At 42.2% G+C, this 121,894-nt stretch overlaps 5 protein-coding genes, 1 long non-coding RNA gene and 1 other non-coding gene across 10 annotated transcripts; 4 read left to right on the forward strand and 3 right to left on the reverse strand.

Annotated features, from left to right (window-relative positions):
* Positions 1 to 6,825: 6,825 nt before the first annotated feature.
* On the reverse strand, positions 6,826 to 6,919 carry trnai-uau. The gene is made up of 2 exons: positions 6,882 to 6,919; positions 6,826 to 6,861 (listed from the first exon to the last, which is right to left on the reverse strand). It is a non-coding gene; the product is annotated as a tRNA-Ile (tRNA).
* Positions 6,920 to 8,115: 1,196 nt separating this feature from the next.
* LOC110487181 lies at positions 8,116 to 14,352 on the reverse strand. Its single transcript, XR_005036744.1, has 2 exons — positions 14,186 to 14,352; positions 8,116 to 9,233 (listed from the first exon to the last, which is right to left on the reverse strand). It is a non-coding gene; the product is annotated as an uncharacterized LOC110487181 (long non-coding RNA).
* Positions 14,353 to 14,469: 117 nt separating this feature from the next.
* LOC110487179 (zinc finger protein 436-like) lies at positions 14,470 to 31,885 on the reverse strand. 2 transcript variants are annotated; one of them, XM_036948647.1, is made up of 4 exons: positions 31,285 to 31,885; positions 30,722 to 30,819; positions 27,359 to 27,536; positions 14,470 to 16,332 (listed from the first exon to the last, which is right to left on the reverse strand). In XM_036948647.1, the coding sequence occupies exons 1-4, from the start codon at positions 31,607 to 31,609 to the stop codon at positions 15,305 to 15,307; spliced, it is 1,629 nt and encodes a 542-aa protein (XP_036804542.1). In that variant the 5' UTR covers positions 31,610 to 31,885; the 3' UTR covers positions 14,470 to 15,304. The 2 variants fall into 2 exon arrangements, with proteins under 2 accessions (XP_036804542.1, XP_036804543.1); XM_036948648.1 differs by having other exon boundaries at positions 31,294 to 31,880.
* A 4,712-nt stretch (positions 31,886 to 36,597) lies between these two features.
* LOC118940205 lies at positions 36,598 to 44,690 on the forward strand. Of its 2 annotated transcripts, XM_036948639.1 has the most exons (6): positions 36,598 to 37,438; positions 38,136 to 38,233; positions 38,364 to 38,523; positions 40,826 to 40,934; positions 42,060 to 43,509; positions 43,576 to 44,690. In XM_036948639.1, exons 1-6 carry the CDS (start codon positions 37,207 to 37,209, stop codon positions 44,158 to 44,160), a joined length of 2,634 nt encoding a protein of 877 aa, XP_036804534.1. In that variant the 5' UTR covers positions 36,598 to 37,206; the 3' UTR covers positions 44,161 to 44,690. The 2 variants fall into 2 exon arrangements, with proteins under 2 accessions (XP_036804534.1, XP_036804533.1); XM_036948638.1 differs by having other exon boundaries at positions 42,060 to 44,690.
* Positions 44,691 to 49,954: 5,264 nt separating this feature from the next.
* Positions 49,955 to 77,507, forward strand: LOC110487326 (zinc finger protein 239-like). Its single transcript, XM_036948654.1, has 3 exons — positions 49,955 to 50,004; positions 74,931 to 76,853; positions 77,182 to 77,507. The coding sequence occupies exons 1-2, from the start codon at positions 49,980 to 49,982 to the stop codon at positions 75,920 to 75,922; spliced, it is 1,017 nt and encodes a 338-aa protein (XP_036804549.1). The 5' UTR covers positions 49,955 to 49,979; the 3' UTR covers positions 75,923 to 76,853; positions 77,182 to 77,507.
* A 10,324-nt stretch (positions 77,508 to 87,831) lies between these two features.
* Positions 87,832 to 94,980, forward strand: LOC110513872 (zinc finger protein 135). Of its 2 annotated transcripts, none has more exons than XM_036948655.1 (3): positions 87,832 to 88,417; positions 93,192 to 94,475; positions 94,728 to 94,980. In XM_036948655.1, the coding sequence occupies exons 1-2, from the start codon at positions 88,051 to 88,053 to the stop codon at positions 94,442 to 94,444; spliced, it is 1,620 nt and encodes a 539-aa protein (XP_036804550.1). In that variant the 5' UTR covers positions 87,832 to 88,050; the 3' UTR covers positions 94,445 to 94,475; positions 94,728 to 94,980. The 2 variants fall into 2 exon arrangements, with proteins under 2 accessions (XP_036804550.1, XP_036804552.1); XM_036948657.1 differs by having other exon boundaries at positions 94,746 to 94,980.
* A 4,566-nt stretch (positions 94,981 to 99,546) lies between these two features.
* LOC118940209 (zinc finger protein 3-like) lies at positions 99,547 to 117,310 on the forward strand. Its single transcript, XM_036948660.1, has 2 exons — positions 99,547 to 100,245; positions 116,037 to 117,310. Exons 1-2 carry the CDS (start codon positions 99,864 to 99,866, stop codon positions 116,714 to 116,716), a joined length of 1,062 nt encoding a protein of 353 aa, XP_036804555.1. The 5' UTR covers positions 99,547 to 99,863; the 3' UTR covers positions 116,717 to 117,310.
* The last annotated feature ends 4,584 nt before the right edge of the window (positions 117,311 to 121,894 follow it).

Below are 121,894 nucleotides of genomic sequence, written 5' to 3' on the forward strand. Positions count from 1 at the left end.
TTTAATTTATTTTTTCCAAACTGCGTTACCCACTCCCGTCAGCAGATGGCGATATGAGTATTTCAGGTGATGCTTCTTACAAATACAATAGATCTGCCCACTGGTATCTGTTACCAAGACAACCAGCAGAGTTCTGTTAGTTGACAGGAAGGTGGACTGGTATCTGTTACCAGGACAACCAGCAGAGTTCTGTTAGTTGACAGGAAGATAGACTGGTGGATATGGATGTTATGAATATCATAACACTGAAAAAGGATTCTGCCTATGAAAAGAGAGAAATAGACCTTTAGACCTTTTAAAACCTTGATGAAAGTTAGATTTAGAGAGAAACCAATAGACCATATAAAACCTTGATGAAAGTTAGCTTTAGAGAGAAAGTTTCAAGATGATCTGATATAAGGTGCTTGTTTTACAAAAACATTCCATAAAACATGATGGATGTTACATTGCCTGTCCCAGTCAACCCCCCTATCTTTACAAGACTGTAGGACAGGCAAACCAAACTCTAGACACTGTTAATTAATTAACTAATACTGGAGGAAAGCTGTGATCAGGCTGCCCACTCAAGAGAAAGCTTCAAACTGTAACCAGTGCTGGCAACCCTGTTCAGGTTATCAATCAACCTACCAGGGTAGTGACAAACAGTAGAGAAATGAAATCATCAACATGGTTTGATCATATCTTTACTATTGCTGCAGAAATGGGTTTTAAAGCAGTATCCAGATCCATCAGATGTAGTGATCACAATATAGGAGCCATGTCTAGGAAAACCACCGTTCCAAAGGCTGGAACTAATATTGTGTATAAGAGGTCATACATTTTTTTGTAGTGATTCCTATGTTGTTGATGTAAATAATATTTGTTGGTCCGTGGTGTGTAATGATGAGCAACCAGACACTGCCCGTGACACATTTGAAACTGCTTATCCCAGCTACTAATAAGCAGCGCCCATTAAGAAAATTACTGTAAAAACTGTTAAATCCACGTGGATTGATGAGGAATTACAAAATGGTATGATGAAGAGGGAGGCAAAAGAGATGGCATATAGGTCTGGCTGAATAACTGATTGGCAAACCTATTGCAAATTGAGAAATCATGTGACTAAACTGAATAAAAAGAAGAAACTACACAATGAAACAAAGATAAATGACATGAAGAATGATTGTCTGCTGCTGAAAAAACGTATGGCTTTACACCCCCTGCTATATTGTGTATCAAGAGTTTTTCTTTTAAAATGTAACCTTTATTTAAGTAGGCAAGTCAGTTAAGAACAAATTCTTCTTTTCAATGACGGCCTAGGACTGCCTTGTTCAGGGACAGAAGGACAGAGTTTTTACCTTGTCAGCTCGGGGATAAGATCCAGCAACCTCTCGGTTACTGGCCTACCGCTCTAACCACTAGGTTACCTGCCGCCCCAGAGCTACCTGTCTAACGGAACACAGAGAGTGTTCTTTAATGGAAGCCTGTACAACAACATCAAGGTAGAATCAGGAATTCCCCAGGGCAGCTGTTTGGCACTCACTTTTTTCAATCTTTACCAACAATATGCCAGTGACATTTGAGTAAAGCCAGTGAGTCTATGTATGCGGATGACTCAACACTGTACACGTCAGCTACTACAGCGACTGAAATGACAGCAACACTTAACATAGAGCTGCAGTTAGTTTCAGAATGGGTGGCAAGGAATAAGTTAGTCCTAAATATTTCAGATTACCTTAAGTTACATGGCCTACTACGCTAATTCTGTAGTGGTATTGTTAGAGGGGGGTAAATAAATATTTTGTTGGTGCGCCAGGCAGGTATTAACCCTAGTTATTAAAGTTAGTTATTACCTATTATAACATTATTATTATTAAATATTATTAAAACTGAAAGGATGAGAGTAGAATATATAGAGTAGCGCTTCCAGACACATTCTAAACATTATGGAGTCTTAAAGGAGGACTGTAACATCTAATGATGAAACATTATGGAGACTTTAAGGAGGACTGTAGCATCTAATGATGAAACATTATGGAGACTTTAAGGAGGACTGTAGCATCTAATGATGAAACATTATGGAGTCTTAATTACTATGGAGTCTGATGCTTTAAAGGAGAAGTTTACCCAACATCCAGGAACTCCTAAGTGATTCCATACATTGAAACTAGTCCAGTGGATTTTTTTCCCTCTCACCCTCTCTCTCCCTGTAGTGCTGTACTGAAACAGCTGCTCTCCCTCTCTCTCCCTGTAGTGCTGTACTGAAACAGCTGCAAAACGTGTCTCGTGACGTTGCTGGATGCGGGCTTCGCTCTGCTGCTTTGCCAGTTAATTTGTTATTTTATTACAGCTATGGCCTTTGTCTTTCACCTGGAGTTGTTTATTTATGTCTGAGAATAAAAAAACACTTTTCAACATAAAACATATACAAAATAAACTCAGCAAAAAAAAATGTACGGATCTTTTTCAGGACCCTGTCTTTCAAAGATTATTTGTAGAAAAAAATCAAAATAACATCACAGATCTTCATTGCAAAGGGTTTAAAAACTGTTTCCCATGCTTGTTCAATGAACCATAAACAATTAATGAACACGCACCTGTGGAACGGTCGAACCTCTTGGATCTACCCATCCCGGACCCGGGAGAATTGTCATCAACTGACACTAAGTAGCATAACGCAACGGGCAAAAAACCTATAAATAAAATAAATCTTACTAGAAAATATTCATATTCATGAAATCACAAGTGAAATATATTCAAACACAGCTTAGCCTTTTGTTAATCACCCCGTCATCTCAGATTTGGAAAATATGCTTTACAGCCAAAGCAAGACAAGTATTTGTGTAAGTTTATTGATAGCCTAGCATAGTATTATGTCCAGCTAGCAGCAGGCAATCTGGTCACGAAAATCAGAAAAGCAATCAAATGAAACCGTTTACCTTTGATGAGCTTCGGATGTTTTCACTCACGAGACTCCCAGTTAGATAGCAAATGTTCCTTTTTTCTATAAAAATTATTTTTGTAGCTCCGTTAGTTCTTCACGTTTGGCTGAGAAAACGACCGGAAATTGCGGTCACGACAACGCCGAAAAATATTCCAAATTAGCTCCATAATATGGACAGAAACATGGCAAACGTTGTTTATAATCAATCCTCAAACATCAATATTTTGGGTCCATGGCCAGGAATCTCCCCAGACCTTAATCCCATTGAGAACTTGTGGTCAATCCTCAAGAGGCAGGTGGACAAACAAAAACCCACAAATTCTGACAAACTCCAAGCATTGATTATGCAAGAATTGGCTGCCATTAGTCAGGATGTGGCCCAGAAGTTAATTGACAGCATGCCAGGGCAGATTGTAGAGGTCTTGAAAAAGAAGGGTCAACACTGCAAATATTGAATCTTTGCATCAATTTCATGTCATTGTCAATAAAAGCCTTTGACACTTATGAAATGCTTGTAATTATACTTCAGCATTACATAGTAACATCTGACAAAAATATCTAAAGACACAGAAGCAGAAAAACGTATTGGAAATTAATATTTGTGTCATTCTCAAAACTTTTGGCCATGACTGTAGGTCGCATTCTGTATCATACAGCTATGAAAGTTATATATTTAGAACCACCTGCTCGATTGGAATCCAGCGACGTCTGTGTCTTGTGTTTCGTTTTTTGTGTTCTGACTTGTAAAACAGGATGAATAAATAAGTATTGTAAACATAGCAGTAATTACCAGGAAACTCTACAATATTTGTTTTAAAATCACACCAAGCTTGTTAAATCTGGCCTGAGGTTATTGAGGGATCTGATTAGGATTTACCCTCGTAGCAAGGCCGTTTTATCATGTGGATGTTTCATTCAGGTCTCTATTTTAAAAAACACTCTCTTTGGCAGGAGAAAAACCAGGCTCAGAGGAACCAGAGCCAGGGATGTCCAAACCAGCAAGACGACACCAGTGTTCCCACTGTGGAAAAGGTTGTAGCCTCTTATGGGAGCTGAAACAACATGAGAGAATACACACGGGAGAAGCCTTTCCACTGCTCCCAGTGTGGAAAAAGTTTTAGCCATAAAGGAACCCTGAACAAACACGAGAGAATACACACAGGGGAGAAGCCTCACCACTGCTTCCAGTGTGGAAAGAGTTTTAACCTGTTAGGGTCTCTGAAATGACATGAGAGATTACACACAGGGCAGAAGCCTTATCACTGTTCCCAATGTGGAAAGGGTTGTAACCTCTTATGGGAGCTGAAACAACATGTGAGAACACACACAGGGGAGAAGCCTTACCACTGCTCGCAGTGTGGAAAGAGTTTTAACCAGAAAGGACACATGAAAGCCCATGAGAGAATACACACAGGGGAGAAGCCTTACCACTGCTCCCAGTGTGGAAAGAGTTTTAGCCGGTTAAGGAACCTGAAAGTTCATGAGATAATACACACAGGGGAGAAGCCTTACCACTCCTCACAGGGTGCAAAGCTTTTGCCCATTGAGGAAGCATGAAAGAACACATGAGACTGCACACAGAGGAGAAGGCTTACAAAAGCTCAGACTGTGGGAAAACATATTACTCTAACATATTACACTTAAATGTCATTAGAGAATCTACACAGGAGAGAGAAATTACTTCTCTTAGCGTGTATATTGATATTTCACATCACATTGACTTAACATTCATCAGAGAACATACACAGTGCTCCCGTTGTCTTATATTGTTGACTGATAATGTGTTGACCTGTTTTTACCAAATGAAATGGCTTCTTCCAATTATTGAGTAACATGTACCTGTTAAGAAACTGACTGTTAGATATGTTAAGGCTCCATGGATTGATGAGGAATTTAAAAACTGTATGTTTGAAAGAGTTGGGGCAAAAGGAGTGGCTAATAAGTCTGGCTGCACATCTGGCTGGCTTACATACTGCAAATTGAGAAATGATGTGACCAAACTCAACAAAAATAATAAACTTTATCATGAAGCCAAGATCGATGATATAATTTTTTTTTGAAGTACTTTAAATGAAATTAGGGGCAGAAAGACAAATTCAACTCTGTCTTTTATTATACCGATTATACCAAACATTTGGAACACCTTCCTAATATGGAGTTGGACCCTCCCCTTTCTCCCTCAGAACATTCTCAGTTCGTCGGGGCATGGACTCTACAAGGTGTCGAAAGCTTTCCACAGGAATGCTTGCCCATGTTGACTCCAATGCTTCCCACAATTGTGTCAAGTTGGCTGGATGTCCTTTGGGTGCAGTGGAGGCTCCTCAAAGGAGGAAGGGAAGAACCTTCGTCCTCAAGTTATTTTATTAAAAATAAAAATTGTAAAACATCTCAAAAGTTATCCTTTTTAGATAAAACCATACTAAATATAATCACGTCACCAAATAATTTATTAAAACATACTATTTTGCATCCTCCTCTGGATACATTGACTTCAATACAAAACCTAGGAGGCTCATGGTTCTCAAGGCTTCCATAGACTTACACAGTTATGATGACAACCTCCGGAGGACATCCTCCAACCCATCAGAGCTCTTGCAGCATGAACTGACATGATGTCCAACCAATGAAAGGATCAGATAATGTATCTAGTACTGAAAGCATAAGCTACAGCTAGCTAGCACTGCGGTGCATAACATGTGGTGAGTAGTTGACTAAAAGAGAGAAAAATACAATAGTTGAACAGTTTTGAACAAATTATTTTATTCCAAAATGAAGGAGAAGCGCGAGAGAGATATTTCGTCATTTATTTTACACTTTCAGTTTCACTTACTTAGCTAGCAAATGCAGCTATCTAGTTTAGTCTACTCAAACACTTGGCTATAACAAAGGGATGCTATGTTAGCTAGCTGGTTCTGTGTTTGAACTTTTGAAAGAGTATGGCCCCACACCCCCAGTTTTATTGTCCTTATGGTTGCTGTCTATGAAGCAGGAATGTCTGGGAGGGTGATTGTGTGTGTGTGTGTGTGTGTGTGTGTGAGTGTGTGTGTGTGTGTGTGTGTGTGTGTGTGTGTGTGTGTGTGTGTGTGTGTGTGTGTGTGTGTGTGTGTGTGTGTGTGTGTGTGTGTGTGTGTGTGTGTGTGTGTGTGTGTGTGTGTGTGTTAGAAACAAGGTCCCTTGGCATTGTGTCCATTTCAAGTTTTCAACAACAATAAAACAGCCATCTAAATAATGTTTCTCAGCCTAACACACTGTTGAGTTTCCTCTGCTAGGGGATATTCAATGTGCAACAGTAGTATTCTGTAACAAGCAATACGTGTTAAATATGTGTCACAATCAATCACGACAACCTCTTTATGAAAGGCCTTTACTTATGGCTAAACAGTTTTCTACAGGCAAGCGTCTTTGTGATGGTGAATTGGAAACGGATAATGGTCAGGGCTAACCGGACCCTTTATCTGTAAGAAATAGTTTAAAAAAATGTTGAATTATAACATGTGTTAAAATGTACTAAATATTTTGAATTAAATCAATGGTTTTAAAAATGTATCTCAGCTGTCTTTTCCCTCACGCCAGGGTCTGTCGCAGAGAAATGTAATGTATTTTTAAATGTTATGTTATAAACATGACTGGTTATTAAAGTTTGTAATGATGTACAACTGTAGGCCTCCAATGTTTTTACATAAAACACTCGTGATGTATGTTTAAATATGAGTCAAATTTGGTCATTCATTCTAACATGTCTTTAAAAAAAGTGTGTACTAAAAATGTTGGAATTAAATCAAAGGAATTTAGCTGTGCCTGCACTCTGACCTGTTATCTCAATGACATACTTATGAAATGTCCTCCTAAATGGATTGAAAAATGCTCCTTTTCTGGACAATTTCTGGCTCAAGAAAAGTGCATGCTCCTGGTGAGGCTCGAACTCACAACCTCGGCATTGCTTCGCTGCATACTGCTGTATAAGTACCACGCGCTAACCGATTGCGCCACAGGAGCCTGATACACTGATTACCAATGTTTGTGTGTGTGGGGCGTATAAATGTTGAATTATAACATTGCCCAGGCATACACACTCGGAGCACTTTATCTCTGTAGAAGATCGTTTGAAACCAAGGTTTGCACTATCATGCATACAGCATGTCCAGATATCTGCCGACCCCCCGGGGTTAAACATTGATATTTCTAATCAGCGCCCGGTGCCCCCCACCCCGGGGTTAAACATTGATATTTCTAATCAGCGCCCGGTGCCCCCCACCCCGGGGTTAAACATTGATATTTCTAATCAGCGCCCGATGCCCCCACCCCGGTTGTAGACAAAATGTCTCGACATCCCCTCCTGTTGTTTGAATACACCGCCTTTGTTCTCTAAACCAAATATACAGGATGTTGCATACATGATATCTCCCGAAAAAAATGCCACCACGGCCCTGTAAACTCATTCCGTACAACAATTAGCACTTGGATGTAGTAAAGAAATTCTGGAGTGATGTAGATTTGTTTATAAAATGTATTATAGACCAATTTATTATACTATCCCAAAACCGAAGGTAGATTGGACAAAACCAAATGTACATTGGAAGTCGGCATAGTCTTGTTTTCAAAGTCATTTTGCTAGGTGAGATAGTCTTGTTTTCAAAGTCATTTTGCTAGGTGGGATAGTCTTGTTTTCAAAGTCATTTTGCTAGGTGGGATAGCCCCAATGCCAAAACAGGTTTAACGTGTCCATATCAATCACCAATATGCAGGAACAGTTTGGGGATAAATTGAAAACCTAAACATAACATGTGCTATATACACAAACATCTGCCACAATAATCACATTACTTGTATTTTTAAAACAAGCTCCTTATAAACTGCACAAGCACCAGAAACACTGTTGTTTTGACAAATAGCATTAAATCACTGATATCGATTAGGGGGGAAATTAGGTTGTAACTGACACAACAAAAAAAACACATGGAAATGGGAGATATATTTTGCCTCCCTGGTTAGAGGACAACCTGCAGAAGACAGTCAGCTACATTTTGGAGGGATGCGTTTCAATTATATGTCTCCAAAATTAAACTAACAGCTCAAACACGACACAGAATCTGGGAATAATGTGTACATCACTGGTTAGAGGACAATTTGTAGAAAACAGCTAGCTACATTTTAAAGTGATGCATTTTAATTCAAGTGGATTGCCAACGAGGTAAGTGTAACGCAACACTTTTTTGGTTAAATAATACTCTTTCAATACAGAGCCTGGATTTTTCCCCTGATGAGGCTCATATCCACATGACACTTAAATCAACAGGACATCATTAAAATACTCCTACTACAATGTTAAAACATTCTACATTGTGACATCATTAAAATACTCCTACTACAATGTTAAAACATTCTACATTGTGACATCATTAAAATACTCCTTCTACAATGTTAAAACATTCTACATTGTGACATCATTAAAATACTCCTTCTACAATGTTAAAACATTCTACATTGTAACATTATTTCATTGATATCATGAAACAACTTCATGTATGTATTTTCTGATGTTTAATCAGAGATCTTTTATCAGAGTATCTCTTGTCACATTGACTACAGCTATGAGGTTTCTCTCCTGTGTGTGTCCGCTGGTGTTTTTTCAGACAGCTAGATGTAACAAAACTCTTCCCACATTGACCACAGCTATAAGGTTTCTCGCCTGTGTGTCCCCTCTGGTGTGATTTTAAATGTTTTGATGAACCAAAACTCTTTCCACAGTCAGAGCAGTGGTAAGGTTTTTCTCCTGTATGGATTCTCTGATGTATTTTAAGATCTGCTAAAAAGATGAATCTCTTCCCACAGTCAGAGCAGCAATGAGGTTTCTCTCCAGTGTGTATTCTCAGGTGTGCTATCAGGTTGCCTGAGTGAGAAAAATTCTTCCCACATTGATTACAGCTATAAGGCTTCTCTCCTGTGTGTGTTCTCCGGTGTAATGTTAAATTTCCTGAGATAACAAAACTCTTTCCACAGTCAGAGCAGTGGTAAGGTCTCTCTCCTGTGTGTGTTCTCTGGTGTATGGTCAGGTGGCTAGAGGAAGTAAAACTTTTCCCACACTGATAACAGCTATAAGGCTTCTCTCCTGTTTGTGTTCTCTGGTGTATTTTCAGTGAATCTGATCTTAAATAACTCTTCCCACAGTCAGAGCAGCGGTAAGGTTTCTTCCCTGTGGGTTTTCGCTGGTGTTTGAGGTGTTCTGATGTGGAGAGACTCTTCTCTGTCTCTTCAGCATCATGAGGTTGTTGAGGCTCCCCAGAGGATCCCCAATAGTCACGTCTCTCTCCTGTGTGAACAACAAAGTCAGACAGATGGTTAAAGGCCCACAACAACAGAAATCCACTGTATCTTTCAGCTAAAAGGTGATGCCCATGATGTTGTGCAACAATTTACATCTGTAATGAATGTTTAAATGCTTTTACAAACTTATTTGACTATTGTCATAAGACAGTCAAGTGATCAAAAATAGCCATATTTTAGGCCTCCCGGGTGGCGCAGTGGTCTCTGGGTTCGAGCCCAGGCTCTGTCGCAGCTGGCCGTGACCGGGAGGTCCATGGGACGATGCACAATTGGCGTCGTCGGGGTTAGGGAGGGTTTGACCTGTAGGGATATCCTTGTTTCTAGCGACTCCTGTGGCGGGCCGGGCGCAGTGCCAGATGAGATTCGGTTTCCAATAATTTCCTTTCTGTGTTTGCAAACATTGCCACAAGAGGGCGATTTGGTTGCAGAAACTCCTCCATGCTAATGAGGAAACCACTAGTTATGGATGCAGTATATCTGGTAATGAGGAAACCACTAGTTATGGATGTAGTATATCTGGTAATGAGGAAACCACTAGTTATGGATGTAGTATATCTGGTAATGAGGAATCCACTAGTTATGGATGTAGTATATCTGGTAATGAGGAAACCACTAGTTATGGATGTAGTATATCTGGTAATGAGGAAACCACTAGTTATGGATGTAGTATATCTGGTAATGAGGAAACCACTAGTTATGGATGTAGTATATATCTGGTAATGAGGAAACCACTAGTTATGGATGTAGTATATCTGCTAATGAGGAAAACACTAGTTATGGATGTAGTATATCTGGTAATGAGGAAACCACTAGTTATGGATGTAGTATATCTGCTAATGAGGAAACCACTAGTTATGGATGTAGTATATCTGGTAGTGAGGAAACCACTAGTTATGGATGTAGTATATCTGGTAGTGAGGAAACCACTAGTTATGGATGTAGTATATCTGGTAGTGAGGAAACCACTAGTTATGGATGTAGTATATCTGGTAATGAGGAAACCACTAGTTATGGATGTAGTATATCTGCTAATGAGGAAACCACTAGTTATGGATGTAGTATATCTGCTAATGAGGAAACCACTAGTTATGGATGTAGTATATCTGGTAATGAGGAAACCACTAGTTATGGATGTAGTATATCTGCTAATGAGGAAACCACTAGTTATGGATGTAGTATATCTGGTAATGAGGAAACCACTAGTTATGGATGTAGTGTATCTGGTAATGAGGAAACCACTAGTTATGGATGCAGTATATCTGGTAATGAGGAAACCACTAGTTATGGATGTAGTATATCTGGTAATGAGGAAACCACTAGTTATGGATGTAGTATATCTGGTAATGAGGAAACCACTAGTTATGGATGTAGTGTATCTGGTAATGAGGAAACCACTAGTTATGGATGTAGTATATCTGGTAATGAGGAAACCACTAGTTATGGATGTAGTATATCTGGTAAGGAGGAAACCACTAGTTATGGATATAGTATATCTGGTAATGAGGAAACCACTAATTATGTAATATATCTGGAGCAAAAATGGTGAGTGAAGATTTGAGTTTTAATGTATTCTGAATGTTACTGCACATTATCATCTCAAGATCGTAGGCTGCAACATTAGCCTCCGTTTCCAGGTTGTTTATGAGAGCATTTAACTCTGGGATTATAATGGTAAGGCTCGTTATAATGTCCTGCAAAATATAATGTTTGTGTCATTGTCACAAATCAACCGCTTTGTCGGAACTAGAAGCACAAGCATTTCGCTACACTCGTATTAACATCTGCTAACCATGTGTATGTGACAAATAACATTTGATTTATACTTTTTTTTTTAAATACCTCAACCAGTAAAAATGCTCTTTGGCTTTGCAACCAGCCTATCAATGAGTGTTAGCATTCAAGCTAGTAAAAATAACTGCAGATTTCCCTTTTAACAACCACACATCAGTTCAACAACTGCAGATTTCCCCTTTAACAACCACACATCAGTTCAACAACTGCAGATTTCCCCTTTAACAACCACACATCAGTTCAACAACTGCAGATTTCCCTTTTAACAACCACACATCAGTTCAACAACTGCAGATTTCCCCTTTAACAACCACACATCAGTTCAACAACTGCAGATTTCCCCTTTAACAACCACACATCAGTTCAACAACTGCAGATTTCCCTTTTAACAACCACACATCAGTTCAACAACTGCAGATTTCCCTTTTAACAACCACACATCAGTTCAACAACTGCAGATTTCCCCTTTAAAAACCACACATCAGTTCAACAACTGTAGATTTCCCTTTTAACAACCGCACATCAGTTCAACAACTACAGATTTCCCTTTTAACAACCACACATCAGTTCAACAACTGCAGATTTCCCCTTTAACAACCACACATCAGTTCAACAACTGCAGATTTCCCTTTAAAAACCACACATCAGTTCAACAACTGCAGATTTCCCTTTTAAAAACCACACATCAGTTCAACAACTACAGATTTCCCTTTTAACAACCACACATCAGTTCAACAACTGCAGATTTCCCCTTTAACAACCACACATCAGTTCAACAACTACAGATTTCCCTTTTAACAACCACACATCAGTTCAACAACTGCAGATTTCCCTTTTAAAAACCACACATCAGTTCAACAACTACAGATTTCCCTTTTAACAACCACACATCAGTTCAACAACTGCAGATTTCCCCTTTAACAACCACACATCAGTTCAACAACTGCAGATTTCCCCTTTAACAACCGCACATCAGTTCAACAACTGCAGATTTCCCTTTAAAAACCACACATCAGTTCAACAACTGCAGATTTCCCTTTTAAAAACCACACATCAGTTCAACAACTGCAGATTTCCCCTTTAACAACCACACATCAGTTCAACAACTGCAGATTTCCCCTTTAACAACCACACATCAGTTCAACAACTGCAGATTTCCCTTTTAAAAACCACACATCAGTTCAACAACTGCAGATTTCCCCTTTAACAACCACACATCAGTTCAACAACTGCAGATTTCCCCTTTAACAACCACACATCAGTTCAACAACTGCAGATTTCCCTTTTAAAAACCACACATCAGTTCAACAACTGCAGATTTCCCCTTTAACAACCACACATCAGTTCAACAACCGCAGATTTCCCCTTTAACAACCACACATCAGTTCAACAACTACAGATTTCCCTTTTAACAACCACACATCAGTTCAACAACTGCAGATTTCCCTTTTAAAAACCACACATCAGTTCAACAACTACAGATTTCCCTTTTAACAACCACACATCAGTTCAACAACTGCAGATTTCCCCTTTAACAACCACACATCAGTTCAACAACTGCAGATTTCCCCTTTAACAACCGCACATCAGTTCAACAACTGCAGATTTCCCTTTAAAAACCACACATCAGTTCAACAACTGCAGATTTCCCCTTTAACACCAAACATCAGTTCAACAACTGCAGATTTCCCTTTTAACAACCACACATCAGTTCAACAACTGAGTTTATGTTTTCAGAAAGTACTTACTGGTGTTAATCAGCATCAACAATAAAGTATTTTGCAAATATCACAACCAAATATACAAGATATTACCTTAGCGACTGTTTCAAGTAATAATCAAAACAAAAACAACAGTTGCCTATGACAACCGCAAAAAAATATATATATACAGTGCCTTGCGAAAGTATTCGGCCCCCTTGAACTTTGCGACCTTTTGCCACATTTCAGGCTTCAAACATAAAGATATAAAACTGTATTTTTTTGTGAAGAATCAACAACAAGTGGGGACACAATTATGAAGTGGAACGACATTTATTGGATATTTCAAACTTTTTTAACAAATCAAAAACTGAAAAATTGGGCGTGCAAAATGATTCAGCCCCTTTACTTTCAGTGCAGCAAACTCTCTCCAGAAGTTCAGTGAGGATCTCTGAATGATCCAATGTTGACCTAAATGACTAATGATGATAATAAATAAATAAATAAAATAAAATAAATGATCGTCTCATTGGTGAGTAATGGTGGTTGACCTTCGTGGTATAATTGGTGAGTAATGATGGTTGACCTTCGTGGTATAATTGACATGTTGCGTAGCCAATATGTAATGTAGAATGATGAAACAAGTTTGGTTGTCTTCTAGAGTGTCTGGGGGATTGCACAGAAACCAAACTTGACCCGGGTTAAACAACGTTTTGCCGATTTAGATTTCATAAATTGTTTTGTTGCAAGTTGAAAGAGTCTGGAATTAATGCAAAACACTGGATATAAAAAACGATTTTATCAAACAAAAGTACACTACATTTTTATCTCTGGGACCCTCGGGATGACAAATCAGAGCAGCAACTGTCCAGACTATGGGACAGAGTTTCCTGTAGAAGTTCAAAAACAAAGATGTCACTCTGCCCCCCCCCCCCAAAAAAAAAGCCACAATCAAATCAACCAACCAATCTGCAGCTCAAACAATAAAGCGTCATTCCGCCACTTCATAAACGTTTATGATGTAACAATGATGTGATGATGTAATTCCACATTCCACCACTGTTTAGGTAATAAGGTGATGATGGGTGGGGCTGGAGAAATGTAACTACTCTAAAATTCCTATCCACGATATCAACATTCTAGTTTTAACCACGTTTTCAGGCTACACAGTGTTGGTTTACACCACAAACCCTTGACGTGCCTTATCTATATAAACTGGTTACCAACATAATTAGAACAGTAAAAAGTTGTCATACTCGTGGTATACGGTCTGATATACCATGGCTGTCAGCCAATCTGCATTCAGGGCAGGAACCACACCGTTTATAATCTTCAAGAATCAATGGCTAGAAATAAATAATTTTAAAGCAACTGTAGATTTCCCTTTTAAAACCACACATCAGTTCAACTGCAGAGTTTAAGCCTCTGTTCTTAAGACAGTACTTACTAGTGTTTATCAGGCCCCCGGTTTCCCAAAAGCATTTCACGGCTAACTTCATCTGTAGAACCATGCCTAGACGCCTTAAGATGACTTTGGGAAACGGGGCCCAGATATCCAGTTTCCTCCTCCTCCTTTTTCGATGTAACAGTCATCTCCCCCTCCTCCTCTTTCACTCTGAACGCGTCTTCCTCTTCTTTCACTGAAACGTCTTTCTCTTCTTTCACTATAACAGCTTCACCCTCTTTACTGTAACAGCCTCCTCTTCCTCCTCCTCTTCCTCGAGAGCTTCTTTCTCCGTCCAGCAGACCTCCTCTTCTTTAGCAGGAGGAGAGTAGCTTAGTGAACGCATGGTCGTGGATGTTAGCTAGCTATGCTAATGCTAACTCAACCAGCCCGCTAGCTGACTAATAACAACAACACCGCAAATATTAAATTAAAGCGGATAACTAACTAGACGACAGAAGTGTGTTTAAAACACAGCGGCTAATATACACTAAAGCGTCTAAAGAGCTTTATTGGTTCGTCTATTTTGTCTAGCAAGCTACCGAGGTGTCTGACTAACTGTTGCTGCTGCTGAAAGTTGAATTTGTCTTTCTGCCCATAATTTCATTTAAAGTACTTCAAAAAAAATTATATCATCGATCTTGGCTTCATAATAAAGTTTATTATTTTTGTGTTGAGTTTGGTCACATCATTTCTCAATTTGCAGTAAGTCAGCCAGCCAGGTGTGTAGCCTGACTTATTAGCCACTCCTTTTGCCCCAACTCTTTCAAACATACAATTTTTAAATTCCTCATCAATCCATGGAGCCTGAACAGTTCTAACAGTCAGTTTCTTAACAGGTACATGTTTATCAATAATTGGAAGAAGCCATTTAATATGGTAAAAAAAGGTCAACACATTATCAGTCAACAATATAAGACAATGGGAGCACTGTGTATGTTCTCTGATGAATGTTAAGTCAATGTGATGTGAAATATCAATATACACGCTAAGATAAGTAATTTCTCTCTCCTGTGTGGATTCTCTAATGATATTTAAGTGTAATATGTTATGAGTAATATGTTTTCCCACAGTCTGAGCTTTTGTAAGCCTTCTCCTCTGTGTGCAGTCTCATGTGTTCTTTCATGCTTCCTCAATGGGCAAAAGCTTTGCACCCTGTGAGGAGTGGTTAGGCTTCTCCCCTGTGTGTGTTCTCTCATGTTTCTTCAGATCACCTGACCGGCTGAAACACTTTCCACACAGGGAGCAGTGGTAAGGCTTCTCCCCTGTGTGAATTTTCTGGTGAGCTTTCAGGTGTCCTTTCAGTTTAAAACTCTTTCCACACTGTGAGCAGTGGTAAGGCTTCTCCCCTGTGTGTGTTCTCTCATGTTGTTTCAGATCCCATAAAGAGTTACAACCCTTTCCACATTGGGAACAGTGGTAAAGCTTCTCCCCTGTGTGTAATCTCTCATGTTTTTTCAGATCCCCTGACCAGTTGAAACGCTTCCCACACTGGGAGCAGTAGTAAGGCTTCTCCCCTGTGTGTATTCTCTCGTGTTGTTTCATGGCTCCTAACTGGTTAAAACACTTGCCACACTGGGAGCACTGGTAAGGCTTCTCCCCTGTGTGTATTATCTCATGAACTTTCAGGTTCCTTAACCGGCTAAAACTCTTTCCACACTGGGAGCAGTGGTAAGGCTTCTCCCCTGTGTGTATTCTCTCATGGGCTTTCATGTGTCCTTTCTGGTTAAAACTCTTTCCACACTGCGAGCAGTGGTAAGGCTTCTCCCCTGTGTGTGTTCTCTCGTGTTGTTTCAGCTCCCATAGGAGGTTACAACCCTTTCCACATTGGGAACAGTGGTAAGGCTTCTGCCCTGTGTGTAATCTCTCATGTCGTTTCAGAGACCCTAACAGGTTAAAACACTTTCCACACTGGAAGCAGTGGTGAGGCTTCTCCCCTGTGTGTATTCTCTCGTGTTTGTTAAGGGTTCCTTTATGGCCAAAACTTTTTCCACACTGGGAGCAGTGGAAAGGCTTCTCCCCTGTGTGTATTCTCTCATGTTGTTTCAGCTCCCACAAGAGGTTACAACCCTTTCCACAGTGGGAACACAAGTGTCGTCTTGTTGGTTTGGACGTCCCTGGCTCTGGTTCCTCTGAGTCTGGTCTATCTCCTGCCAAAGAGAGTGTTTTTTAAAATAGAGACCTGAATGAAACCGCCACATGATAAAACAACCTTGCTACGAGGGTAAATCCTAATCAGATCCCTCCATAACCTGAGGCCAGTTTTAACAATCTTGGTGTGATTTAAAAAAAATATTGTAGAGTTTCCTGGTAATTACTGATGTTTACAAGACTTATTTATTCATCCTGTTTTATAAGTCAGAACACAAAAAAATGAAACAGTTCTAGAACACTCAAGACACAGACGTCGCTGGATTCCAATCGAGCAGGTGGTTCTAAATATATAACTTTCATAGCTGTATGATACAGAATGCGACCTACAGTCATGGCCAAAAGTTTTGAGAATGACACAAATATTACATTTACAATACGTTTTTCTGCTTCTGTGTCTTTAGATATTTTTGTTAGATGTTACTATGTAATGCTGAAGTATAATTACAAGCATTTCATAAGTGTCACAGGCTTTTATTGACAATGACATGAAGTTGATGCAATGAGTCAATATTTGCAGTGTTGACCCTTCTTTTTCTCTACAATCTGCCCTGGCATGCTGTCAATTAACTTCTGGGCCACATCCTGACTAATGGCAGCCCATTCTTGCATAATCAATGCTTGGAGTTTGTCAGAATTTGTGGGTTTTTGTTTGTCCACCTGCCTCTTGAGGATTGACCACAAGTTCTCAATGGGATTAAGGTCTGGGGAGATTCCTGGCCATGGACCCAAAATATTGATGTTTTGTTCCCTGAGCCACTTAGTTATCACTTTTGCCTTATGGCAAGGTGCTCCATCATGCTGTAAAAGGCATTGTTCGTCACCAAACTGTTCCTGGATAGTTGGGAGAAGTTGCTCTCGGAGGATGTGTTGGTACCATTCTTTATTCATGGCTGTGTTCTTAGGCAACATTGTGAGTGAGCCCACTCCATTGGCTGAGAAGCAGCCTCACACATGAATGGTCTCAGGATGCTTTACTGTTGGCATTACACAGGACTGATGGTAGCGCTCACCTTGTCTTCTCCGGACAAGCTTTTATCAGGACGCCCCAAACAATCAGAAAGGGGATCATCAGAGAAAATGACGTTGCCCCAGTCCTCAGCAGTCCAATCTCTGTACCTTTTGCAGAATATCAGTCTCCCTGATATTTTTCCTGGAGAGAGGTGGCTTATTTGCTGCCCTTCTTGACACCACGCCATCCTCCAAAAGTCTTCGCCTCACTGTGCGTGTAGGTAGATGCACTCACACCTGCCTGCTGCCATTCCTGAGCAAGCTCTGTACTGGTGGTGCCCCGATCCCGCAGCTGAATCAACTTTAGGAGACGGTCCTGGCGCTTGCTGGACTTTCTTGGGTGCCCTGAAGCATTCTTCACAACAATTTAACCGCTCTCCTTGAAGTCCTTGATGATCCGATAAATGGTTGATTTAGGTGCAATCTTACTGGCAGCAATATCCTTGCCTGTGAAGCCCTTTTTGTGCAAAGAAACGATGATGGCACGTGTTTCCTTGCAGGTAACCATGGGTGACAGAGGAAGAACAATGATTCCAAGCCCCACCCTCCTTTTGAAGCTTCCAGTTTTTTTTGGGGGGGGGGGGGATCAGTTAATTTGCATGGCAAAGAGGGACTTGGCAATTAATTACAATTCATCTGAACACTCTTCATAACATTCTGGAGTATATGCAAATTGCCATCATACAAACTGAGGCAGCAGACTTTTCGTAAAAATGTATATTTGTGTCTCAACTTTTGCCCAGGAGTGAACACACATCCTTTCAAGACACAGACATCACTGGATTCCAATCAGCAGGTGGTTCTAAATATATAACATTCATAGCTGTATGATACAGAATGTGACCTACACACTTCCTTAAACATAAAATAACTAAAGAAGTCATTTTGTGTGGAAGTCCAAAACCTGTTTTTACGTCGAAGACACAAAGCACATCAGTAACATCTCCTCGTTGTTGAAAGGGTTCGACACATTGCTGTTTAATTGGACCATTTTCTTATTTAGACATTCACAGATTTTCAACATTTTGATTATCGCTGATGTCATATTTTGGGTAAATGTTCCTAAAACTGATAGTAACAACAAAAAACAAAAATATAAACGCAACATGTAAAGTGTTGGATGTTTCATGAGCATCACTGTTAGTCAACATTTATTCTTTGCCAAGATAATCCATCCACCTGACAGGTGTGGCATATCAAGAAGCTGATTGAACAGCTTGGTTATTACACAGGTCCACCTTGTGCTGTGGATAATAAAAGGCCACTCTAAAATGTGCAGTTTTGTCACACAACACAATGCCGCAGATTGTCTCGAGTTTTGAGGGAGCGTGCAATTGGCAATGCTGACTGCAGGAATATCCACTGGAGCTGTTACCAGATAACTGAATGTTAAATTCTCTTCCAGAAGCCTCCTCCAACGTCGTTTTAGAGAATTTGGCAGTACATCCAACGGCCTCACAACCACAGACCATCCTAGGATATATGGTATATTCTAGAATTCATCCATGATGTCATAATGACATATAACGACGCCAGCCCAGGACCTCCACATCGTCTGAGACCAGCCACCAGAGTTGTATTTCTCTTTGTAATGAAGCCCTTTTGTGGGGAAAAACTAATTCTGATTGTCTGGGCCTGGCCACGCAATGGGTGGGCGTATGCCCTCGAGGGCCCACCAATGGCTGCTCGCCCAGTCATGTAAAGTCCATAGATTAGGGCCTAATTTATTTATTTACTTACAATGACTGACTTATATGAACTGTAAATCCATGAAATTGTTGTTTATATTTTGGTTCAGTATACACACACACACACACCCACAGACACACACACACAGACACACACACAGACACACACACAGACACACACACACAGACACACACACAGACACACAGACACACACACAGTGCATTCGTTAAGTATTCAGACCCCTTCACCTTTTCCAAAATTAGTTACATTTCAGCATTATTCTGAAATTGATGAAATAGTTTCCCCCCTCGTCAATCTAAACTCAGCAAAAAAAAGAAGAAACGTCCTCTCACTGTCAACTGCGTTTATTTTCAGCAAACTTAACATGTGTAAATATTTGTTGGAACATAACAAGATTCAACAAAGTTCCACAGACATGTGACTAACTGAAATGGACTAATGTGTCCCTGAACAACTTGGGGGGGGGGATCAAAATCAAAAGTAACAGTCAGTATCTGGTGTGGCCACCAGCTGCATTAAGTACTGCAGCGCATCTCCTCATGGACTGCACCGGATTTGACAGTCCTTGCTGTGAGATGTTACCCCACTCTTCCACCAAGGCACCTGCAAGTTCCCGGACATTTCTGGGGGGAATGGCCCTAGCCCTCACCCTCCGATCCAAAAGGTCCCAGACGTGCTCAATGGGATTGAGATCCGTGCTCTTCGCTGGCCATGGCAGAACACTGACATTCTGGTCTTGCAGGAAATCACACACAGAACGAGCAGTATGGCTGGTGGCATCGTCATGCTGGAGGGTCATGTCAGGATGAGCCTGCAGGAAGGGTACCACATGAGGGAGGAGGATGTCTTCCCTGTAACACACAGCGTTGAGATTGCCTGCAATGACAACAAGCGCAGTCTGATGATGCTGTGACACACCTCCCCAGACCAGGACGGACCCTCCACCTCCAAATCGATCCCGCTCCAGAGTACAGGCCTCTGTGTAATGCTCATTCCTTCGACGATAAACGCAAATCCGACCATCACCCCTGGAAACAAAACCGCGACTTGTCAGTGAAGAGCACTTTTTGCCAGTCCTGTCTGGTCCAGTGATGGTGGGTTTGTGCCCAGAGGCGACGTTGTTGTCAGTGATGTTTGTTGAGGACCTACCTTTAAACAGCCCTACAAGCCCTCAATCCAGCCTCTCTCAGCCTATTGCGGACAGTCTGAGCACTGATGGAGGGATTGTGCGTTCCTGGTGTAACTCGGGCAGTTGTTGTTACCATCCTGTTCCTGTCCCGCAGGTGTGATGTTCGGATGTACCGCTCCTGTAGAGGTGTTGTTACACGTGGTCTGCCACTGCGAGGACGATAAGCTGTCCGTCCTGTCCCTCTGTAGCGCTGTCTTAGGCATCTCACAGTACGGACATTGCAATTTATTGCCCTGGCCACATCTGCAGTCCTCATGCCTCCTTGCAGCATGCCTAAGGCACTTTCACGCAGATGAGCAGGGACCCTGGGACGTCTTTCTTTTGGTGTTTTTCCAGAATCAGTAGAAAGGCCTTAATTGCCGTCTGTAAGCTGTGGGTCTTAAAACCTGTTGAATCTAGAGGGCACTATTTTCCTTTTTTGAAAAATAACGTTCCCAAAGTAAACAGGCTATTTTGTCAGGACAAGATGCTAAAATATGCATATAATTGACAGCTTAGGATAGAAAACACTCTAAAGTTTACAAAACTGTAAAAAAATATTGTCTGTGAGTATAACAGAACTGATATTGCAGGCGAAAGCCTGAGAGAAATCCAATCAGGAAGGGACTCTTATTTAGAAAGCTCTGCGTTCCTATGTGTCCCTATTGAGCAGTGAATGAGATATCAACCAGATTTCTTTTTCTATGGCTTCCCTAATGTGTCTAGTGTCACAATACATAGTTTCAGGCTTTTATTTAGAAAAATGAGCCTGAACGACAACATTGCGTCAGTGGTCAGCTGGAGGCTCTCAGTGTTTGGAGCGTAAAAGACAAATGCGGCAATTGTTTCTCTCTTTCCTACTAAGAAGCCACCAGTCCCAGTTGGTATATTTTCAAATAGATATTTGAAAAACACCTTGAGGATTGATTATAAACAACGTTTGCCATGTTTCTGTCCATATTATGGAGCTAATTTGGAATATTTTTCAGCGTTGTCGTGACCGCAATTTCCGGTCGTTTTCTCACCCAAACGTGAAGAACTAACGGAACTATTTTTGGCTACAAAAATAATTTTTCTGGAAAAATGGAATATTTGCTATCTAACTGGGAGTCTCGTGAGTGAAAACATCGGAAGCTCATCAAAGGTAAACGATTTAATTTGATTGCTTTTCTGATTTTCGTGACCAGGTTGCCTGCTGCTAGCTGGACATAATGCTATGCTAGGCTATCGATAAACTTACACAAATGCTTGTCTTGCTTTGGCTGTAAAGCATATTTTCAAAATCTGAGATGACAGGGTGATTAACAAAAGGCTAAGCTGTGTTTGAATATATTTCACTTGTGATTTCATGAATGTGAATATTTTCTAGTAAGATTTATTTTATTTATAGTTTTTTTGTCCGTTGCGTTATGCTACTTAGTGTCAGTTGATGACAATTCTCCCGGGTCCGGGATGGGTAGATCCAAGAGGTTCGACCATTCCACAGGTGCGTGTTCATTAATTGTTTATGGTTCATTGAACAAGTATGGGAAACAGTTTTTAAACCCTTTGCAATGAAGATCTGTGATGTTATTTGGATTTTTTTTAACGAATAATCTTTGAAAGACAGGGTCCTGAAAAAGATCCGTACATTTTTTTTTGCTGAGTTTATTTTGTATATGTTTTATGTTGAAAAGTGTTTTTTTATTCTCAGACATAAATAAACAACTCCAGGTGAAAGACAAAGGCCATAGCTGTAATAAAATAACAAATTAACTGGCAAAGCAGCAGAGCGAGGCCCACATCCAGCAACGTCACGAGACACGTTTTGCAGCTGTTTCAGTACAGCACTACAGGGAGAGAGAGGGAGAGCAGCTGTTTCAGTACAGCACTACAGGGAGAGAGAGGGTGAGAGGGAAAAAAATCCACTGGACTAGTTTCAATGTATGGAATCACTTAGGAGTTCCTGGATGTTGGGTAAACTTCTCCTTTAAAGCATCAGACTCCATAGTAATTAAGACTCCATAATGTTTCATCATTAGATGCTACAGTCCTCCTTTAAGACCCCATAATGTTTCATCATTAGATGCTACAGTCCTCCTTTAAGACTCCATAATGTTTCATAATTAGATGGTACAGTCCTCCTTTAAGACTCCATAATGTTTCATCATTAGATGCTACAGTCCTCCTTTAAGACTCCATAATGTTTCATCATTAGATGCTACAGTCCTCCTTTAAGACTCCATAATGTTTCATCATTAGATGCTACAGTCCTCCTTTAAGACTCCATAATGTTTCATCATTAGATGCTACAGTCCTCCTTTAAGACTCCATAATGTTTCATCATTAGATGCTACAGTCCTCCTTTAAGACTCCATAATGTTTCATCATTAGATGCTACAGTCCTCCTTTAAGACTCCATAATGTTTCATCATTAGATGCTACAGTCCTCCTTTAAGACTCCATAATGTTTCATCATTAGATGCTACAGTCCTCCTTTAAGACTCCATAATGTTTCATAATTAGATGCTACAGTCCTCCTTTAAGACTCCATAATGTTTCATAATTAGATGCTACAGTCCTCCTTTAAGACTCCATAATGTTTCATCATTAGATGCTACAGTCCTCCTTTAAGACTCCATCATGTTCATCATTAGATGCTTTCAGACTCCATAATGTTTCATCATTAGATGCTACAGTCCCCCTTTAAGACTCCATAATGTTCATCATTAGATGCTTTCAGACTCCATAATGTTTCATCATTAGATGCTACAGTCCTCCTTTAAGACTCCATAATGTTCATCATTAGATGCTTTCAGACTCCATAATGTTTCATCATTAGATGCTACAGTCCTCCTTTAAGACTCCATAATGTTTCATCATTAGATGCTACAGTCCTCCTTTAAGACTCCATAATGTTTCATCATTAGATGCTACAGTCCTCCTTTAAGACTCCATAATGTTTCATCATTAGATGATACAGTCCTCCTTTTAGACTCCATAATGTTTCATCATTAGATGTTACAGTCCTCCTTTAAGACTCCATAATGTTTCATCATTAGATGCTACAGTCCTCCTTTAAGACTCCATAATGTTTCATCATTAGATGCTACAGTCCTCCTTTAAGACTCCATAATGTTTCATCATTAGATGCTACAGTCCTCCTTTAAGACTCCATAATGTTTCATCATTAGATGCTACAGTCCTCCTTTAAGACTCCATAATGTTTCATCATTAGATGCTACAGTCCTCCTTTAAGACTCCATAATGTTTCATCATTAGATGCTACAGTCCTCCTTTAAGACTCCATAATGTTTCATCATTAGATGCTACAGTCCTCCTTTAAGACTCCATAATGTTTCATCATTAGATGCTACAGTCCTCCTTTAAGTCTCCATAATGTTTCATCATTAGATGCTACAGTCCTCCTTTAAGTCTCCATAATGTTTCATCATTAGATGCTACAGTCCTCCTTTAAGACTCCATAATGTTTCATCATTAGATGCTACAGTCCTCCTTTAAGACTCCATAATGTTTCATCATTAGATGCTACAGTCCTCCTTTAAGACTCCATAATGTTTCATCATTAGATGGTACAGTCCTCCTTTAAGACTCCATCATGTTTAGAATGTGTGTGGAAGCGCTACTCTATCTATTCTACTCTCATCCTTTCGGTTTTAATAATATTTATTAATAATAATGTTATGATATGTAATAACTAACTTTAATAACTAGGGTTAATACCTGCCTGGCGCCCCAACAACGTCTTCATATTTACCCCCCTCTAACAATACCACTACAGAATTAGCGTAGTAGGCCATGTAACTTAAGGTAATCTGAAATATTTAGGACTAACTTATTCCTTGCCACCCATTCTGAAACTAACTGCAGCTCTATGTTAAGTGTTGCACTCATTTCAGTCGCTGTAGTAGCTGACGTGTACAGTGTTGAGTCATCCGCATACATAGACTCACTGGCTTTACTCAAATGTCACTGGCATGTTGTTGGTAAAGATTGAAAAAAAGTAGGTGCCAAACAGCTGCCCTGGGGAATTCCTGATTCTACCTTGATTTTGTTGTACAGGCTTCCATTACAGAACACTCTTTGTGTTCCGTTAGACAGGTAGCTCTGGGGCCGCAGGTAGCCTAGTGGTTAGAGTGGTACGCCAGTAACCGAGAGATTGCTGGATCGAATCCCCGACTTGACAAGGTAAAACTCTGTCCTTCTGTCCCTGAACAAGGCAGTCCTAGGCCATCATTGAAAATAAGAATTTGTTCTTAACTAACCTGCCTAGTTAAATAAAGGTTCGCTTTAAAAAAAAATACTCTTTATCCACAATATAGCAGGGGGTGTAAAACCATAGGTTTTTGTCAGCAGCAGACTACGATCAATAATGTCAAAAGCTGCACTGAAGTCTAACAAAACAGCCCCAACAATATTTTTATCATCAATTTCTCTCAGCCAATCAGTCATTTGTAAGTGCTGTGCTTGTTGAATGTCCTTCCCTATAAGCTGAAAGTATCAATTTGTTTACTGTAAAATAGCATTGTATCTGGACAAACTATTTTTTTCCAAAAATGTAAGGGTTGGTAACAGTCTGATTGGTCAGCATGTTAGGGTTGGTAACAGTCTGATTGGTCAGCATGTAAGGGTTGGTAACAGTCTGATTGGTCAGCATGTTAGGGTTGGTAACAGGCTGATTGGTCGGCATGTTAGGGTTGGTAACAGGCTGATTGGTCAGCATGTTAGGGTTGGTAACAGGCTGATTGGTCAGCATGTTAGGGTTGGTAACAGGCTGATTGGTCAGCATGTAAGGGTTGGTAACAGGCTGATTGGTCGGCATGTTAGGGTTGGTAACAGGCTGATTGGTCGGCATGTTAGGGTTGGTAACAGGCTGATTGGTCAGCATGTTAGGGTTGGTAACAGGCTGATTGGTCAGCATGTTAGGGTTGGTAACAGGCTGATTGGTCAGCATGTTAGGGTTGGTAACAGGCTGATTGGTCGGCATGTTAGGGTTGGTAACAGGCTGATTGGTCGGCATGTTAGGGTTGGTAACAGGCTGATTGGTCGGCATGTTAGGGTTGGTAACAGGCTGATTGGTCAGCATGTTAGGGTTGGTAACAGGCTGATTGGTCTGCATGTTAGGGTTGGTAACAGGCTGATTGGTCTGCATGTTAGGGTTGGTAACAGGCTGATTGGTCAGCATGTTAGGGTTGGTAACAGGCTGATTGGTCAGCATGTTTGGGTTGGTAACAGGCTGATTGGTCAGCATGTTAGGGTTGGTAACAGGCTGATTGGTCAGCATGTTAGGGTTGGTAACAGGCTGATTGGTCAGCATGTTAGGGTTGGTAACAGGCTGATTGGTCAACATGTTAGGGTTGGTAACAGGCTGATTGGTCAGCATGTTAGGGTTGGTAACAGGCTGATTGGTCAGCATGTTAGGGTTGGTAACAGGCTGATTGGTCAGCATGTTAGGGTTGGTAACAGGCTGATTGGTCGGCATGTTAGGGTTGGTAACAGGCTGATTGGTCGGCATGTTAGGGTTGGTAACAGGCTGATTGGTCGGCATGTTAGGGTTGGTAACAGGCTGATTGGTCGGCATGTTAGGGTTGGTAACAGGCTGATTGGTCGGCATGTTAGGGTTGGTAACAGGCTGATTGGTCGGCTATTTAAGCCAGTAAAGGGAGCTCTACTATTCTTGGGTAGTGGAATGACTTTAGCTTCCCTCCAGGCCTGAGGGCACACACTTTCTAGTAGGCTTAAATTAAAGACAAGGCAAATAGGAATGGCAATATCGGCCGCTATTATCCTCAATTTTCCATCCACGTTGTCAGACACCAGTGACTTGTCATTGTGGATTTTTTTGCCCAAAATATCATTGAAGATGCTCCAAAGATTTTTACTATAATTCTTCATGTCATTTATCTTTGTTTCATTGTGTACTTTCTTTTTATTCAGTTTAGTCACATGATTTCTCAATTTGCAATAGGTTTGCCAATCAGTTATACAGCCAGACCTATATGCCATCTCTTTTGCCTCCCTCTTCATCATACCATTTTTTTAATTCCTCATCAATCCACGTGGATTTAACAGTTTTTACAGTCATTTTCTTAATAGGTACATGCTTATTAGTAACTGGGATAAGCAGTTTCAAATGTGTCAAGGGCAGTGTCTGGTTGCTCATCATTACACACCACGGACCAACAAATATTATTTACATCAATAACATAGGAATCACTACAAAAAATGTATGACCTCTTATACACAATATTAGTCCCAGCCTTTGGAACGGTGGTTTTCCTAGACATGGCTACTATATTGTGATCACTACATCTGATGGATCTGGATACTGCTTTAAAACCCATTTCTGCAGCATTAGTAAAGATATGATCAAACCATGTTGATGATTTCATTCCTCTACTGTTTGTCACTACCCTGGTAGGTTGATTGATAACACAGGTTGCAGGCACTGGTTACAGTTCGAAGCTTTCTCTTGAGTGGGCAGCCTGATCACAGCTTTCCTCCAGTATTAGTTAATTAATTAACAGTGTCTAGAGTTTAGTTTGCCTGTCCTACAGTCTTGTAAAGATAGGGGGGTTGACTGGGACAGGCAATGTAACATCCATAATGTTTTAAGGAAAAGCTTTTGTAAAACAAGCACCTTTTTTATTTTTTATTTTTTTACCTTTATTTAACTAGGCAAGTCAGTTAAGAACAAATTCTTATTTTCAATGACGGCCTGGGTTAACTGCCTTGTTCAGGGGCAGAACGACAGATTTGTACCTTGTCAGCTCGGGGGTTTGAACTTGCAACCTTCCAGTTACTAGTCCAACGCTCTAACCACTAGGCTAACTGCTACCCTGCCGCCCTTACATCAGATCATCTTGAAACTTTCTCTCTAAATCTAACTTTCATCAAGGTTTTATATGGTCTATCGGTTTCTCTCTTTTCATTGGCAGAATCCTTTTTCAGTGTTATGATATTCATAACATCCATATCCACCAGTCTATCTTCCTGTCAACTAACAGAACTCTGCTGGTTGTCCTGGTAACAGATACCAGTCCACCTTCCTGTCAACTAACAGAACTCTGCTGGTTGTCCTGGTAACAGATACCATTGGGCAGATCTATTGTATTTGTTCAAACTAAACTACTTACTTTGATGAGTCAAATCTGATCCTTTCTTCTCTTCTCCTCCTCTCACAGTTCCACTCAGCCCCGTTGTTTTCCTGCAGTCCACCAGCAGCACAGACAACCTCTTCATACCCAGCAGTAAGGTGCTACCGGGAGAGGCATGCCACGGGGACTCCGGGAGGGAGGGAGGGCTAGCGTTGTCCTGGTAACCATAAAGAGGGGACACAGACACATATCATTATGGATGCTGATGTCACTGTTGTCATAAAGTGACTTACAGAAATCCAGCCCGATAGAGCAAGCTGTATGCTAGACCAGACTTGGTCTGGTCTATCGACGTCACCGCACGAAGAGGCAAAAACAGACTTACCCCCCCCAAGGCTAACTTTCTAGCCCCTGCTATCTGCTTGCTTGCTAACCCGGTCTGCTAACTGCTAAACTGCCGGGCCCTGGTCTGCTAACTGCTAGCTTGCCTGCCCGGTCTGCTAACTGCTAGCCCTTGCTAAATGCTTGCTTGCTAAGCAGGTCTGCTAACTGCTAGCTTGCCAGCCCGGTCTGCTAACTGCTAGCCCTTGCTAACTGCTTGCTTGCTAAGCAGGTCTGCTAACTGCTAGCTTGCCTGCCCGGTCTGCTAACTGCTAGCCCTTGCTAACTGCTTGCTTGCTAACCAGGTCTGCTAACTGCTAGCTTGCATGCCCAGCCTGCTAACTGCTAGCTTGCCCTGGTCTACTAGCTGCTAGCTTGTTTAGCTCCGGCCTACTAACTGTTAGCTTGTTAGCCTGCTAACTGTCTGAATCGCCGTGTCCCCAGCCAGCCCAACCACTCACTGGACCCATATGTTCACTTGGCTACGCATGCCTCTCTCTAAAATCAATATGCCTCGTCCATTACTGTCCTGGTTAGTGATTACTGTCTTATTTCACTGTAGAGCCTCTAGCCCTGCTCAATATGCCTTAACCAACCATGTTGTTCCACCTCCTACATATGAGATCACATCACCTGGTTTAAACATCTCTAGAGACTATATCTCTCTCTTCATTACTCAATGCCTAGGTTTACCTCCAATGTACTCACATCCTACCTTACCTTTGTCTGTACACTATGCCTTGAATCTATACTATTGTGCCCAGAAACCTGCTCCTTTTACTCTCTGTTCTGAACGTGCTAGGCGGCCAGTTCGTATAGTCTTCAGCCGTACCCATATCCTACTTCTCCTCTGTTCCTCTGGTGAAGTGGAGGTTAATCCAGGTCCTGCAGTGCCTAGCTCCACTCCCACCCCCCCAGGTGCTCTCATTTGTTGACTTCTGTAAACGTAAAAGCCTTGGTTTCATGCATGTTAACATTAGAAGCCGACTCCCTAAGTTTGTTTTACTCACTGCTTTAGCACACTCTGCCAACCCAGATGTCTTAGCCGTGTCTGAATCCTGGCTTAGGAAAACCACCAAAAACCCTGAAATCTCCATCGCTAACTATAACATTTTCCGCCAAGATAGAACTGCCAAAGGGGGCGGTGTTGCAATCTAATGCAAAGATAGAAAGTAATACAGAACTCTGCAGGCTAAGTCCTCCTACCTCCCTCTGCCCCCAGCTGTGCCCTCGATACTACACTGCTCAAAAAAATAAAGGGAACACTTAAACAACACAATGTAACTCCAAGTCAATCACACTTCTGTGAAATCAAACTGTCCACTTAGGAAGCAACACTGATTGACAATACATTTCACATGCTGCTGTGCAAATGGACTAGACAACAGGTGGAAATTATATGCAATTAGCAAGACACCCCCAATAAAGGAGTGGTTCTGCAGGTGGTGACTAGACCTGAATCCAATTGAGCACATCTAGGACATCATGTCTCACTCCACGTTGCACCACAGACTGCCCAGGAGTTGGCGGATGCTTTAGTCCAGGTCTGGGAGGAGATCCCTCAGGAGACCATGTGCCACCTCACCAGGAGCATGCCCAGGCGTTGTAGGGAGGTCATACAGGCACGTGGAGGCCACACACACTACTGAGCCTCATTCCTGGAATGACATTGACCTCATCCCGTCAGTAGATAATGCCTGGCTATTCTTTAAAAGTGCCTTCCTCACCATCTTAGCATGCCCCTCTCAAAAAATGTTGAACTAGGAATATAGTCCTTGGTTCACACCAGACCTGTCTGCCCTTGACCAGCACAAAAACATCCTGTGGCGTTCTGCATTAGCATCGAATGCCCCCATCGATGCTCAACAAACTGGATGCAGTCTATCACAGTGCCATCCGTTTTGTCACCAAAGCCCCATACACTACCCACCATTGCGACCTGTACACTCGTTGGCTGGCCCTCGCTTCATACTCGTCGCCAAATCCACTGGCTACAGGTTATCTACAAGTCTCTGCTAGGTAAAGCCCCGTCTTATCTCAGCTCACTGGTCACCAGAGCAGCACCCACTCGTAGCACGCGCTCCAGCAGGTATATCTCACTGGTCACCGCCAAAGCCAATCCCTCCTTTGGTTGTCTTTCCTTCCAGTTCTCTGCTGCCCATGACTGGAACGAATTGCAAAAATCTCTGAAGCTGGAGACTCACATCTCCCTCACTAGCTTTAAGCACCAGCTGTCAGAGCAACTCACAGATCACTGCACCTGTACTTAGCCTATCTGTAAATAGCCCATCCAACTGCCTCATCCCCATACTGGTATTTATTTTGCTCCTTTGCACCCCAGTATCTCTACCTGCACATTCATCTTCTGCACATCTACCATTCCAGTGTTTAATTGCTATATTGTAATTACTTTGCCACCATTGCCTATTTATTTCCTTAACTTACCTCATTTGCACTCACTGTATATAGACTTTTGGTTTTCTTTTGTTCTACTGTATTATTGACTGTATGTTTTGTTTATTCCATGTGTAACTCTGTGTTGTTGTAGGTGTCACATTGCTATGCTTTATCTTGGCCAGGTCACAGTTGCAAATGAGAACTTGTTCTCAACTGGCCTACCTGGTTAAATAAAGGTGTTCTCAACTGGCCTACCTGGTTAAATAAAGGTGTTCTCAACTGGCCTACCTGGTTAAATAAAGGTGTTCTCAACTGGCCTACCTGGTTAAATAAAGGTGTTCTCAACTAGCCTACCTGGTTAAATAAAGGTGTTCTCAACTGGCCTACCTGGTTAAATAAAGGTGTTCTCAACTGGCCTACCTGGTTAAATAAAGGTGAAATTAAAATAAATAGATTTTAAAAAGCTGTACCAAACGGCTAGCGTTGTCCTGGTAACCATAAAGAGGGGACACAGACACATATCATTATGGATGCTAATGTCACTGTTGACATAAAGTGCTTTACAGAAACCCAGCCCAGAGCACAATAGAGCAAGCTGTATGCTAGACCAGACCAAAGCTGTACCGTCTGGTGTTCAGATCTGGAGAGACTCTCCTCTGCCTCGTCAGCATCAGCATGTTGTTGAGGCTTCCCAGAGGATCCACGAAAGTCATGTCTCTCTCCTGTGTGAACGAGAACATCAAAAAGATTGTAAACTTATGACCATCTACTGCAATCACAGAGTCTTACAAGAGGCATGAATATGTATTAAAAAAAGTGCCTATAATGGCCCCTTTCCTCATGATTTCCTAAAATATTGTTTGTGTTGCAAATGTAAAAAGGGTCTTTCCACGAAAAGGGTGCCTCTTGCGTCCCTTTGACAATTTAAGTAGAAATTATGCACCAATGTTGAATTCTGAAAAGCCTGTTAGATGAAGTGCACTTTAAACGTGGACTACACGAATATTTCACTAAATCTAATAGAAAAGTCACAAAAATATATGTACCAATGACGGATAGCACCGTTAACAATGTATTGAGTACTGAACAACATATTCAAGTGTAGAACTTCAGTAGAATGCCCCTTTCAAACCCCACATTAGTTCAACAAATGCATATTTTGTGCCCGTTTTTAAGTCAGTGCTCACTGGTCTTACTCGAATCTTCAGCCTCATCATTTTTCACTCCCAAAACGTCTTCCTCCTCCACTTTAATTGAGATAGCCTCCTCTTCCTCTTTTACTCCAAACGGTTCTTCCTCTTCTTTCAAAATTACGGCATCTTCCTCCTTTTTGATTCTGAAAGCTTCTACCACCTCCTCTTCCACAACCTCTTTCCCATATTCCTCTTTCACTGTAATATCATCCTCTTCTTCTTTCAACGTGATAGCCTCCTCTTCCTCCCTTTTCATCCTGAAAGCTTCTTCCTCTCCTTTCACCAGAGCTTCTTTCTCCGTCGAGATTAGTGAGCTCATGTTCCGGGCGATTAGCCTAGTGCAATATAAATGTACCACATTAGCTAATTTAACAAGCAATCTACGTTTCAATGAACGAGTAGATATGTACACAGAATTGTGTTTAAAACACAAAGAGTAATATACACAAGATTTGTCTTAAACGCTTCAATGTTTCGGTTTAATGTTCGCTAGCAAACCACCACGTTGGTGGAAAAAGAAGCCTTTTGTCGTTGTTGAAGAAGCCTCCCGCCCGTCCACTAGATTGTACGTCACGCAAGAAGCATCACCTGAAATACTCATATCGCCATCTGCTGACTGGAGTGGGTAACGCAGTTTGGAAAAAATATTAATTACAATGTTTATTCTGGCAAGCAATGTCATAAGAGGTCATGTTAAAACAATCAGATGTTTTCTCTTCCTTCTACAGCCAATACTTTAATCCAGGGCTGGCCTGCCCATCAGGCAGGATTAGGTGACAGATTGACGAGGGTGGCATAATCCTAACTAAATTGGCTCATCATCATCGGTAAGAACACATAATAACACCTCACATTATGCTGCCCAAAAATAATGAAAACTTCTCTCACCCAGTGGCATATGGGCTATTGAGGTGAGTGTTGCTGTTGCCACATGAAGCAGTGCCCGCTTTGTTTAAGGACAGATAGGAGGTGGACAGATAGGACTCTACCTTTGTAGAGCACATGCCCCTTTGCCCTTACAGTCTCTGAAGTGCCCTTTGGGTGGTGGTATAATTTGTATTCATTTTTGGTCATAGTTATTCTAAACCCACTGCCTGCAAGTCATTGTTAAATTCACCTAACTGAATATCTTACAGGTAGACCCTCTCTCACTCTCTCATCATGTCACAAGCTGTCAAGCTCCCAGAGGCAGGGCAATAAAAGGCCCCATCTCACTCACCTGCCCCTCCCTCTCCAACAGCCATCAACCCAGAACATCCTGAAGACAGAATATCTAAAAGATAATATGGGAATTGTAAGATTAGTGGAATCTGTGTGGGTAGCTGGACAGGTAGGATGACTGACAGTGAAGGTGACAGAGGAATGGATGAGACTGAGGCAGGAATTCCTTTAACCATAAAGTGGCATATTTACTGAGTAGTGTGGATTCATGGACGCACAGAACTTCTGGATCAGATGGAGTTAAGGAAGAGAAAGCAGCGAGATCAGGCAATGGCAATTTCCTCCTTTTATGGAGTTGAGATCTGTCGGACATTTCCACCTGACCTAATTAAAGCGCCCCTGGCCCAGCTGAGTAAATGGCAATGAATGAAAGGAGTATTCCACCAAGTCCATGGGCCTTTTCTACAGGAATCCTTTTTTCCCTCATGGAGCTTTTCATAAGTGAGGTGAATATTCAATGTGATGTTTGTACAGTGCATTCGGAAAGTATTCAGACCCCTTGACTTTTGCCACATTTTGTTAAGTTACAGCCTTATTTTAAGATGGATTTAAAAAAATGACATATTCTGAACTGGTTCTCTATCAGCAATCTACACAATACCCCAATATGAGAAAGCAAAAACAGGTTTTTAGAAAATGTAGCTAATTTATTAAAAGATAAAAAGCAGAAATACCTTATTTATATAACAGTAAGTATTCAGACCCCTTGCAATGAGACTGTCAGAGCAAAAACCAAGCCATGAGGTAGAAGGAATTGTCCGTAGAACATCGAGACAGGATTATGTTGAGGCACAAATCTTGGGAAGGGTACCAAAACACTTCTGTAGCATTAAAGGACCCTAAGAACACACTGTGGCGAAGAAGGCGCAACAGAGCCTCTTCAACATCAGGAGGCAGAAGAAATGTGGCTTGTTGTCACGAATCCCGCCGAAGATGGTGCCTCTTCCTGTTCGGACGGTGCTCGGCGGTCGTCGTCATCTACTAGCTGCCATCGATTCCCTTTTTTTGTTTCTGTTAGTTTGGTCTGATTGGTTAAACCTGTTTTGAGTTGAGTTTTGTTTCAAATCAAATCAAATGTTGTGTCACATACACATACACATGGTTAGCAGATGTTAATGCCAGTGTAGCGAAATGCTTGTGCATTTAAGGGCACTAGGCCCATCGGCTTTTGTGCGGGCTGGTTTCTCTGTTCGTTTTGTGGATGTGTTATTGTCTGTATTTCTCCGGACTGTTTGTGTCCTGTTTTTTGGGCCGGTCATTGTATGCGCCTGGTGTTTTGGCGTGACCTACTTTTCTCCGGAATAAACACAGTGTTCCTTTACCCTCTGCTCTCTGCGCCTGACTCCGCACCCACTACTCCTAGAAGTCGTAACACTTGTCACCTAAAACCCTCACACAGTTTTACACAATGCACAATGAAAGCATCCTGTCGGGCTGTATTAACGCCTGGTACGGCCGAGCCTCTTCAACATCAGGAGGCACAAGAAATTTGGCTTGTCACCTAAAACCCCCACACAGTTTTACAGATGCACAATGAAAGCATCCTGTCGGGCTGTATTACCACCTGGTACGGCAGGCAAGAAATTTGGCTTGTCACCTAAAACCCTCACACAGTTTTACAGATGCACAATGAAAGCATCCTGTCGGGCTGTATTACCACCTGGTACGGCAGGCAAGAAATTTGGCTTGTCACCTAAAACCCTCACACAGTTTTACAGATGCACAATGAAAGCATCCTGTCGGGCTGTACTACAATACAAGCCATAGAAAATTGGTTGTAATTTCAGTTTAATCCACCAGAAAAGACAGAACACATAAAACTTAAAAAATTCTGGTTATGCCTCCCGGGTGGCGCAGTGGTTAAGGGCGCTGTACTGCAGCGCCAGCTGTGCCATCCTGGGTTCGCGCCCAGGCTCTGTCGTAACCGGCCGCGACCGGGAGGTCCGTGGGGCGACGCACAATTGGCCTAGCGTCGCCCGGGTTAGGGAGGGCTTGGTCGGTAGGGGTCTCCTTGTCTCATCGCGCACCAGCGACTCCTGTGGCGGGCTGGGCGTAGTGTACGCTAGCCAAGGTGGCCAGGTGCACGGTGTTTCCTCCGGCGCATTGGTGCGGCTGGCTTCCGGGTTGGATGTGCGCTGTGTTAAAGAAGCAGCGGCTTGGTTGGTTGTGTATCGGAGGACGCATGACTTTCAACCTTCGTCTCTCCCGAGCCCGTACGGGAGTTGTAGCGATGAGACAAGATAGTAGCTACTACAACAATTGGATACTACGAAATTGGGGAGAAAAAGGGGTAAAATTAAAAGAAATAAAAAACAAAAAAAATTCTGGTTAAACTCAAATATACTAATTGGTAAAAAAAAAAAATAATAATTGAATACGTAAATTATATCATAAATAGGAACTGGTGGAGTTGTCACACATGCAGCTAACAAAAATATATGGAAATGTCTGCACTACCCAAAATTACAACCAACTAATTGCAGCATTACCACAAAAATGGTGTCAAGGGGAAAAAGTAAGAAACTTGTCTGCATTAAAGACCAAAATTGGTTAAAGAAAACTATGAATGACGCAAGATTCAAAACTTGGAACTTTTCAATTTGAATTATTATACAAAATTATTTCAACCAATACAATGTTCTATATATATATACAATGAACCTCTGCAGATTTAGCTGCGAAGAGACAGAATCATTAGATCATTTGTTTTAGTACTGTAATTATGTAGCTTGTTTTTGGTCACATGTCAAGGAATGACAACATTTACCTGGAGCTAACTCTGCAGACAGCACTACTGGGGGATTTGAAAAGTCATAGTCAATTGATCAATAACATAATAATACTTTTAGCAAACATGTTTATTTTTAATTTACTATCCGCAGCAACTATGAGAATATAAAGGTCAATAACTTTTGTGAAACAGCACAGTTAAAAATATATGGCAAATAGAAATCAAACGGGGTGGTCTTCAGAGATAGATGGGAGAGGTTTAGGGTAACTGGATGATCTTCAGAGATAGATGGGAGAGGTTTAGGGTAACTGAAGGATAGGACTGGATGGTCTTCAGAGATAGATGGGAGAGGTTTAGGGTAACTGAAGGATAGGACTGGATGGTCTTCAGAGATCGACGGGAGAGGTTTAGGGTAACTGAAGGATAGGACTGGATGGTCTTCAGAGATAGATGGGAGAGGTTTAGGGTAACTGAAGGATAGGACTGGATGGTCTTCAGAGATAGATGGGAGAGGTTTAGGGTAACTGAAGGATAGGACTGGATGGTCTTCAGAAATAGATGGCAGAGGTTTAGGGTAACTGAAGGATAGGACTGGATGGTCTTCAGAGATAGACGGGAGAGGTTTAGGGTAACTGAAGGATAGGACTGGATGGTCTTCAGAGATAGATGGGAGAGGTTTAGGGTAACTGAAGGATAGGACTGGGTGGTCTTCAGAGATAGATGGGAGAGGTTTAGGGTAACTGAAGGATAGGATTAAAAACAAACTAAATATAACTATTGTATAATACATTGTGTCTGTAAAATGTACATAGTATGTATGAGCTGGACGTAGAAGCCTAATAGTTGTTGTGCATTAGTTTCCTCCAATCAGGGAAGGGGTGATAGGGTTAGTGGAAAACAAAGGAAAATATATGTCTATACATACAGTGCCTTTAGAAAGTATTACAAATGTATATGTATTTTTAAACAGAAATAACTTATTTACATAAGTATTCAGACCCTTTGCTATGAGAATCGGAATTGAGCTCAGGTGCATCTTGTTTCCATTAATCATCCTTGAGATGAGGTGGAAGGAATTGTCCGTAGAGCTCCGACACAGATCTGGGGAAGGGAGACAAAAAAAATACAATTATGACGCATTGAAGTTCCCAAAGAACACAGTGGCTACCATCGTTCCTAAAAGGAGAGGTTTGGAACCACCAAGGCTCTTCCTAGAGCTGGCCGCCTGGCCAAACTGAGCAATCAGGGGAGAAGGGCCTTGGTCTGGGAGGTTACCGAGAACCCGATGGTCACTCTGACAGAGATCTAGTGTTCCTCTGTGGAGATGAGAGACACCAACACTCACCTAAATAGCCCATATGCCACTGGGTGAGAGAAGTTTTCATTGTATTTGGGCAGCATTATATGAAGTGTTATGTGTTGTTCGTGATGAGCCTTGGTCAATTTAGCTTGGAGTATGGCACCCTATTCTATCTGTCACCTAATCCTGCCTAATAGGCAGGCCAATCCTGGAGGAAAGTATTGGCTGTAAGAAGTAAGAACATAACATCTGGTTATTTTTAAATGACTTCTCATGACATTGCTTGCCAGACAACATTGTAATTCATATTTTTCCAATTTGCGTTACCCACTCCAGTCAGCAGATGGCGATATGAATTTTTCAGGTGATGCTTTCTAGTGGACGGGCGGGAGGATTCTTCAACAGCGACAAAAGGTTCCTGATTTACCCACGCGGTGCTTTGCTAGCAAACCTAAAAATTGAAGCTCTTTAGACCAATCTTGTGTAAATTACTCTTAGTGTTTTGAACATAATTACCTATCTACTGGTTCATTTAAACGTAATTTGCTTGTTAAATTAGCAAATGTGTTACATTGATACTGCACTCGGCTAATCTCCCGGAGCATAAACTCACTAATCTCGACGGAGAAAGAAACTGGTGAAAGGAGGCAAAGAAGCTTGAAGAATGAATAAGGAGGCTATCACATTGAAACAAGAGGATGATATTACAGTGAAAGAGGAATATGGGAACGAGGTTGTCAAAGTGGAAAAAGAGGTAGAAGCTTTCAGAATCAAAACGGAGGAAGAAACGTTTGGAGTAAAAGAGGCGAGTGTCTCAATAAAAGAGGAGAGTGTCTCAATAAAAGAGGAAGACGCTTTGGGAGTGAAAAACGAGACTGAAGATCCGATTACCACCAGTGAGTACTGTCTTGTTAACAGGGGCACTATGCAGTTGTTTAAATGTATTTTTTTTAAATGGGCATTATACTGAAGTTCTGCACTTTTAGTATGTTGTTCAGTACTGTAGGAATTGTTTAAGGGGCGTTCTGCCATTGGTACATATATTTTTGGAACTTCAAAATTAGATTTATTGAATTTTCCATGTGGTCTATATTAAAGTGCACTTAATCTAATACAACAGGCTTTTAAAATATAATATACAGTGCATAATGTATACTTAAAATGTCGAAGGGGCGCAAAAGGCATCCATTTTGTGGAACGGCCATTTAACATTTGCATCACAGTGGTGGGGGAAAAGTACGCAATTGTGATACTTGAGTAAAAGTAAAGATACCTCAATAGAAAATTACTCAAGTAAAAGTGAATCACCCAGTAAAATACTACTTGAGTAAAAGTCTAAAATGTACTGAAATATAAATCATTTCAAATTCCTTATATTAAGCAAAGCAGATGTGCCATTTTCTTGTTTGTTTTTATTTTGACTGATAGCCAGGGACACACTCCAACCCTCTGACAATCTACAATTGAAACGTGTGTTTATTGAGTCCGCCAGATCGGAGGCAGCAATGATTTACCAGGGATGTTCTCTTGATTAGTGTGTGAAATGGACCATTTTCCTGTCCTGCTAAGCATTTGATGTTCTCGTTCACACAGGCGAGAGACATGACTATCGTGGATCCTCCGGGGAGCCTCAACAACCTCATGAAGCTGAAGAGGCAGAGAAGAGTCTCTCCAGATCAGAACACCAGATGGTACAGCTTGGTCTGGTCTAGCATACAGCTTTCTCTATCTGGGTCTGTGTTTCTGTAAAGCACTTCATGACAACAGTGACATCAGCATCCATAATGATATGTGTCTGTGTCCCCTCTTTATGGTTACCAGGACAACGCTAGCCCTTCCTCCCTCCTGGAGTCCCAGTGTCGTGCCTCTCCCGGGATGAAGAGGTTGTCTGTGCTGCTGGTGGACTGCAGGACAAGAACGGGGCTGAGTGGAACTGTGAGAGGAGGAGAAGAGAAGAAAGGATCAGATTTGACTCATCAAAGTAAGTGCTGTTGTTTAGTTTGAACAAATACAATAGATCTGCCCACTGGTATCTGTTACCAGGACAACCAGCAGAGTTCTGTTAGTTGATATGAAGATGGACTGGTATCTGTTACCAGGACAACCAGCAGAGTTCTGTTAGTTGATATGAAGATGGACTGGTATCTGTTACCAGGACAACCAGCAGAGTTCTGTTAGTTGATATGAAGATGGACTGGTATCTTTTACCAGGACAACCAGCAGAGTTCTGTTAGTTGATATGAAGATGGACTGGTATCTGTTACCAGGACAACCAGCAGAGTTCTGTTAGTTGATATGAAGATGGACTGGTATCTGTTACCAGGACAACCAGCAGAGTTCTGTTAGTTGATATGAAGATGGACTGGTATCTGTTACCAGGACAACCAGCAGAGTTCTGTTAGTTGATATGTAGATGGACTGGTATCTGTTACCAGTGGGGCTGTCCCCGACTAATAAAAAATCTTGTTTGACTTAGTCACCTGTTCTTTTGACCAATCGATTGGTACACATTTTAAACGTGTATTTCTATATATACACTACTGTTGAAAAGTTTGGGGTCACTTAGAAATGTCCCTGTTTGTGAAAGAAAAGCACATTTGTTGTCCATTTAAAATAACATCAAATTGATCAGCAATACAGTGTAGACATTGTTAATGTTGTAAATGACTATTGTAGCTGGAAACGGCAGATTTTTTTTATGGAATATCTAAATAGGAACCCATTATCAGCAACCAGTGGGAGGCCCCGGTGCACATCTGAGCAAGAGTACAAGTACATTAGTGTCTAGTTTGAGAAAGACGCCTCACAACTGGCAGCTTCATTAAATAGTACCCACAAAACACCAGCCTCCTGGAGTCGCCTCTTCACTGTTGACGTTGAGACTGGACAGAGGAACTCTGCCTAGAAGGCCAGCATCCAGGAGTCGCCTCTTCAATGTTGACGTTGAGACTGGACAGAGGAACTCTGCCTAGAAGGCCAGCATCCTGGAGTCGCCTCTTCACTGTTGACGTTGAGACTGGACAGAGGAACTCTGCCTAGAAGGCCAGCATCCTGGAGTCGCCTCTTCACTGTTGACGTTGAGACTGGACAGAGGAACTCTGCCTAGAAGGCCAGCATCCAGGAGTCGCCTCTTCACTGTTGATTTTGAGACTGGTGTTTTGCGGGTATTGTTGAGGACTTGTGAAGCGCCTGTATCAAACTAGACACTCTAATGTACTTGTACTCTTGCTCAGTTGTGCTCCGGGGCCTCCCACTCCTCTTTCTATTCGGGTTAGAGTCAGTTTGTGATGTTCTGTGAAAGGAGTAGTACACAGCGTTGTACGTGATCTTCAGTTTCTTGGCAATTTCTCACATGGAATAGCCTTCATTTCTCAGAACCAGAATAGACTGACAAGTTTCAGAAGAAAGTTCTTTGTTTCTGGCCATTTTGAGCCTGTAATCAAACCCACAAATGCTGATGCTCCAGATACTCAACTAGTCTAAAGAAGGCCAGTTGTATTGCTTCTTTTAACCAGAACAACAGTTTTCAGCTGTGCTAACATAATTGCAAAAGGGTTTTCTAGTGATCAATAGCCTTTTTAAAGGGATAAACTTGGATTAGCTAACACAACGTGCCATTGGAACACAGGAGTAATGGTTTCTGATAATGGGCCTCTACGTAGATAATCCACAAATAATCAGCTATTTCCAGCTACAATAGTCATTTACAACATTAACAATGTCTACACTGTATTTATGATCAATTTGATGTTATTTTAATTGACAAAGGGACATTTCTAAGTGACCCTGAACTTTAGAAGGGTAGTGTACCTCCCAACACGGTCCATGTTGGAAACAGCATTCTGCATGAATTCCGACTCTTTCAACTTGCAGCAAAAACAATTTTCTGAAATCTAATTGGCTAAACGTTGTTTATCACGGTGAAGTTCGGTTTCTGTGCAAATCCTCAGACACTCGTTTCATCATTCTACATTCTGTATTGGCTATACAACACCTGGTGGTGTCCAATGGCCACTTATCGTTTTGAAACCTAGCTGGGTAGCCAATGAGCTGGGATTTCCAGCAGTATGTGAACGCCGTTTTGTAGGACAAACAGCCATCATGCTAGAGCTGTGCGCAACAGAGTTCATTCTCTGGTGAAAGGAAACCAGATGCACGGTAGTTTACGTTTCACAGCTGTTCGTTCTCTTCTACAGACTTCTCAAATCTGAGATAGTTAAACATGGCTACTAAGAGTGGAAAAGCTAAATCAACGTATAAACATGTTGATGATATTATTGCAGAAATTGAGAGTGACACAGAAGGAATGGATGAGGACTCTGTGAGTGATCTGAGTTTTGATTCCAGCGAGGATGACATGTTTTTGGAAGGAGAAGATCCAGTTTTCGATCAGTAAGTAAAACATGTTTTTGCTTCTCATGCTAATGCAGTTGTTTAAATGGTTGCATATTAATTTGAGATTTTTTTTATTGATTTATATACGGTGGGGAGAACAAGTATTTGATACACTGCCGATTTTGCAGGTTTTCCTACTTACAAAGCATGTAGAGGTCTGTAATGTTTTATCATCGGTACACTTCAACTGTGAGAGACGGAATCTAAAACAACAAATCCAGAAAATCACGTTGTATGATTTTTAAGTAATTAATTTGCATTTTATTGCATGATATTAGTATTTGATCACCTACCAACCAAAAATATGAGAGAGGCCTGTAATTTTCATCATGGGTACACTACAACTATGACAGACAAAATGAGAAAGAAAAATGAGAAAATCACATTGTAGGATTTTTTATGAATTTATTTGCAAATTATGGTGGAAAATAAGTATTTGCCTCATCTTTTTAAGTGGGAGAACTTGCACAATTGGTGGCTGACTAAATACTTTTTTGGCCCACTGTATACACACTGCTCAAAAAAATAAAGGGAACACTTAAACAACACAATGTAACTCCAAGTCAATCCCACTTCTGTGAAATCAAACTGTCCACTTCGGAAGCAACACTGATTGACAATACATTTCACATGCTGTTGTACAAATGGAATAGACAACAGGTGGAAATTATAGGCAATTACCAAGACACCCCCAATAAAGGAGTGGTTCTGCAGGTGGGGACCACAGACCACTTCTCAGTTCCTATACTTCCTGGCTGATGTTTTGGTCACTTTTGAATGCTGACGGTGTTGGCTAGTCATTGTGAGTGAGGGTCTGTTTGTATGTATGAGAACGACCCATAGCCTATGTTTGTGTATATATGTATGTATATATAATATGTGTATGTGTGTATATATATATATATATTTAATTGTATGGTGTAGAATGTAGGCAAACACAGCCAGCATGCTTCCTCCAATCAGTTAGAGGGAGCCTGGTCTACCAGCTGCTGCTCCACCCCACATGAAATAGCCTATTTGAGGCAAGCCCACAACACAGTGAAATGGAACAGCACTTTATGTTCCCTGTACTCATATATGCTCATATGTGAAACTATTCTAACTGAACATTTTCTTTCACAGTGACACTGACCCCGACTGGGAGCCCCCAGTGCCAACTTGTCCATCCCCCTCTGAAGCTGGTTCATCCTCTGGCTCCACACCTTCCGGGCCGTCTAGAGGACCGACAAAGAAGAGGAAGAGGGGAAGTGTGCCACCCGCTAACAGAGGGAAAGAAAGGCGTTGGCACACCGTCCTAGAAGACGATGTGGAGCCACCCCAACCAACTTTTAGGCCGAAAAGGAAGCCAGGACCTCAGCTAAACATGACTGCTACGTACAGCCCCCTTCAGCTTTTTCAGCTGTTCTTCACCCAATCCGTTGTAGAGTCGCTCGTGTCTAACACGAATAAGTATGGGAAGATGAAGCAAGCAAGCGAAAAGGTAGCATGGAAGCCCATATCCACGTCAGAGTTTTTCTGCTACCTTTCACTGGTCATCTACATGGGGCTGGTGAGGCTGGAAAGCCTGAGGGACTACTGGAAAACGTCATCTGTCTACCAACTGCCTTTCCCCTCGACAGTTATGTCCTGCAAAAGGTTTCTGGATCTCTCCCAGGCGCTTCACATCAGTGACCCAAAGGTTGATGAAGAGAACGAGAAGAAGAGGGGCACAGCGAGGTTCGATACGCTGTGCAAAATCAAACCTCTCTACCACAGCATTGTCGAGGCCTGCAAGACGTACTTTCAGCCAGCCCAGAACGTGTCAATCGATGAGAGGATGGTAGCCTCAAAGGACAGAATTGGCCTCCAACAATACATGATAAACAAACCAACCAAGTGTGGTCTCAAACTGTTTGTGTTGGCTGACTCTGCGTGTGCCTACACGTGCAATTTCTTGGTCTATGAGGGGAAGAAGAGTTTTGCTACCGGTAAGGAACTCAGCTATGCCTCTGTAATGGTGTTATTGGATTTTCAACTGCTCGGGAAGGGCTACAAACTGTTTGTGGATTACTTCTACACAAGCCCTACCCTGTTTGCAGAGCTTAGGAAGCGGGGAGTGTGGGCTTGTGGCACCATTCGTACCTCCAAGGTGGGCTTCCCGAAGACGAAGGTGAACGACATGCCTAAGTGGGCTGAGCGGGGGACCATGAGATGGATCCGTGAAGATGGCCTGCTGTTTGTAAAGTGGATGGATGCCAAAGAGGTGGTGATGTGCTCCACAATCCACAAGTCCTTCAGTGAGGATTATGTTGTCAGGCGTGTGAAGGACGCTACAGGGGCATGGACCACCAAAAATGTCCCCATTCCAACTGCGGTAAAGGACTTCAACAAGAGCATGGAAGGTGTGTACCTATCAGATGTGCTGACGGGCTATTACAATGTTCTCCATAAGACAATGAAATGGTACAAGACCTTCTTCTATCATTTCATCGACATCGCCGTGGTGAATGCATTCATCCTACACAAGGAAATGGCGACGAGCTGTGGAAAGCCCTTCCTCTCACAGAAAGCCTTCCGAGAGCAGCTCATCAAGGAGCTGGCTGGCCACAGCACCACTGCACCAAGTCCTGTCCCTTCTGCTCGAGAGCAGCTCATCAAGGAGCTGGCTGGCCACAGCACCACTGCACCAAGTCCTGTCCCTTCTGCTCGAGAGCAGCTCATCAAGGAGCTTGCTGGCCGCAGCACCACTGCACCAAGCCCTGTCCCTTCTGCTCGAGAGCAGCTCATCAAGGAGCTTGCTGGCCACAGCACCACTGCACCAAGCCCTGTCCCTTCTGCTCGAGAGCAGCTCATCAAGGAGCTTGCTGGCCGCAGCACCACTGCACCAAGCCCTGTCCCTTCTGCTCGAGAGCAGCTCATCAAGGAGCTTGCTGGCCGCAGCACCACTGCACCAAGCCCTGTCCCTTCTGCTCGAGAGCAGCTCATCAAGGAGCTTGCTGGCCACAGCACCACTGCACCAAGCCCTGTCCCTTCTGTCCCTCCTGCCACAAGTGTTCATCTGCCCAAATATATTTGTGCAGGCATGGATGTGCCTAAGGGCCAAAGGGGCTCAGCATGGAGGCGTTGCTGTGTTGTCTGCAAGATGAAGTCCCCCATCACATGCCCCACATGCTCAGTGACCCTCTGCTTTACATCGGAGAGAGACTGCTACGGCATCTGGCATCAGCAGCAGAATATTGTGTAGAGCTTTGGCAAAGTGGGTGGGGTTTTATCCTTCCTGTTTGGCCCAGTCTCATCGGATGGGGCAACAGTGTCTCCTGACCCCTCCTGTCTCAGCCTCCAGTATTTATGCTGCAGTAGTTTGTGTCGGGGGGCTAGGGTCAGTTTGTTATATCTGGAGTACTTCTCCTGTCCTATTCGGTGTCCTGTGTGAATTTAAGTGTGCTCTCTCCAATTCTCTCGTTCTCTCTCTCGGAGGACCTGAGCCCTAGGACCAGGCGTCAGGCCTACCTGGCGTGATGACTCCTTGTTGTCCCCAGTCCACCCGGCCGTGCTGCTGCTCCAGTTTCAACTGTTCTGCCTGCGGCTATGGAACCCTAAACTGTTCATTTTTACTCTTGAGGTGTGTAGAAAAAAGCCAAAAGAGATCAGACCCCTCCCCCAGTAGCCGGTCCAGATCCAGAGCCACATCCATGGGCTCTAAGACCAACTATTGACTGGGGAATGCGGGAAGAAACTGCCACAAACAGCAAGTGACCAGCAGAGGGAGCCAAATACACAGGAACTACAAGTACTGGACATTAAACAAGAACCAACCTACAGGAAGACTGAGGAGGAGTGGTAGGAACAGATCTACCAAACCAACGCCCCCAACGGAAGAATACTTATGGGCATCAGTGCTGAAGGAATTAACATTGGACTAAGTGCTACTTAATCTTGAGCTGCAAAGAAAAGTGGCAAGGACATAATGTAATGGCACACTGTGTTAAGATAGATTGCACTCCCGAACATCTTCCCCCCCAAACTGAGTGTCTAAAAGAGGTATAAAATGAGGAGAGATCAGTGCCTAGACATGATCCTCAACCCATATGAGTTGGACATCATAGAGAATCATCAGACCAGGTAAATTACTTTTACTATACTCTGTTTGTATTGACTACTTTGACATCAAGGCACGAGCTAAACTATTGACTGGTATATCTTAAAGAATTGTGTTGTACACTGGAAGCTCACTCCACTTAAAAAGAGTAAGAGAACAGGGTTGTGGAAGAGAGAACTTCACCACCTCAACGGAGCGAGGCGTAGAGAACTCTTGGGAGCAACAACGTTCCATCTTTGGGAGTGCCAGAGACCATCGCAGTTTGGCGAGATTGGAAAAAAAAGCCCAGAAATAGTTAAAGCCTCGTAGTAGCCAAGGGTCGACAAAAGGAAATCAATATCTAAACAGTAGGCAGTAAAAACCATAGGAAATTCGGACTAAATAAGAAGATTATAAGTCGTATAAACACCAGAAAATATTACTACTCTTATAGAGACCAGGGGAAGGACCAAGGGGAATAGAGCTTCAAGGTGAATATTACTACTCTTATAGGGACCAGGGGAAGGACCAAGGGGAATAGAGCTTCAAGGTAAATATATGGCTGTTTGCTTTGTTTAAGAGTTATAAGAAGTGTTTTAAGCGAATTATATTTGCAATATTACTTGGCATAGCATAGCGCATTAAGGATTGATTGAGCATTATTGATGTATTAGGAAACTGTAGAACCATTGAATTGTAATAATGTGTATAAGACAAAAAACAGAGTGACTTAATAAAAGCTTGAAACTTTGACAACTAGGCCAGATTAACGATCTGGAGAGCAAACGCCTTTAACACTCTCACTGAACAGAAAGTGACCCTGGTTATAGGTTAAAGTGATTGCACTAAAGAATATTTCATTGTGTGGACAATAATATATTTTTAGGAGAGTCAAAATATATACCAATACTAGTTTCCAAGTGACTACTAGCTGACGAGCATAATAACTAACAGAAGATGAGTTATTAGGTATTGATATATAAAAGAAGACCCAAGGTAAGGGAGTATAGGAAGAATCGATAAACATAAAGTACTCCTCTATCCAAGGCCCCACACTAGACCGGGAAAATAAGGGAGTGACAACGTGAACGAAGGAACAAACCCAACTCACGCGAAGGGCCATTACGAAGAAATAGAAGGGTTGGTAGGGCCGCACGGCTAGGCCCCTGTTACACCGCAGTAACTAAAATCCTAAAGTACTCTGCCCAGCCAGAGGACGGGATGGAGGCCTATGCTGCAGGCGACGGGCAAAAGTCAACACCTTGACAGCTGTCCTGTTGCACCCTCTACAACCACTGATCTCCACCCGGCACAGCCAGAAGAGGACTGGCCACCCCTCATAGCCTGGTTCCTCTCTAGGTTTCTTCCAAGGTTTTTGCCTTTCTAGGGAGTTTATCCTAGCCACTGTGCTTCTATACCTGCTTGCTTGCTGTTTGGGGTTTTAGGCCGGGGCTATATAAATAGATTTGATTTGATAGAGGACTGAGGGTCTTCCAAATATTATTTTGTAAATGTTTTTTTCCCCAAAACAATCCCGTTTTTTTTCCCCAAAATTGTTTTCAGATTTTTTTTGGGGGGGGGGTTGTATTAGAATACCATTATATATAGACTGAAGGAGCCGAGATGTGTGGGGATGATCACTTTGACGGAGACTGGTATAGCAGGTGTGGGGATGATCACTTTGATGGAGACTGGTATAGCAGGTGTGGGGATGATCACTTTGATGGAGACTGGTATAGCAGGTGTGGGGATGATCACTTTGATGGAGACTGGTATAGCAGGTGTGGGGATGATCACTTTGATGGAGGCTGGTATAGCAGGTGTGGGGATGACCACTTTGATGGAGGCTGGTATAGCAGGTGTGGGGATGACCACTTTGATGGAGACTGGTATAGCAGGTGTGGGGATGATCACTTTGATGGAGACTGGTATAGCAGGTGTGGGGATGATCACTTTGATGGAGACTGGTATAGCAGGTGTGGGGATCACTTTGATGGAGACTGGTATAGCAGGTGTGGGGATGATCACTTTGATGGAGACTGGTATAGCAGGTGTGGGGATGATCACTTTGATGGAGACTGGTATAGCAGGTGTGGGGATGATCACTTTGATGGAGACTGGTATAGCAGGTGTGGGGATGATCACTTTGATGGAGGCTGGTATAGCAGGTGTGGGGATGATCACTTTGATGGAGACTGGTATAGCAGGTGTGGGGATGATCACTTTGATGGAGACTGGTATAGCAGGTGTGGGGATGATCACTTTGATGGAGGCTGGTATAGCAGGTGTGGGGATGATCACTTTGATGGAGACTGGTATAGCAGGTGTGGGGATGATCACTTTGATGGAGGCTGGTATAGCAGAAGAGAATTGCAAAAGGAATAAAGTGTTGGAACTGTGGATGAGAACACGATGCGACACCCTTGGAAGGCCCAAATAGGGTGAAAGAGTGTAACAGTTTAACTTTCATCCGTCCCCTCACCCCGACCCGGGCTTGAACCGGGGTCCCTCTACACACATAGACAACTGACACCCACGAAGCATCGCTCCACAAAAGCCACGGCCCAAGCAGAGCAAGGGGAACAACTACTTCAAGGCCTCAGAGCGAGTGGCGTCACCGATTGAAACGCTATTAGCGCACACCACCGCTAACTAGCTAGCCATTTCACATCGGTTACAAGAGCAGTCTGATTCAGTCAGGCCACCTGATGGCACTCTGATATCCTGTTTCCATGGACACATCTGAAATCCGGCTACCTGATGGCACTCTGATATCCTGTTTCCATGGACACATCTGAAATCAGGCTACCTGATGGCACTCTGATATCCTGTTTCCATGGACACATCTGAAATCCGGCTACCTGATGGCACTCTGATATCCTGTTTCCATGGACACATCTGAAATCTGGCTACCTGATGGCCCTCTGATATCCTGTTTCCATGGACACATCTGAAATCCGGCTACCTGATGGCACTCTGATATCCTGTTTCCATGGACACATCTGAAATCCGGCTACCTGATGGCACTCTGATATTCTCTGATATCCGGGAATGAACCCGGGTCTGTGTTAACGTCTCTAGCACTGCGATGCCGATTAAGATGAGCAGTGTAAGGTGCTACCATGACCACTGCATCATCTACCTCCTGCCTATGATCAGTTTAATATCGAATTATTACTGTGCGTGTAAATGTCCTCGTTGATTCCTGCAGCTGAACTATTCCTGGAATTAAAATACTTAACATCTGAGGAGCTACATGGACTCTCACGCTGTCCCGCCCTCTCAGGCCCCACATAGGATTTTGAGGTTTTCGAATAACTGAGGGTTTAGGAATATGTACATATATTCCCCCATAGTGGAATTACTTTTCCTGAGTGAATTGTTTCAACCCCGTTCAATTGGTGGCGATAAAACAGCTTTAGAGCCAATAAACTCAAAGAATAAGTCAGCAACCTATCGGAGGTGTTCGGTGAGAGAAAGGCGGGTTGAGGTTGCCAGGGTTACAGTAGGACATAAAGTGTTGTATGCCGATAGCAGTGAAGAGAGTGGTAGAGGAAGATGGGTACAGGGTGAGGGATCCCGAGAGGATCCCTGTGAATAGGCAGAGATCAAGGGGAGAGTGATGGGAAGAATTTGTGCTTCAGTAAAGGTGGGCTTTTTTTTTTTATAGCATTCATAGCCATGGTTGTCAACTGTACTACAGAACTGGATCGGAGGTCACAGGAGGTTGTTGGGGGCTGCGACAGAGAAGTACTCTGGATTGCGAGGATTTACTGCAGAACAGTTGCAGGGGGTGTTGAGTGGTAGTGTTCCGTCCTCCCAGACCGTTGGCCTGGAGTACGATTAAATAGTGGAATGGGTTAATAGTTGTCAGGGAAACGTTCCTTTTACACAATTTGTGTTACCGAATCAAGAATTGAATGTTGGTTGGCCGTAAATGGCCTCACACACCAGTACAGCAGGTGGCGGTATACGCACCTTAAACCCGGATGAGCGCCGCCAACCAAATCCTAAAGAAGAAGAAGTCAACCACCTCGGTATCTTGCTAGGCAACAAAGCTGAAACATTGGTGCTCTTCAGACGCTTTCGGTGATTATTAGCCACTGTGTTTTAAACTCATTTTTTTGTCGTCTAGTTAGTTACTACCCCTTTCGTTTAAATATTCCGTTGTTAGTCATCTAGCTAGCTGGTTAAGTTAGGACTAGTATTAGACGAGTTGCTAATGCTAACTAGCTAGCAAGTTAGCATCCCCGACCATGAGCTCACTAAGCTATTCCACCCATGAGGAGGTCTGCTGGACGGAGAAAGAAACTCTGGTGAAAGAGGAGGAGGAAGAGAAATATGTTACAATACAAAAACAAGTAGAGGGTGAGGCTGTTGCCGTGAAAGAAGAAGAGAAAGACGTTTCAGTGAAAGAAGAGGAAGACGCGTTCAGAGTGGAAGAGGATGTTACAGTGAAAGAGGAGGATGTTACTGAAGAGATGGAGAATGCCGTTTTTGGAATGAAGAAGGATGAGGGGGAGGTTACTGTGAAGGAAGAGGAGGAAGACTATGCCGTTTTTGGAATGAAGGAGGGGGAGGTTACTGCTACTGTGAAGGAAGAGGAAGAAGCTTTCAGTGTAAAAGAGGAGGAGGATGTTAATCTGAAGGAGGAGAATGCAGTTTTTGGAATGAAGGAGGAGGGCGAGATTACTGTCTCAGCAAAAGAAGAGGAAGAAGCTTTCAGAGTGAAAGAGGAGGAGGATGTTACTCTGAAGGAGGAGAAAGAGGAGAATGCCGTTTTTGGAATGAAGGAGGAGGGGGAGATTACTGTCTCAGCAAAAGAAGAGGAAGAAGCTTTCAGAGTGAAAGAGGAGGAGGATGTTACTCTGAAGGAGGAGAAAGAGGAGAATGCCGTTTTTGGAATGAAGGAGGAGGGGGAGATTACTGTCTCATTGGAGGAGGAGGAGGAGGAGGAGGAGGAAGAGGAGAAAGAAGAAGAAGAGATGACAGGAGATCTGATTAACGACGGTAAGTACTGTCTTAATTGCAGGTTCAAACCCCCGAGCTGACATGGTTCAAATCCCCGAGCTGACATGGTTCAAATCCCCGAGCTGACATGGTTCAAATCCCCGAGCTGACATGGTTCAAATCCCCGAGCTGACATGGTTCAAATCCCCGAGCTGACATGGTTCAAATCCCCGAGCTGACATGGTTCAAATCCCCGAGCTGACATGGTTCAAATCCCCGAGCTGACATTGTTCAAATCCCCGAGCTGACATGGTTCAAATCCCCGAGCTGACATGGTACAAATCCCCGAGCTGACATGGTACAAATCCCCGAGCTGACATGGTACAAATCTGTCATTCTGCCCCTGAACAGGCAGTTAACCCACTGTTCCTAGGCCGTCATTGAAAATAAGAATTTGTTCTTAACTGACTTGCCTAGTTAAATAAAGGAAAAATAAAAAGAGTAAAGTTATTATTTTGTATTTATTATAGTTATTATCAATGGTAGTATTATTAGGTCCTTGGTTGTTTAGTTGTAAGGTAAGGCAGACTGATCTGGTTTAAAATGAAATATATATTGGACCTTTATTTAACTATTTTCAATGACGGCCTACAGTGGGTGAACTGGTCTAGGAACAGTGGGTGAACTGCCTTGTTCAGGGGCAGAATGACAGATTTTTACCTTGTGAGCTCGGGGATTCAAACTTGCAACCTTTCGGTTACTAGTTCCAACGCTCTAACCACTAGGCTGTTCTTAAACATGACGTGAAGCTGAGTTCCCGGGAAACGTCTCTAAAGAGTCTGTTATTATTCACAATAACATGGGTTTGACTGCTTTATTTATTTCGTAAAATGGTTACATGTTATAAAGTTGTTATTTTCTATGTTATTTTAATCTTTATTTAACTAGGCAAGTCAGCTAAGGACAAATTCTTATTTACAATTACGGCCTACCCCAGCCAAACTCTAACCCAGATTGTGTAGCATCCATATACTGGGTGGTGGTGGTGTAGCATCTATATACTGGGTGGTGGTGGTGTAGCATCTATATACTGGGTGGTGGTGGTGGTGTGTAGCATCTATATACTGGGTGGTGGTGGTGGTGTGTAGCATCTATATACTGGGTGGTGGTGTGTAGCATCTATATACTGGGTGGTGGTGTGTAGCATCTATATACTGGGTGGTGGTGTGTAGCATCTATATACTGGGTGGTGGTGTGTAGCATCTATATACTGGGTGGTGGTGGTGGTGTGTAGCATCTATATACTGGGTGGTGGTGGTGTGTATCATCTATATACTGGGTGGTGGTGGTGGTGTGTAGCATCTATATACTGGGTGGTGGTGGTGGTGTGTAGCATCTATATACTGGGTGGTGGTGGTGTGTATCATCTATATACTGGGTGGTGGTGGTGGTGTGTATCATCTATATACTGGGTGGTGGTGGTGGTGGTGGTGTAGCATCCATATACTGGGTGGTGGTGGTGGTGTGTAGCATCTATATACTGGGTGGTGGTGGTGGTGTGTAGCATCTATATACTGGGTGGTGGTGTGTAGCATCTATATACTGGGTGGTGGTGGTGGTGGTGTGTAGCATCTATATACTGGGTGGTGGTGGTGGTGGTGTGTAGCATCTATATACTGGGTGGTGGTGGTGGTGTGTAGCATCTATATACTGGGTGGTGGTGGTGTGTATCATCTATATACTGGGTGGTGGTGGTGGTGTGTATCATCTATATACTGGGTGGTGGTGGTGGTGTGTATCATCTATATACTGGGTGGTGGTGGTGGTGTGTATCATCTATATACTGGGTGGTGGTGGTGGTGTGTAGCATCTATATACTGGGTGGTGGTGGTGGTGTAGCATCTATATACTGGGTGGTGGTGGTGGTGTGTAGCATCTATATACTGGGTGGTGGTGGTGGTGTGTAGCATCTATATACTGGGTGGTGGTGGTGGTGGTGTGTAGCATCTATATACTGGGTGGTGGTGGTGGTGGTGTGTAGCATCTATATACTGGGTGGTGGTGGTGGTGGTGTAGCATCTATATACTGGGTGGTGGTGGTGGTGGTGTAGCATCTATATACTGGGTGGTGGTGGTGGTGTGTAGCATCTATATACTGGGTGGTGGTGGTGGTGGTGTGTATCATCTATATACTGGGTGGTGGTGGTGGTGGTGTATCATCTATATACTGGGTGGTGGTGGTGGTGGTGTAGCATCTATATACTGGGTGGTGGTGGTGGTGGTGTATCATCTATATACTGGGTGGTGGTGGTGGTGTGTAGCATCTATATACTGGGTGGTGGTGGTGGTGGTGGTGTGTATCATCTATATACTGGGTGGTGGTGGTGGTGGTGGTGGTGGTGTGTATCATCTATATACTGGGTGGTGGTGGTGTGTATCATCTATATACTGGGTGGTGGTGGTGTAGCATCTATATACTGGGTGGTGGTGGTGGTGTGTAGCATCTATATACTGGGTGGTGGTGGTGGTGGTGTGTATCATCTATATACTGGGTGGTGGTGGTGGTGTGTAGCATCTATATACTGGATGGTGGTGGTGTGTATCATCTATATACTGGGTGGTGGTGGTGGTGGTGTGTAGCATCTATATACTGGATGGTGGTGGTGTGTATCATCTATATACTGGGTGGTGGTGGTGGTGTGTATCATCTATATACTGGGTGGTGGTGGTGTGTATCATCTATATACTGGGTGGCGGTGGTGGTGTGTATCATCTATATACTGGGTGGTGGTGGTGTGTATCATCTATATACTGGGTGGTGGTGGTGTGTATCATCTATATACTGGGTGGTGGTGGTGGTGGTGTGTATCATCTATATTCTGGGTGGTGGTGGTGTAGCATCTAGATACTGGGTGGTGGTGGTGGTGTGTAGCATCTATATACTGGGTGGTGGTGGTGTGTATCATCTATATACTGGGTGGTGGTGGTGGTGTGTAGCATCTATATACTGGGTGGTGGTGGTGTGTAGCATCTATATACTGGGTGGTGGTGTGTAGCATCTATATACTGGGTGGTGGTGGTGGTGGTGTGTATCATCTATATACTGGGTGGTGGTGTGTAGCATCTATATACTGGGTGGTGGTGGTGGTGTGTAGCATCTATATACTGGGTGGTGGTGGTGGTGTGTAGCATCTATATACTGGGTGGTGGTGGTGATGTGTAGCATCTATATACTGGGTGGTGGTGGTGGTGGTGTGTATCATCTATATACTGGGTGGTGGTGTATCATCTATATACTGGGTGGTGGTGTGTAGCATCTATATACTGGGTGGTGGTGGTGGTGTGTATCATCTATATACTGGGTGGTGGTGGTGGTGGTGGTGGTGTGTATCATCTATATACTGGGTGGTGGTGGTGGTGGTGTGTATCATCTATATACTGGGTGGTGGTGGTGGTGGTGTAGCATCTATATACTGGGTGGTGGTGGTGGTGGTGTATCATCTATATACTGGGTGGTGGTGTGTAGCATCTATATACTGGGTGGTGGTGGTGTGTATCATCTATATACTGGGTGGTGGTGGTGGTGGTGGTGGTGTGTATCATCTATATACTGGGTGGTGGTGGTGGTGGTGTGTATCATCTATATACTGGGTGGTGGTGGTGGTGGTGTAGCATCTATATACTGGGTGGTGGTGGTGGTGTGTAGCATCTATATACTGGGTGGTGGTGGTGTGTATCATCTATATACTGGGTGGTGGTGGTGGTGTGTAGCATCTATATACTGGATGGTGGTGGTGTGTATCATCTATATACTGGGTGGTGGTGGTGGTGGTGTGTAGCATCTATATACTGGATGGTGGTGGTGTGTATCATCTATATACTGGGTGGTGGTGGTGGTGTGTATCATCTATATACTGGGTGGTGGTGGTGGTGTGTATCATCTATATACTGGGTGGTGGTGGTGTGTATCATCTATATACTGGGTGGCGGTGGTGGTGTGTATCATCTATATACTGGGTGGTGGTGGTGTATCATCTATATACTGGGTGGTGGTGGTGTGTATCATCTATATACTGGGTGGTGGTGGTGGTGGTGTGTATCATCTATATTCTGGGTGGTGGTGGTGTAGCATCTAGATACTGGGTGGTGGTGGTGGTGTGTAGCATCTATATACTGGGTGGTGGTGGTGTGTATCATCTATATACTGGGTGGTGGTGGTGGTGTGTAGCATCTATATACTGGGTGGTGGTGGTGTGTAGCATCTATATACTGGGTGGTGATGTGTAGCATCTATATACTGGGTGGTGGTGGTGGTGGTGTGTATCATCTATATACTGGGTGGTGGTGGTGTAGCATCCATATACTTGGTGGTGGTGTGTAGCATCTATATACTGGGTGGTGGTGTGTAGCATCTATATACTGGGTGGTGGTGGTGGTGTGTAGCATCTATATACTGGGTGGTGGTGTGTAGCATCTATATACTGGGTGGTTGTGGTGTGTATCATCTATATACTGGGTGGTGGTGGTGTAGCATCCATATACTTGGTGGTGGTGTGTAGCATCTATATACTGGGTGGTGGTGTGTAGCATCTATATACTGGGTGGTGGTGGTGGTGTGTAGCATCTATATACTGGGTGGTGGTGTGTAGCATCTATATACTGGGTGGTGGTGGTGTGTATCATCTATATACTGGGTGGTGGTGGTGGTGTGTATCATCTATATACTGGGTGGTGGTGGTGGTGTGTATCATCTATATACTGGGTGGTGGTGGTGTGTATCATCTATATACTGGGTGGTGGTGGTGTGTATCATCTATATACTGGGTGGTGGTGGTGGTGGTGTGTAGCATCTATATACTGGGTGGTGGTGGTGGTGGTGTGTAGCATCTATATACTGGGTGGTGGTGGTGTGTAGCATCTATATACTGGGTGGTGGTGGTGGTGTGTAGCATCTATATACTGGGTGGTGGTGGTGGTGTGTAGCATCTATATACTGGGTGGTGGTGGTGGTGGTGTGTAGCATCTATATACTGGGTGGTGGTGGTGGTGTGTAGCATCCATATACTGGGTGGTGGTGGTGGTGGTGTGTAGCATCTATATACTGGGTGGTGGTGGTGGTGGTGTGTAGCATCTATATACTGGGTGGTGGTGGTGTGTAGCATCCATATACTGGGTGGTGGTGGTGGTGGTGTGTAGCATGTATATACTGGGTGGTGGTGGTGGTGGTGTGTAGCATCTATATACTGGGTGGTGGTGTGTAGCATCTATATACTGGGTGGTGGTGGTGGTGGTGTGTAGCATCTATATACTGGGTGGTGGTGGTGTGTAGCATCTATATACTGGGTGGTGGTGGTGGTGTGTAGCATCTATATACTGGGTGGTGGTGGTGGTGTGTAGCATCTATATACTGGGTGGTGGTGGTGGTGTGTAGCATCCATATACTGGGTGGTGGTGGTGGTGGTGTGTAGCATCTATATACTGGGTGGTGGTGGTGTGTAGCATCCATATACTGGGTGGTGGTGGTGGTGGTGTGTATCATCTATATACTGGTTGGTGGTGGTGTGTATCATCCATATACTGGGTGGTGGTGGTGGTGGTGGTGGTGTGTAGCATCTATATACTGGGTGGTGGTGGTGGTGTGTAGCATCTATATACTGGGTGGTGGTGTGTAGCATCTATATACTGGGTGGTGGTGGTGGTGTAGCATCTATATACTGGGTGGTGGTGGTGGTGGTGTGTATCATCTATATACTGGGTGGTGGTGGTGGTGGTTGTGTGTAGCATCTATATACTGGGTGGTGGTGGTGTGTATCATCTATATACTGGGTGGTGGTGGTGTGTATCATCTATATACTGGGTGGTGGTGGTGGTGGTGTGTAGCATCTATATACTGGGTGGTGGTGGTGTGTATCATCTATATACTGGGTGGTGGTGGTGTGTATCATCTATATACTGGGTGGTGGTGGTGGTGTGTATCATCTATATACTGGGTGGTGGTGGTGTGTATCATCTATATACTGGGTGGTGGTGGTGTAGCATCCATATACTTGGTGGTGGTGTGTAGCATCTATATACTGGGTGGTGGTGGTGTGTATCATCTATATACTGGGTGGTGGTTGTGTGTAGCATCCATATACTGGGTGGTGGTGGTGGTGGTGTATCATCTATATACTGGGTGGTGGTGGTGGTGTGTATCATCTATATACTGGGTGGTGGTGGTGGTGTGTAGCATCCATATACTGGGTGGTGGTGGTGGTGGTGTGTATCATCTATATACTGGGTGGTGGTGGTGTGTAGCATCTATATACTGGGTGGTGGTGGTGGTGTGTAGCATCTATATACTGGGTGGTGGTGGTGGTGTGTAGCATCTATATACTGGGTGGTGGTGTGTAGCATCTATATACTGGGTGGTGGTGGTGGTGTGTAGCATCTATATACTGGGTGGTGGTGGTGGTGTGTAGCATCTATATACTGGGTGGTGGTGTGTAGCATCTATATACTGGGTGGTGGTGTGTAGCATCTATATACTGGGTGGTGGTGTGTAGCATCTATATACTGGGTGGTGGTGGTGGTGTGTAGCATCTATATACTGGGTGGTGGTGTGTAGCATCTATATACTGGGTGGTGGTGGTGTGTATCATCTATATACTGGGTGGTGGTGGTGGTGGTGGTGTGTATCATCTATATACTGGGTGGTGGTGGTGGTGTGTATCATCTATATACTGGGTGGTGGTGGTGGTGTGTAGCATCTATATACTGGGTGGTGGTGGTGGTGTAGCATCTATATACTGGGTGGTGGTGGTGGTGGTGTGTAGCATCTATATACTGGGTGGTGGTGGTGGTGGTGTGTATCATCTATATACTGGGTGGTGGTGGTGGTGGTGTAGCATCTATATACTGGGTGGTGGTGGTGGTGTGTAGCATCTATATACTGGGTGGTGGTGGTGGTGGTGTGTATCATCTATATACTGGGTGGTGGTGGTGGTGTGTATCATCTATATACTGGGTGGTGGTGGTGTGTATCATCTATATACTGGGTGGTGGTGGTGGTGGTGTGTATCATCTATATACTGGGTGGTGGTGGTGGTGGTGTGTAGCATCTATATACTGGGTGGTGGTGGTGGTGTGTAGCATCTATATACTGGGTGGTGGTGGTGGTGTGTAGCATCTATATACTGGGTGGTGGTGGTGTGTAGCATCTATATACTGGGTGGTGGTGGTGTGTAGCATCTATATACTGGGTGGTGGTGGTGTGTATCATCTATATACTGGGTGGCGGTGGTGGTGTGTATCATCTATATACTGGGTGGTGGTGGTGTGTATCATCTATATACTGGGTGGTGGTGGTGTATCATCTATATACTGGGTGGTGGTGGTGTGTATCATCTATATACTGGGTGGTGGTGGTGGTGTGTATCATCTATATTCTGGGTGGTGGTGGTGTAGCATCTATATACTGGGTGGTGGTGGTGGTGTGTAGCATCTATATACTGGGTGGTGGTGGTGTGTATCATCTATATACTGGGTGGTGGTGGTGGTGTGTAGCATCTATATACTGGGTGGTGGTGGTGTGTAGCATCTATATACTGGGTGGTGGTGTGTAGCATCTATATACTGGGTGGTGGTGGTGGTGGTGTGTATCATCTATATACTGGGTGGTGGTGGTGTAGCATCCATATACTTGGTGGTGGTGTGTAGCATCTATATACTGGGTGGTGGTGTGTTGCATCTATATACTGGGTGGTGGTGGTGGTGTGTAGCATCTATATACTGGGTGGTGGTGTGTAGCATCTATATACTGGGTGGTTGTGGTGTGTATCATCTATATACTGGGTGGTGGTGGTGGTGTGTATCATCTATATACTGGGTGGTGGTGGTGTGTATCATCTATATACTGGGTGGTGGTGGTGTGTATCATCTATATACTGGGTGGTGGTGGTGGTGGTGTGTAGCATCTATATACTGGGTGGTGGTGGTGGTGTGTAGCATCTATATACTGGGTGGTGGTGGTGTGTAGCATCTATATACTGGGTGGTGGTGGTGGTGTGTAGCATCTATATACTGGGTGGTGGTGGTGGTGTGTAGCATCTATATACTGGGTGGTGGTGGTGGTGTGTAGCATCTATATACTGGGTGGTGGTGGTGGTGTGTAGCATCCATATACTGGGTGGTGGTGGTGGTGGTGGTGTGTAGCATCTATATACTGGGTGGTGATGGTGTGTAGCATCCATATACTGGGTGGTGGTGGTGTGTAGCATCTATATACTGGGTGGTGGTGGTGGTGTGTAGCATCTATATACTGGGTGGTGGTGGTGTGTAGCATCTATATACTGGGTGGTGGTGGTGTGTAGCATCTATATACTGGGTGGTGGTGGTGGTGTGTAGCATCTATATACTGGGTGGTGGTGGTGGTGTGTAGCATCTATATACTGGGTGGTGGTGGTGGTGTGTAGCATCTATATACTGGGTGGTGGTGGTGGTGGTGTGTAGCATCTATATACTGGGTGGTGGTGGTGTGTAGCATCCATATACTGGGTGGTGGTGGTGGTGGTGTGTAGCATCTATATACTGGGTGGTGGTGGTGGTGTGTAGCATCTATATACTGGGTGGTGGTGGTGTGTATCATCTATATACTGGGTGGTGGTGGTGTGTATCATCTATATACTGGGTGGTGGTGGTGGTGTGTATCATCTATATACTGGGTGGTGGTGGTGGTGGTGTGTATCATCTATATACTGGGTGGTGGTGGTGGTGGTGTAGCATCTATATACTGGGTGGTGGTGGTGGTGGTGTAGCATCTATATACTGGGTGGTGGTGGTGGTGGTGGTGGTGTGTAGCATCCATATACTGGGTGGTGGTGGTGTGTAGCATCTATATACTGGGTGGTGGTGTGTAGCATCTATATACTGGGTGGTGGTGGTGGTGTAGCATCTATATACTGGGTGGTGGTGGTGGTGGTGGTGGTGGTGTGTATCATCTATATACTGGGTGGTGGTGGTGGTGGTTGTGTGTAGCATCTATATACTGGGTGGTGGTGGTGTGTATCATCTATATACTGGGTGGTGGTGGTGTGTATCATCTATATACTTGGTGGTGGTGTGTAGCATCTATATACTGGGTGGTGGTGGTGTGTATCATCTATATACTGGGTGGTGGTGGTGGTGTGTATCATCTATATACTGGGTGGTGGTGGTGTGTATCATCTATATACTGGGTGGTGGTGGTGTAGCATCCATATACTTGGTGGTGGTGTGTAGCATCTATATACTGGGTGGTGGTGGTGTGTATCATCTATATACTGGGTGGTGGTGGTGGTGTGTAGCATCCATATACTGGGTGGTGGTGGTGGTGGTGTATCATCTATATACTGGGTGGTGGTGTGTAGCATCTATATACTGGGTGGTGGTGGTGTGTAGCATCTATATACTGGGTGGTGGTGGTGGTGTAGCATCTATATACTGGGTGGTGGTGGTGTGTATCATCTATATACTGGGTGGTGGTGGTGGTGTGTGTCATCTATATACTGGGTGGTGGTGGTGTGTATCATCTATATACTGGGTGGTGGTGGTTGTGTGTAGCATCTATATACTGGGTGGTGGTGGTGTGTATCATCTATATACTGGGTGGTGGTGGTTGTGTGTAGCATCTATATACTGGGTGGTGGTGGTGTGTATTATCTATATACTGGGTGGTGGTGGTGTGTATCATCTATATACTGGGTGGTGGTGGTGGTGTGTATCATCTATATACTGGGTGGTGGTGGTGGTGGTTGTGTGTAGCATCTATATACTGGGTGGTGGTGGTGTGTATTATCTATATACTGGGTGGTGGTGGTGTGTAGCATCTATATACTGGGTGGCGGTGGTGTGTAGCATCTATATACTGGGTGGTGGTGGTGTGTAGCATCTATATACTGGGTGGTGGTGGTGTGTAGCATCTATATACTGGGTGGTGGTGGTGGTGTGTATCATCTATATACTGGGTGGTGGTGGTGTGTAGCATCTATTTACTGGGTGGTGGTGGTGGTGTGTATCATCTATATACCGGGTGGTGGTGTGTAGCATCTATATACTGGTTGGTGGTGGTGTGTAGCATCTATATACTGGGTGGTGGTGGTGTGTAGCATCTATATACTGGGTGGTGGTGGTGGTGTAGCATCTATATACTGGGTGGTGGTGGTGTATCATCTATATACTGGGTGGTGGTGGTGTGTAGCATATATATACTGGGTGGTGGTGGTGTAGCATCTATATACTGGGTGGTCGTGGTGTGTATCATCTATATACTGGGTGGTGGTGGTGGTGTAGCATCTATATACTGGGTGGTGGTGGTGGTGTATCATTTATATACTGGGTGGTGGTGGTGTATCATCTATATACTGGGTGGTGGTGGTGTATCATCTATATACTGGGTGGTGGTGGTGATGTGTATCATCTATATACTGGGTGGTGGTGGTGATGTGTATCATCTATATTCTGGGTGGTAGAGGTGGTGTGTATCATCTATATACTGGGTGGTGGTGGTGGTGTGTAGCATCTATATACTGGGTGGTGGTGGTGGTGTGTTACATCTATATACTGGGTGGTGGTGGTGGTGTGTTACATCTATATACTGGGTGGTGGTGGTGGTGTGTAGCATCTATATACTGGGTGGTGGTGGTTGTGGTGTGTAGCATCTATATACTGGGTGGTGGTGGTTGTGGTGTGTAGCATCTATATACTGGGTGGTGGTGGTGGTGGTGGTGGTGGTGTGTAGCATCTATATACTGGGTGGTGGTGTGTATCATCTATATACTGGGTGGTGGTGGTGGTGGTGTGTAGCATCTATATACTGCGTGGTGGTGGTGTGTAGCATGTATATACTGGGTGGTGGTGGTGTGTATCATCTATATACTGGGTGGTGGTGTATCATTTATATACTGGGTGGTGGTGGTGTATCATCTATATACTGGATGGTGGTGGTGTATCATCTATATACTGGGTGGTGATGTGTATCATCTATATTCTGGGTGGTGGTGGTGGTGTGTATCATCTATATTCTGGGTGGTGGTGGTGATGTGTAGCATCTATATACTGTGTGGTGGTGGTGTGTATCATCTATATTCTGGGTGGTGGTGGTAGTGGTGTGTATCATCTATATACTGGGTGGTGGTGGTGTGTATCATCTATATACTGGGTGGTGGTGGTGATGTGTATCATCTATATACTGGGTGGTGGTGGTGATGTGTATCATCTATATACTGGGTTGTGGTGGTGATGTGTATCATCTATATACTGGGTGGTGGTGGTGTGTATCATCTATATACTGGGTGGTGGTGGTGGTGTGTAGCATCTATATACTGGGTGGTGGTGGTGGTGGTGTGTATCTATAGTGGGTGGTGGTGTGTATCATCTATATACTGGGTGGTGGTGGTGGTGGTGTGTATCATCTATATACTGGGTGGTCTTGGTGTGTATCATCTATATACTGGGTGGTGGTGGTGGTGTGTAGCATCTATATACTGGGTGGTGGTGGTGGTGGTGGTGTATCATCTATATACTGGGTGGTGGTGGTGGTGTATCATCTATATACTGGGTGGTGGTGTATCATCTATATACTGGGTGGTGGTGGTGGTGGTGTGTAGCATCTATATACTGGGTGGTCGTGGTGTGTAGCATCTATATCCTGGGTGGTGAGGGTGTGTAGCATCTATATACTGGGTGGTCGTGGTGTGTATCATCTATATACTGGGTGGTGGTGGTGGTGTATCATCTATATACTGGGTGGTGGTGGTGGTGTATCATTTATATACTGGGTGGTGGTGGTGTATCATCTATATACTGGGTGGTGGTGGTGTATCATCTATATACTGGGTGGTGGTGGTGATGTGTATCATCTATATACTGGGTGGTGGTGGTGGTGTGTTACATCTATATACTGGGTGGTGGTGGTGGTGTGTTACATCTATATACTGGGTGGTGGTGGTGGTGTGTAGCATCTATATACTGGGTGGTGGTGGTTGTGGTGTGTAGCATCTATATACTGGGTGGTGGTGGTGGTGTGTAGCATCTATATACTGGGTGGTGGTGTGTATCATCTATATACTGGGTGGTGGTGGTGGTGGTGTGTAGCATCTATATACTGCGTGGTGGTGGTGTGTAGCATGTATATACTGGGTGGTGGTGGTGTGTATCATCTATATACTGGGTGGTGGTGTATCATTTATATACTGGGTGGTGGTGGTGTATCATCTATATACTGGATGGTGGTGGTGTATCATCTATATACTGGGTGGTGATGTGTATCATCTATATTCTGGGTGGTGGTGGTGGTGTGTATCATCTATATTCTGGGTGGTGGTGGTGATGTGTAGCATCTATATACTGTGTGGTGGTGGTGTGTATCATCTATATTCTGGGTGGTGGTGGTAGTGGTGTGTATCATCTATATTCTGGGTGGTGGTGGTAGTGGTGTGTATCATCTATATACTGGGTGGTGGTGGTGTGTATCATCTATATACTGGGTGGTGGTGGTGATGTGTATCATCTATATACTGGGTGGTGGTGGTGATGTGTATCATCTATATACTGGGTTGTGGTGGTGATGTGTATCATCTATATACTGGGTGGTGGTGGTGTGTATCATCTATATACTGGGTGGTGGTGGTGGTGTGTAGCATCTATATACTGGGTGGTGGTGGTGGTGTGTATCTATAGTGGGTGGTGGTGTGTATCATCTATATACTGGGTGGTGGTGGTGGTGGTGTGTATCATCTATATACTGGGTGGTCTTGGTGTGTATCATCTATATACTGGGTGGTGGTGGTGGTGTGTAGCATCTATATACTGGGTGGTGGTGGTGGTGGTGTATCATCTATATACTGGGTGGTGGTGGTGGTGTATCATCTATATACTGGGTGGTGGTGTATCATCTATATACTGGGTGGTGGTGGTGGTGTGTAGCATCTATATACTGGGTGGTCGTGGTGTGTAGCATCTATATCCTGGGTGGTGAGGGTGTGTAGCATCTATATACTGGGTGGTCGTGGTGTGTATCATCTATATACTGGGTGGTGGTGGTGGTGTATCATCTATATACTGGGTGGTGGTGGTGGTGTATCATCTATATACTGGGTGGTGGTGGTGTGTATCATCTATATACTGGGTGGTGGTGGTGTGTATCATTGATCTCCACTATAAAAATCATAACTTATTTTATTAAGACTTCCTGATGTCATTAACCAGCATTTCTCTCCTGTTCTATTGGTTTCCATATCAACTCTCTTTCATTGTCCAGAAGGCACCATACTGTGTGTGTCATCTATATACTGGTCATGTTAACAACCCATCCTGGTCATGTTAACAACCCATCCTGGTCATATTAACAACCCATCCTGGTCATGTTAACAACCCATTCTGGTCATGTTATCAACCCATCCTGGTCATGTTATCAACCCATCCTTGTCATGTTATCAACCCACCCTGGTCATGTTGACAACCCATCCTGGTCATGTTGACAACCCATCCTGGTCATTTTAACAACCCATCCTGGTCATGTTAACAACCCATCCTGGTCATGTTATTTACCCATCTTGGTCTTGTTAACAACCTTGCCTGGTCATGTTAACAACCCATCCTGGTCATGTTAACAACCCATCCTGGTCATGTTAACAACCCATCCTGGTCATGTTATCAACCCATCCTGGTCATGTTAACAACCCATCCTGGTCATGTTAACAACCCATCCTGGTCATGTTAACAACCCATCCTGGTCATGTTAACAACCCATCCTGGTCATGTTAACAACCCATCCTGGTCATATTAACAACCCATCCTGGTCATGTTAACAACCCATCCTGGTCATGTTAACAACCCATCGTGGTCATATTAACAACACATCCTGGTCATGTTAACAACACATCCTGGTCATGTTAACAACACATCCTGGTCATGTTAACACATCCTGGTCATGTTAACAACCCATCCTGGTCACGTTAACAACCCATCCTGGTCATGTTAACAACACATCCTGGTCATGTTAACAACACATCCTGGTCATGTTATCAACACATCCTGGTCATGTTATCAACCCATCCTGGTCATGTTAAAAACCCATCCTGGTCATGTTATCAACCCATCCTGGTCATGTTAAAAACCCATCCTGGTCATGTTATCAACCCATCCTGGTCATGTTATCAACCCACCCTGGTCATGTTAACAACCCATCCTGGTCATATTAACAACCCATCCTGGTCATGTTAACAACCCATCCTGGTCATGTTATTTACCCATCTTGGTCTTGTTAACCCATCCTGGTCATGTTATCAACCCACCCTGGTCATGTTAACAACCCATCCTGGTCATGTTAACAACCCATCCTGGTCATGTTAACAACCCATCCTGGTCATGTTAACAACCCATCCTGGTCATGTTATTTACCCATCTTGGTCTTGTTAACAACCTTGCCTGGTCATGTTAACAACCCATCCTGGTCATATTAAAAACCCATCCTGGTCATGTTAACAACCCATCCTGGTCATGTTAACAACCCATCCTGGTCATGTTAACAACCCATCCTGGTCATGTTAACAACCCATCCTGGTCATGTTAACAACCCATCCTGGTCATGTTAACAACCCGTCCTGGTCATGTTAACAACCCATCCTCGTCATGCTAACAACCCATCCTGGTCATGTTAACAACCCATCCTGGTCATGTTAACACCCCATCCTGGTCATGTTAACAACCCATCCTGGTCATGTTATCAACCCATCCTGGTCATGTTAACAACCCATCCTGGTCATGTTATCAACCCATCCTGGTCATGTTATCAACCCATCCTGGTCATGTTATCAACCCATCCTTGTCATGTTATCAAACCATCCTGTTCATATTAACAACCCATCCTTGTCCTGTTAACAACCCTTCCTGGTCATGTTATCAACCCATCATGGTCATGTTAACAACCCATCCTGGTCATGGTAACAACCCATCCTGGTCATGTTGTTAACCCATCCTGGTCATGTTGACAACCCATCCAGGTCATGTTGACAACCCATCCTGGTCATGTTGACAACCCATCCTGGTCATGTTGACAACCCATCCTGGTCATGTCGACAACCCATCCTGGTCATGTTGACAACCCATCCTGGTCATGTTGACAACCCATCCTGGTCATGTTAACAACCCATCCTGGTCATATTGACAACCCATCCTGGTCATGTTATCAACCCATCCTGGTCATATTAACAACCCATCCTGGTCATATTAACAACCCATCCTGGTCATATTAACAACCCATCCTGGTCATGTTATCAACCCATCCTGGTCATGTTATCAACCCATCCTGGTCATGTTATCAACCCATCCTGGTCATGTTGACAACCCATCCTGGTCATGTTGACAACCCATCCTGGTCTGTGCTACTGTGTTCATGTCCTAGCAGCCTTTTAAATATGAGGTTGGAAAATATTTAAGAATATATGGGAATATTCTTGCCAAGACAAGGAGAGTTGAAGAAGAAAGTATCATTACAAAGATCACCTGTCTCGTTCAAAAGCCTGTTGAAAGTCTCTCAGAGGACACATCTGTTCTGTTTGAGCTACAACACAAGTTGGATGATATGTATAAACTGAAAGCAGAGGGAGCCTTTGTCAGATCTAGGAAGAAGTGGCTGGAGGAGGATGAACAAAATTCATCTTGTTTTTTTTTCAGGTTAGAAAAAGACCACTCTTAAAAATAATACATTTCAACAATTAAATATTAATGGTCTCATCACAGACAATCCCAAATTAGTCTCTAACTTTAGTTCCAACTTCTACAGGAATTTATATACACTGCTCAAAAAAATAAAGGGAACACTAAAATAACACATCCTAGATCTGAATGAATGAAATATTCTTATTAAATACTTTTTTCTTTACATAGTTGAATGTGCTGACAACATAATCACACAAAAATTATCACTGGAAATCAAATTTATCAACCCATGGAGATCTGGATTTGGAGTCACACTCAAAATTAAAGTGGAAAACCACACTACAGGCTGATCCAACTTTGATGTAATGTCCTTAAAACAAGTCAAAATGAGGCTCAGTAGTGTGTGTGTGGCCTCCACGTGCCTCTATGACCTCCCTACAACTCCTGGGCATGCTCCTGATGAGGTGGCGGATGGTCTCCTGAGGGATCTCCTCCCAGACCTGGACTAAAGCATCCGCCAACTCCTGGACAGTCTGTGGTGCAATGTGGCGTTGGTGGATGGAGATGGATGGGTGGATGGACATGATGTCCCAGATGTGCTCAATTGGATTCAGGTCTGGGGAATGGGTGGGCCAGTCCATAGCATCAATGCCTTCCCCTTGCAGGAACTGCTGACACTCCAGCCACATGAGGTCTAGCATTGTCTTGCATTAGGAGGAACCCAGGGCCAACCGCACCAGCATATGGTCTCACAAGTGGTCTGAGGATCTCATCTCGGTACCTAATGGCAGTCAGGCTACCTCTGGCGAGCACATGGAGGGCTGTGCGGCCCCCCAAAGAAATGCCACCCCACACCATGACTGACCCACCGCCAAACCGGTCATGCTGGAGGATGTTGCAGGCAGCAGAACGTTCTCCACGGCATCTCCAGACTCCGTCACGTCTGTCACGTGCTCAGTGTGAACCTGCTTTCATCTGTGAAGAGCACAGGGCGCCAGTGGCGAATTTGCCAATCTTGGTGTTCTCTGGCAAATGCCAAACGTCCTGCACGGTGTTGGGCTGTAAGCACAACCCCCACCTGTGGACGTCGGGCCCTCATACCACCCTCATGGAGTCTGTTTCTGACCGTTTGAGCAGACACATGCACATTTGTGGCCTGCTGGAGGTCATTTTGCAGGGCTCCGGCAGTGCTCCTCCTTGCACAAAGGCGAAGGTAGCGGTCTGGGTTGTTGCCCTCCTTGTTGCCCTCCTACGGTCTCCTCCACGTCTCCTGATGTACTGGCCTGTCTCCTGGTAGCGCCTCCATGCTCTGGACACTACGCTGACAGACACAGCAAACCTTCTTGCCACAGCTCGCATTGATGTGCCATCCTGGATGAGCTGCACTACCTGAGCCACTTGTGTGGGTTGTAGACTCCGTCTCATGCTACCACTAGAGTGAAAGCACCGCCAGCATTCAAAAGTGACCAAAACATCAGCCAGGAAGCATTGGAACTGAGAAGTGGTCTGTGGTCGCCACCTGTAGAACCACTCCTAGCCATTAGTTATTCACAATACTACCCAGGTAATGGCTGTTAACCCATTATTTACCATTCTAGTAACAACCCAACAATTAACCACTAGCTGTCACTATAGCAAGTAAATGCTGGAAACAAACATTCTAGCCCCATCTAAACCCCTTATGTACCTTTCTAGCCCCATTTTAACCCCTTATGTACCTTTCTAGCCCCATTTTAACCCCTTATGTACCTTTCTAGCCCCATTTTAACCCCTTATGTACCATTCTAGCCCCATCTAAACCCCTTATGTACCATTCTAGCCCCATCTTAACCCCTTATATGTACCATTCTAGCCCCATTTTAGCCCCTTATGTACCGTTCTAGTAACAAACCAACAATTAGCCACTATCTTTTCATTATAGCAGGTAAAGGGAGATTACATAGGAATAAATACATATTTTCCATACATTTCTATTGAATAATAAATCACCAGAATATGTTCTATACATATTGTCTGTACGAATACAAAATGCAGAGGTCAGAGGTCAGATAGCAAGGTTCAGAACAAGTCCCTTCTGTTACAAACTAAATGCTGGACTAGGGGTAATAATGTTGAGTTTCTTTTTTCCAGTGGAGATTAGTTGATGTATTGCCTGGCTAGGCTGTGGAACAGTGGAGATTAGTTTATGAATTTCCTGGCAGGGCTGTGGGACAGTGGATGTGTAGGAATGATTCAAATGGAACTGTTAAGAGCCATTCCCCGAGTAGTATTGTGAATAACTAGTGGCTATTAACCAATCGGCATACAGGATCCAAGTGTACTGTTTTATAATGAAGGATCTAGTCTAGATTAAACCTCATAGAAAGACAGTTTTATCATGTGGAGGTTTCATTCAGGTCTATATTTAACCAAATACTCTGTCTTTGGCAGGAGAGAGACCAGTCTGTCACTCTGACAGCAGTAAGAGTCCTTCAGAGGAACCAGACCCAGAGACTCCCAAACCAGTGAGACGACTCAACTGCTCCCAGTGTAATAAGAGTTTCAAGTTGTCATGGAACCTAAAAGAGCATGAGAGGGCACACACAGGAGACAAGCCTTTCCACTGCTCCCAGTGTGGAAAGAGATTTCCACGATCACAGAACCTGAAAATACATCAGAGGACACACACAGGAGAAAAGCCTTTTCTCTGCTCCCAGTGTGGAAAGTGTTTTACCCAGTTATGGAGCCTGAACAAACACAATCGAATACACACAGGAGAAAAGCCTTACCGCTGTTCCCATTGTGGAAAGACATTTAGGTTGTTAGATAAGCTGAAGGAGCACGAGAGGACACACACAGGAGAGAAACCTTACCATTGCTCCCTGTGTGAAAAGAGTTTTACCCAATTAGCTTACCGAAAAGAGCATGAAAGGAAACACACTGAAGAAAAGACTTACCAATGTTCCCAGTGTGGAAAGAGATTTTCACGATCACAGGAACTAAATTCACATGAGAGGACACACACAGGGGAGAAACTTCACCACTGCTCTCACTGTGAAAAGTGTTTTACGCAGTTAGGGAGCCTGAACAAACATAATAGAGTACACACAGGAGAAAAGCCTTACCCCTGTACCCATTGTGGAAAGAGATTTTCTAGATCACAGGACCAAAAATCACATGAGAGGACACACACCGGGGAGAAACCTTACCATTGTTCCCTATGCGGAAATGATTTTACCCATTTAGGGAGCCTGAACAAACATAAGAAGAGAATACACTCTGGAGTGAAGCCTTACTCATGTTCCCATTGCCTAATGAATTTCAGGTTGTTAAATAACCTTAAGGAGCATGAGAGGACACACACATCTTACCATGGTTTTACCAATTTAGGGAAACTATAAGATCATGAGAGGACACATGGGAGAAATCACCCAGTTGTTCCCAGTGTGGAAAGAGTCTTACCCAGTTAGGGAGCCTGAAAAGGAACACACAGGGGAGGAAAAGCTCACAGTTTGGAAAGAGTTTTAGTTAGGGAACCGAATTGTGGAAAGACATCTTCCCAGAGGACCTGAAATCACATGATAGAATAGACAGGCTGTGTTCTGATGAGTCACTGTGTTCTGACGAGTCGCTGTGTTCTGACGAGTCACTGTGTTCTGATGAGTCACTGTGTTCTGATGAGTCACTGTGTTCTGATGAGTCGCTGTGTTCTGATGAGTCACTGTGTTCTGATGAGTCACTGTGTTCTGATGAGTCACTGTGTTCTGATGAGTCACTGTGTTCTGACGAGTCACTGTGTTCTGATGAGTCACTGTGTTCTGATGAGTCACTGTGTTCTGATGAGTCACTGTGTTCTGATGAGTCACTGTGTTCTGACTGATGTTTGACTGTTGTTTTATGCCACATTAAACCATATTGTTTACATGAAATCTTAATCAACAATACGCCAGTTTTAGTTTATGTCTAAAATCAGAATACAATTTGAAAAAAATTTTTTTGTTGTTTTTATTCTACACTTTGATAGATTGGACACATGTTAGAACCCTTAGATGTTATTAATGCCATGATTTAGATATTTTAAAATGTAAATTATGAATTGCATATTGTGTGTATTTCTTGATTCTGACCTTAAAACCTCAAGAAACGTAGTTGTTTTGGTTTCATGTAGTTAATTTGTGTTCTAGTCTCCAAGCTAAAGATGTATGAAAATGTGGTGATGTTCTGATGACGTTGTTAACATGGAAAACATTCACAACCTCTTGAATGTTCCCGTCAGTATTATTCCACCATGTTAGAGAGAGAACACAGGTGCTGATCAATGTTCCCATCAGTATTATTCCACCATGTTAGAGAGAGAACACAGGTGCTGATCAATGTTCCCATCAGTATTATTCCACCATGTTAGAGAGAGAACACAGGTGCTGATCAATGTTCCCATCAGTATTATTCCACCGTGTTAGAGAGAGAACACAGGTGCTGATCAATGTTCCCATCAGTATTATGCCACCGTGTTAGAGAGAGAACACAGGTGCTGATCAATGTTCCCATCAGTATTATTCCACCATGTTAGAGAGAGAACACAGGTGCTGATCAATGTTCCCGTCAGTATTATTCCACCATGTTAGAGAGAGAACACAGGTGCTGATCAATGTTCCCGTCAGTATTATTCCACCATGTTAGAGAGAGAACACAGGTGCTGATCAATGTTCCCATCAGTATTATTCCACCATGTTAGAGAGAGAACACAGGTGCTGATCAATGTTCCCGTCAGTATTATTCCACCATGTTAGAGAGAGAACACAGGTGCTGATCAATGTTCCCGTCAGTATTATTCCACCATGTTAGAGAGAGAACACAGGTGCTGATCAATGTTCCCATCAGTATTATTCCACCATGTTAGAGAGAGAACACAGGTGCTGATTGTTAAAACACATTTGATTAATGCAACTAGTGGACATTGATTATGTACATCGATGTACTTACAGAAATTAGCTCTTCTGAGTTTTGAAATTTGAAATTTGAAATCCAGGTATGTTTATCCCCGTTTCGTAACGTTTTTCAACAGAATCATTGGGATAAACTCACCCCTGAATCACCCGCACACACAGTTCACTTTCATAGCAGCCACATACAAACAGCATGACCCCTTTTCTCATGGTATAATTCTTACTCCCATCTACGCGCTCTCCTCTTCCCACCTTTTCCCTTCATTTGTGGACTTCAGTGCACAACACATCAGCTGTATGTGACCAGGAGGAAAAAACCTTTCCAAGCCAAACCACATCATAACCGCTACACACAGCCTATATCATTGTCACCATAATAGCTAAAGTAACGTCGTAGTCAACAAAACTAACACATTAGTAAACCTGCTACAATCATGCAGTAGCTTCATAGTGCAATAAATTAGTTAAACCAATAGCTTCCTTGACTTGGAAGAGTTCCAGTGTTGGATAGCCAGCTAGCTAACTTAGCATCCCTCTCTGTTGGATAGCCAGCTAGCTAACTTAGCATCCCTCTCTGTTGGATAGCCAGCTAGCTAACTTAGCATCCCTCTCTGTTGGATAGCCAGCTAGCTAACTTAGCATCCCTCTCTGTTGGATAGCCAGCTAGCTAACTTAGCATCCCTCTCTGTTGGATAGCCAGCTAGCTAACTTAGCATCTCTCTCTGTTGGATAGCCAGCTAGCTAACTTAGCATCCCTCTCTGTTGGATAGCCAGCTAGCTAACTTAGTATCCCTCTCTGTTGGATAGCCAGCTAGTTAACTTAGCATCCCTCTCTGTTTGAGCCGGGTGTCTGAGTAGGCTAAACTAGTAGGCTAAACTAGCTAGCTGCATTCGCTATTAAGTGAAAGTAAAAAAACATACTATGAAATATAGCTCGTTTTCGCTTCTCCTTAATTTTTGAATAAATTATTTGTTAAAAAATGTTCAACTATTGTGTCTTTCTCTCTTTGAGTCAACTACTCACCATATTTTATGCACCGCAGTGTTAGCTACCTGTAGCTTATGCTTTCAGTACTAAATTCATTCTCTCATCCTTTGATTGGGTCAACAACATGTCAGTTAATGCTGCAAGAGCTCTGATATGTTGGAGGACGTCCTCCGGAAGTTGTCATAATTACTGTGTAAGTCTATGAAAGGGGGTGAAAACCATGAGCCTCCTAGGTTTTATATTGAAGCCAGTGTACTAAGAGGAGGACGGAAGCCAGCTGTCCTCCGGCTACACCATGGTGCTAACTTACTAGAGTACTGGTGCTAGAGTACTGTTGAACCTACTGTAGACCTTCATTGATGGAGGAGTGTGGCGACCAATCAGGGGAGAGCTTGTCTGTAAATTGAAGGGGTTTCAGGGTATTGAAACAGGGGTGTGTTCAATTTGATTGAGTTTGTACTGAATAACACTATTACCAACATTTTCTTGTATGTTCTTGAACTGACTATGAGGTACGTTTTGGTTTGCTCCAGTTGGTGGGTGTGTCGGTGTGTGGCTAGAGTATAAGGCATTTTGGGCCGTTTTCCACTACTGTCATAACTCTCCTGTGATGATCTGAAGGATCAGGTTACAGTGGGTCTCTCTCGTAGAGGGGGAATGTCATGACTCTCCTGTGGCGATCTGAAGGATCAGGTTACAGTGGGTCTCTCTCGTAGAGGGGGGATGTCATGACTCTCCTGTGATGATCTGAAGGAGAGGGGGAATGTCATGACTCTCCTGTGATGATCTGAAGGATCAGGTTACAGTGGGTCTCTCTCGTAGAGGGGGAATGTCATGACTCTCCTGTGGCGATCTGAAGGATCAGGTTACAGTGGGTCTCTCTCGTAGAGGGGGAATGTCATGACTCTCCTGTGATGATCTGAAGGATCAGGTTACAGTGGGTCTCTCTCGTAGAGGGGGAATGTCATGACTCTCCTGTGATGATCTGAAGGAGAGGGGGAATGTCATGACTCTCCTGTGGCGATCTGAAGGATCAGGTTACAGTGGGTCTCTCTCGTAGAGGGGGAATGTCATGACTCTCCTGTGATGATCTGAAGGATCAGGTTACAGTGGGTCTCTCTCGTAGAGGGGGAATGTCATGACTCTCCTGTGATGATCTGAAGGATCAGGTTACAGTGGGTCTCTCTCGTAGAGGGGGAATGTCATGACTCTCCTGTGGCGATCTGAAGGATCAGGTTACAGTGGGTCTCTCTCGTAGAGGGGGAATGTCATGACTCTCCTGTGATGATCTGAAGGATCAGGTTACAGTGGGTCTCTCTCGTAGAGGGGGAATGTCATGACTCTCCTGTGATGATCTGAAGGATCAGGTTACAGTGGGTCTCTCTCGTAGAGGGGGAATGTCATGACTCTCCTGTGGCGATCTGAAGGATCAGGATACAGTGAGTCTCTCTCGTAGAGGGGGAATGTCATGACTCTCCTGTGATGATTTGAAGGATCAGGTTACAGTGGGTCTCTCTCGTAGAGGGGGAATGTCATGACTCTCCTGTGATGATCTGAAGGATCAGGTTACAGTGGGTCTCTCTCGTAGAGGGGGAATGTCATGACTCTCCTGTGGCGATCTGAAGGATCAGGTTACAGTGGGTCTCTCTCGTAGAGGGGGAATGTCATGACTCTCCTGTGGCGATCTGAAGGATCAGGTTACAGTGGGTCTCTCTCGTAGAGGGGGAATGTCATGACTCTCCTGTGATGATCTGAAGGATCAGGTTACAGTGGGTCTCTCTCGTAGAGGGGGAATGTCATGACTCTCCTGTGGCGATCTGAAGGATCAGGTTACAGTGGGTCTCTCTCGTAGAGGGGGAATGTCATGACTCTCCTGTGGCGATCTGAAGGATCAGGTTACAGTGGGTCTCTCTCGTAGAGGGGGAATGTCATGACTCTCCTGTGGCGATCTGAAGGATCAGGTTACAGTGGGTCTCTCTCGTAGAGGGGGAATGTCATGACTCTCCTGTGGCGATCTGAAGGATCAGGTTACAGTGGGTCTCTCTCGTAGAGGGGGAATGTCATGACTCTCCTGTGATGATCTGAAGGATCAGGTTACAGTGGGTCTCTCTCGTAGAGATGGAATGTCATGACTCTCCTGTGGCGATCTGAAGGATCAGGTTACAGTGGGTCTCTCTCGTAGAGGGGGAATGTCATGACTCTCCTGTGGCGATCTGAAGGATCAGGTTATAGTGGGTCTCTCTCGTAGAGGGGGGAGAGCGGGAAGGTGGCTGTTTTATGGTCGGTCATAAAATATCTTAACCCCTTATGTACCAGTCCAGCCCCATCTTATCCCCTTATGTACCATTCTAGTCCCATCTGAACCCTGTATGTACCATTATAGCCCCATCTTAACCTCTTATGTACCATTCTAGTAGCAAACCAACAATTAGCCATTAAGTGGAGATTAGTTTATGAATTGCCTGGATGGGCTGTGGGACAATGGAGATTAGTTTATGCATTTCCTGGGAGGGCTGTGGGACAGTGGAGATTAGTTTATGAATTTCCTGGGAGGGCTGTGGAACATTGGAGATTAGTTTTATGAATTTCCTGGCAGGGCTGTGGGACAGTGGAGATTAGTTTATGAATTTCCTGGCAGGGCTGTGGGACAGTGGAGATTAGTTTATGAATTTCCTGGCAGGGCCGTGGGACAGTGGAGATTAGTTTATGAATTTCCTGGGAGGGCTGTGGAACATTGGAGATTAGTTTTATGAATTTCCTGGCAGGGCTGTGGAACAGTGGAGATTAGTTTTATGAATTTCCTGGCTGGGCTGTGGAGCAGTGGAGATTAGTTTTATGAATTTCCTGGCAGGGCTGTGGAACAGTGGAGATTAGTTTTATGAATTTCCTGGCAGGGCTGTGGGACAGTGGAGATTAGTTTTATGAATTTCCTGGCAGGGCTGTGGGACAGTGGAGATTAGTTTTATGAATTTCCTGGCAGGGCTGTGGGACAGTGGAGATTAGTTTATGAATTTCCTGGCAGGGCTGTGGAACAGTGGAGATTAGTTTTATGAATTTCCTGGCAGGGCTGTGGGACAGTGGAGATTAGTTTTATGAATTTCCTGGCAGGGCTGTGGAACAGTGGAGATTAGTTTTATGAATTTCCTGGCAGGGCTGTGGAACAGTGGATGTGTAGGAATAATTCAAATGGAACTGTTAACAGCCATTAATTGGAATTAATGTGAATAACTAACAGCTATCAACCAATCAGCATCCAGGATCCACATTTTGTGTTTCATAATGAGGGATCTAGTCTGGATTAAACCTCATAGGAAAACAGTTTTATAATGGTCAGTCAGGTCTGTCTGTTTAACTAAATACTCTGTTTAACTAAATACTCCTTTTGTCTTTGGCAGGAGAGAGACCAGACTCTCCATCTGACAGCAGAAAGAGTCCTTCAGGGGAACCAGACACTGAGACGCCCAATCCAGCGATGCAACACCACTGCTCCCAGTGTAATATGAGTTTTAAGTGGTTATGGAAGCTAAAAGAGCATGAAAGGAAACACACAGGAGAAAAGCCCTTCCAATGCTCCCAGTGTGGAAATAGATTCTCACGATCACATGACCTAAAATCACATGAGAGGACACACACAGGGGAAAAACCACACAATTGCTCACAGTGTGGAAAGCTTTTTTCCCATTTAGGGAACCTGAACAAACATAAGAGAATACACTCTGGAGAGAAGCCTTACCCCTGTTCCCATTGTGGAAAGAATTTTAGGTTGTCAGGTAACCTGAAAACGCATGAGAGGACACACACAGGGGAGAAACCTTACCATTGCTCCCTGTGTGGTAAGGATTTTACCAAGTTAGGGAACCTGAAAGATCACGAGAAGAAACACACAGGAGAAAAGCCTTACCACTGCTCCAATTGTGGAAAGAGATTTTCAACATCATCAGACTTAAGAAAGCATGAGATGACGCACACCGGGGAGAAATCTTACCATTGCTCTCAGTGTGGAAATAGTTTCTTACGATCACATGACCTGAGATCACATGAGCGGACACACACAGGGGAAAAACCACACAGTTGTTCCCAGTGTGGAAAGTGTTTTTTGCATTTAGGGAACCTGAACAAACATAAGAAAATACACTCTGGGGAGAAGCCTTACCCCTGTTCCCATTGTGGAAAATTCTTTAGGTCGTTAGATAACATGAGGGAGCATGAGAAGACACACGCGGGGAAGAAGCTTTACCATTGCGCCTTGTGCGGAAAGAGATATTCACGATCACATGACCTAAAATCACATAAAAGGAAACACACGGGGGAAGAAAACACACAATTACACACACAGGGGAAAAACCACACAGTTGGTCCGAGTGTGGAAAGAATCACACGCAGTTAGAGAACCGTTCCCGTTGTGGAACTATATTTTCCCGATCACATGACCTAAATTCACATCACATCTAACCAAGCTATATTTATTCAGCACATGTCAGACATGGAGTGGAACACAATGGGCTTCACAGGAAAAAACTATGAAAACAAAAACTGAAATATTTACTACACAAGAAACAGAAGAGGATATAAAAAAAACTAAAGATGAACAATAAAAAACATTTGTGCCCAGCTGTGGATAAAACACTGCTAGCATTTGTCTGCTCCATTTTCATGATGGCTAGCAGCTAATTGCTACTTAACAGGAATCCAGGACACAAACTTGCGGTGTCAGCCGTAAAGGCTGTCTGCATTGCGGAACCAATAGCAATTATTTATAATTTTCTTGTGGAGTATTACAACATACAATCTACCTGCAGTGAAGCCGTTCAACATTTACATTACATTCAGTCATCTAGCAGACTCCCGTCCAGAGTGACCCACAGGAGCAACCAGGGTCAAGCGCCCAAAGGGATGTCGACAGATCTCCCAACAAGCCAAATCGAGGACTCAAACCATTTATATATATATATATTTTGTGAAATGAATACCAAGTATGTCTACTTCACCATCAGCCCATTTTACAGGTAAACTACAGGATCATGTAAAAGCTGTTTTTTGTAAAGGTCCAATACGTAATATTGTAGACTTGTCATAATTAGGAGTCCAGAAAAGTTATCTTCAATGAGACAGTGAGACAGCTTGAGGACTTAATATAAAACTTGAGTCATCGGACACCTTTTTGTTTTTTAAGCCTCTATTGTTGTTGTTATGATGTCATGATTTATGATGTTAGAGCCGATTTGGACATGTTGGTATAAAAAACAGAACATCCAAGAGCTCCATGTATGTGTGTGTAAATATATGAAATATTAATGTATATGGTGTATTAGTATTAGGTACCTTTTATACAGTGCCTTGCGAAAGTATTCGGCCCCCTTGAACTTTGCGACCTTTTGCCACATTTCAGGCTTCAAACATAATTTGATTTTGCACGCCCAATTTTTCAGTTTTTGATTTGTTAAAAAAGTTTGAAATATCCAATAAATGTCGTTCCACTTCATGATTGTGTCCCACTTGTTGTTGATTCTTCACAAAAAAATACAGTTTTATATCTTTATGTTTGAAGCCTGAAATGTGGCAAAAGGTCGCAAAGTTCAAGGGGGCCGAATACTTTCGCAAGGCACTGTATATGAAATATGAGTGTATATGGTGTATTAGTATTAGGTACCTTTTATGATTTACATTTGTCTGATTGAGATATGTTCCTTTATTATTGTAACTTAGTGTTTGGCTCCTCCCCCTCCCCTCTCGCCCATTCATTGTACTGTGGTAAGTGTGTTAGTGATAGGATAAAGGCAGGAAGTTGGGACTTCGGGGTGAGGGGAGTCCTAGCTAGACGCGGGTGCGGTATAGTCTTTTCACCATACAGACATATGAACAGGCCGTTTTTATGTATTTTTCACATCAAGTAAATCTATGCTTTTAAGTTGATTGGAGAATCATTTATTTGTTGGATATAAGAAGAATAAACCTTTTTTTGTTGCACCATATCCCTGGATGTCATTGGATGTTTTTTTTGCCGGTTGGGAACTTAGAATGTGGACTGTACGCGTCCGAAACAAGCGTGCTTCAGGTTTGGGCAGTGGCTGTGGTCAATATGTAAGGAAGCCACTACAGTTGTTATTTGATCTGATGTCAATAGCTGGCATTTAGAACGAAACGTAACGAATCGATATGTGGACAGCGGACACCCTTGTTTGACTCTTTGACAATTCAACACTCTCTGAGAAGTTGCCGCGTGTTTACTATTTCACAGCTGGGGTTGTGCTACACATAACTTTTACCTATTGAATAAGAGACTCAACAAAATGTTGAAATTCCAGGCATGTACAGTGGGGGCAAAAAAAGTATTTAGTCAGCCACCAATTGTGCAAGTTCTCCCACTTAAAAAAGATGAGAGAGGCCTGTAATTTTCATCATAGATACACTTCAACTATGACAGACAAAATGAGAAGAAAAGAAGTTCAGAAAATCACATTGTAGGCTTTTTAGACTCAACAAAATGTTAAAAGTCCAGGCATGTATAAATAAAATCCAGTCTTGCTTTATCAAAGGCCTTTTCAAAATCCGCTAGAAAAACCAGGCCTGACTTCTTAGATGTTTCATGGTGTTCTGTTATTTCTAGTAGTTTGTCGTATTTTTATCTCCAATGTATCTTCCCATGTTAAAAACCTGTCTGATCAGGATGAACAATAACCTGGTAAAAACCCTTTTTTAAATTCTGAGTGCTATGCATTTCGCTAGTATTTTTTGCATCACAACATTGATGTGTAAGATGCCTCCATGTTTTTTTTTTTAGATAGACTGTGTCTTTATATTTGCCATGTGGGTCTTGTTTTAATAATAGTGAAATCAGACCTTCCTGCTGAGTACCTGACAGACTACCATTTCTATATTAAAACAAGCTAATAATGGAGCTTTGAGTATATCAAAAAAAAGGCTTGATATACCTCTACCTGTATGCCATCAAGCTCTGGGTTTTTTCCAGACTGAAATGATTTACTAGCCTCAAAAATTATTCCTCTGTAATTTGGCCCTCGCAATGGTCTTTCTGTGCATTTGTTAATTTTCCATTTTATTTTTTGGGGGGAAAGAATTCCTTACAGTAGTCATCATTCAGAGCATGAGACGGAAAGGAACATATCTGCTTAAAATATTTAGCTTCCTCTTTTAAAATATAATTCGGAGAATCATAGATGACTTTGTCTTTAATAAGTTTCTGCCAATTATTTTTTGTTAGGGTTGCTGTGTTGGAGATTCAGGAAGAATTTTGTGCATTTTTCCATATTCGTTTGCTTTATTTTTGTAATAGATTACATTAGATCGTTTTTGAATAAGTTCCTCAAGTTCTTTTTTGTTTTTTTCTCTAACCTATTTTGTATCTCTGTAGTATTGTTTTTATTGCTATCTACCTGAACTATAGATTCATGTATTTCCATGGTTAGTCTTGTCTCTTTAGGCAGAAACAACTTTTTTTAAATTATTATTGATGAATATTGAATTGAATGACCTCTGAAAGCTACATTTACAGGTATCCCAAACAATAAGGGGATTTGCTGCTGAACCTATATTGTACTGGGAAAAAAACAGTTATAAATTATTTAGTCTTATTTAAGAATAAATTGTCCTGCAGTAGACTTTGATAAAATTTCAATATCCCCATCCACATGAAGGCCAATTAGATGATGGTCTGATCACATTCTGTCTCCTAATCAATACTTGTTTAACCTTTGATGCGAGAGAGAAAGAGACAAGAAAGTAGTCAAGACGACTAGCTTAATTATGTCTCCTCCATGTATATCGTAATAGGTCAGGGGTTGTTAGTCCATAATATTTGTGATCTCCGTAAGGGCACGGTGATGAGTGATTAGCTTTACGGTCCATTGAGGTACTTAACACTGTGTTATAGTCTACTAGCATAATAGGATGATCATTTGTTGCCTGTAAATTCAATAAATTGGTATAAATGTTTTCTAATAAGTATGGATCATCCTGATTTGGACCATATAGATTAATACCATATAGATTAATACCATATAGATTAATACCATATAGATGAATACCATATAGATTAATACCATATACATTAATACCATATAGATTAATACCATATAGATTAATACCATATAGATTAAATTAATACCATATAGATTAATACCATATAGATTAATACCATATAGATTAATACCATATAGAGCAATACCATATAGATTAATATCATATAGATTAGATTAATACCATATAGATTAATACCATATAGATTAATACCATATAGATTAGATTAATACCATATAGATTAATACCATATAGATTAATACCATATAGAGCAATACCATATAGATTAATACCATATAGATTAGATTAATACCATATAGATTAATACCATATAGATTAATACCATATAGATTAATACCATATAGATTAATACCATATAGAACAATACCATATAGAGTAATACCATATAGATTAATACTATAGATTAATACCATATAGATTAATACCATATAGATTAATACCGTATAGATTAATACCATATAGAGTAATACCATATAGATTAATACCATATAGAGTAATACCATATAGATTAATACCATATAGATTAATACCATATAGATTAATACCATATAGAGTAATATCATATAGATTAATACCAAATAGATTAATACCATATAGAGCAATACCATATAGATTAATACCATATAGATTAATACCATATAGAGTAATACCATATAGAGTAATACCATATAGATTAATACCATATAGAGTAATACCATATAGATTAATACCATATAGATTAATACCATATAGATTAATACCATATCGAGTAATACCATATAGATTAATACCATATAGATTAATACCATATAGATTAATACCGTATAGATTAATACCATATAGATTAATACCATATAGAGTAATACCATATAGATTAATACCATATAGAGTAATACCATATAGATTAATACCATATAGAGCAATACCATATAGATTAATACCATGTAGATTAGATTAATACCATATAGATTAATACCATATAGATTAATACCATATAGATTAATACCATATAGAGCAATACCATATAGAGTAATACCATATAGATTAATACCATATAGATTAATACCATATAGATTAATACCATATAGATTAATACCGTATAGATTAATACCATATAGATTAATACCATATAGAGTAATACCATATAGATTAATACCATATAGAGTAATACCATATAGATTAATACCATATAGATTAATACCATATAGATTAATACCAAATAGATTAATACCATATAGAGCAATACCATATAGATTAATACCATATAGAGTAATACCATATAGATTAATACCATATAGATTAATACCATATAGATTAATACCATATAGAGTAATACCATATAGATTAATACCATATAGATTAATACCATATAGAGCAATACCATATAGATTAATACCATATAGAGTAATACCATATAGATTAATACCATATAGATTAATACCATATAGATTAATACCAAATAGATTAATACCATATAGATTAATACCATATAGATTAATACCATATATATTAATACCATATAGAGTAATACCATATATATTAATACCATATAGATTAATACCATATAGAGTAATACCATATAGATTAATACCATATAGATTAATACCATATAGAGCAATACCATATAGATTAATACCATATAGAGTAATACCATATAGATTAATACCATATAGATCAATACCATATAGATTAATACCATATAGAGTAAAACCATATAGAGTAATACCATATAGATTAATACCATATAGAGCAATACCATATAGATTAATACCATATAGAGGTTAATACCATATAGATTAATACCATATAGATTAATACCATATAGAGTAATACCATATAGATTAATACCATATAGATCAATACCATATAGATTAATACCATATAGAGTAATACCATATAGAGTAATACCATATAGATTAATACCATATAGAGCAATACCATATAGATTAATACCATATAGAGGTTAATACCATATAGATTAATACCATATAGAGCAATACCATATAGATTAATACCATATAGAGCAATACCATATAGATTAATACCATATAGATTAATACCATATAGATTAATACCATATAGATTAATACCATATAGATTAATACCATATAGATTAATACCATATAGAGTAATACCATATAGATTAATACCATATAGATTAATACCATATAGAGTAATACCATATAGATTAATACCATATAGATTAATACCGTATAGATTAATAACATATAGATGATCTGTTTTTCCATCCACTTTTATATTGAAAAGGAGCCACCTTCCTTGCGAATAATTGTTGACTGTTTACACATTCGGATCGACATTTTTGATAATTAATATCATCACACCTTTTGAGTTCCTTTGTCCATGACAGAACATTATTTCACCAACCCCATTTCCTTTTTCCACGCAACTTCATCTCAGGATGTAGATCGAGTTTCCTGTAAATAGTAAATGTTCTATTCCTTTTCCTTCAGCCGCATAAAGACTGATCTTTTCCTATAATCTCTCAAACCGTTACAATTCTAACCGGCTATACTTATTGTAGCCCTTACTGTAACTAGACACTATTCTCAGTCTAAATGGACCAGAATTAGTGCTTGTAAAGTTACTGCCATCAGAGGTATTCTGAAGGTCAAAAATAGAGATTTCAAATGTCTGATGTTTAGAATTCAAGAAGCACGTTCGAGCAACCATTTGTTTGGTTCTGTTTGCCTGTGAGCCAATGCCACGGATGTTAGAAAATTTTGTCAAGATGTTACGTGTCTAGTAGATCTGAGTAGGTTGATGTGTATGATACTGGATGTGATTTAGTGAGAGTGTGTACGATGTCTGGATTAGAGTAAGACTATAATGTGTGATGTCTGAAATAAAGAATAACCCAGCCAGTTTGCATGGTTGAGTGTCTGTGTGTGTGCGATGCCTGGATTAGAGTAAGACTATAATGTGTGATGTCTGAAATAAAGAATAACCCAGCCAGTTTGCATGGTTGAGTGTCTGTGTGTGTGCGATGTCTGGATTAGAGTAAGACTATAATGTGTGATGTCTGAAATAAAGAATAACCCAGCCAGTTTGCATGGTTGAGTGTCTGTGTGTGTGCGATGTCTGGATTAGAGTAAGACTATAATGTGTGATGTCTGAAATAAAGAATAACCCAGCCAGTTTGCATGGTTGAGTGTCTGTGTTTGTACGATGTCTGGATTAGAGTAAGACTATAATGTGTGATGTCTGAAATAAAGAATAACCCAGCCAGTTTGCATGGTTGAGTGTCTGTGTGTGTAACATGGAGTGTAGCCTTAATATTCAGGATGATGATTGTAATCCGTGTCGTATATAAACATCATTAAACATAATTTTCATAGAAAAACACATCCCAGCATTTCCATGGTAATTGACGTTTCACATAATGATGAAAGAGACCTTGCATTACTATAGAGACGGCTTCACTACAGTACACATGTATCCAGTACATTATGTTATTATTCCCCAACGTTTCTGTTCTGATGTCTTCCTGCTTGTTGTAAACATAGATAAACATGTAGACCAAGACACAAAAGATAGACAAACAAAAATCATATTTAATTACAGAAAAGTTCTCGACAATAGAGAGAGACAGAGTGAGAGAAGAAAAGAGAGGGGAGAGGAGAGAGAGATGCTACTGGGGAATCCTCCACAAGCTACTGGGGAATCATCCACAAGCTACTGGGGAATCCTCAACAAGCTACTGGGGAGTCCACCACAAGCTACTGAGGAATCCTCCACAAGCTACTGGGGAATCATCAACAAGCTACTGGGGAATCATCAACAAGCTACTGGGGAATCATCCACAAGCCACTGGGGAGTCCACCACAAGCTACTGGGGAATCATCCACAAGCCCTGGGGAGTCCACCACAAGCTACTGGGGAATCATCCACAAGCTACTGGGGAATCCTCAACAAGCTACTGGGGAATCCTCCACAAGCTACTGGGGAATCATCAACAAGCTACTGGGGAATCCTCCACAAGCCACTGGGGAATCCCCAACAAGCTACTGGGGAATCATCCACAAGCTACTGGGGAATCCCCAACAAGCTACTGGGGAATCATCCACAAGCTACTGGGGAATCATCCACAAGCTATTGGGGAATCATCCACAAGCTACTGGGGAATCCTCAACAAGCCAAGAGTGGCAAAGGGTGGCTACTTTGAAGAATCTGAAATATAAAATATATTTTGATGTAACACTTGGTTTAACACTTGTTTTGGTTACTACATTATCCCATATGTGTTATTTCATAATGTTGACGTCTTCCCTAATAAAGAAATAAAGAAAAACCCTGGAATGAGTCGGTGTATCCAAACGTTTGACTGGTACTGTATGTTGGGTTGGTAACGTGTGGAAAGACCCACCTCATTGGTTAATATTCCCTGTAGTAGAAACATCTGTTGGGTCTGTAGGATGTGGAAAGACCCACCTCATTGGTTAATATTCCCTGTAGTAGAAACATCTGTTGGGTCGGTAGGATGTGGAAAGACCCACCTCATTGGTTAATATTCCCTGTAGTAGAAACATCTGTTGGGTCTGTAGGATGTGGAAAGACCCACCTCATTGGTTAATATTCCCTGTAGTAGAAACATCTGTTGGGTCGGTAGGATGTGGAAAGACCCACCTCATTGGTTAATATTCCCTGTAGTAGAAACATCTGTTGGGTCTGTAGGATGTGGAAAGACCCACCTCATTGGTTAATATTCACTGTAGTAGAAACATCAGGTTGGTAGAATGTGGAAAGACCCACCTCATTGGTTAATATTCCCTGTAGTAGAAACATCTGTTGGGTTGGTATAATGTGGAAAGAACCACCTCATTGGTTAATATTCCCTGTAGTAGAAACATCTGTTGGGTTGGTATAATGTGGAAAGACCCACCTCATTGGTTAGTTTTCTCTGGGTAATGAGTAATGCATTTTAAAGGCAGTGGTCCATTTTGAACCCACAACTCCCTCCCTGTTTTTCAACTAGTCGCCCAGTACAGCACCGTTAATATTTAATTGAACGTTCTAGTACTTTTCCATACTGAACACAGCTCAGTTCTGTTACACCGTGTAGGAGCAGTTTGGACCTACTCAGTACTGTTACACCGTGTAGGAGCAGTTTGGACCTACTCAGTACTGTTACACCGTGTAGGAGCAGTTTGGACCTACTCAGTACTGTTACACCGTGTAGGAGCAGTTTGGACCTACTCAGTACTGTTACACCGTGTAGGAGCAGTTTGGACCTACTCAGTACTGTTACACCGTGTAGGAGCAGTTTGGACCTACTCAGTACTGTTACACCGTGTAGGAGCAGTTTGGACCTACTCAGTACTGTTACACCATGTAGGAGCAGTTTGGACCTACTCAGTACTGTTACACCGTGTAGGAGCAGTTTGGACCTACTCAGTACTGTTACACCGTGTAGGAGCAGTTTGGACCTACCCAGTACTGTTACACCATGTAGGAGCAGTTTGGACCTACTCAGTTCTGTGACACCGTGTAGGAGCAGTTTGGACCTACTCAGTACTGTTACACCGTGTAGGAGCAGTTTGGACCTACTCAGTACTGTGACACCGTGTAGGAGCAGTTTGGACCTACTCAGTTCTGTTACACCGTGTAGGAGCAGTTTGGACCTACTCAGTACTGTTACACCGTGTAGGAGCAGTTTGGACCTACTCAGTACTGTTACACCGTGTAGGAGCAGTTTGGACCTACCCAGTACTGTTACACCATGTAGGAGCAGTTTGGACCTACTCAGTTCTGTGACACCGTGTAGGAGCAGTTTGGACCTACTCAGTACTGTTACACCGTGTAGGAGCAGTTTGGACCTACTCAGTACTGTGACACCGTGTAGGAGCAGTTTGGACCTACTCAGTACTGTTACACCGTGTAGGAGCAGTTTGGACCTACTCAGTACTGTTACACCGTGTAGGAGCAGTTTGGACCTACTCAGTACTGTTACACCGTGTAGGAGCAGTTTGGACCTACTCAGTACTGTTACACCGTGTAGGAGCAGTTTGGACCTACCCAGTACTGTTACACCATGTAGGAGCAGTTTGGACCTACTCAGTTCTGTGACACCGTGTAGGAGCAGTTTGGACCTACTCAGTACTGTTACACCGTGTAGGAGCAGTTTGGACCTACTCAGTACTGTGACACCGTGTAGGAGCAGTTTGGACCTACTCAGTTCTGTTACACCGTGTAGGAGCAGTTTGGACCTACTCAGTACTGTTACACCATGTAGGAGCAGTTTGGACCTACTCAGTACTGTTACACCGTGTAGGAGCAGTTTGGACCTACTCAGTACTGTTACACCATGTAGGAGCAGTTTGGACCTACTCAGTACTGTTACATCGTGTAGGAGCAGTTTGGACCTACTCAGTACTGTTACACCGTGTAGGAGCAGTTTGGACCTACTCAGTACTGTTACACCGTGTAGGAGCAGTTTGTACCTACTCAGTACTGTTACACCGTGTAGGAGCAGTTTGGACCTACTCAGTACTGTTACACCGTGTAGGAGCAGTTTGGACCTATTCAGTACTGTTACACCGTGTAGGAGAAGTTTGGACCTACTCAGTACTGTTACAGCACGTAGGAGCAGTTTGGACCTACTCAGTACTGTTACACCGTGTAGGAGCAGTTTGGACCTACTCAGTACTGTTACACCGTGTAGGAGCAGTTTGGACCTACTCAGTACTGTTACACCGTGTAGGAGCAGTTTGGACCTACTCAGTACTGTTACACCGTGTAGGAGCAGTTTGGACCTACTCAGTACTGTTACACCGTGTAGGAGCAGTTTGGACCTACTCAGTACTGTTACACCGTGTAGGAGCAGTTTGGACCTACTCAGTACTGTTACACCGTGTAGGAGCAGTTTGGACCTACTCAGTACTGTTACACCGTGTAGGAGCAGTTTGGACCTACTCAGTACTGTTACACCGTGTAGGAGCAGTTTGGACCTACTCAGTACTGTTACACCGTGTAGGAGCAGTTTGGACCTACTCAGTACTGTTACACCATGTAGGAGCAGTTTGGACCTACTCAGTACTGTTACACCGTGTAGGAGCAGTTTGGACCTACTCAGTACTGTTACACCGTGTAGGAGCAGTTTGGACCTACTCAGTATTGTTACACCGTGTAGGAGCAGTTTGGACCTACTCAGTACTGTTACACCGTGTAGGAGCAGTTTGGACCTACTCAGTTCTGTTACACCGTGTAGGAGCAGTTTGGACCTACTCAGTACTGTTACACCGTGTAGGAGAAGTTTGGACCTATTCAGTTCTGTTACACCGTGTAGGAGCAGTTTGGACCTACTCAGTACTGTTACACCGTGTAGGAGAAGTTTGGACCTACTCAGTACTGTTACACCGTGTAGGAGCAGTTTGGACCTACTCAGTACTGTTACACCGTGTAGGAGCAGTTTGGACCTACTCAGTTCTGTTACACCGTGTAGGAGCAGTTTGGACCTACTCAGTACTGTTACACCGTGTAGGAGCAGTTTGGACCTACTCAGTACTGTTACACCGTGTAGGAGCAGTTTGGACCTACTCAGTACTGTTACACCATGTAGGAGCAGTTTGGACCTACTCAGTACTGTTACACCATGTAGGAGCAGTTTGGACCTACTCAGTACTGTTACACCATGTAGGAGCAGTTTGGACCTACTCAGTACTGTTACACCGTGTAGGAGCAGTTTGGACCTACTCAGTACTGTTAGACCGTGTAGGAGCAGTTTGGACCTACTCAGTACTGTTACACCGTGTAGGAGCAGTTTGGACCTACTCAGTACTGTTACACCGTGTAGGAGCAGTTTGGACCTACTCAGTACTGTTACACCGTGTAGGAGCAGTTTGGACCTACTCAGTACTGTTACACCATGTAGGAGCAGTTTGGACCTACTCAGTACTGTTACACCGTGTAGGAGCAGTTTGGACCTACTCAGTACTGTTACACCGTGTAGGAGCAGTTTGGACCTACTCAGTACTGTTACACCGTGCAGGATCTAGCTAACCTATCTGTTTGTTTGATTTTCTAAATGTGCAGGAGTAAATTGTTAAAGATATTCGCTAATCGAAACACATGCTTTTCTATATACGTCTCAATATAATAATATTATATAAATAAATAAAAAATATAATTAAGTGTCTCAAAATAAAATAAAAATGTCCCTTGACTGTTACCCTCCCAGCCACCAGGTGGCGATGTGCCTGTTTCAGGGCAATGCTGCCGGTGTGACGTATAATCTAATGGACGGGACGCTTCTTCATACAAGAAAAGCGAGTTATTCATCTCGGTAGCTTTCTAGCCAACATAGCAGATTTTTAAATGCTTTCGTTGTATATTAGCGACTGTGTTTTAAACACACTTGTCGTATCTACTAGATAGTTACACCATTTCATTAAATATTTACGTTGTTGTTAGTCAGCTAGCTAGCTGGGTAAATTAGCAGTAGTGCTAGTCTAGTCACTAATGCTAACTAGCTATCTAGCTAACATCCCAACCATGAGCTCAGTAAACGACTCCCCCACTTCTAAAGAGGTGATCTGCTGGACGGAGAAAGAAACTCTGGGGCTGAACATTGTCGTGAAAGAGGAGAAGGAAGAAGAGGATGTCACAGTAAAACAAGAAACAGAGGTTGAGGCTGTTACAGTGAAAGAAGAAGAGAAAGACGTTTCAGTGAAAGAAGAGGAAGACGCGTTCAGAGTGAAAGAGGAGGAGGATGTTACAGTAAAAGAAGAGGAGGAAGAGAAAGAGGAGGATGCAGTTTTTGGAGAGAAAGAAGTGGGGGAGATTACTGTCACATTGGAAGAGGAGACGGGAGATCTGATTAACAACAGTGAGTAATATCTTTGTGAAAGCTACAAATAGACGGCGCGGCCAATAAAACGTTAATAAATCAAATGTATTTATATAGCCCTTCGTACATCATCTGATATCTCAAAGTGCTGTACAGAAACCCAGCCTAAAACCCCAAACAGCAAGCAATGCAGGTGTAGAAGCACGGTGGCTAGGAGAAACTACCTAGAAAAGTCAAAACCTAGGAAGAAACCTAGAGAGGAACCAGGCTATGAGGGGTGGCCAGACCTCTTCTGGCTGTGCCAGATAGAGATTATAACAGAACATGGCCTAGATGTTCAAATGTTCATAGATGACCAGCAGGGTCAAATAATAATAATCACAGTGGTTGTCAAGGGTGCAACAGGTCAGCACCTCAGGAGTAAATGTCAGTTTGCTTTTCATAGCCGATCAATCCGATTATCGCTACCGCTACTGCTGTCTCTAGAGAGTTGAAAACAGCAGTTCTGGGACCTGTAGCACGTCCGGTGAACAGGTCAGGCTTCCATAGCCGCAGGCAGAACAGTTGAATCTAGAGCAGCAGCACTGCCAGGTGGACTGAGGACAACAAGGAGTTATCAGGCCATGTAGTCCTGAGGCACAGGTCCTCCGAAAGAGGGAACGAAAGAGAGAAAGAGAATTAGAGTGCATACTTAAATTCACACAGGACACCGGATAAGACAGGAGAAATACTCCAGATATAACAGACTGGCCCTAGCCCCCCGACACATAAACTACTGCAGCATAAATACTGGAGGCTGAGACAGGAGAGGTCGGGTCGGGAGATACTGTGGCCCGTCCGATGATACCCCCGGACAGGGCCAAACATGAAGGATATAACCCCACCCACTTTGCCAAAGCACAGCCCCCACACCACTAGAGGGATATCTTCAACCACCAACTTACCATCCTGAGACAAGTCCAAGTATAGCCCAAAAAGATCTCCACCACGGCACAACCGACTTAAGTGACGCACCCCTCCTAGGGACGGCATGGAAGAGCACCAGTAAGCCAGTGTCTCAGCCCCTGTAATAGGGTTAGAGGCAGAGAATCCCAGTGGAGAGAGGGGCCAGGCAGAGACAGCAAGGGCGATTCTTTGCTCCAGTGCCTTTCCGTTCACCTTCACACCCCTGTGTGAAGGTGAACTTTGTAACACTATAGGACACTATGGAACACTATGGAACGCTATGGAACGCTATGGAACGCTATGGAACGCTATGGAACACTATGGAACGCTATGGAACACTCTGGACTATCATCTCTGGAAGATAAATATGTATTATTAGATTTAATTGTGCTGAGACTCACTTAAAATGTTTGCCTGACAGAAACCAATGATTTCAAAGTTTAACAAACCATACAACTCTATTGACAAGGACCACTTTTAGTCCCCAACCCCAATCGTGCCCATGAGGGGTCGTTCGTGCCCCTGGGGGTGGGGGGGTGGGGGGGGGGGGTCGTGCCCCTGGAGGGGGTTGTACCCCTAGGGGGGGTCGTGTCCCACAGTTTGGGAACCACCCTGTAGCCTACTGACATCTTTACAAGCGTGATTCATAAATCAGGGTGAGAGATGTTTAATTAGACAAGAATGGATTCACTTTTTCAATGATAGATAAGGACACTACAGTTAAACGTTTCACATTGGATTTATTAACTACAAAAAGGTGGGATGCGTTTTTTTAATTATGTTGCTGCTCTGCACAAACAAGCTGGTTAGTTGGCTGGCTTGGGCCCAACGTTAAGCCACCAGACATTCAAAGCTGCTCCTCCTAGGTTTAATTCTGTGGGCCTAATTCAGATGGTGGCTGGCAGCTCACTGGTCTGTCCATTGTGACTGGTCTGTCCATAGTGACTATCAGCTCATTGGTCTGTCCGTAGTGACTGGCAGCTCACTGGTCTGTCCATAGTGACTGGCAGCTCACTGGTCTGTCCATAGTGACTGGCAGCTCACTGGTCTGTCCATAGTGACTGGCAGCTCACTGGTCTGTCCATAGTGACTGGCAGCTCACTGGTCTGTCCGTAGTGACTATCAGCTCACTGGTCTGTCCATCCATTTACTGTACTGTACTGAGCTATACTCTACTCTACTGGGCTATACTTTACTGTGCTGAGCTATACTCTACTCTACTGAGCTATACTCTACTGAGCTATACTCTACTGTACCGAGCTATACTCTACTGTTCTGAGCTATACTCTACTCTACTGAGCTATACTCTACTGAGCTATACTCTACTGTACTGAGCTATACTCTACTCTACTGAGCTATACTCTACTGAGCTATACTCTACTGTACTGAGCTATACTCTACTCTACTGAGCTATACTCTACTCTACTGAGCTATACTTTACTGCATTGTACTGAGCTATACTCTACTCTACTGAGCTATACTCTACTGAACTATACTCTACTGTACTGAGCTATACTCTACTGTTCTGAGCTATACTCTACTCTACTGAGCTATACTCTACTGTACCGAGCTATACTCTACTGTACCGAGCTATACTCTACTGTACTGAGCTATACTCTACTCTACTGAGCTATACTCTACTCTACTGAGCTATACTCTACTCTACCGAGCTATACTCTACTGTATTGTACTGAGCTATACTCTACTGTATTGTACTGAGCTATACTCTACTGTACTGAGCTATACTCTACTATACTGTACTGAGCTATACTCTACTATACTGTACTGAGCTATACTCTATTGTACTGAGCTATAATGTACTGTATTGCACTATACTCTGCTATACTGTACTGTACTGAGCTATACTCTACTGTACTGTACTGAGCTATACTGTACTGTGCTGAGCTATACTATTGTACTGAGCTATAATCTACTGTACTGTACTGCGCTATACTCTGCTGTACTGTACTGAGCAATACTCTACTGTACTGTACTGAGCTATACTCTCCTATACTGTACTGAGCTATACTCTACTGTACTGTAGCTCACTGGTCTGTCCATAGTGACTGGTCTGTCCATGGTGACTGGCAGCTCACTGGTCTGTCCGTTGTGACTGGTCTGTCCATGGTGGCTGGCAGCTCCCTGGTCTGTCCATAGTGACTGGTCTGTCCATAGTGACTGGTCTGTCCATAGTGACTGGCAGCTCACTGGTCTGTCCATGGTGGCTGGCAGCTCACTGGTCTGTCCATAGTGGCTGGCAGCTCACTGGTCTGTCCATAGTGACTGGTCTGTCCGTAGTGACTGGTCTGTCCATGGTGGCTGGCAGCTCACTGGTCTGTCCATAGTGGCTGGCAGCTCACTGGTCTGTCCATGGTGACTGGCAGCTCACTGGTCTGTCCATGGTGGCTGGCAGCTCACTGGTCTGTCCATGGTGGCTGGCAGCTCACTGGTCTGTCCATAGTGACTGGCAGCTCACTGGTCTGTCCATGGTGGCTGGCAGCTCACTGGTCCTCTACTGTACTGAGCTATGCTCTCCTCTACTGTACTGAGCTATACTCTCCTATACTGAGCTGAGCTATACTCTCCTCTACTGTACTGAGCTATGCTCTCCTCTACTGTACTGAGCTATACTCTCCTATACTGAGCTATACTCTCCTATACTGTGCTGAGCTATACTCTCCTCTACTGTACTGAGCTATGCTCTCCTCTACTGTACTGAGCTATACTCTCCTCTACTGTACTGAGCTATGCTCTCCTCTACTGTACTGAGCTATGCTCTCCTATACTGTACTGAGCTATGCTCTCCTTTACTGTACTGAGCTATACTCTCCTATACTGAGCTATGCTCTCCTCTACTGTACTGAGCTATGCTCTCCTATACTGTAATGAGCTATACTCTCCCATACTGAGCTATACTTTCCTCTACTGTGCTGAGCTATGCTCTCCTATACTGAGCTATACTCTCCTCTACTGAGCTATACTCTCCTCTACTGTGCTGAGCTATACTCTCCTCTACTGTGCTGAGCTATGCTCATCAACTAATCTCCACTGTCCCACAGCTCTCCCAGGAAATTCATAAACTAATCTCCACTATTCCACAGCCCAGCCAGGCAATTTATAAACTAATCTCCACTGTTCCACAGCCCAGCCAGGCAATTTATAAACTAATCTCCACTGTCCCACAGCCCTGCCAGGTAATTCATAAACTAATCTCCACTGTCCCACAGCCCTGCCAGGCCATTCATAAACTATTTTCCACTGGAAAAAAGAAACTCAACATTATTACCCCATGTTTCTAGTCCAGCATTTGGTTTGTAACAGAAGGGACTTGTTCTAAACCTTGCTATCTGACCTCTGACCTCTGCATTTTGTATTCGTACAGACAATATGTATAGAACATATTCTGGTGATTTATTATTCAATAGAAATGTATGGAAAATATGTATTTATTCCTATGTAATCTCCCTTTACCTGCTATAATGAAAAGATAGTGGCTAATTGTTGGTTTGTTACTAGAACGGTACATAAGGGGTTAAGATGGGGCTATAATGGTACATACCGGGTTAAGATGGGGCTAGAATGGTACATAAGGGGTTTAGATGGGGCTAGAATGTTTGTTTCCAACATTTACTTGCTATAGTGACCGCTAGTGGTTAATTGTTGGGTTGTTACTAGAATGGTAAATAATGGGTTAACAGCCATTACCCGGGTAGTATTGTGAATAACTAATGGCTATTAACCAATCGGCATTCATGTTCCAAGTGTACTGTTTAATCTAGTCTAGATTAAACCTCATAGGAAGACGGTTTTATCATGTGGAGGTTTCATCCAGGTTTCTCTGTTTAACCAAATACTCTGTCTTTGGCAGGAGAGAGACCAGTCTGTCACTCTGACAGCAGTAAGAGTCCTTCAGAGGAACCAGACCCAGAGACTCCCAAACCAGTGAGACGACTCAACTGCTCCCAGTGTAATAAGAGTTTCAAGTTGTCATTGAACCTAAAAAAGCATGAGAGAAAACACACAGGAGGAAAACCTTTCCACTGCTCCCAGTGTGGAAAGAGATTTTCACGATCACAGAACCTAAAAAAACATAGTAGAATACACACAGGAGAAAAGCCTTACCACTGTTCCCATTGTGGAAAGAATTTTAGGTTGTTGGATAAGCTGAAGGAGCATGAGAGGACGCACACAGGGGAGAAACCGTACCATTGCTCCGTGTGTGGAAAAGGTTTTGCCCAGTTAGCTTACCAAAAAGAGCATGAAAGGAAACACACAGAAGAAAAGCCTTTCCAATGTTCCCAGTGTGGAAAGAGATTTTCCCGATCACAGAACCTAAAAATGCATCAGAGGACACACACAGGGGAGAAAACGTATCTCTGTTCCCAGTGTGGAAAGTGTTTTACTCATTTATGGAGCCTGAACAAACACAATAGAATGCACACAGGAGAAAAATCTTACCACTGTTCCCATTGTGGACAGAGTTTTAGGTTGTTAGGGAACCTAAAAGAGCATGAAAGGAAACACACAGGCGAAAAGCCTTTCCAATGTTCCCATTGTGGAAAGAGATTTACACGAGCACAGCAACTAAAATCACATGAGAGGACACACACAGGGGAGAAACCATACCACTGCTCCCAGTGTGAAAAAAGTTTTACGCAGTTAGCGAGCCTGAACACTCATAAGAGAATACACACAGGAGAAACGCCTTACCCCTGTGCCCTATGTGAAAAGAGATTTTCAAGACCACAGGAACTAAAATCACATGAGAGGACACACACTGGGGAGAAACCATACCACTGCTCCCAGTGTAAAAAGAGTTTTTCGCTGTTAGGGAGCCTGAACAAACATAATAGAATCCACACCGGAGAAAAGCCTTACCACTGTGCCCATTGTGGAAAGACATTTTCACGATCACAGGACCTAAAATCACATGAGAGGACACACACAGGAGAAAAGCCTTACCCCTGTCCCCATTGTGGAAAGAGATTTTCACGATCACATGAACTAAAATCACATGAGAGGACACACACCGGGGAGAAACCTTATCATTGCTCCCTGTGTGGAAAGGATTTTTCCCATTTAGGGAGCCTGAACAAACATAAGAAGACAATGCACTCTTGAGTGAAGCCTTACCCATGTTCCCATTCCCAGGCTGTGTTCTGATGAGTCACTGTGTTCTGATGAGTCACTGTGTTCTGATGAGTCACTGTGTTCTGATGAGTCACTGTGTTCTGACGAGTCACTGTGTTCTGATGAGTCACTGTGTTCTGATGAGTCACTGTGTTCTGATGAGTCACTGTGTTCTGATGAGTCACTGTGTTCTGATGAGTCACTGTGTTCTGATGAGTCACTGTGTTCTGATGAGTCACTGTGTTCTGATGAGTCACTGTGTTCTGATGAGTCACTGTGTTCTGATGAGTCACTGTGTTCTGATGAGTCACTGTGTTCTGACTGATGTTTGACTGTTGTTTTATGCCACATTAAACCATATTGTTTATATTAAATCTTATTCAACAATACGCCTGTTTTTCCTCTGGAGACATGATTATATCTAAAATCAGATTATAATTATATCTCAAATCAGATTATAATTATATCTCAAATCAGATTATAATTATATCTCAAATCAGATTATAATTATATCTCAAATCAGATTATAATTATATCTCAAATCAGATTATAATTAAATCTCAAATCAGATTATAATTATATCTCAAATCAGATTATAATTATATCTCAAATCAGATTATAATTATATCTCAAATCAGATTATGATTATATCTCAAATCAGATTATAATTATATCTCAAATCAGATTATAATTATATCTCAAATCAGATTATAATTATATCTCAAATCAGATTATGATTATATCTCAAATCAGATTATGATTATATCTCAAATCAGATTATGATTATATCTCAAATCAGATTATGATTATATCTCAAATCAGATTATGATTATATCTCAAATCAGATTATAATTATATCTCAAATCAGATTATAATTATATCTCAAATCAGATTATGATTATATCTCAAATCAGATTATAATTATATCTCAAATCAGATTATGATTATATCTCAAATCAGATTATGATTATATCTCAAATCAGATTATAATTATATCTCAAATCAGATTATAATTATATCTCAAATCAGATTATAATTATATCTCAAATCAGATTATAATTATATCTCAAATCAGATTATAATTATATCTCAAATCAGATTATAATTATATCTCAAATCAGATTATAATTTTAAAATGTTTTTTTTTGTTTCTTTTGATTCTACACTTTGATAGATTGGATCCATGTTAGAACCCTTAGATGTTTATGACAATGATGTAGATATTTTAAACTGTAAATTGGATGAATATTGTGTGTATTTATTGATTCTGACCTTGAAACCTCGAGAAACGTAGTTGTTTTGGTTTCATTTAGTTAATTTGTGTTCTAGTCTCCAAGCTGTGATGATGTTGTTAACACAAAAAACATTCACAACCTCTTGAATGTTTCCATCAGTGTTATTCCACCATGTTAGAGAGAAAATAAAGGTGCTGATTGTAAAACACATTTGATTAATGCAACATTTTTATCTGAATGAAAGTATCAATGAATATGTTTTAATTCTGTTGGCCACTAGTGGACATTGACTATAAAATAATAAAATAATAAAGAATCAACAGTAAATATCACAGTAAAGTTCCAAAAGAATAAAGCCATTACAAATGTCATGTTATGTCTATATACAGTGTTGTTGTGTTGTGCAAATAGTTAAAGTACAAAAGGGAGAAATAATAAAAATACAGTTGAAGTCGAAAGTTTAGACACTTAGGTTGAGGTCATTAAAACTAGTTTACAGACACTTAGGTTGAGGTCATTAAAACTAGTTTACAGACACTTAGGTTGAGGTCATTAAAACTAGTTTACAGACACTTAAGTTGAGGTCATTAAAACTAGTTTACAGACACTTAGGTTGAGGTCATTAAAACTAGTTTACAGACACTTAGGTTGAGGTCATTAAAACTAGTTTACAGACACTTAGGTTGAGGTCATTAAAACTAGTTTACAGACACTTAGGTTGAGGTCATTAAAACTAGTTTACAGACACTTAGGTTGAGGTCATTAAAACTAGTTTACAGACACTTAGGTTGAGGTCATTAAAACTAGTTTACAGACACTTAGGTTGAGGTCATTAAAACTAGTTTACAGACACTTAGGTTGAGGTCATTAAAACTTGTTTTTTCAACCACTCCACAAATTTCTTGTTAACAAACTATAGTTTTGGCAAGTCGGTTAGGACATCTACTTTGTGCATGACACAAGTTACAGACAGATTATTTCATTTGTAATTCACTGTATCGCAATTCCAGTGGGTCAGAAGTTTACATGCACTAAGTTGACTGTGCCTTTAAACAGCTTGATACATTCCAGAAAATGATGTCATGGCTTTAGAAGCTTCTGATAGGCTAATTGACATCATTTAAGTCAATTGGAGGTGTACCTGTGGATGTATTTCAAGAACTACCTTCAAACTCAGTGCCTCTTTGCTTGATATCATGGGAAAATCAAAAGAAATCAGCCAAGACCTCAGGAAAAACATTGTAGACCTCCACAAGTCTGGTTCATCCTTGGGGGCAATTTCTAAACGCCTGAAGGTACCACGTTCATCTGTACAAACAATAGTACGCAAGTATAAACACCATGAGACCACACAGCCGTCATACTTCTCAGGAAGGAGACACTTTCTGTCTCCTATTGATGAACGTACTTTGGTGCGAAAAGTGCAAATCAATCCCAAAACAACAGCAAAAGACCTTGTGAAGATTCTGGAGGAAACAGGTACAAAAGTATCTATATACACAGTAAAGCGAGTCCTATAGCGACATAACCTGAAAGGCCGCTCAGCAAGGAAAAAGCCGCTGCTCCAAAACCACCATAAAAGAACCAGACTACGGTTTGCAACTGCACATGGGGACAAAGATCGTACTTTTTGGGGAAATGTCCTCTGGTCTGATGAAACAAAAATAGAACTGTTTGGCCATAATGACCATCGTTATGTTTGGAGGGGAAAAAAGGCAGGGGGGGGGGGGGGGGGGCTTGCAAGTCGAAGAACACCATCCCAACCGTGAAGCACGGGGGTGACAGCATCATGTTGTGGGGGTGCTTTACTGCAGGAGGGTCTGGTGCACTTCACAACATAGATGACATCATGAGGATGGAAAATTATGTGGCTATATTAAAGCAACATCTCAAGACATCAGCCAGGAAGTTAAAGCTTGGTCACAAATGGGTATTCCAAATGGACAATGACCCCAAGTATACTTCCAAAGTTGTGGCAAAATGGCTTAAGGACAACAAAGTCAAGGTATTGGAGTGGCCATCACAAAGCCTAGAACTTTGTGGGCAGAACTGAAAATGCGTGTGCGAGCAAGGAGGCCTACAAACCTGACTCAGTTACACCAGCTCTGTCAGGAGGAATGGGCCAAAATTCACCCAATTTATTGTGGGAAGCTTTTGGAAGGTTACCCTAAACGTTTGACCCAAGTTAAACAATTTAAAGGCAATGCTACCAAATACTAATTGAGTGCATGTAAACTTTCTGACCCACTGGGAATGTGATGAATGATATAAAATCTGAAATAAATCATTCTCTCTACTATTATTTTGACATTTCACATTCTTAAAATAAAGTGGTCATCCTAACTGACAACGAATATTTACTAGGATTAAATGTCAGGAATTGTGAGAAACTGGAGTTTAAATGAATTTGGCTACGGTGTATGTTAACTTCCGACTTCAACTGTCCATCTATGTACTTCCAGAAATGAGCTCTTCTGAGTGGGTGAATGGATGGCTGGAAGGTGGATGACACAACGTGTCAGTCAGAACATCAGGAGGGTTTTGACAGCCTTTGACCTTTTATTTAAATGAGTTTACTTCTTTAGTTTGTTCCCAGTTTAGAACAGAACACACGTTAACAATAAGTTGGCCTCCACCACATTGGTTAGTATTCTTTGTAGTAGACACATCTGTTGGGTTGGTACTGTTACATCGTGTAGGAGCAATTTGGACCTACTCAGTACTGTTACACCGTGTAGGAGCAGTTTGTACCTACTCAGTACTGTTACACCGTGTAGGAGCAGTTTGGACCTACTCAGTACTGTTACACCGTGTAGGAGCAGTTTGGACCTACTCAGTACTGTTACACCGTGTAGGAGCAGTTTGGACCTACTCAGTACTGTTACACCGTGTAGGAGCAGTTTGGACCTACTCAGTACTGTTACACCGTGTAGGAGCAGTTTGGACCTACTCAGTACTGTTACACCGTGTAGGAGCAGTTTGGACCTACTCAGTACTGTTACACCGTGTAGGAGCAGTTTGGACCTACTCAGTACTGTTACACCGTGTAGGAGCAGTTTGGACCTACTCAGTACTGTTACACCGTGTAGGAGCAGCTTGGACCTACTCAGTACTGTTACACCGTGTAGGAGCAGTTTGGACCTACTCAGTACTGTTACACCGTGTAGGAGCAGTTTGGACCTACTCAGTTCTGTTACACCATGTAGGAGCAGTTTGGACCTACTCAGTACTGTTACACCGTGTAGGAGCAGTTTGGACCTACTCAGTACTGTTACACCGTGTAGGAGCAGTTTGGACCTACTCAGTACTGTTACACCGTGTAGGAGCAGTTTGGACCTACTCAGTACTGTTACACAGTGTAGGAGCAGTTTGGACCTACTCAGTACTGTTACACCGTGTAGGAGCAGTTTGGACCTACTCAGTACTGTTACACCGTGTAGGAGCAGTTTGGACCTACTCAGTACTGTTACACCATGTAGGAGCAGTTTGGACCTACTCAGTACTGTTACACCGTGTAGGAGCAGTTTGGACCTATTCAGTACTGTTACACCGTGTAGGAGCAGTTTGGACCTACTCAGTACTGTTACACCGTGTAGGAGCAGTTTGGACCTACTCAGTACTGTTACACCATGTAGGAGCAGTTTGGACCTAGCTGCCTTATTGGGATATTATCTGTTTGTTTGATTTTCTAAATGTGCAGGAGTAAATTGTTAAAGATATTCGCTAATCGACACATGCTTTTCTTTATACGTCTCAATATAATAATATGATATAAATAAATGAATGAAAAAACTGTGTCTCAAAATAAAATAAACATTTCCCTTGACTGTTACCCTCCCAGCCACCATGTGGCGATGTGCCTGTTTCAGGGCAATGCTGCCGGTGTGACGTATAATCTAATGGACGGGACGCTTCTTCAAACAACAACAGCGAGTTATTCACCTCCGTAGCTTTCGAGCACCTCGGTATCTCACTAGCCAACATAGACGATAAAATTGCAGATCTTTAAATGCTTTCGTTGTATATTAGCCACTGTGTTTTAAACACACTTGTCGTATCTCCTGGTTAGTTACCCAATTTAATATTTACGTTGTTGTTAGCTAGCTAGCTGGGTAAATTAGCAGTGCTAGTCTAGTCACTAATGCTAACTAGCTAACTAACTAACATCCCAGACCATGAGTTCACTAAGCTGCTCTCCTCCTGTTAAAGAAGAGGGGGTCTGCTGGACGGAGAAAGAAACTCTGGGGCTGAACATTGTCGTGAAAGAGGAGAAGGAAGAAGAGGATGTCACAGTAAAACAAGAAACAGAGGTTGAGGCTGTTACAGTGAAAGAAGAAGAGAAAGAGGTTAAATTGACAGAAGATGAAAACGCGTTCAGAGTGAAAGAGGAGGAGGATGTTACAGTAAAAGAAGAGGAGGAAGAAGAGGGGGAGGAGGGGGAGATGTCTGTCACAGTGAAAGAAGAGGAAGACGTCTTTGGAATGAAGGAAGTGGGGGAGATTACTGTCACATTGGAGGAGGAAGAAGAAGAGGAGACAGGAGATCTGATTAACAACAGTGAGTAATATCTTAAACACAGGGGTCCAAACTCTGCAGTTGTTGAACTGATGTGTGGTTTTAAAGGGGCATTTACTGAAGTTCTACACGTTAATAGTTCTGTACTGTAGGAATCGCTAAAGTTACGGGCGGCCAACAAAACGTTTATGGATCAAATGCTTCCCATTACATTTTTTCACAACATTTGTAAACATCGGAATATCTCTTTCTGTAGTGCTTTGCTTGACATCACATTAAATCAAAAATCAACTCATGTCTGACTTCAAATGATGAAGAGGACAGAATCAAGACAATGAAGAATAATTTTGATCAGGATGAAATGTATACAATAATAATTTCCACAGGTTATTTAAAATCCGATGTAGTTCGTTTTGTGCCAGAACAGAAATAAGGGGTTAAATGTGTGTAGGGGTTAGGGGAGGGTCTGCTTGGGGTAGGCTGTCATTGTAAAAATAAGAATTTGTTCTTAACTGGCTTGCATAGTTTAAAAAATAATTGTTGTTGCATATTGCTAAATGATCAATGGCATAACCATCTTAAAACACTTCCATATGTTAGCTCAGTCTAAAAACACCAACATTCCCCATGTTGGAAATTATGGAAAAATGACCATTTATATAAAAACACTAACACTGTTTCTTTTCTTAACGTTTTGTAACACAAGTTAATGTTTTAAATTCCCCAAAATGAACAGATATTACAACATTTTTTGGTCAAAATTTGTGTTTACAAATATGTTTTTCATGTTTTGAACAGTCATTTAGATACATTTCCTCCATTCCATGTTTTTCATTCAAAGTTGTGAGTTTTTGTGATTGGCTGAGAAATTAGCATTTGGGCTAATCTGATGACCTAAAATAGCCACTTATAAGGAACGCTGTGGTATTAACAGGAGTCCACTATATGGTATTACTAGGAGTCCACTATATGGTATTACTAGGAGTCCACTATATGGTATTACTAGGAGTCCACTGTATGGTATTACTAGGAGTCCACTATATGGTATTACTAGGAGTCCACTATATGGTATTACTAGGAGTCCACTATATGATATTACTAGGAGTCCACTATATGGTATTACTAGGAGTCCACTGTATGGTATTACTAGGAGTCCACTATATGGTATTACTAGGAGTCCACTATATGGTATTAACAGGAGTCCACTATATGGTATTACTAGTAGTCCACTGTATGGTATTACTAGGAGTCCACTATATGGTATTACTAGGAGTCCACTATATGGTATTACTAGGAGTCCACTATATGATATTACTAGGAGTCCACTATATGGTATTACTAGGAGTCCACTATATGGTATTACTAGGAGTCCACTATATGGTATTACTAGGAGTCCACTATATGGTATTACTAGGAGTCCACTATATGGTATTACTAGGAGTCCACTATATGGTATTACTAGGAGTCCACTATATGGTATTAATAGGAGTCCACTATGGTTTGGTGTGGATATTATAGGACTATGGTTTAGTGTGGATATTATAGGACCATGGTTTGGTGAGGATATTATAGGGCTATGGTTTGGTGTGGATATTATAGGACTATGGTTTGGTGTGGATATTATAGGACTATGGTTTGGTGTGGATATTATAGGACTATGGTTTGGTGTGGATATTATAGGGCTATGGTTTGGTGTGGATATTATAGGACTATGGTTTGGTGTGGATATTATAGGACTATGGTTTGGTGTGGATATTATAGGACTGTGGTTTGGTGAGGATATTATAGGGCTTAGCTATGGTTTGGTGTGGATATTATAGGGCTTAGCTATGGTTTGGTGTGGATATTATAGGACTATGGTTTGGTGTGGATATTATAGGGCTTTGGTTTGGTGTGGATATTATAGGGCTTAGCTATGGTTTGGTGTGGATATTATAGGGCTATGGTTTGGTGTGGATATTATAGGACTGTGGTTTGGTGTGGATATTATAGGGCTTAGCTATGGTTTGGTGTGGATATTATAGGACTATGGTTTGGTGTGGATATTATAGGGCTTTGGTTTGGTGTGGATATTATAGGGCTTAGCTATGGTTTGGTGTGGATATTATAGGGCTATGGTTTGGTGTGGATATTATAGGACTGTGGTTTGGTGTGGATATTATAGGGCTTAGCTATGGTTTGGTGTGGATATTATAGGGCTTAGCTATGGTTTGGTGTGGATATTATAGGACTGTGGTTTGGTGTGGATATTACAGGACTATGGTTTGGTGTGGATATTACAGGACTATGGTTTGGTGTGGATATTACAGGACTGTGGTTTGGTGTGGATATTACAGGACTATGGTTTGGTGTGGATATTATAGGACTGTGGTTTGGTGTGGATATTACAGGACTATGGTTTGGTGTGGATATTACAGGACTGTGGTTTGGTGTGGATATTACAGGACTATGGTTTGGTGTGGATATTATAGGACTATGGTTTGGTGTGGATATTATAGGGCTTAGCTATGGTTTGGTGTGGATATTATAGGACTATGGTTTGGTGTGGATATTATAGGGCTATGGTTTGGTGAGGATATTATAGGACTATGGTTTGGTGTGGATATTATAGGGCTATGGTTTGGTGTGGATATTATAGGGCTATGGTTTGGTGTGGATATTATAGGACTATGGTTTGGTGAGGATATTATAGGACTGTGGTTTGGTGAGGATATTATAGGACTATGGTTTGGTGTGGATATTATAGGACTATGGTTTGGTGTGGATATTATAGGACTATGGTTTGGTGTGGATATTATAGGACTATGGTTTGGTGAGGATATTATAGGACTATGGTTTGGTGTGGATATTATAGGGCTATGGTTTGGTGTGGATATTATAGGACTATGGTTTGGTGTGGATATTATAGGACTATGGTTTGGTGAGGATATTATAGGACTATGGTTTGGTGTGGATATTATAGGGCTATGGTTTGGTGTGGATATTATAGGACTATGGTTTGGTGTTTATATTATAGGACTATGGTTTGGTGTGGATATTATAGGACTATGGTTTGGTGTGGATATTATAGGACTATAGTTTGGTGAGGATATTATAGGGCTATGGTTTGGTGAGGATATTATAGGACTATGGTTTGGTGTGGATATTATAGGGCTTTGGTTTGGTGTGGATATTATAGGGCTTAGCTATGGTTTGGTGTGGATATTATAGGGCTATGGTTTGGTGTGGATATTATAGGACTGTGGTTTGGTGTGGATATTATAGGGCTTAGCTATGGTTTGGTGTGGATATTATAGGGCTTAGCTATGGTTTGGTGTGGATATTATAGGACTATGGTTTGGTGTGGATATTATAGGACTGTGGTTTGGTGTGGATATTACAGGACTATGGTTTGGTGTGGATATTACAGGACTATGGTTTGGTGTGGATATTACAGGACTGTGGTTTGGTGTGGATATTACAGGACTATGGTTTGGTGTGGATATTATAGGACTGTGGTTTGGTGTGGATATTACAGGACTATGGTTTGGTGTGGATATTACAGGACTGTGGTTTGGTGTGGATATTACAGGACTATGGTTTGGTGTGGATATTATAGGACTATGGTTTGGTGTGGATATTATAGGGCTTAGCTATGGTTTGGTGTGGATATTATAGGACTATGGTTTGGTGTGGATATTATAGGGCTATGGTTTGGTGAGGATATTATAGGACTATGGTTTGGTGTGGATATTATAGGGCTATGGTTTGGTGTGGATATTATAGGGCTATGGTTTGGTGTGGATATTATAGGACTATGGTTTGGTGAGGATATTATAGGACTGTGGTTTGGTGAGGATATTATAGGACTATGGTTTGGTGTGGATATTATAGGACTATGGTTTGGTGTGGATATTATAGGACTATGGTTTGGTGTGGATATTATAGGACTATGGTTTGGTGAGGATATTATAGGACTATGGTTTGGTGTGGATATTATAGGGCTATGGTTTGGTGTGGATATTATAGGACTATGGTTTGGTGTGGATATTATAGGACTATGGTTTGGTGAGGATATTATAGGACTATGGTTTGGTGTGGATATTATAGGGCTATGGTTTGGTGTGGATATTATAGGACTATGGTTTGGTGTTTATATTATAGGACTATGGTTTGGTGTGGATATTATAGGACTATGGTTTGGTGTGGATATTATAGGACTATAGTTTGGTGAGGATATTATAGGACTATGGTTTGGTTATTATAGGGCTTATCTATGGTTTGGTGAGGATATTATAGGACTATGGTTTGTAGTGGATTTTATAGGACTGTGGTTTGTAGTGGATATTATAGGGCTATGGTTTGGTTATTATAGGGCTTATCTATGGTTTGGTGAGGATATTATAGGACTATGGTTTGGTGTGGATATTATAGGACTATGGTTTGGTGAGGATATTATGGGGCTATGGTTTGGTGAGGATATTATAGGACTATGGTTTGGTGTTTATATTATAGGACTATGGTTTGGTGTGGATATTATAGGACTATGGTTTGGTGTGGATATTATAGGACTATAGTTTGGTGAGGATATTATAGGACTATGGTTTGGTTATTATAGGGCTTATCTATGGTTTGGTGAGGATATTATAGGACTATGGTTTGTAGTGGATTTTATAGGACTGTGGTTTGTAGTGGATATTATAGGGCTATGGTTTGGTTATTATAGGGCTTATCTATGGTTTGGTGAGGATATTATAGGAGTGTGGTTTGGTGTGGATATTATAGGGCTATGGTTTGGTGTGGATATTACAGGACTATGGTTTGGTGTGGATATTACAGGACTATGGTTTGGTGTGGATATTACAGGACTGTGGTTTGGTGTGGATATTACAGGACTATGGTTTGGTGTGGATATTATAGGACTGTGGTTTGGTGTGGATATTACAGGACTATGGTTTGGTGTGGATATTACAGGACTGTGGTTTGGTGTGGATATTACAGGACTATGGTTTGGTGTGGATATTATAGGACAATGGTTTGGTGTGGATATTATAGGGCTTAGCTATGGTTTGGTGTGGATATTATAGGACTATGGTTTGGTGTGGATATTATAGGGCTATGGTTTGGTGAGGATATTATAGGACTATGGTTTGGTGTGGATATTATAGGGCTATGGTTTGGTGTGGATATTATAGGGCTATGGTTTGGTGTGGATATTATAGGACTATGGTTTGGTGAGGATATTATAGGACTGTGGTTTGGTGAGGATATTATAGGACTATGGTTTGGTGTGGATATTATAGGACTATGGTTTGGTGTGGATATTATAGGACTATGGTTTGGTGTGGATATTATAGGACTATGGTTTGGTGAGGATATTATAGGACTATGGTTTGGTGTGGATATTATAGGGCTATGGTTTGGTGTGGATATTATAGGACTATGGTTTGGTGTGGATATTATAGGACTATGGTTTGGTGAGGATATTATAGGACTATGGTTTGGTGTGGATATTATAGGGCTATGGTTTGGTGTGGATATTATAGGACTATGGTTTGGTGTTTATATTATAGGACTATGGTTTGGTGTGGATATTATAGGACTATGGTTTGGTGTGGATATTATAGGACTATAGTTTGGTGAGGATATTATAGGGCTATGGTTTGGTGAGGATATTATAGGACTATGGTTTGGTGTGGATATTATAGGGCTTTGGTTTGGTGTGGATATTATAGGGCTTAGCTATGGTTTGGTGTGGATATTATAGGGCTATGGTTTGGTGTGGATATTATAGGACTGTGGTTTGGTGTGGATATTATAGGGCTTAGCTATGGTTTGGTGTGGATATTATAGGGCTTAGCTATGGTTTGGTGTGGATATTATAGGACTATGGTTTGGTGTGGATATTATAGGACTGTGGTTTGGTGTGGATATTACAGGACTATGGTTTGGTGTGGATATTACAGGACTATGGTTTGGTGTGGATATTACAGGACTGTGGTTTGGTGTGGATATTACAGGACTATGGTTTGGTGTGGATATTATAGGACTGTGGTTTGGTGTGGATATTACAGGACTATGGTTTGGTGTGGATATTACAGGACTGTGGTTTGGTGTGGATATTACAGGACTATGGTTTGGTGTGGATATTATAGGACTATGGTTTGGTGTGGATATTATAGGGCTTAGCTATGGTTTGGTGAGGATATTATAGGACTATGGTTTGTTGTGGATATTATAGGGCTATGGTTTGGTGTGGATATTATAGGGCTATGGTTTGGTGTGGATATTATAGGACTATGGTTTGGTGAGGATATTATAGGACTGTGGTTTGGTGAGGATATTATAGGACTATGGTTTGGTGTGGATATTATAGGACTATGGTTTGGTGTGGATATTACAGGACTATGGTTTGGTGTGGATATTACAGGACTGTGGTTTGGTGTGGATATTACAGGACTATGGTTTGGTGTGGATATTACAGGACTATGGTTTGGTGTGGATATTACAGGACTATGGTTTGGTGTGGATATTACAGGACTGTGGTTTGGTGTGGATATTACAGGACTATGGTTTGGTGTGGATATTATAGGACTGTGGTTTGGTGTGGATATTACAGGACTATGGTTTGGTGTGGATATTACAGGACTGTGGTTTGGTGTGGATATTACAGGACTATGGTTTGGTGTGGATATTATAGGACTATGGTTTGGTGTGGATATTATAGGGCTTAGCTATGGTTTGGTGAGGATATTATAGGACTATGGTTTGTTGTGGATATTATAGGGCTATGGTTTGGTGTGGATATTATAGGGCTATGGTTTGGTGTGGATATTATAGGACTATGGTTTGGTGAGGATATTATAGGACTGTGGTTTGGTGAGGATATTATAGGACTATGGTTTGGTGTGGATATTATAGGACTATGGTTTGGTGTGGATATTATAGGACTATGGTTTGGTGTGGATATTATAGGACTATGGTTTGGTGAGGATATTATAGGACTATGGTTTGGTGTGGATATTATAGGGCTATGGTTTGGTGTGGATATTATAGGACTATGGTTTGGTGTGGATATTATAGGACTATGGTTTGGTGAGGATATTATAGGACTATGGTTTGGTGTGGATATTATAGGGCTATGGTTTGGTGTGGATATTATAGGACTATGGTTTGGTGTTTATATTATAGGACTATGGTTTGGTGTGGATATTATAGGACTATGGTTTGGTGTGGATATTATAGGACTATAGTTTGGTGAGGATATTATAGGACTATGGTTTGGTTATTATAGGGCTTATCTATGGTTTGGTGAGGATATTATAGGACTATGGTTTGTAGTGGATTTTATAGGACTGTGGTTTGTAGTGGATATTATAGGGCTATGGTTTGGTTATTATAGGGCTTATCTATGGTTTGGTGAGGATATTATAGGACTATGGTTTGGTGTGGATATTATAGGACTATGGTTTGGTGAGGATATTATGGGGCTATGGTTTGGTGAGGATATTATAGGACTATGGTTTGGTGTTTATATTATAGGACTATGGTTTGGTGTGGATATTATAGGACTATGGTTTGGTGTGGATATTATAGGACTATAGTTTGGTGAGGATATTATAGGACTATGGTTTGGTTATTATAGGGCTTATCTATGGTTTGGTGAGGATATTATAGGACTATGGTTTGTAGTGGATTTTATAGGACTGTGGTTTGTAGTGGATATTATAGGGCTATGGTTTGGTTATTATAGGGCTTATCTATGGTTTGGTGAGGATATTATAGGAGTGTGGTTTGGTGTGGATATTATAGGGCTATGGTTTGGTGTGGATATTACAGGACTATGGTTTGGTGTGGATATTACAGGACTATGGTTTGGTGTGGATATTACAGGACTGTGGTTTGGTGTGGATATTACAGGACTATGGTTTGGTGTGGATATTATAGGACTGTGGTTTGGTGTGGATATTACAGGACTATGGTTTGGTGTGGATATTACAGGACTGTGGTTTGGTGTGGATATTACAGGACTATGGTTTGGTGTGGATATTATAGGACTATGGTTTGGTGTGGATATTATAGGGCTTAGCTATGGTTTGGTGTGGATATTATAGGACTATGGTTTGGTGTGGATATTATAGGGCTATGGTTTGGTGAGGATATTATAGGACTATGGTTTGGTGTGGATATTATAGGGCTATGGTTTGGTGTGGATATTATAGGGCTATGGTTTGGTGTGGATATTATAGGACTATGGTTTGGTGAGGATATTATAGGACTGTGGTTTGGTGAGGATATTATAGGACTATGGTTTGGTGTGGATATTATAGGACTATGGTTTGGTATGGATATTATAGGACTATGGTTTGGTGTGGATATTATAGGACTATGGTTTGGTGAGGATATTATAGGACTATGGTTTGGTGTGGATATTATAGGGCTATGGTTTGGTGTGGATATTATAGGACTATGGTTTGGTGTGGATATTATAGGACTATGGTTTGGTGAGGATATTATAGGACTATGGTTTGGTGTGGATATTATAGGGCTATGGTTTGGTGTGGATATTATAGGACTATGGTTTGGTGTTTATATTATAGGACTATGGTTTGGTGTGGATATTATAGGACTATGGTTTGGTGTGGATATTATAGGACTATAGTTTGGTGAGGATATTATAGGGCTATGGTTTGGTGAGGATATTATAGGACTATGGTTTGGTGTGGATATTATAGGGCTTTGGTTTGGTGTGGATATTATAGGGCTTAGCTATGGTTTGGTGTGGATATTATAGGGCTATGGTTTGGTGTGGATATTATAGGACTGTGGTTTGGTGTGGATATTATAGGGCTTAGCTATGGTTTGGTGTGGATATTATAGGGCTTAGCTATGGTTTGGTGTGGATATTATAGGACTATGGTTTGGTGTGGATATTATAGGACTGTGGTTTGGTGTGGATATTACAGGACTATGGTTTGGTGTGGATATTACAGGACTATGGTTTGGTGTGGATATTACAGGACTGTGGTTTGGTGTGGATATTACAGGACTATGGTTTGGTGTGGATATTATAGGACTGTGGTTTGGTGTGGATATTACAGGACTGTGGTTTGGTGTGGATATTACAGGACTATGGTTTGGTGTGGATATTATAGGACTATGGTTTGGTGTGGATATTATAGGGCTTAGCTATGGTTTGGTGTGGATATTATAGGACTATGGTTTGGTGTGGATATTATAGGGCTATGGTTTGGTGAGGATATTATAGGACTATGGTTTGGTGTGGATATTATAGGGCTATGGTTTGGTGTGGATATTATAGGGCTATGGTTTGGTGTGGATATTATAGGACTATGGTTTGGTGAGGATTTTATAGGACTGTGGTTTGTAGTGGATATTATAGGGCTATGGTTTGGTTATTATAGGGCTTATCTATGGTTTGGTGAGGATATTATAGGAGTGTGGTTTGGTGTGGATATTATAGGGCTATGGTTTGGTGTGGATATTACAGGACTATGGTTTGGTGTGGATATTACAGGACTATGGTTTGGTGTGGATATTACAGGACTGTGGTTTGGTGTGGATATTACAGGACTATGGTTTGGTGTGGATATTATAGGACTGTGGTTTGGTGTGGATATTACAGGACTATGGTTTGGTGTGGATATTACAGGACTGTGGTTTGGTGTGGATATTACAGGACTATGGTTTGGTGTGGATATTATAGGACTATGGTTTGGTGTGGATATTATAGGGCTTAGCTATGGTTTGGTGTGGATATTATAGGACTATGGTTTGGTGTGGATATTATAGGGCTATGGTTTGGTGAGGATATTATAGGACTATGGTTTGGTGTGGATATTATAGGGCTATGGTTTGGTGTGGATATTATAGGGCTATGGTTTGGTGTGGATATTATAGGACTATGGTTTGGTGAGGATATTATAGGACTGTGGTTTGGTGAGGATATTATAGGACTATGGTTTGGTGTGGATATTATAGGACTATGGTTTGGTATGGAAATTATAGGACTATGGTTTGGTGTGGATATTATAGGACTATGGTTTGGTGAGGATATTATAGGACTATGGTTTGGTGTGGATATTATAGGGCTATGGTTTGGTGTGGATATTATAGGACTATGGTTTGGTGTGGATATTATAGGACTATGGTTTGGTGAGGATATTATAGGACTATGGTTTGGTGTGGATATTATAGGGCTATGGTTTGGTGTGGATATTATAGGACTATGGTTTGGTGTTTATATTATAGGACTATGGTTTGGTGTGGATATTATAGGACTATGGTTTGGTGTGGATATTATAGGACTATAGTTTGGTGAGGATATTATAGGGCTATGGTTTGGTGAGGATATTATAGGACTATGGTTTGGTGTGGATATTATAGGGCTTTGGTTTGGTGTGGATATTATAGGGCTTAGCTATGGTTTGGTGTGGATATTATAGGGCTATGGTTTGGTGTGGATATTATAGGACTGTGGTTTGGTGTGGATATTATAGGGCTTAGCTATGGTTTGGTGTGGATATTATAGGGCTTAGCTATGGTTTGGTGTGGATATTATAGGACTATGGTTTGGTGTGGATATTATAGGACTGTGGTTTGGTGTGGATATTACAGGACTATGGTTTGGTGTGGATATTACAGGACTATGGTTTGGTGTGGATATTACAGGACTGTGGTTTGGTGTGGATATTACAGGACTATGGTTTGGTGTGGATATTATAGGACTGTGGTTTGGTGTGGATATTACAGGACTGTGGTTTGGTGTGGATATTACAGGACTATGGTTTGGTGTGGATATTATAGGACTATGGTTTGGTGTGGATATTATAGGGCTTAGCTATGGTTTGGTGTGGATATTATAGGACTATGGTTTGGTGTGGATATTATAGGGCTATGGTTTGGTGAGGATATTATAGGACTATGGTTTGGTGTGGATATTATAGGGCTATGGTTTGGTGTGGATATTATAGGGCTATGGTTTGGTGTGGATATTATAGGACTATGGTTTGGTGAGGATTTTATAGGACTGTGGTTTGTAGTGGATATTATAGGGCTATGGTTTGGTTATTATAGGGCTTATCTATGGTTTGGTGAGGATATTATAGGAGTGTGGTTTGGTGTGGATATTATAGGGCTATGGTTTGGTGTGGATATTACAGGACTATGGTTTGGTGTGGATATTACAGGACTATGGTTTGGTGTGGATATTACAGGACTGTGGTTTGGTGTGGATATTACAGGACTATGGTTTGGTGTGGATATTATAGGACTGTGGTTTGGTGTGGATATTACAGGACTATGGTTTGGTGTGGATATTACAGGACTGTGGTTTGGTGTGGATATTACAGGACTATGGTTTGGTGTGGATATTATAGGACTATGGTTTGGTGTGGATATTATAGGGCTTAGCTATGGTTTGGTGTGGATATTATAGGACTATGGTTTGGTGTGGATATTATAGGGCTATGGTTTGGTGAGGATATTATAGGACTATGGTTTGGTGTGGATATTATAGGGCTATGGTTTGGTGTGGATATTATAGGGCTATGGTTTGGTGTGGATATTATAGGACTATGGTTTGGTGAGGATATTATAGGACTGTGGTTTGGTGAGGATATTATAGGACTATGGTTTGGTGTGGATATTATAGGACTATGGTTTGGTATGGAAATTATAGGACTATGGTTTGGTGTGGATATTATAGGACTATGGTTTGGTGAGGATATTATAGGACTATGGTTTGGTGTGGATATTATAGGGCTATGGTTTGGTGTGGATATTATAGGACTATGGTTTGGTGTGGATATTATAGGACTATGGTTTGGTGAGGATATTATAGGACTATGGTTTGGTGTGGATATTATAGGGCTATGGTTTGGTGTGGATATTATAGGACTATGGTTTGGTGTTTATATTATAGGACTATGGTTTGGTGTGGATATTATAGGACTATGGTTTGGTGTGGATATTATAGGACTATAGTTTGGTGAGGATATTATAGGGCTATGGTTTGGTGAGGATATTATAGGACTATGGTTTGGTGTGGATATTATAGGGCTTTGGTTTGGTGTGGATATTATAGGGCTTAGCTATGGTTTGGTGTGGATATTATAGGGCTATGGTTTGGTGTGGATATTATAGGACTGTGGTTTGGTGTGGATATTATAGGGCTTAGCTATGGTTTGGTGTGGATATTATAGGGCTTAGCTATGGTTTGGTGTGGATATTATAGGACTATGGTTTGGTGTGGATATTATAGGACTGTGGTTTGGTGTGGATATTACAGGACTATGGTTTGGTGTGGATATTACAGGACTATGGTTTGGTGTGGATATTACAGGACTGTGGTTTGGTGTGGATATTACAGGACTATGGTTTGGTGTGGATATTATAGGACTGTGGTTTGGTGTGGATATTACAGGACTATGGTTTGGTGTGGATATTACAGGACTGTGGTTTGGTGTGGATATTACAGGACTATGGTTTGGTGTGGATATTATAGGACTATGGTTTGGTGTGGATATTATAGGGCTTAGCTATGGTTTGGTGTGGATATTATAGGACTATGGTTTGGTGTGGATATTATAGGGCTATGGTTTGGTGAGGATATTATAGGACTATGGTTTGGTGTGGATATTATAGGGCTATGGTTTGGTGTGGATATTATAGGGCTATGGTTTGGTGTGGATATTATAGGACTATGGTTTGGTGAGGATATTATAGGACTGTGGTTTGGTGAGGATATTATAGGACTATGGTTTGGTGTGGATATTATAGGACTATGGTTTGGTGTGGATATTATAGGACTATGGTTTGGTGTGGATATTATAGGACTATGGTTTGGTGAGGATATTATAGGACTATGGTTTGGTGTGGATATTATAGGGCTATGGTTTGGTGTGGATATTATAGGACTATGGTTTGGTGTGGATATTATAGGACTATGGTTTGGTGAGGATATTATAGGACTATGGTTTGGTGTGGATATTATAGGGCTATGGTTTGGTGTGGATATTATAGGACTATGGTTTGGTGTTTATATTATAGGACTATGGTTTGGTGTGGATATTATAGGACTATGGTTTGGTGTGGATATTATAGGACTATAGTTTGGTGAGGATATTATAGGACTATGGTTTGGTTATTATAGGGCTTATCTATGGTTTGGTGAGGATATTATAGGACTATGGTTTGTAGTGGATTTTATAGGACTGTGGTTTGTAGTGGATATTATAGGGCTATGGTTTGGTTATTATAGGGCTTATCTATGGTTTGGTGAGGATATTATAGGACTATGGTTTGGTGTGGATATTATAGGACTATGGTTTGGTGAGGATATTATGGGGCTATGGTTTGGTGAGGATATTATAGGACTATGGTTTGGTGTTTATATTATAGGACTATGGTTTGGTGTGGATATTATAGGACTATGGTTTGGTGTGGATATTATAGGACTATAGTTTGGTGAGGATATTATAGGACTATGGTTTGGTTATTATAGGGCTTATCTATGGTTTGGTGAGGATATTATAGGACTATGGTTTGTAGTGGATTTTATAGGACTGTGGTTTGTAGTGGATATTATAGGGCTATGGTTTGGTTATTATAGGGCTTATCTATGGTTTGGTGAGGATATTATAGGAGTGTGGTTTGGTGTGGATATTATAGGGCTATGGTTTGGTGTGGATATTATAGGACTATGGTTTGGTGTGGATATTATAGGACCATGGTTTGGTTATTATAGGGCTTATCTATGGTTTGGTGTGGATATTATAGGACTATGGTTTGGTGTGGATATTATAGGACTATGGTTTGGTGTGGATATTATAGGACTATGGTTTGGTGAGGATATTATAGGACTATGGTTTGGTGAGGATATTATAGGACTTAGTTATGGTTTGGTGTGGATATTATAGGACTATGGTTTGGTGAGGATATTATAGGACTGTGGTTTGGTGAGGATATTATAGGACTTAGTTATGGTTTTGTGTGGATATTATAGGACTATGGTTTGGTGTGGATATTATAGGGCTTGATAAATGATGAGGGTAAAATGGTGAAATTAACTGTAAATCTAAAGGTTTATATCCAGAAATGCAAAGATATAAATCCCAAAGGGAAAAGGTATACATCTATGAAGAACTGTTGAAAACTGTCTTTATCCATCTTCCAGTAGGCTCCTATCACCTGTTCTAATCATCCAGTAGGCTCCTATCACCTGTTCTAATCTTCCAGTAGGCTCCTATCACCTGTTCTAATCTTCCAGTAGGCTCCTATCACCTGTTCTAATCTTCCAGTAGGCTCCTATCACCTGTTCTAATCTTCCAGTAGGCTCCTATCACCTGTTCTAATCTTCCAGTAGGCTCCTATCACCTGTTCTAATCTTTCAGTAGGCTCCTATCACCTGTTCTAATCTTCCAGTAGGCTCCTATCACCTGTTCTAATCTTCCAGTAGGCTCCTATCACCTGTTCTAATCTTCCAGTAGGCTCCTATCACCTGTTCTAATCTTCCAGTAGGCTCCTATCACCTGTTCTAATCACTGTTCAACTGAAGCCCAAGCTTAACCCCTTATGTACCATTCTAGCCCCATCTTAACCCGTATGTACCATTCTAGCCCCATCTTAACCCATTATGTACCATTCTAGCCCCATCTTAACCCATTATGTACCATTCTAGCCCCATCTTAACCCCGTATGTACCATTATAGCCCCATCTTAACCCATATGTACCATTCTAGCCCATATTAACCCCTTATGCACCATTCTATCCCCATCTTAACCCATTATGTACCATTCTAGCCCCATCTTAACCCATTATGTACCATTCTAGCTCCATCTTCACCCCTTATGTACCATTCTAGCCCCATCTTAACCCCGTATGTACCATTCTAGCCCCATCTTAACCTGTTATGTACCATTCTAGCCCCATCTTAAACTGTTATGTACCATTCTAGCCCCATCTTAAACTGTTATGTACCATTCTAGCCCCATCTTAACCTGTTATGTACCATTCTAGCCCCATCTAAACCTGTCATGTACCATTCTAGCCCCATCTTAACCCCTTATCTACCATTCTAGCCCCATCTTAACTTAATTGGCCACTAGGCATCATTATAGTAATTGAAGGGAGATTTGAAGGGAGATTTACATAAAACATTTCTATTCAATAATAAATGTTCAAAATTAGTTCTATACAGATTTTATTTTACATAGAAAATGGCTGTAGAGACACATAGCTAGGATAGGATTATACAAGATGCTTTTTTCCAGTGGAGATTAGTTGATACATGTCCTGGCTGGGCTGTGGGACAGTGGATGTGTAGGAATGATTCAAATGGAACTGGTAAGCGCCATTACCCGGGTAGCATTGTGAATAACTAATGGCTATTAACCAATCGGCATCCAGGATCCAAATGTAAAGTTGAATAATGAGGCATCTAGTCATCAAATCAGATTTTATTTGTCACATCTGCCGAATACAACAGGAATTACCACAAGGCCTTAATAAACAACAACAAGCTGTTTTCAGAAAAATAAGAGTTAAGTAACAAATGGATGAATAAAAACAACTAGAAATGAAAGAGCAGCAGTAGACTGCAGAAACATTATGTTACAAATAACGTGACAGAACACAACAACACAACAACACAACACAACAACACAACAACACAATAACACAATAACACAATTGGTTAAGAGCCTGTTTACCGGCAGCCATCTCCTCCTGCGCCACTATATTTTACATCAGGGCAATGGATTAAACCTCATAGGAAGAGCAAATTTCATTCAGGTCTCTCTGTTTAATAACTAAATACTCTTGTCTTTGGCAGGAGAGAGACCAGACTCTCACTCTGACAGACGGAAGAAGAGTCCTTCAGGGGAACCAGACCCAGAGACGCCCAAACCAGGGAGACGACACCACTGCTCCCAGTGTAATTTGAGTTTTAAGTTTTTATGGAAGCTGAAACAGCATGAGAGGATGCACACAGGGGAGAAGCCACACCACTGCTCCCAGTGTGGAAAGAGTTTTACCCTGTTAGGGAACCTGAAAAAGCATAAAGGAATACACACAGGAGAAAAGCCTTTCCAATGTTCCCAGTGTGGAAAGAGATTTTCACGATCACAGGAACTAAAATCACATGAGATGAAACACACTGGGGATAAACCACACCACTGCTCCCAGTGTGGAAAGAGTTTTACCCAGTTAGGGACCCTGAACAAACATAAGAGAATACACACAGGAGAAAGGCCTTACCACTGCTCCCAGTGTGGAAAGAGTTTTATACAGTTAGGGAACCTGAACAACCATAATATAATACACACAGAAGAAAAGCCTTTCCAATGTTTCTACTGTGGAAAGAGATTTTCACGATCACAGGACCTAAAATCACATGAGATGATACACACGGGGGAGAAACCACACCACTGCACCCATTGTGGAAAGAGTTTTACACAGTTGGGAAGTCTGAACAAACATAAGAAGAGAATACACTCTGGAGAGAAATCTTAACATACTTTCCCAGTCAGAGGACCTGTAATCACATGACAGAACAGAGAGGCTGTGTTCTGACTTATGTTTTAGAGGTAGTTTTTAAATTAAATGTTGATATAAAAAAATATGATTTGGATATTTTAAAATAACAATTATTAAATAGATTAGTAGGATGTGCATTTCTTGATTTTAACCTAGAAATGACATGAATTGAGTTAATGTGTATACTAGTCTTCACCCTAAAAGGTTTATGAACATTTGATGACGTTGTTCTGATGACGTTGACAATTTTGTTGACACGAAGAACACTCACTTCCTCATGAATGTTCCCATCAGTATTATTCCACCATGTCAGAGAAAACACAGGTGCTGATTTGATTAATGGAACATATTGTTGTCTGAATATAAATATAATGTGGCACTAGTGGACATTCATTATATACATCTGTGTATTGTTACATTATACATTATAGACCTAGGTGCTTATTTTTAATTTTTTTTATTATATATGTTTGTTTGACTGAATGAACCAGAAATTGCCTAATGTGCATGTGTGTAGTAGATGTTAAGTTTGTTTTCAATTCTAACTCATTAAAAATGTTCACTAATCAATCAACACATGCTTCTCTTTATACAGCTCACTGCTTCTTGACACACTACTCACTTAACCCGGAAGCCAGCCACACCACTGTGTCTTAGGAAAACACCGTACACAGCAACTAAAATCACACGAGAGGACACACACGTGGGAGAAACCATACCACTGCTTCCAGTGTGAAAATAGTTTTATTGCAGTTAGGGAGCCTGAACAATCATAATATAATACACACAGGAGAAAAGCCTTTCCCCTCTGTCCCGGTACACCCTTTAAACAGGGTATTACGGTACAGAGTCAATGTGGAGGCTATATACAGGGGGTACCGGGACAGAGTCAATGTGGAGGCTATATACAGGGGGTACCGGGACAGAGTCAATGTGGAGGCTATATACAGGGGATACCGGGACAGAGTCAATGTGGAGGCTATATACAGGGGATACCGGGACAGAGTCAATGTGGAGGCTATATACAGGGGATACCGGGACAGAGTCAATGTGGAGGCTATATACAGGGGGTACCGGGACAGAGTCAATGTGGAGGCTATATACAGGGGGTACCAGTACAGAGTCAATGTGGAGGCTATATACAGGGGGTACCGGGACAGAGTCAATGTGGAGGCTATATACAGGGGGGTAACAGTACAGAGTCAATGTGTAGACTATATACAGGGGGTACCGGGACAGAGTCAATGTGGAGGCTATACACAGGGGCAGGCAATGTGCAGGGGCACCGGTTAGTTGAGGTAATTGAGGTAATATGTACATGTAGGTAGAGTTATTAAAGTGACTATGCATCGATAATAACAGAGTTGCAGCAGTGTAAAAGGGGGCCAATGCAAATAGTCTGGGTAGTCATTTGATTAGATGTTCAGGAGTCTTATGGCTTGAGGGTAGAAACGGTTTAAAAGCCTCTTGGACCTAGACTTGCAGCTCCGGTACTGCTTGCTGTGCGGTTGCAGAGAGAGCAGTCTATGACTAGGGTGGCTGGAGTCTTTGAACATTTTTAGGGCCTTCCCCTGACACCGCCTGGTATATAAGTCCTGGATGGCAGGAAGCTTGGTCCCAGTGATGTACTGCGCCGTACGCACTACCCTCTGTAGTGCCTTGCGGTTGGAGGTCGAGCAGTTGCCATACCAGGCAGTGATGCAACCCGTAAGGATGTTCAATGGTACAGTTGTAGAACCTTTTGAGGATCTGAGGACCCATGCCAAATCTTTTCAGTCTCCTGAGGGGGAATAGGTTTGGTTGTGCCCTCTGTTAGTGTGTTGGTGATGTGGACGCCAAGGAACCTGAAGCTCTCAACCTGCTCCACTAAATCCCTGTCGATGAGAACGGGGGCATGCTCGGTCCTCTTTTTCCTGTAGTCCACAATCATCTCCTTTGTCTTGATCACGTTAAGGGAGAGGTTGTTGTCCTTGCACCACACCGTCAGGTCTCTGACCCCCTCCCTGTAGGCTGTCTCGTCGTTGTCGATGATCAGGCCTAACACTGTTGTGTCATCGGCAAACTTAATGATGGTGTTGATGGTGGGGTTGTGCCTGGCAGTGCAGTCATGAGTGAACAGGTAGTACAGGAGAGCACGCACCTCTGATGGGCACCCATTTGAGGACCAGCGTGGAGGATGTGTTGTTACCTACCCTCACCACCTGGGGGCGGCCCGTCACGAAGTCCAGGATCCAGTTGCAGAGGGAGATGTTTAGTCCTAGGGTCCTTATTGATGAGCTTTGAGGGCACTATGGTTTTGAATGCTGAGCTGCAGTCAATGAATAGCAATCTCACATAGTTGTTCCTTTTGTTCAGGTATGAAAGGGCAGTGTGGACTGCAATAGAGATTGCATGGGGCGGTATGCAAATCGCCGTGGGTCTAGGGTTTCTTGGATAATGGTGATGATGTGAGCCATGACCAGCCTTTCAAAGTGCTATGGGTCGGTAGTCATTTAGGACGGTTACCTTAGTGTTCTTGGGCACAGGGACTATGGTGGTCTGCTTGGAACATGTTGGTATTACAGACTCAGTCAGGGACTGGTTGAAAATGTCAGTGAAGACACTTGCCAGTTGGTCAGCGTATGCTTAGTGTACACGTCCTGGTAACCCGTCTAGCCCTGCGGCCTTGTGAATGTTGACCTGTTTAAAAGTCTTACTCACATCGGCTGCGGAGAGCATAATCACACAGTCGTCTGGAACAGCTGATGCTCTCATGCATGTTTCAGTGTTGTTTGCCTCGAAGCGAGCATTGAAGTTATTTAGCTCATCGTGCCACTGGGCAGCTCTCGGCTGTGCTTCTCTTTGTAGTCTGTGATAGTTTGCAAGCCCTGCCACATCTGACGAGCATCGCAGCAGGTGTAATACGATTTGATCTTAGTCCTGTATTGATGCTTTGCCTGTTTGATGGTTCATCAGAGAGCATAACAAGATTTTTTATAAGCTTCCGGGTTAGAGTCCCGCACCTTGAAAGCGGCACCTCAGTGCGAATGTTGCCTGTTGGGGTATGTACGGACAGTCACTGTGGGGACGACGTCATCGATGCACTTATTGATGAAGCCAGTGACTGATGTGGTGTACTCCTCAATGCCATCAGAAGAATTTTGGAATATATTCCAGTCTGTGCTAGCAAAACAGTCCTGTAGCTTAGCATCGGCTTCAGAAGCATCTTTCTTATTGGTCGAGTCACTGGTGCTTCCTGCTTTAGTTTTCGCTTGTAAGCAGGAATCAGGAGGATCGAATTATGGTCAGATTTGCCAAATGGAGGGCGGGGGAGAGCTTTGTACGTGTCGCTTTGTTTGGTGTAAAGGTGGTCCATAGTTATTTTCCCCTCTGGTTCCACATTTAACATGCTGGTAGAAATGAGGTAAAACGGATTTGAGTTTCCCTGCATTAAAGTCCCCGGCCACTAGGAGCGCCGCCTCTGGATGAGCGTTTTTCTGTTTGCTTATGGCCTTATACAGCTCATTGAGTGGGGTCTTAGTGCATCGGTTTGTGGTGGTAAATAGACAGCTATGAAGAATATGTTAAAACTCTCTCGGTAGATAGTGGAGTCTATAGCTTATCATGAGATACTCTACCTCAGGCGAGCAAACCTTGAGACTTCCTTAGATATTGTGCACCCAGCTGTTGTTTACAAATATACATAGATCGCCACCCCTTGTCTTAATTAATAGAGGCTGCTGTTTTATCCTGCCGATACAGTGTATCCCGCCAGCTGTATGTTATTCATGTCGTCGTTCAGTCACGACTCTGTGAAACATAAGATATTACAGTTTTTAATATCCTGTTGGTAGGACATTGATTATATACATAAACATCTATGTACTTACAGAAATGAGCTCTTCTGAGTGGGTGAATAGATGGATGGAAGGTAGACAACACAACGTGTCAGTCAGAACATCAGGAGAGCTCTTCAGAGTGGGTGAAAGGATGGATGGCTGGAAGGTAGACAACACAACGTGTCAGTCAGAACATCAGGAGAGATTTTTCCAGGTTAGAACAGAAACTGGAATAATAACAGGCACTTGTAAACAATTGGCTTCCACACACCTCATTGGTTAATATTCACTGTAACAGAAACATCTGTTGGGTCGGTAGAATGTGGAAAGAAGTACTGAGTAGGTCCAAACTGCTCCTACACGGTGTCACAGTACTGAGTAGGTCCAAACTGCTCCTACACGGTGTAACAGTACTGAGTAGGTCCAAACTGCTCCTACATGGTGTAACAGTACTGAGTAGGTCCAAACTGCTCCTACACGGTGTAACAGTACTGAGTAGGTCCAAACTGCTCCTACACGGTGTAACAGTACTGAGTAGGTCCAAACTGCTCCTACATGGTGTAACAGTACTGAGTAGGTCCAAACTGCTCCTACACGGTGTAACAGTACTGAGTAGGTCCAAACTGCTCCTACATGGTGTAACAGTACTGAGTAGGTCCAAACTGCTCCTACATGGTGTAACAGTACTGAGTAGGTCCAAACTGCTCCTACATGGTGTAACAGTACTGAGTAGGTCCAAACTGCTCCTACACGGTGTAACAGTACTGAGTAGGTCCAAACTGCTCCTACACGGTGTAACAGTACTGAGTAGGTCCAAACTGCTCCTACACGGTGTAACAGTACTGAGTAGGTCCAAACTGCTCCTACACGGTGTAACAGAACTGAGTAGGTCCAAACTGCTCCTACACGGTGTAACAGTACTGAGCTGTGTTCAGTATGGAAAAGTACTAGAACGTTCAATTAAATATTAACGGTGCTGTACTGAGCAACTAGTTGAAAAACAGGGAGGGAGTTGTGGGTTCAAAATGGACCACTGCCTTTAAAATGCATTACTCATTACCCAGAGAAAACTAACCAACCAGAGGTGGGTCTTTCCACATTATACCAACCTGATGTTTCTACTACAGTGAATATTAACCAATGAGGTGGGTCGTTCCACATGCTACCAATCCAACAGATGTTTCTACAACAGGGAATATTAACCAATGAGGTGGGTCTTTCCACATTCTACCAACCCAACAGATGTTTCTACTATAGTGAATATTAACCAATGAGGTGGGTCGTTCCACATTCTACCAATCCAACAGATGTTTCTACAACAGGGAATATTAACCAA

The sequence above is a fragment of the Oncorhynchus mykiss genome, chromosome 17, assembly GCF_013265735.2.
Source record: "Oncorhynchus mykiss isolate Arlee chromosome 17, USDA_OmykA_1.1, whole genome shotgun sequence".
In the NCBI taxonomy this organism is placed as follows: Eukaryota; Metazoa; Chordata; class Actinopteri; order Salmoniformes; family Salmonidae; genus Oncorhynchus; species Oncorhynchus mykiss.

Bases quoted from the DNA above. Each gene is read 5' to 3' on its own strand.
- LOC110487326 (XM_036948654.1), top strand. From the start codon at position 49,980: ATGACAGGAGATCTGATTAACGACG. The intron at 50,005-74,930 runs GTAAGTACTGTC...TGTCTTTGGCAG, and splicing joins AGGAGATCTGATTAACGACG to GAGAGAGACCAGACTCTCCA.
- LOC110513872 (XM_036948655.1), top strand. From the start codon at position 88,051: ATGCTAACTAGCTATCTAGCTAACATCCCAACCATGAGCTCAGTAAAC. The intron at 88,418-93,191 runs GTGAGTAATATC...TGTCTTTGGCAG, and splicing joins GGGAGATCTGATTAACAACA to GAGAGAGACCAGTCTGTCAC.
- LOC118940205 (XM_036948638.1), top strand. From the start codon at position 37,207: ATGAATAAGGAGGCTATCACATTGAAACAAGAGGATGATATTACAGTG. The intron at 37,439-38,135 runs GTGAGTACTGTC...TCGTTCACACAG, and splicing joins TGAAGATCCGATTACCACCA to GCGAGAGACATGACTATCGT. The intron at 38,234-38,363 runs GTACAGCTTGGT...TATGGTTACCAG, and splicing joins CCAGATCAGAACACCAGATG to GACAACGCTAGCCCTTCCTC.
- LOC110487179 (XM_036948647.1), bottom strand. From the start codon at position 31,609: ATGAGCTCACTAATCTCGACGGAGAAAGAAGCTCTGGTGAAAGGAGAG. The intron at 30,820-31,284 runs GTGAGCACTGAC...TCGTTCACACAG, and splicing joins TGAAGATTCGAGTAAGACCA to GAGAGAGACATGACTTTCGT. The intron at 27,537-30,721 runs GTACAGCTTTGG...TATGGTTACCAG, and splicing joins CCAGATCTGAACACCAGACG to GACAACGCTAGCCCTCCCTC.
- LOC118940209 (XM_036948660.1), top strand. From the start codon at position 99,864: ATGAGTTCACTAAGCTGCTCTCCTCCTGTTAAAGAAGAGGGGGTCTGC. The intron at 100,246-116,036 runs GTGAGTAATATC...TGTCTTTGGCAG, and splicing joins AGGAGATCTGATTAACAACA to GAGAGAGACCAGACTCTCAC.